Here is a 143,276-nt window from a genome sequence, read left to right on the forward strand (position 1 = left end):
TTTTCCACATGTTACAGCTGGCGGCACTGTGGGACTGCCCTGGGGTCCCTCACAGCTCAGGGAGGACCTTTCACTCCAGGAGCTGGGCCTGGGGGCGGGGCCTGTGCTCCCTGTTGAGGACTCAGGAGTGTGTCCTCTCTGGCTGGCAGAGGCCCCTGAGCAGGGACCTGCGTGGTCTCAGCAGGTGCTTCCTCTCAGGGGGTCCCAAGGGGGAAGCTGCCCTCCATCCCCTTGAGTCTGGGCTGTGAGCTGAGCTCCAGCACCAGGGCTCACGGAGGGGCTGGGTGGGCCCTGGGTAGACACCCATTTGCATGGGAGCCCCTCCTCTGGCAGAGGCTAGGGGAGAAAAGGAGGCCTGGGGCAGCCCAGCCCCACTGTGGGGACCGGGGGGCTGTGAGCACCATGGCCTGGACTCCTCTCCTGCTCGTGTTCCTCTCTCTCTGCACAGGTAAGACAGGTCTCAGAGACCAGGGCCCATCCCAGCCTGAGGAATTCCTTCTGGCTCAGGTCCCCAAGTAGCTGCCTCCTGTCCCTTCTCCTCATCTGATGTGTCTGTGTCTGCAGGGTGCCTCTCCCAGCCTGTGCTGACTCAGCCGCCCTCCCTCTCTGCATCTCCTGGAGCATCAGCCAGCCTCACCTGCACCCTGAGCAGTGGGTACATTGTTGGCGGCTACCACATATTCTGGTACCAGCAGAAGCCAGGGAGCTCTCCCCGGTACCTCCTGAGGTTCAAGTCAGACTCTGATAAGTACCAGGGCTCTGGGGTCCCCAGCCGCTTCTCTGGATCCAAAGATGCCTCGGCCAATGCAGGGCTCCTGCTCATCTCTGCGCTGCAGCCCGAGGACGAGGCTGACTATTACTGTGCTACAGTTCACGGCAACACTGGTACTTACACTGTGCTCCAGACCCACAGGGAAGTGAGACTAAAAGCTCCCCTGTGCCCTCCCCCTGAGACAGTCACTGCTGCTCTGCCTGGACCACGTCTAACTCAGGGTGACCTTCTGTTGTCACTTCTGAATTTCCTGAGAATGACAAATCTGACCCTGTCATATGCTTTTCCTCCCCTCAAATCTGAGACTGACCCATTGCTCTGATACCTCAGCCGGCTCATGTTTTCACAGACAAAACTTCCATGCTCAGAGATAAAAATCTCCAAGTGGGGACTTCCCTGGTGGTGCAGTGGTTGAGAATCTGCCTGCCAATGCAGGGGACACGGGTTTGAGTCCTGTTCTTGGTAGATCCCACATGCCGTGGAGCAACTGAGCCCGTGCGCCACAACTATTGAGCCTGTGCTTTAGAGCCTGTGAGCCACAACTACTGAGCCCACGGGCCACAACTACTGAGGCCCACGTGCCTAGAGCCCATGTTCCGCAACAAGAGAAGCCACCGCAATGAGAAGCCCGTGCACCGCAATGAAGAGTATGCGAGCCCCCGCTCGCCACAACTAGAGAAAGCCCACGCACAGCAATGAAGACCCAACAACGAAGACCCAATGCAGCCAAAAAAAAAAAAAAAAAAAAAAATCTTCCAGTGGAGATGTTATGAGTGGCAGAGAGAGGTTGGTTCTGGCCCTGCCTCACTCAGACTCCTTTTTCACTTGATAATAAATAAAATTTCATAGGATACCTGTTGTGTCATTTTATTAAAATGTCCTTGATAAAAATACAGTATTTACAAAGATAAATATAGTATTTCAGAAATGTTACACTTGTCAATGCAAAATTAAAATAGAACATAGGTTTTCCTTCAGTTAAATTCATGCACTAGGGCTTCCCTGGTGGTGCAGTGGTTGAGTCCGCCTGCCGATTGAGGGGACATGGGTTCATGCCCCAGTCCCACATGCCGCGGAGTGGCTGGGCCCGTGAGCCATGGCCGCTGAGCCTGCACGTCCGGAGCCTGTGCTCCGCAATGGGAGAGACCACAGCAGTGAGAGGCCCGCGTACAGCAAAAAAAAAAAAAAAAAAAAATCTTGCACTAATTTTAAGTAATGACCTTACATTTTGGCAACGCATTTTGGTAAATTGAAAATCTCACAGTCACACACCATCTGTGTAACACACACACGCAGTGCTGGGCAAACTTCAGTCAGGCTGTTCTCTTCCAACCAAACACTCCCCTAACTATGTCTTTTCAAACCCACTATTGGGGCTCTGTTGATCCTAACAGCCCCACGTATCAGGCTCCCTGGGAACAGATGCTGCTCAAAGCCCTTCAGAGTCTCAATAAAAACTGCCAAGAACATCACTAGGCCCTGTTCACTGCAGCCTGTGACGTGTGCCTGCAAGAGAGATTCCCAGGAGGGAGTCACTTCGTAAGACACGACACGGGGGACGGTGGGTCTCGTGTGTGGAGAGCTTCACACACAATAAAGACTGAGGCGTTTAGGAATTCAGGGTCACCCCCAGGCTTCTCCCCACACCCTCACCCCCTCCACAGAGAGGAGCTCCCTCCTCCTCAGGGCTGAGGGGACACACAGAGGAAGGGGGGCTCTGGCCACCAGGGACAAGTCACACAGAGGAGAGGACCCGCTGTCCTGCACAGAAGGGGACGGGCCTCCACGGGGCCAGCACTGCTCTCACTTGATCCTGATCTAAGAGGAATTTGGGTCACAGACGGCCCCTCAATCCTGACCCCTGGGCAGCCAAGGGCGCTGTGGACAGACTCACCCTGAGGGGTCTGAGGGGAGCCCAAAGATGGCTCTGAGGTCACGGGGGACACTGAAGGGGCACCTGGAATGGCCCTAAGGAGGAGACAGTGCACAGAGCAGGGGGCAGGAGCTGACCCTGAGGGGCTCTGGTCACCAGGGCACACGGTGTGTGTTTCAGGGCCTGGACACCAGGGGGCGCGTGGGGGCCATTCCTGAGGGTCTGGGGGGGACGAGAGCTGGGACCAGCCCCCCAGCACTGCCTGGTGGTCTCTGCTCAGGGCTGCCTGCTGTGACCTCCCACCCCTGGGCCCCACTCAGCCCCGCCCCTGCCCACCCCCTGGCCACGCTCAGCACGGGGACCTGACCCAGGGCCCAGGGAGGGACCAGAGAGCTGGTGGGGGGGGGTGTCATTTGCATGAATGGACCCTCCCTCTCTCAGAGTATGAAGAGGGGAAGGAGAGACTTGGGGATGCTCTGCTTCAGCTGTGGGGACACAGAAGGCAGGACCCCGTTACCATGTCCACCATGGCCTGGTCCCCTCTGCTCCTCACCCTGGTTGCTCACTGCACAGGTGACTGGATGCGGGGACAGGGGAAGGGACCCCGGGAAGACCATGGGCCCTGCTTCCTGCTCTTGTGTCTGAACCCCAGAATCACCATCTCTGTCTCTTCCACTTGCAGGATCCTGGGCCCAGGCTGTGCTGACTCAGCCACGCTCTGTCTCTGGGGCCCTGGGCCAGAGGGTCACCATCTCTTGCACTGGAAGCAGCAGCAACATCGGGAGCAATTATGTGAGCTGGTACCAGCAGGTCCCAGGAACGGCCCCCAGACTCCTGATCTATGAAAATAGCAAACGACCCTCGGGGGTCCTGGATCGCTTCTCTGGCTCCAAGTCTGGCAACTCGGGCTCCCTGACCATCACTGGGCTCCAGGCTGAGGACGAGGCTGATTATTACTGCCAGTCTTATGATGACAGCCTGGATGGTCACACAGTGTGCAAGCCAGGGGGGAAGTGAGACAAAAACCTGCTGTCCCCCCAGCACTGGGGCTCCCGGGGCAGAACCATCCTCTACCAAGTCAGCTGCTTCCGTTGTTTGTTTGGCCTAAAACTGGGGTCTGAGACCCACACCAGGGAACTTGGTCCAGAAAATCTGTTTACATCTTAATTCTGTACCCCGCTCCCTCTGCCGCCCAGGCTTTTCCTAGGCAGCAAAACTGTCCAATTTTTCTCAAATTGAGAAGAATCCCTGGATGCCAGGGTAAGGTGCCCTGGGGACAGAGTCCATGATGGGTTAGGTCAGAACCAGGGGCCAGAGTCCAGCTGTGTCCGAATCAGGACACATCAGACTGTCCAGTACGTATCCTGGGACCAGCAGCTCCCAGGATTGGGCCCCAAGCTCCTCATCTCTGATGCTAGTGGGGGACAGACAGTGGTCCCTGATCAGTTCCCTGGTCCCAAGTCTGGCATTTGGCCTCCTTAGCCATCACTGGGCTGAGCTGATACCAGGCTGCTTCTCCCGCCTTTCCTGTGACAGCCTCTCAGGCTCACCCAGAGCTCCAGGTGAGCAGTAACCGAGACCAGGACTCCTTTCTCATCTGCGGGAGGTGGGGCCACCAGCAGCTTCCTGCTCAGGCTCTGGCTGGAGCTTCTGTTGCTGCTTCTGCTGCTGCCCTGGGTCCACGTTCATCCCTGGGGGCCTGCTGGCGTGTGGAGCCTCCTCTTTCCCCTCTGTCCTCAAAGTCCCTTCAGCAGCCCATTCCTAGGAGAGGGTCTCAAAGGAAACAGAAAGGCCATGTGCCCATCGCTGGGGATGCAGCATTCTTTGCCCTGAAGCTCAGGGGCTGAGGTGGGGGGTCGGTGGAGGTCATCTCCGACCTGAACTCTGACTCGGGAACCCTGAGCCTCCATCATTGGGGTCATCTGCCATTTCCCAGGAGTTTCTAGGGCTATGACCCCCTCTCATCAGCCCTCAGGCTGAACGGCTGTGCTTTGCTCACAGGGGAGATTTCTTTGGACACTTTTGCACTGACACTGGAGCATCTAAGGTGCATCACACATTTGGGTCTTTTGGAACAACTACCTCTCCATGCCCCTCAGTGATCCAACCATTGATTCTTCCTGTTTAATTGCGGTGTCTAACACTTGCTGAACGGTGCTGAATAACAATGGAGCTAAAAGTCACATTGGCTGCTCCTGATTTGTGGCGTTTCCACAACTTATCACCATCAGGCCCAATCAGAGGATAGTGGGTGCTCTTACCATGTATGTTTCACAAATCCCTACATAAGTTCTTGATACATTCATGATGTTTTTCTCAAACTGAAAAGAAAAAGTGTTTATGATTTTCCTTTCCCCCATAATTAGTGGAGGCAGCGCTGGGCCATTGCAGTTCCTTAGATGGTCACACCAGGGCCGCCCCTTTGTGTGGCTCATCTTACTGTCTACGGACGGCAGACCCCACCTCAATATTCCCACCTGCTCCATTGCTTGTTACCTGCCTTACAAACAGGAAAAACAACTCTTATCACAACCCCATACCGGGCTCTAACTAGGATCTTCCACAGTGTTATGAGGAGTAATGACCTACAAAAATTTCTTGGTTTTCTAGTTACTAAAAATGAAGAAGCAAAAGGATATTTTTAAAAATGCCATTCATGAGGGCATCAAAAAGAATAAAATACTTAGGACTAGGATTAGCCGAGTAGGTGAGAAGCTTACAAACTGAGCCAGAAGGAGTTCCTCAGGCTGGGATGGGCCCTGGTCTCTGAGGCCTGTCTTACCTGTGCAGAGAGAGAGGAGCATGAGGAGAGCAGGTGTCCAGGCCATGGTGCTCACAGCCGCTGCTCACGACACAGAGCTGGAGCTGGGCTGCCCCACTCCTCTCTTATGCCTCCCCACTGGCGCCACAGAGGAGGGGCTGTCACGCAAATGTGTCCCCACCCACTGCCTCTCCCCCATGACCCCTGACAGGGTCTGGGGCCCTTGCAATTTTTCTTTTTGCAGAGAAAAATTAAAGCAGATGAAGATAAGGGAAAGGAGACCCGTGTTCATAGATTCGATGACTTCTTACTGTGAAGGTGTCGATCAATCCTGCCCAGTTGATCTGCGCGTTCACAGCAACCCCATCATATGTCCCCGGACACTCGGGGATGTGGCCTGTCCTGTGGGGTGATGTGCTCTAGGCGTTATGAACGTTGGGAGATCTTGGAGTCTCTGACCTGTGCTTCCTTAACACTCTGACATCTCAGGGTCTTTGCGGGGACCCGGGGTTCAGACCCTAGCATGTCCTCTGGGATCACCTTCACCCCTGCTGGCCTGGCTCCCCCGCTCCAGGGACCCGGCCCCTGTCCTCGATCCCCATCCTCCCCCTGTGTCTGGTACACGGGAGACAGTCCTTAAATATCTTCTAGAGAATGAATGGCTGGCTGGCTGGATGAATGAATGATGCAGCTAAGTCCCTCATCGGGTGGTGACTTACAGCCCCTGTGTCCTTCCTCTAGCGGAGGACATGAGTCCCTTGTCCTGAGTTTTACTAACATGTTTCCAGGCTTTCCTACCATGGGTCTCTATGTGACAAATGTACACACACCCACCCCCCAGTCCCAACCCCTGCCCTTGCAGCTGCCCTCACCTGTGTCAGTCGGGCATCCACCAGACATCTGGACCACCCGTTCCTGTCCCACGGCCTGGGGTCAGCTGGTCACCACCCTGTGTCCCTCCTCAGGCCACGTGCCATGTCACCCCTTCCTGTTTCCTCTGTGTCCTGTTCGTCCAGTCTCCCCAAATGTCCCCTGGCTGGTTCTCTCTGTCCCAAGTTCTGTCCCAGAGTTTTACTCAGAGCTCGGTCTCTATCTGGCCCCACTGAGGACCAGCACCGCCGGGATTAAAGATCTCCCAGCACACGGGGAAGTGGCAGGACGGCCCGAGGGGTCCCTGCTGGGTGCCCAGGCCCTGCTCCATCCCCAGCCCTGCGCCCCAGGGTGTGTGCAGTCTTCCCCCTGACTTGCTCTGGAAGGACCAGCGTCCCCTCCTTCTGTGTCCTCCTCTGTGAGCGTCCTTGTCCCCTGGAGCTCCTGCTCACAGCACCAGGGCCAGCCCGCCTCCTCTGAGCCCCCGCGTGGGCAGATCCGCTGTGCTCCCTGTTCCCTGAGTCCGGTCCTCAGCTCCGCAGCTGTTCCCACGCCCTCCTGGATCAGGATGTCGCGTGTGCCTCCCGCTAGACCGCCGCCCGCGGAGAAGGGACACGAATCAGTGAGGCTACACCAGGACCACACCTGCCTCGTGCCCCGTAAGGAGGAGTCACGTGTGGGAAACGCAGGGGTCAGGGACACAGGTGACCGTGAGATTGTGGACCAGAGCGAGAGGAGGAGAGGTTGGCCCTGGGACCAGCAGGGGTCGCTGTGCGGCCATCTCTGGTGGATCGGGCAGGACAGGGGCGCCCAGCTGGGCAGACCTCCTCTGCCGGAGGCCCAGCTCTGCTTCCTTTGGGGAGGGGGCAGCTGTGTCCTTTCTGGGCCTGGCCGAGTCCCCTGCACGTGGCCCGTGTGTGGTCCTGGAAGCTGCCTCCTCCCCGCCCCGGCTCATGGGGGAAACTAGTGCATCAGGCAGGTTCCCTGGGTCCAAGGGCCCCAGACCTGTCAGGTGTCATGGGGGAGAGGCAGTGGGTGGGGACACATTTGGGTGACAGCCCCTCCTCTGTGGCGCCAGCGGGGAGGCATAAGAGAGGAGTTGGGCAGCCCAGCCCCAGCTCTGTGTCGTGAGCAGTGGCTGTGATCACCATGGCCTGGACCCCTGCCCTCCTCATGCTCCCCTCTCTCTGCACAGGTAAGACAGGCCTCAGAGACCAGGGCCCATCCCAGCCTGAGGAATTCCTTCTGGCTCAGGTCCCCGAGTAGCTGCCTCCTGTCCCTTCTCCTCATCTGATGTGTCTGTGTCTGCAGGTGCCTCTCCCAGCCTGTGCTGACTCAGCTGCCCTCCCTCTCTGCATCTCTGGGAGCATCAGCCAGCCTCACCTGCACCCTGAGAGTGACATCAGTGTAGGTGGTAAAGGCATATACTGGTAGCTGCAGAAGCCAGGGAGCCCTCCCCTGAGGTACCTCCTGAGGTTCAAGTCAGACTCTGATAAGCACCAGGGTCCCCAGATGTTTCTCTGGGTCCAAAGAGGCCTCGGTCAATGCAGGGCTCCTGCTCATCTTTGGGCTGCAGCCCGAGGACGAGGCTGACTCTTACTGTCAGGTGTATACAAGTGGTGCTGAGCACCGTGACAGAGACAGATGACGAATGGGACAAAAACCCTGGGCCCCTCGTTTCCAAGCTTTGACACGTTTATTGAGGTAGTTAATAGCTTTACTGATAAGATCAACAGAACATTTCTGATGTAGACCGGTGCCACAGTAGAACTCTCTACTGTCTATGGAAAATGTGACAACTCTAGAAAGTTTAAACAAACATACTAAAATTTATACCAAAACTGATAATTGAAAAATGACAGTCACTTACATGCAGAATTCAGGACATGTTTCCAATAGTAAAGAGCAATGGAACAGAAGGTGAAACTCATCCAGAGGGCAATCCATGGTACCACACATTTCCTAGGAAAGATGTGTGTGTGTGTGTGTGTGTGTGTGTGTGTGTGTGTAGAGAGAGAGAGACAGAGAGACAGAGAGACAGAGAGACAGAGAGAGACAGAGAGTAACCCCGTGCTCATCCTGGCCCCCAGGCTGTGCTTTCAGCCTCCAAATGAGAAGGCCAACTGCAAACATAAGGCGTTTGACATGTCTCTACTGCAAGAGTGAGATTTCACCAGAGATCAGTGTCAGCGCTGCAGGAACCAGCAATGAACCTGAATGTAGAGACTGCGTGGTGTGAATGTGTGGCTTTGAAAATAAAATGGCATCAATGGGTCAAACATGGATGTAGCCTTGGGACCTCTGTAGACGGGCACTCAGACATTTTTTTAAGTGTTGTATTCCTTCATTTTTTCAGAGTCCAGCAAAGTATCCATGTTGGTAACAGAATTCTGATGGTTCACCCCAGTTGGAAATGTATGTATTTCTTGTAAAGAAATATTAGAAGGATTTTTAAGAGGCTTTTTTTGGACATTGCATCACTATGGATCCCAAAATAAGTCTCCTTGTCCCTTATGAGAGCTTTCTGAATCATGATGTTAATTTCAAAATAAACTGTGCCAAAAACCTTACTTAGAACGGGAGAAGAATAAAGTTTTATAAAATTTCTCGGTACCATAAAATGTGCTTGAAATGTTACACTCCTTTTAAAAGTTTTCCAGCTTAGTAATTCCAGACTCTTCCCTTGTGTTGAATTTAAAGGTGAGAGAGTTTGCGTGGCCGTTTCACCCTTTTTGAAGTGATTTTCCTTCAATAATCAGTATATAAACGTCATGATGCAGTGACCCACAGCGTGGCTCTAGCCAACTGTCAAAAAGATGCTCACTGAACGTGCATCTTTCAATCTGTGTTACTGCAGTTTCACATTCTGACTCCTATTTTGTTTCAAACAATTCACCAGTGTAGATGTACGACCCATGGAGGGAAATGGATTCAGTATTTGTTTATTTTCATACCAACATCACCATGGGAAATTACCCGTCGGGTATTTTTTTCACTTACTAGAATTTCATTTTAGCCACGCCCATAGATACATAGGGGCATTTCATTGTTGTTGTAATACACATTCCCTAATGAGAAACGATGCTGAGCCTCCTTTCCTGTGCTGATTTGCCACCTGCATATTTGGTTGGCTGAACTATCCAATCTTGAGAGGCTGACTTCCTTTCCCCTCTCCCTCTGCTCATAGACAGACGTGGGGACCAGTCTTATACACCAGGTCTGACACGGACCCCTCTTTCACTGTCTATTTCTCCACCACAGGCATCCTTCAGGCCCTCAGGTGCTCTTGTTGGCTGATCTGATTCCAGGTTAGTCCTGAAACCGAAACCGTGTACAAGCCCCTGTGTCCACGTCTTTTGAAGTAAAATGCTGACTCAGGAGTGAATGATTGGGAAACGTGAAGATGGAGAGACAAAGAATAGCTGTTGGGCTGGGGAACTGGTATCAATTTAGACTATAATTCTGCCACATCACAGAATCACCAAACTCCCAGTTCCTGCAGAATCACCGAAATCCCAGTTCCCTGAAAGATGAAGGTAGATAAAGGCCTGACACACATTCCTAAGTTGTTTGTACAGGAAGCAGAGCCCCACCAGATGAAAACTGCTGACCACAAGCACATAGACCCTAGACTGGTTGGAACCAGAAGGTTGATGATGCTTGAAACGTCACCTTGATGCCAACCTATCCGAGAATTGTCCACGAGCTGATTATGCCCTGATCCTTGAACACTATAAAACTCCTCACTACCCCCTCCAGGGTGGGTCACACAGTCTTGAGGGCATTAGCCCGCTGTGGCCTCCTTGCCTGGCAAAGCAATAAAAGCGACTCTTTTTTACTTCACCCAAAACTCTGTCTCCGCGTTTCTATTTGTCACTGGTGAACAGAGGCCGAGTTTCAGCAGCAAGACGTTGGCTCAAGACAAGTCGTCTGCTGTGTGTCACAGACCTTGTCTCCAGGGTCCAGAGTCCTGCACGGGGCAGAGTGAGTCCCCAGCCTCTCCCCAGCGCCCCCGTCCATAGCCCCCCTGGGCCCATCACACCAGATGCCTCTTCTGGGGTCCTCGCTTTTCTGCGTCTGCAGAGATGTTCTCATTCTCTTCCCCCTTGAGGATCCCCCATAAAGTGAGGATTGACGTGACTCAGGATGCAGCCTGAGTGGGAGGCAAACTATGCTTCTCACCTTCCAAGGCTCTCTTCACCCTGGGCAGGTGGCCCAGACTCCCCTCTGCCCCCCTGGCTCCACCATCTCTACTTGGTCACCAGCTGTTACCTGTACTAGTCACAGTCTGCAGCTAGTCCCTCAGTGGGGAGACCTCTGCCATCACTTCTGCACCAGCACCGGCCTGTCTGAGGCTGAAATGTCCTTTTGGATCTTTAGGAAGAACTGCTGGTCCTTCCCATCAATGCTACGTCCTCACCATTGACATCATTTCATTCACTGACTTTCTACTACTTGCAGAATAATTGAATAATAATGGAGCTAAAGGTCACCTTCGCCTGTTCCTGATCTTTAACCACCCTAAAATCCTGGCTTAAGGACTAGTTATCTGTGTGTGTGTGAGATAGTGTGTATTATCATATTATAAAGGTATCTGTCTGTTTGTATTTTTATGTGGATTTTTTAAGGAATTGCTGTTAGGTTGGGTCAAAGTTTCTTTCGTGATCATTTAAGACAATAATATATTGTATTATTATTGGTATTATATTAAAGTATTTCATAATAGGGAACCCAACTTGTATCATGGGAGTAAAAGTATCAATTTATTAATCTAGTAAGAAATCTCTGTTCATATTTTATTTAGAACATTTTCATCAATATTTAATGTTACTATTCTGTAATAGTTTTGTGTAAGGAGTCAGGTGCTTTCATCACTGTTATATGTTTTCTATAAGAACTAGGAAATTGTATATTTTTTCAAACTTTGTGAAAAAATATGAAGCAAATAAGTCGGAACCATCTGATCTCTGAAGTTCTGTTCAATGTTTCCTGTGAAACTATTTGTATCTTATGTCATTCTTTGGAGCAGTTCCATAAAATTTTCTATTTTCTAAGGAAATCGGTCTGTTACTCATGTTATATCTGATGCAAACAATGTTGTACCTTACTAGGCAATGATGCATTTTAGAGGTGTTTTTACTATACGTTTTCTGGGATTCTTTTTCCCACATAAAACCAGCAGGGTGAGCTGTGGGACTGCCCTGGATCCCTGCACAGCTGCTCAGGGAGGATCGTTCACTCCAGGAGCTGGGCCTGGGGGCGGGGCCTGTGCTCCCTGGTGGGGACTCAGCAGTGTGTACTCTCTGGCTGGCAGAGGCCCCTGAGCAGGGACCTGCGTGGTCTCAGCAGGTGCTTCCTCCCAGGGGGTCGCAAGGGGGAAGCCGCCCTCCATCCCCTTGAGTCTGGGCTGTGAGCTGAGCTCCAGCACCAGGGCTCAGGGAGGGGCTGGGTGGGCCCTGGGTGGACACCCATTTGCACGGGAGCCCCTCCTCTGGCAGAGGCTGGGGGAGAAAAGGAGGCCTGGGGCAGCCCAGCCCCAGTGTGGGGACCAGGGGGCTGTGAGCACCATGGCCTAGACTCCTCTCCTGCTCGTGTTCCTCTCTCACTGCACAGGGAGGGCCAGGCCGCGGGGACCAGGTCTCAGTCCCCAGCCTGCATCAGCCCGTGTGGCTCAGACCCCTGGAATCTTTCCTCCAGCTCCTGCCCCATCTCCCCGCTGTGTCTGTGTCTGCAGGTTCCGTCTCCCAGCCTGTGCTGACTCAGCCTCCCTCCCTCTCTGCATCTCTGGGAGCATCAGCCAGCCTCACCTGCACCCTGAGCAGTGGGTACATTGTGGGCGGCTACCACATATCTGGTACCAGCAGAAGCCAGGGAGCTCTCCCCGGTACCTCCTGAAGTTCAAGTCAGACTCTGATAAGCACCAGGGCTCCGGGGTCCCCAGCCGCTTCTCTGGATCCAAAGAGGCCTCGGCCAATGCAGGGCTTCTACTCATCTCGGCTGCAGCCCAAGGACGAGGCTGACCATTACTGTGCAATCTGGTACAACAGTGCTCCTCACAGAGACGCAGGCAGATGGGAAAGTGGAACAAGAACCTTAGCCTGTCAGAACCTTTTTCATGACAACTTTTAAATTTCACATTAAATTGTATATATACAAAGTGTACTTGGAAGTACATTCTGGTTTGTAATGGATCTACTCCCAATTCTTAATTCAACCCTTCTTAGTTTCCTGAAAACTTAGAACAAAAATAAAACAAAATAATTCATGATGGCACTGAAATACTGCCTGCTTATCCATGTGTAAGCAACCAGAGAGGTAGATCTGGCCTTTCTTCTTACTATAAAGAAATGAGTCATTCCTCGTTTTATCTTCAGCAGAGCCCGGGGACCAGCCCAGCAGGTGGACCGTCCACTAAAGCGTGGACTCTGCTCCTTGAGGGTCAGAGCAGAGAACTTGAGGTGTCAGGGGTACAGCTGACACCTGTCAGGACCCAGGGGACTCCCGGGAGTGGGTTCTCTTGAGCCGACAGGTGCTGGCTGTGTCCTCCTCTCCTCTCTACCCCACTGGAGGATTTCCAACACTGCAGGGTGGGGGTGGGGCTGGGGACCGTCAGGAGCAGGGACTCCCCAATACATGCCTGTGCCCCTCCCCCTGTGATGCTCCTGATGAGCCCAGATCTGAGAGCACCTTCTCCTGCACAGGGAGCAGCAGGGACATGGGGGTTATCATGGCAACGGTGACAAGAGATCCCAGACAGAGCCCCTACCTTTGTGACCCAGGACACAGGTGAGTGACGTTGGGGGTTCAGCGCTATTCTCTGGCTCCTGGCTTGTCCGCACGGCCTCCTTGGTCACCTCTGGGCCCCGTCCTGATGAGGAGGCTGGTTATCACATATCTAATCACTACCCACCACCACAACGGACTCCTGTGCTCTGGGGAAGTGAGATAAAAATCTGCCCTCCACACCCCTGTCTGACCCTGACTGTGACCGACGCCAGCTCAGCTTTGGCCTCTGCTGTCACTTGTGCTGTTGAATCCCGAGACTCATGCTTTCATCCTGGTCCATCTTTATGGCGTCAGTGAAAATGTCTCTATTCCTTACTGGTCTCTCAGTACAAACACAACGACTGTGGGCCCAGATACGAATGATCCACCACAGGTACGGGGCAGGATGACGAGGAAGCAGAGGTCCAGCATCTGTGCCCTGGGAGACCCAGGGGGCCTCTGCCAACCCCCTGCATGTCCCTCTCCTTGTCCAGGCTCTGTGCTCCTGCCCTGAACCCTGACACCTAAGCAAGCTGGGTTCCCCCCTTTCCTGGAGCTTTCACTCTGAGGAGCTCCTCGTCTCCAGGTCCTGGGAGACCCTCCCCATTAAGGACACGGCTTTCAGACCCGTCACTTGCTTACTTTCTCCTCTTTCGCTTCATGACCTGTCATACCTTTCCCCCTCTGGTCCTTTGTTTGGGGTGATATTGGATAAATATCACTATTTTGGACACAGACCTTATATACCCACCCCTATTAAATCTATGGAGTTTAACAAATGAACTTGACCCGGATCCAATAAATTCAGGTAACAGGACATAAGGGTTTCTAAGTCCAGCAATGCAGGGGGAAGCCCTGGAAAGGATGAGAGTGCCATTTATAGTCACAATCTTTTTTTGGTTTTTTTGTGGTACACGGGCCTCTCACTGCTGTGGCCTCTCCCGTTGCGGAGCACAGGCTCTGGACACGCAGGCTCAGCGGCCATGGCTCACGGGCCCAGCCGCTCCGCGGCATGTGAGATCTTCCCGGAGCAGGGCACGAACCCGTGTCCCCTGCATTGGCAGGCGGACTCTCAACCACTGTGCCACCAGGGAAGTCCTATAGTCACAATCTTTATATCAAACATTTTACTGAGAAAGATTATGAAACTAGACTAAAAATATCTTAAATACATCAGAGTCGCAAATAAATACTGTCAGTATCATTCAGCGGTTAACGAGACCCATGGAAGTAATCAAGAAAAAGACACGTTTTCCGCGAGAACATCATATTCTCACAGCAAAGGCAGAAATGAGAACAGAGACGTGCAATCAGGGCTGGGACGCTACCTGGAGACCTTACAAACACAACAGCAACCGCATATCAACCTGGGAAGGTGACTCAGACAGAATCATGACCAGGTATGACCCACGGGTACTCTGGGAATTTTAAGCCTGACACTTGGTTCAAGGTGGTTATGTTCTGGTAATGAATCCGGGAGCAGGTCAGATCAAACTCAGACATCAGGGAATCCTGAAATTCCTGGCACATCAGCATTCCATTTAGGGGTATGGAGGTCATTAGTGACCTGGAGAAATTAATATCTCAGCCCCAAACTACACAGAGGGGACGCATTCTACTGCCCTGAATGGTGACATCAGAAAGATCCAGCTGCCAGTGTCAGAAAGCCCTTCCAGGAGGCTGCATGTGTGAACTGGGGAGGATGTGGGTCTGAGTCCAGCAGCGGGCACTGCGGGCCTGGTCCTGAGAGCTCAGGGTCCTGGGCCAGGCAGGCTGGGAACACCCTCCACTGGCTCTTGCCCATGTGGGCAGCAGTGTCCTCACTGGAGGGTGACTTTCTTGCACCTGGGCCCCAAGGGGACATGAGGGCTCTCAGCTCTGAGTGACACGCTGGCCTCTTATTTCCTCCTCCTCCGTCATGCGGTCAGTGCCCAGACCTGCCGTTCAGGCAAAGACAGACGGACAGTCATACAACAAAATAAACTTGACCTCCAGTGATACCTGGACAGAGGCTAAGAGACCCCTCGGGGGGGAACTGTCTCCGTGACAACATGACCCCCAGGGTGTTCACGGCAAAAGTGTGATGAACGCAGGGGCCCTTTGTCACTATTTATGTCTTTTTTTCATTTTTTCACTGTTGTGTTATTTTCAACATCTTAAGTGAATTTTGGAAACTGAAACTATTTGTGTTTTTGTTCCTAATTCTTTGTTTTTCTTTTGTGTTAATACTCCGTCTCTTTTAAAAAACATGATAGATATGAATTCCCTATTTTCCCTACGCTATCATCAATACATTGGTATAATAGCAAGATAATTTAGTATGAATATTTTTCTCCTCTATGAGTTGAGGTTCTCAAACACATGTGAAAACGAATCATGTGAATTTTATTAAACAGCTAATTTACCAGCAATCCTAATACGAATACCAAATAATAATTTTATTAACAGTGAGTTAAACATGATTTTTACATTCTCTTCCCCAAATACTTAAGAAATTTGAACTCCCTGTTCATCCTCTTTACATCCCAAATCGCTTCTCCACCCTTCCTAGTCCTTTGGCTCCACAGCAGAATGTAAAGGGACGGGAGTTTTAAAACAGCCCACGATGCTCACACATACTTGCTCACACACAGCGTTATTTTTAGTTCTGGTTACGTGACATGTATTTCAACTCTGTTTTCTATGATGTTGTGAGTTATCTTAATTTCTATGTGACATTGTGAATTTTTCTCCTAAAATTGGTAGTTACATTGAAGGGATGTCATATAATATATGCTTCTTCAAAAAAGGAGGCTGTCATCCCAAACCTGGCTGTGCAGCTCTACGTATTGGCCCTCCCAGCCCTGGTCCCCACACCGCTGCTGCTAGGACAGGGTCCAGGGCTGAGTCAAGGGAGTCCCCTGTCCCCTCACACCCCAGACATGGGCTCTGTGATGTCACAGTGGACTCACTACTGGAGGAGGAGTGACTGCTAAGCTCCTCCAAAGAAGACAAGCAGGGGTTTCACTGAGGAAGGAAGAAATGACCCAGGAATGGGGTGAGATTTGGGATGGACTAGATTCTGGGCAGGACGTGAGGACACCACATCTCCTCCTTTAGCTCTCAGACTCTCCCAGGAGGCTGAAGAGCTGGCGTCCTGGGAGTGTCCCCACTATGGTCTGGATGATGTTTCTGCTCGGGCTCCTCACTTACAGCTCAGGTCAGGGGCCAGGGCTATGCATCCTTGGGGACACCTACAAGTAGGGGCTTGTCTCCATAACAAGCCCTGTCTCTCTCCTGTCAGTTTTAGGGGTGGATTCTCAGACTGTGGTCCAGGAGCCGTCAGTGTCAGTGTCTTCAGGAGGGACGATCACTCTCACCTGTGGCCATAGCTCTGGGTCAGTCTCTACCAGTTACCACCCCAGCTGGTACCAGCAGACCCCAGGCCAGGCTCCCCAAACTGTTATCTACAACACAAACAGCCACTCCTCTGGGGTCCTGGTCACTTCTCTGGATCCATCATTGGGAATAAAGCTGCCCTCACCATCACGGGGGTCCAGCCCAAGGACAAGAACAAGTATTATTGTGCTCTATATGTGGGTAGTATGTTCATGTAGTGATTTATATCCATGGGGAAGTGCGAAAAAAAATCCTCATATGCTCAGAGGGCTCAGCCCTTAGAGACAGGAGAGTTATGGATTAGAAAAAAAAAGAACAAACTAAACCCAAAGCTAACAGAAGGAAGGAAATAATAAATTTTAGAGCAGAGAAAAACCAAATAGAGAATACAAAAACAATAGAAAATCAAAACAAAACTGAGTAGGTTCCCTGAAAAGATTTTTTTAAAAATTAGACAAACCTTTAGTCAAATTGACTAAGAAAAAATATAGATGACTCATATAACTAAAACTGTAAAGAGTAAGCATTACTGCCAATTAAACAGAAATAAAAAGGGTTACATGAGAGTTCTATGAACAACTGTACACCAACAAATTAGATTCTTGTTTCTGCAAGGTGTCATCAAGCTGAAGAACAACGGTAATTTCTTCATTGTCAGTGAGGGCCGGCGACCCGTCTACATTGATGGACGGCCTGTGCTGTGTGGCTCTAAATGGCGCCTTAGAGACAACTCTGTGGTGGAGACTGCCAGCCTGTGATTCATCTTCCTCATCAACCAGGACCTCACTGCCCTTATTCGGGCTGAGGCTGCCAAGATTACGCCACAGTGAGAAGTGGTGGCAGGACCCATGGGCTCTCTCTGGCTTCAGTTTCCCCTGCCATCCCAGAGCCCTGGAGCTGGGAACTCAGGCTCCTGGAAAAACCAGAGGGGGCTGCGGGAGACTCAGCTCCTGGCCCCTTGATCTGAGCCTCCGCGGGAGGGTAGGGCTGGCCCTGGGGAAGCCCCTAGAGGCTGGGACCCTCAGGCTTCCTTAGTGCCAGAGCCCCTCCCCTTCCCTCTCTGCAGAGGACCCTACCCTTTCCCCCAGATTCCCACCTTTGCCCCGTGCCTACAGCTGATTAGCTTCAGACTTTTCCTTTATTATTTTTCTTTTGTAAATACAAAGCACTGAGTTCCACCCCCCCAAAAAAATGTATGTTCACTAAAGGACATTACCAACAGAGTGAAAAGGCAACTCACAATGGAAAAATACATATGTGTGTGTGAGTGTGTGTGTGTATAAAGCTTATATCTGATAAGGGATTAATATCCAGGCTATATAAAGAACTCAGCACCACCAACAAAATAAAATATGGGCAAAGACTTGAAGAGACATTTCTCCACACAAATGGGCAATAAGCATGTGATAAGATGCTGAACACCACAAATCATTCAGGGAATGCAAATCAAAACCACAGTGAGATACCACTTTATATTTACTTTTTATTTATGTATTTATTTTTTTTGCGGAGCACAGGCTCCGGACGTGCAGGCTCAGCGGCCATAGCTCACGGGCCCAGCTGCTCTGCGGCATGTGGGATCTTCCCGGACCGGGGCAAGAACCCGTGTACCATGCATCGGCAGGCGGACTCTCAACCACTGCGCCACCAGGGAAGCCCCCCACTTTATATTTAGAATGGTATTACCAAAAGCATAGAAAATAACAAGTTTTAGAAAGGATGTGCAGAAGCTGGAACTCTTGTTAAATAAATTTAAATAAAATGGTGTAGCCACTGTAGAAGACAGTATGGTGGTTTCTCAAAAAATTAAACCTAAAAGTACTATATGATCCAAATTTCACTTCTGGGTAAGTGCCCGAAAGAATTAAAAGCAAGGTCATCAAGAAATATTTGTGCACCTATGTTAATAGCAGCATTATTTACAATAAGTAAAGGGTGGAAGCAACCAAGTACCCATCAACGGATGGATGTATAAACAAAACGTCGTATATACAAACAATGGAATATTATTCAGCCTTAAAAAGGTAGGAAGTTCTGACACATCCTACAATGTGGATGAACCTTGAAGACATTCTTCTACGTGAAATAAGATGGTCCCAAAAAGAAAAATCTTGTATGATTCCCCTAAAAGAGGTACCTAAAGCAGTCAAATTCATAGACACACAAAGTAGAATGACGTTTTCCAGGTGCTGGGTGGGGGGACAATGGGCAGTTACTGTTTAGTGGGTATGGAGCTACAGTTTGGAAAAAAAGAAGGTTCTGGAGATGGGTGGTAGTAATGGTTGTTCAATAATGTGAATTTACTCAATGCCACTGAACTGTGCACTTAGAAATGATTAAAATGGTCAATTTTATGTTATGAATATTTTTACCACAATAAAAAATGAGGAAGGTTTCTATTGTGTGCAGTTTCCAAGAGCAGTGGAAGAATACAGGACTGGGAAGGTGTGCATAAGTATCCAGGATATCCTTCCATTTATGCTGGCCCTGTGGCACCTTAACAGGCCAAGAGACTTGGAGTTGCCTCATTACAGGTGACTCAGAATGATGCCGTCAATGTGATAAACTGATGTGAGTTGGGATCCTGCAGAGTCTGAGGGTACCTAAGAACACCCTCAATTCTGACACCAATTGCAAGTTCAGTTTTGATAATTCCCTAGCATAACTCACTCAAACTCATATTTGTATTCATAAATAGGGTTTATTACATCAAAAGGGTACAGATTAAACTCCATCAAAGGAAGAGGCACTTGGGCAGGGTCCAAGAGAATTCCAAGGTCAAGCTTCCAGTTATCTTCTCCCAGGGGAGTCAGAGACAGTGCTGGCTTCTCCCAGCACCAGTGTGTGGTCCTGTGCAGGGAGGACTGCAGACCAGGAAAGCTCACCCAAGCCTGGTGTCCAGAGCTTTTTGGGGGGTTGGTCAAGTATACTTTGTTGACTTTAGTCTCCACTGAACTGGCAGAAAAACCTATAACCCTCAGGTTTTGGTCATTTTTTAAAATTCTCTAAAGTAAGTTATTAAAATAATTCTGATTTAAGCCAGCTGTTTATTCAACTTGAGATTCTAAATTAATAACTCCAATAGAGTGAGTTGTTCATGAAACAATTCGTTTAGTCATTCAAAACACTTAGATAAGAAATTAAGATCGCGTAACGCTAAAATTAAATTACAGACGCTGGGGTGGGATTTCAACAACAGCTAGAAAAAAGAAGTGTTTACAAACAGGACCGAGCAAAGAAGAGACAAGCAATGAATGTGGATTGGCCTGGGAAATACAGTTACAATGTCAAAAATATAAATCAACGGTTACCAGTACTTGTTAAAGGAGACCACATGCGCTCAGCATGGGGAGGCCACTGGGAGGCGCTGTGAGTCTTCTCAGAGGACTTGAGAAAACCCCAGTGATTCAGATTTTTTTAAAAAACATTTTTTAAAATTTATTTATTTATTTTGTTTATCTATTTTTGGCTGCGTCGGGTCCTTGTTGCTGCGCGCGGGCTTTCTCTAGTTCCGGCAGGCGGGGGCTACTCTTTGTTGTGGTGCGCGGGCTTCTCATTGCAGTGGCTTCTCTTGTTGCAGAGCACAGGCTCTAAGCGTGCGGGCTTCAGTAGTTGTGGCACACGGGCTCAGTAGTTATGGCTTGCGGGCTCTAGAGCGCAGCCTCAGTAGTTGTGGCGCATAGACTTAGCTGCTCCGCGGCATGTGGGATCTTCCCGGACCAGGGCTTGAGCCCGTGTCCCCTGCATTGGCAGGAGGATTCTTAACCACTGCACCACCAGGGAAATCCCCCAGTGGTTCAGATTTAATGGGACCCTGAACCAATTGTTCACTGGCCCGGGGAATATCTTAGAGCAGCTGTTTCCTCTCACAGGGTAAATCCACAGCACACAGCCACCCCAGGCTACCCCTGACGGTGCAGCTGCTCTCAGGGCTGAGGACCTGGGTAGTGGAGAGGCTGGTAGAGGGCTCAGATTTGCATAATCACCACTCAAACACACCCGCTTCATGCAGGAAGCTCAGTAGGGGATAAGGAACCATCAGAGTCCAGCGCCCGCTCTGGGGCGGGGATCCTTCCAATGTCTGCACCATGGCCTGGATTCCTTTCTTCCTCCTTCTCCTCACTCACTGCCCAGGTCCACACAGATGCAGAGACCAGCCTTTGGAGGGATCCCTCTGCCTTTGTTCCTCACTCCTAACATGTGTCTGGTTTTGGTTTCAGGGTCCCAGGCTGTGGCGACTCAGGAGCCCTCAGTGATCGTGTCCTCAGGAGGGACAGTCACTCTCACCTGTGGCTCCAGCACTGGAGCAGTGACCAACAGTCGCTATCCATGCCGGTTCCAGCAGAAACCTGGCCAGGCCCCCAGGACACTGATTCAGGACACAAGCAGTAACTCTCTTGGACCCCAGCCCGGTTCTCAGGTTCCCTCCTTGGGGGCAACACTGCCCTCACCCTTTCGGGGGCTCAATCCGAGGACGAGGCTGAATACTACTGTTGGCTGGTATACAGTGGTGCTCGCCGCAGTGACAGACCCAAAGGAGGAACCAAGACAAACCCTGTAACACGGGTTCTATCCCTAATCTGGGAAGATCCCACATGCCATGGAGCAACTAAGCCTGTGTGCCACAACTACTGAGCCTGTGCTCTAGAGCCCACGCACCACAACTACTGAGCCCACGTGCTCTAGGGCCCGCGTGCCGTGACTACTGATCCCGCGTGCTGCAACTACTGAAGCCTGCGTGCCTAGAGCCCGAGTTCCGCAACAAGAGAAGCCACTGCAATGAGAAGCCCACGCACTGCAACAAAGAGTAGCCCCCGCTCACTGAAGCTAGAGAAAGCCCGCGCATAGCAACGAAGACCCAACACAGCCAAAAAATTTAAAAATAAATAAATAAATAAAAACTGAAAGAAAAAGAATTGTTGGCAGATGAGAACCTAAGAGAGGTCTCTGACATCAAGAACTGATGAGTTATGAGGATTACGGAAAAATGCCAAGCAAACACACATGAAAAGACCTCTTCTCACCTGCACTCCCCTCCAGCTCCTGCCCAGGCCCATAGGCGCAGAGCAGATATGCCCCAGGCCTATGGTCACTTGTCTGACATCCCAGTAGCCATTGCCTTTTCAAGTAACTAAATGTACTGGCCTGGAGAGATTATTTGCATAATTTCTCCTGTAGGGTTTAGGGACTGGCAATCCCTGGCCGGCCAGAGAGGTGTCAGGGCTCCAGAAGATACACCTCTTGGGGTGTATACCCCATGGTCCAGACAACTTTGCTCCTCTTCACACCCGTCGCTCACTCACAGGTCAGAGGGAGACCCTCTGAGCTTTGCTAGCAGAGGACCATGGAGGTAGTTCCTGTCGCATCGTGGCCCATGACTGCTCCCTGACATTTCCGTCTCTGTCACTGCTTGAGGGACTCACTTTCCAGGCTGAGGTGATTCAGGAAACCTCACTGACCACAATCGCTGGTGAGAAGGTCACACTCATCTGTGGCTCCAGTGCTGGGGTTGTCACCACCAGTAACTATGCAGATTGGGTCCAACGGAAGCCTTACCAGGGTCGTCTGATTGGTGACCACACTCACAGAGACCCAAGTGTCCTCAAGCTGTTCTCCGGTGCCTTCCTTGGAGGCAAGTCTGCGCTTACCATCACAAGAGCCCAGCCTGAAGATGAAGCATTTCACCACTGTGCAGCCTGGTTCACGGATTACCACCACCGTGACAGCTCAACAGAAAAGCGACACTCGAACCTCCTGGCTCAGCTCAGCGCCCTGCCCCGAGCCCCTTCCTTCTTCTTAGTTCAGAGGCTGGTTCTTGGTTTGGGGCCTCAGGATGGTCAATGGTCATGCCTCAAAAGAAGTGGGTCACACTTACTGTTTGAGCTTCAAGGCTATAACTGCTGAACAGGGAGAACGGTGTCCCACTTCCTCTCTCTCTCTGGGTTGCAAGCACTATTCTCTTCCAACATTATTTCTCCCTCCTTCCTTAGCAAGGAAAGTTCAGTAAAGCTTTGACACACAGACCTGTGGCTGCCTTTCCCTCTCCCAAGCTCTTGGTGGGCATGGAACAAAGCCCTAGTAAATAACATATAATCTAAACTCTGTTGCAGGACTTCTGGAAGTCTTCTTTGAAAAGACAGGATAGCTCTGCTTTGGGTATATCTGTATAGGCTCCTACTGAACAGAACCCTATGCGGATATCAACTACATATTCTGGACAAAGTATTGAAAAGCAACTATCTGAACGATCTGGACAGTGAGGAAAAGCAGGAAGATTCTGGTTGGAAACTGATACTTTGAAGAAGGGTATGGTGAAACAGTTTCCCAATTTTTATGGCTTTTAGACTAGAGTCAGCAGGAATTGCCATGGCTAAGCCCCTAAAGAAAACCCACAGCCTGTCTTTCTTGAAGACATAATCCACAGAGTCCAGAGAAACCACAGCCACTGGGAAAGAAGGAGGAAATCCTAAAAACAGAAGAGCCACGGAGGGGAAACCTGAAATTTTTGTATGATTTCTGCCTAACTCTCTGACTCATATCTGAACCGGGCATGTGGTAGGCAGTTCCCAAGAAGCCTAAAGAAGAACAAAGGGATTGACTGGATTTGAACTACCTACTCTCCAAGAGGCAGGGTTTCCAATGTGAACCCAGCAAAATTACTGCCTGCTTTAAAAAATCAAAATTACTAGAAGAAATATAATGGAACCCCAAATCAATATGATATAAAGTTCCAAATACAATCTCAAATTATTTAGCGGCAAAGAAATGTGAAAATGTGCCTATTTCCTATGAGACAAGATACTCAGGAGATAAATCTTGAGATGACCCAGAGGTTGGAATTAGCAAACAAAAATTTTAAAGAAGCTATTATAATTACATCAAATGAAATAATGTTCCTTAATTATAAGAGGACCTCCGTGCATTGTAGAATTTCCCTGTAGCCCCTTCTTGTTTTTACCTAGTTACAATCTGTCCTCCAGCAGCTCTGACGCTCTGCCCCATCTCCTCCAGATACCCTGTTGGTCCTTCCGCCTCTGGCTGCAGGAGCCCCTGAGATGTGGAGCTACTGTTCTGTCTACTAGTGACTCACTTTCCAGACCTGGGGCTCCTTGAGCAATGGTCATTTTGAGCATGGTGGGAGGTCCAGGATTCCTGACCCTGGGGGTCAGCAGTGAATGAGCTGTCAGGCAGTGCCCTGTTGAGCCCAGGCAGAAGCCTCTGGACCACCTGGACTCCTCTGCTGCACATGCAGAAGCTCAAAGAGCTTCAGAGGGGTGACAGGCTCAGCCCCATCTCTGGTGGTTCCTCCCACGCCATGGGGACCAAGAGATCTACCACAGCCTTCCTCGTGGAGAGGAGCGGGGTCCATCTACACATACAAAATTTGCAAGGAGCTCCCATTTTCTGATACTCATTCTTTTATGGATCCTGCCTGTCCCCAAGTGCCCTTGTACTTGGAAGGAAAAAAGCTCTGCCTTGTGCTTTTCCTCCAGGAACCTGATGTATGGGCTTGAAAATGTGTCACCCAGTGCCCTCCTTCAGAACCAAGACTCTCTTCCCTCCAACTTCCAGGAGTATTTTCTGCTGATAGCTAACAGCTACGTCTCTCTCTGGTAATTCCCTGGCATTAAATGAGCTGACCTGCATGAAATTACACCCCTCACCCAGGGGCACCCACATCAAATGATTGCTTGTTGCAGGAGCACAGAGGCCCAGTCACCTGCCACAATTTGCAATAAGTCTGAAGGACCCTCCCACCTACACAAATCTGCACGGCACCAGTTGAGGCCTCTACTGCTACTCCAGTGCAGATCGGTTTCTTCTGCTGTGCCATCCCCTTCCCTCACTCCTTTATAGGTCACTTAAAATAAAACCCTGCAGGAGAACCTTCAGCTCACAGATATTTTCCTGAGGAAGCCACCATAGAAGAGTTACATTTTACATTGCCATTGATCTGGTGAATGCATACTTTTCCATTTCTATCAAGAAAAAAGATTGAAAGCAATCCATAGTCATAGGATGGACTAACAGTATAACATTGATGTTTTGTCCAGAGCTACACTAATTCTTCTACTTTAAGTATCCCAAGGGACCTGGGCCATCTGGACATTCCACAGACCATCAGGCCAATCCGTTCTATTGAAGACATGGTATAAGATATGGCAAATACAGTAAAAACCTTGGTATAATAACTGCTCTAGACAAACCCTGTAAATTTCAGAGGTCCATCATTATCGATGAGCTTCCTAGGGGAGCATTAGTCTGTGACATGACAGGACATGCCCTCCAGAGTAAGACCAATTACTGCATCTCACAGTTGCCACCCTTAAAAGAGAAGTACACACTTAGTTGGCCACTTCAGCTTCTGGAAGTCTATATTCCACTGTTGGGAATACTGCTCCATCAGCTTACCGGGTTATACAGAGGCTACTAGGTTTAAGGTGGCCCAGAGCAGACAAGTGCTCTGAAGCTATGAGGCACACAGCCCTGCCATTCGAGTCCTGGGACCCAGCCCCTCGACCCCAAACACACAAAGTATTTGGCAAGCCTAAAAGAAAAATCACAATGTAGCCACCCAGTTTTCTGAAGCAGCAGAGAACTAAACACCATTCAGAAATCAATCCTGTCAACTCTACCTCAATTTTTAAGATTTTAAATTAAAAAATAATTTTAAAAAGAAATTGAAAATTCTGGTAAGAGAAAGAAAGAAAGAAGAAAGAAAGAAATCAGTTCTGAAATGCTACCAGGCCCTGGTAGAAACCAAGCATCTGACCACGGGACAGTCAGCTGCCTATGTACCCACGTTCCTGAGTGGGTCCCTGAGGAGCTGAGATAGCAGGAGAATCCAGGACCTCGGCTCCTGTACTCCACAAGCAAGTCTAATGTGTGTGAATTGGAGTAAAGAAGAAATAGAGGTGGTGATTCATTCAGGCCTCCTCTTCCTGAAATTCCTCCATCCAGTTCCTGCCTGGGGCATCCCAGGCACTGACCTCAAAGAGACCTAAAAACTCCAGACCTGAGGGAAGAGGGGTTGCGGAGAGGAGCGCATCCGTCAGTGATATTTTCAATATGGCCACTAGAGGGGGCTGTGATCCAGAGCCTGAGAAAGCCGACGGCTGTGAACCGGTCCTCCAGGCTCCCACTAACTCATGGTCACAGGTGGGGAGCAGATCAGCAGCTGTGAGCTGGCCGCCTTGCGGACTGTTCCCAGGAAGAAAGTGCATCTGCGCGAAGGCCCCGCCCCACAGGCTGGTGGGAGTTATAACAAGAGCTGTGGAGGCTGACTCTGCTGAGGGCTCTGGAGAAGCACAGCCCGGGGCATTTACACCATGGCCTGGGCTCCTCTCCTGTTCACACTTCTGGCTCACTGCACAGGTCAGGGGGACATTGGGCTTGGAGGAGGGGGTTGTAAGGTCGGATCTTAACAAACGGCACCGCGAAACAAAGGAAAGCTTCAAGTGAGCTTTATTAGGGAGCGCTCCCGGGCGAGGTTCACTGGTCCGAGAGAAAGGGGCCAGAGAAGTCGCTCCCAGTACTGGATGAGGGGGATTTTTATTGGGGTAAAAGCAGAAGGCGGCTTGCAAGGGGAGGGGGTGGTTTGCTATACAGGGTAATTCCTTATTTGGTGAGGATACAGCAGGGCCAGGTGTTGGTTGGTCTGTTGTGGGGCGTAAGCCCATTTTCCCTTCCAGTCAGCCCCATTGTTTTCTGGGCAGGAAGTTAGAGTCTCTTGTTGATTCCCAGAACAGGTGAGGTCGTTATGTCCCAATGCCTCTCCTACCTCATACTGGTCGATGTTTTCTCTTACCCCCGGGGCCTCCTTTCACCCGGGCCAACGGACCTTACAGGGGTGGGGGTTCACCTCCATGCCCCTGTCCCCTCTCCTGACTTTTGGTCTCTCACCTCTTTTCAGGGGCCACTTCCCAGGTGGTGACTCGGGAAACTTCACTGTCCACAACTCCTGGAGGGACAGTCACATTCATTTGTGGTTCCAGTTCTGGGGCCATCACCACCAGTAACTATGCCAGCTGGGTCTAACAGAAGCCGTGTCAGGCCCCCTAGGGTCTAATAGGTGGTAGCAGCACCCGGGTTCCGGGGGTCCCTGCCCAATTCTCCAGCTCCCTGCTTGGAGACAAGGCCGCCCTCACCATCTCGGAGGCCCAGTCCAAGGATAAGGCTGAGTATTACTGTGTTCTGTGGTTCAGCAACCATTTCCACAGTGACAGATGCAGGTGGGGAAGGGAGACATAAACCCCCGGGCTCAGCCTCACCCTCTGCTGTGTGCAAAGCTGAACACGGGAAATGCGTCTGGTGTGTGAGAGGGACGTGAATCTTTGGCGGCCAGAGGGCAGACTGTGGGGGGCATCCACTGAGATGGCTGCAGTGATCCCCACTTCCTGGCATTCCTGCCCTGTGTGATCCCCTCCCTCAAGTGGGGGCGTACCAAGTACTGGGCAGTGAGTTTGAGGATTTCAGGCTGATCAAGGAAAAAGACAAAAAGTATGGTTACAAGATGGCAGTAACACATAGAGAGCTCTGTTTGGGCGACACAGAGAGGTGGACCTTTCAGAAACAGTAAACCGTCCAGAAACGGTGGTGCAGGGCCAAAACTAGAAGAGGGCAAAGAACTCCCAGGTAGGAAAGGAATCAGAGAGGGACTTACAAATCTAGGATGAATCATTCAGCAGCACAGCCAGGAATCTCCTGGTCAGACAGCTACAAAGGGCAGAGCAGTTTGTGATCCTTTATAGCCCAAGGACTTCTCTCAGTTATGAAAAGCAAATATTAAGTGCAATTTCATGGGGTATGCAAAGCAGGCAGGCTCTAAATGGCTATACATATGCTTATTGGGTCTATATTTAAAGGAAATGGGCAGGTGAAAATTTTATTTTGGTGCAGGCAGGCTTAAGCTCATGGCTACAGGCTTCCGTGAAGAAGTAAACAACACAGGGACCAATATACAGAGGCCGTCTTTAACCACTATGTATAACAACTGGATTCTAGCAAGTAGAACACAGAAATGATGGACGTCAGCTCTGATACTAGGTTACAGAAAGACAGGGGTCTGTCTTGGTTGCCCTCTCTTGCTTTCTCTTGGATCGCTGACCCTGGGGGAGCCTAATACAACCCCACAGAGAGGCCCACGTGGTGAGAAACCAAGGCTGCTCCAACCAAGCCTTCAGGTGTATGTAGCCCCTTACAGACAGCTCACCTGCAACTGAACAGTAAGCGCTGTAGCAAGCTCTCAATCCTTTTTGGTCCCACTCCCAGTGCCCACTCCCCAGCATCCTCACTCCATCAATATCATTTATTATTTTAAGTCCAAGTTGATACGAATATGTTATTTTATTCTTCCTTTCTTCCCTCCTTTCCTTCTTCCTTTCCTCTCTCTCCTCCTTCCTTCCTTTTTACTGTTTGTCCTTGCTTCTTTAGATAATAAATCTATAGGTTAATTCCTTATCCGTAATTCCCATATCTCTTGTACTTCTTCATTTATTGATCTAGTTCAACAAGTATTGATTGATTCAATACCCACTGAGAGTTAGGCCTCATTCTAGGTGCTGAGGATCCAGACAAACGACCTCACAGAGAACTCACTGTAAGTGGGAGAAACAGACTAGAAAGATAAATTGTGTGGTGTGTTAGGTGATAAGTGCTGTGGATAAAAATAAAGCAGAGAGTAGGAATAAGGATTGGCATGGGGATACAATTTTAAATTATCTAGTCTGTTGGCCACATGAAGATGATATTTGTGCAAATATTTGAGGAGGTGAGGGAGCAAGCTATGCAGGGCACTGAGGACGACTGTAACTCGTTTGGTGCAAAAAATTCTCTTAATAGTTTATTCCTGGGTTGGCCAAAATGTTCGTTTGGTTTTTTTCCGTACAATGGCTCTAGTAGCACTTCGTTGTCTTTAACTTCACTTGAAACAATTTTGTTAGATTGTATGTGACAGCTGTCATATCAGCGTGCATTTAAAAAAAGACATCAAAATCGGTGAATTTTTGTGTAGCCATTTTAATACTGAAGATGGAAGGGAAAAAGCAACACTTTTGGCATATTATGCTTTATTATTTCAAGAAAGGTAAAAATGCAACTGAAATGCACAAAAAGATTTGTGCGGTGTATGGAGAAGGCGCTGTGACTGATCAAATGTGTCCAAAGTGGTTTGCGAAGTTTCGTGCTGGGGATTTCTCGCTGGACGATGCTCCACGTTCAGGTAGACCAGTTGAAGTTGATAGTGATCAAACTGAGACATTAATTGAGAACAATCAACGTTATACCACGTGGGAGATAGCTGACATACTCAAAATATCCAAATCAAGCACTGAAAATCATTTGCACCAGCTTGGTTACATGAATCACTTTGATGTTTGGGTTCCACATAAGTTAAGTGAAAAAAACCTTCTTGACCATATTTCCACATGTGATTCTCTACTGAAATGTAATGAAAACGTTCCGTTTTTAAAACAAATTGTGACGGGCAATGAAAAGTGGATACTGTACAATAATATGGAACAGAAGAGATCGTGGGGCAAGTGAAATGAACCACCATCAACCACACCAAAGGCTGGTCTTCATCCAAAGAATGTGATGTGTATATGGTGGGATTGGAAGGGAGTCCTCTATTATGAGCTCCTTCTGGAAAACCAAATGATTAATTCCAACACATACTGCTCCCAATTAGACCAGCTGAAAGTGGCACTTGACGAAAAGAGTCCAGAATTAGTCAACAGGAAATGCATAATCTTCCAGCAGGATAATGCCAGACCGCATGTTTCTTTGATGACCAGGCAAAAAGTGTTACAGCTTGGCTGGGAAGTTCTGATTCATCCGCTGTATTCACCAGATATTGCACCGTCAGACTTCCATTTATTTCGGTCTTTACTAAATTCTCTTAATGGAAAAAATTTCAATTCCCTGGAAGACTGTAAAAGGCACCTGGAACAGTTCTTTGCTCAAAAAGATAAAAAGTTTTGGGAAGATGGGATTATGAAGTTGCCTGAAAAATGGCAGAAGGTAGTGGAACAAAACAGTGAATACGTTGTTCAATAAAGTTCTTGGTGAAAATGAAAAATGTGTCTTTTATTTTTACTTAAAAGACAAAGGCACTTTTTGGCCAACCCAATACCATTATTCTTCTTTATATCTTTGATAACATTACACTTATGTAAATATTCATGTTCTGTCTCGTTGATTCTAATTCCTGTGGCTATAACGTTGAGTTGATGCCTTCTTACAGTGCGCTTCTCCTTGGGTACCTGTTCACTTTGTTACCATCCCACTGGTGTATCAGCTATTCAGGCTAGAAAGCACCAAGGAGAGGGCATTAAACTCTGAGGCTTAACCTGTGTTACTCCCACTGAATTTAAATGGAGAGGTGTGATCTGCCCAGGCTTTATAAATGCGGTTGAGTCCCTGCTCTTCTGTTGCTTTCCCCCTGCTAGGTGATTACAGCCCCACCACTTTATCTCCTCCTAAGATTGATTTTATCTTTTTTGTCCTGTAAATTTAGGGCCTAGAGGGAGTAGAGGAGTGAAGAAACACTCCCGCAGTGGCCTGCTGTGCTGTTGATCCTTGCTGCCCTAATGTTAGACTGCAAAATTCAGTTTGGCGTGAGCTAGGTTTGTTTAGTTTTGTTTTTCAGTCTCTCAGTGGTGATAGCACAGGCAGCAATACAGCCAGGGCAGCACGGGAGAGAGGAAAGAGCCAAACTCAAAAGCTCTTTTGCCAACTCTGGCCTCACAAAGAAGACTCTAGCCCTCCGCCCCAGGATGCTGCTTTCCACACATAAACAAGGTCTCTTCTGTGCTGCTTCCCCACCTGGCCCCGCTTCCCTTTTTTTTTTTTTTTTTTTTTTTTGAGGTATGCGGGCCTCTCACTGCTGTGGCCTCTCCCGCTGCGGAGCACAGGCTCCGGACGCGCAGGCTCAGTGACCATGGCTCACGGGCCCAGCCGCTCCGCGGCATGTGGGATCTTCCTGGACCGGGGCACGAACCCGTGTCCCCTGTATCGGCAGGCGGACTCTCAACCACTGCGCCACCAGGGAAGCCCCCCATTCCCTTTATTTTAAACATAATTTGCACAGATCAGTTGCTTGCCTCTCTCCTCGGAGGATCTTCCACGGATGAGCTGGGGGTGTGGTTTGCTGCCCTAACCCGGGCTCTCCCATTAGCCCCTCCAGCTCTGCAGGAGGACTTCCCTTTCCATCACCTCCTGAGGTGCTCTGCTTAATGTCAGGAAGGATCTTCCAATTGACAACTTCATAGGTGCACAGTACTTTTCAAATAACTTTCCCCTCCCCATTAGTTCAAAGTACTGACATCTTCCTTCTTGAAAATATCTTTTCATTAAGTCCCATGAGAGGCCTCTCCCCCGTTTCTCCCTGAACTATGGGCTCCACTTGCCTTTGCCTTTCCTTCTTTCCAGGCCCCTCCAATCCTATGTCATCTAGAGTGTTTTCCTAAACTACAAGTATGCTCCTGACCCTTTCCCCTTCAGAAGTCACACATACCATCTAAAACATCAAGTCCAAACTCCTAACTGACACATTCTCAGCCCTTTCAGTCTCGGTGACCCAAATTCTCAGCCCCACCCTGTGGCCCAGTCAAGTCAAGATACTTTTAGGTATCAGACAATACTCTTCTTTCTTGTCTCTAATCTTTTATGTAGGATGATCTCTCGTCCAGAAAGCACCGTCTGACCAACTTCCCTCCCAGCATCCCCACTATGTCTAACTCCATCCTGGTCTTTCTCAAAGGTCAAATTTCAGATATTCTGTCCCCTGGAAAGCTTTCCTTGACCTCTCCAGGCAGATTTACCACCCCCCGCCCCCGCTCATTCATGTGTTACATTAACATATTTTCTGACCTATATATATTTTTTCAAGTCTCTTTTTTCAAATAGACTGTAAATTCTAAGAGGGTAGAATGTTTTCAATTCATCTTGTGTTTGATAAGTAAAAATAATTTTATAAAGTTGAATGTATAGATGAATGAATATTTAAATCCTTTAGTTTCCAAAGGCTCTATCAAATCGGCATCTCCATACCTGGAATCACCCTGAGGTACCCCAGGAAAATCCACACAATCATAACCTCTCGTCTCAGAGATATGCAGAGGCGGGCGGTTGTGCTGCTCGACAGTGAACCCGGTCATGGAAGGCTCTGCTGCCATTCTGGTCTGATGCATCCTCCCTGGCACCTGGAAGGATGCCTCCAACACAGCTGAGGAGTTTTCATGGAGTGAGTGGCCTCAGGCATGAACATCTGCTTGACCGGCTGGTTCCGCCCTCAGGGTATACCCATCAATTGTTCCATTTCAGTGGGCAGTTCTGCCCACGAGGGTGAAGAAAGAGTCCAGGACTAGGTGTGTGAATTCTGGGCCTAGGGAAGAATATTCGTTTTGTGCCACACTCAAAACATCTTACACCAACCAAGTCTTAAGAAGGCCTTATCAGACATGACAGTAGTCAGGGCCCATGAGTAGTTCCAAGTGTTTATTTCATTCCTTTAATAATCTTTCTGTATTTCTGTCACTGTCAGCAATAACAGTGTCAGCAATTTCTTTCATGGTGATAAAAATTTTTTGACAAAACTTTTTGTCAAAACAGAGATGGAGAGCACATTAGGGTTGCCAGGGGACAAGGATGGGAGGGGTGGGCAAATATAAAGGGGTAGCATGAGGTGATCCCCTTGTTATGCCGGAACAGTATCTTGACAGTGGGGATGGTTACACAAATGTAGACATGGGATAAAATTGCATAGAACTATACACATGCATACACACACACACACACACACACACACACACACACAAATGAATGCATGTAAAATAGAGTGAAAACTGGATAAGGTCTGTAGTCTAGTTAACAATACTGTATCAATTTTGATATTGTTCTATAGATATAAGAGGTCACCATTGTGGGAAGCTGGATGAAGGGTACACAGGACTGTATGTACTATTTTTGCAACTTCCTGTGAGTCTGGTTGTTTTAAAATAATTTTTAAATAAGTATTTTTCAGGAAAATATAATCCAAAATTTGGAAATACAACAAAATATAATTGGATGATCCTGGAACATCACACTAGAGATTTTTTTAAATAGTCCCATCTGACCTTATCAGAATTTGTGACTTTGTTTGTCTAAGAATTGATTCCGGTCCAGATATTTTATAATGGGTGAATTTAGGTTAACATGTAGAAAACAGATTAGAAGTAAGTAGAAAAGATAGGCCCAAGGATTATAATTTTAGAATTTTTAACCAGCTTTGTACTTAATTTAGCAATCTACTTTACCTATCTTATTTCAACATAAGATAGCTGACTACATAAATCCTACTTCTTTACATCCTTATTGAATCAGCTTTGCCAGCCTGGTTTCTTGGGAACCTGGTTTAATGGGATACTTAAATTTGGCATGTGCCACTATTTATATGATAATTAGTTTTCAATAATATAGGAATTATGCTTTCATGGTACTTGGAGGTACCACTGAAATGTGCTCAACTCATGTTCATTCCAACTGGAATAGGCTCTATGTCAAGGAACAACATGATAAGCATACTTTCAGGATCCTTTATGTTTCCCTGAACATAAAAAATTCATGAAGTTTTTACTGAAACATAAAGAATAGTTTTCATTTTCAGAGCTTGTACATGTCTAAGACATATGCCCTAACATATACCTACTATTCAACAGAAATGTATTTATATATGCTCTCCCAGAAAGTGCCAGCTTCTGTTGTCACAGTTTAATGACTTATTGCTACATAAAAAGTAAAATTTATGTTACTAGAAACTTCCATCTTGAAAAACCATTAACATGTTACCAAGGAAAATCTATGAAATATTTTTATGTAAGGGACTAATTTCACCTAATATTCCTCAAGTTAAATCCTGAATTAAATCAGAGATTTAATTTTGGTTCCAAAAAATAGGGGGAGGGAGTATAAAAAATTGGAAAGGAAGAAATAAAAACTGTCTCAATGCTTTTAAGATATTAAATATTTCCAAATTAGTATAGACATTCAAACCAATCCCAATCAAAATTCCAGTGGGTTGGCAGAAATTACTAAATGATTTAAAGTTACTTAGAAATGTAATGCACCTAGAATAGCCCTAGTAATCTTGAAACTTTCTACAAAGCCACAGTAATTAAGACCATGTGGTACTGGTGTAAGGATAGAAAAATAAATCAGTGGAATATAATAAACAGTTCAAAAATAAACCAACATTTTATACTGTATATTTTAAATTTTCTAAGAGAGTAGATAAGTATTTTCACCACACACACACACACACACACACACACACAAAGGACACTATGTGAGATGATGGATGTGTTAATGAACTTAATTCCGGTAATCATTTCACAGTGTATACATACAGCAAGTCATCATGAATACTGTACAATTTATTTTCTTTATTTTTTTGTTTTTGTATGTTTTAAATATATACAATTTTGTCAATTATACCTCACTAAAGCTGGAAAAAAAACCAAACACATTTATAGTCATTTGATTTTCAGCAAAGGTACCAATGAAAATCAATAGAGGAAAAAGTGCTTTTGATAAATGGTACTAGGACAACTTAATATTTATATTGGGGGAGAGCTCTGACTCCCTACCTCACACCACACACAAAATTAATTCAAGATGGTTATAGGGCTTCCCTGGTGGTGCAGTGGTTGAGAGTCCGCCTGCCAATGCAGCGGACACGGGTTCATGCCCCAGTCTGGGAGGATCTCACATGCCTCGGAGCGGCTGGGCCCGTGGGCCATGGCTGCTGGGGCTGTGCAGCCGGAGCCTGTGCTCCGCAATGGGAGGGGCGGCGGCGGTGAGAGGCCCGCGTACTGCAAAAAAAAAAAAGCTCTATTTGGGCTTCCCTGGTGGCGCAGTGGTTGAGAATCTGCCTGCCAATGCAGGGACACGGGTTCGTGCCCCAGTCCGGGAAGATCCCACTTGCCGCGGAGCAGCTGGGCCCGTGAGCCACAATTACTGAGCCTGCGCGTCTGGAGCCTGTGCTCCGCAACAAGAGAGGCAGTGATAGTGAGAGGCCCGCGCACCGCGATGAAGAGTGGCCCCCGCTTGCCACAACTAGAGAAAGCCCTCGCACAGAAACGAAGACCCAACACAGCCATAAATTAATTAATTAATTAAATTTTAAAAAAAGATGGTTATAGAATCAGTGAAACCAAAACAAAGCTTCTAGAAAAAATAGCAATAAGAGAATAAAAATTAATAATATAATATTTCTATAATATTTGCATAGAAAAGGCACAAAAATACCAAGAATACAAGAAAAAAATTGATAAATTGGACTTCATATAATGTAAAAGCTTCTACTCATCAAAAGATACCAGTAAGAATGTGAAAGGCAAGCTACAAGTTGTAGGAAAAAATCAAAGGAATTAAAACAATATTTGTTAGTTGAATGAATGGATGATCACTCATTCTCACTAATCTCCCATTACCATTCACATTCTCTTGAAGAAGCCCCCACGAGGCACTATGCATTCCCTCAGAGGTGAGCACAGCCCGAAACAAACTCAACACTTCAAATTTAAGGGGCTCTGGACCCACTTGCTTCACCAGACAAACTTGTCTCCTGGCAAGGGAGCTGCTTTGAGAGCTGAGGACACGGTTGGGAGGAGAGTAAAGGGAGCAGATTTGCACAATGCACCACACACAGGAACTAAAGAGCCAACAGAGAGCTCAGCATCAGCTGTGGAGCCAGCAGATCCTTGGAGCATCTGCACCACGGCCTGGACCCCTCTCCTCCCACTGCTCACTCGCTACCCAGGTTCGTGGAGATTTCAGAGACTGGTCTTTGGAGTGATTCCTCTGCTTTTGTTCCTCATTCCTAAAATGGGTCTGTTTTTGGTTTCAGGGGCTAGTTCTCAGCCTCTGGTGACTCAGGAGCCCTCACTCTGGACAGTCACTCTCACCTGTGCCTCCAGCACTGGAGTGGTCCCCGGTGGTCACTATCCATTCTGGTTCCAGCAGAAACCTGGCCAAGTTCCCAGAACGCTGATTTAGGACACAAACAACAAACATAGATTCCCACCCGGTTCTCAGGCTCCCTCCGCAGGGGCAAAGCTGCCCTCACCCTCTCGCGGTCCCAGCCTATGGATGAGGTTGAGTACTACTGATGGCCGTACTAGTTAGTAGGTTTTTTATTATAAGTAGTATGAGTTAACAATTCTGAATCTATGTAATGTGCTTTCTAGAACTGAGCAAATAAGAAAATATATTGTAGTTAATAGGAGCTAGTGTTCTCACTAAAACAGAAGGGAGATATAATATGGAAAAGTAGTCTAGACTGAATCTAGGAGTGCTGGAATTAAACAGGAGGTATCAGTATAAACTCTTCCAATAGACAGGTATGGAAATACCATATGTATAGTATAACTAAAATATTGAATACGATTTAAATTTTAAAGATTAAAAATGTATATTATTCTCCAAAGTTCTATCAGTCAAAGAAGATTGAAGAAAATTATAGGTGAGAGTTGAACTGTTATAAAAAGGAAAACTTTAAGAGCAAAAGAAAGAAATGAATAATTCACAAACATTGCATATGTTTTCTCTCCTCTTATTCTGCTATTTTGCCAAATTTTAAAGATGCCTCCTATTTATTTGCTTTCTTATCTCATTTCCTTTTGCTTTTGAGTTCTAGATCTCATTATCACATGAAGCCCCTATCTTTAAATATTTTAACCACAAAGTATTAGGGGAAAATTAATAATTGTTTAATCTAATACCCTCATTTTACAAATATATGTCTTGGGCTCAAACTTTCATCCATCTATTCATCTGCCCATGCATCAATTCATTTACTCAACCATTTATTAAGGGCTACTCCTTATAAGGGCTAAACAATGTATTAGGTTGGTCTGGGAGGGTGTAAATACAAAGACAAATAAGACAGGTTTCCTTCTGTGAAGAAGATTACCCTCAAAGATATTAGAAATAAATTATAAACTCATATGCTAATTACTATTACAGAGAATTAGCTAGGATCTTTGAAACTCAACTGATAAAGCAACTACCCTTTTTCTGGACAAATCAAAGAAGAGTCCACTTAGGTAAGACATGTACGCAGGGTCTTAGAAGAGGATGGGTAGGTGAATGTCGAGAGAGTAAGGGAATCTTCAGCAGAGGGACTGTGTGATGGCTATAGAATGTATCTCTCCAAAAATTCCTATGTTGAACCCTAACCCCTAATGTGGTGGTGTTCGGAGATGGGGCCTTCAGTAAATAATTAGGCTTAGATGAGGGTAGAATCCCTATGATGGGATTAGTGTTCTTATAAGAAGAGAAAGTGACTAGAGCAAGTGCTCTCTCTCGCTCCCTCTGCCTGTGAGAGGATCCAGCCATGTGAGGCAGGCAGCCATCTGTAAGCAAGGAAGAGTGCCCTCACCAAGAACCAAATCTGCTGGCACCTTGATCTTGGAATTCCTAACCACCAGAACTATGAGAAATAAATGTCTGTTGTTTAAATCACTCATTCTATGGTAATCTGTTATAAGCAGCCCAAGTTAAGACAGAAATTGGTACCAAGAAGTGGGTGCTGCTCTAACAAAGACCTAAAAATGTGTACGTAGCTTTGGAACTAGGTTATGAGTAGAGGCTGGAAGAGTTTTAAAATGCATGCTAGATGAAACAAATATTGACATGAAGGGACATGAAGCCCCTTTAGTGAGGGCTCAGAAAAAAAAAATAGAGCAGCTATAGAGGAGGCTTCCATCTTCTTAGAAAATACATAAATAGCCATATACAGAATGTTGGTAGAAATATGACAGTAAAGGTCATTCTGATGAGGTCTCAGGGGAAAATGAGGAACATGTTAGTGGACAATGGAGAAAAGATAATCCTTGTTATCAAGTGCCAAAAAACCTGGCTGAATTGTGTTTGTGTTCCAGTATTTTGTGGAAGATAAAACTTGCAAGTGATGAAATTGGATATTTAGCTGAGGAGATTTCCAAGCAGAGTATTGAAGAAGTGGCTTGGCTCCTCCTGACTACTTAAGGTAAAATGAGAGAAAAGAGAAATAATTTCTTTTCTTTTGGCCACACCATGTTGCATGCGGGATCTTAGTTCCGTGACCAGGGATGAAACCCGCACACCCTGCGGTGTCTTAACCACTGGACCACCAGGGAAGCCATGGAAAGAGAAATAATTGAACAAAGAATTGTTAAGCAAAAAGGAAACAGAACTTAAAGATTTGGATAATTCTCAGTCTATCTATGTTGCAAAAAATGAGAAAGCATACTCCAGAGAACACTAAGGGTGCGGCCGAGCAAACATTTGATAAAATTGGTTATCACTGACTTAGTCAGCCACCCCAGCAGGAACACTGAAGGGTACGGAGATGGGACAGAATGAAGGTGCAGAAAACTTGTAATATAAATCAGTTATATTAAAAAGAGAGAGAAAAACACTAGAAATTATATAGAAGGCTAAAAAAGAACCTGAGAATGGTAGTTATAGTTTTTGATGTTTGAACAATGTGAATATATTATGTATTCCAAGTTTTAAAAATAATGTACGTACTTCTAAAAAAAAATCTCATCTCAGATTGACCAGTGTCAGCCACAATGGCAAACTGGAGAGTGGGAAAGTAACAGCATGACCATTAACTCATTTTTATCTGCATTCCTTGTAGATTCTGTGTCATATATATTTCTATGTTCCATTCTCCCTGTGGTAGCCTCAAGATGGCCTGCAAGGATTCCCCACCCTCTGGCATTCCTGCCCATATATGGTCAACTTCCATATTATATCAAGTTTGGTCTGTGTCACCGACAGTAAACAACAGAAGTGGTGGTATTTCACCTCTAAGGCGAGATTACAGCTTCTCCCATGCTCTCTCTTGGATTAGTCACTCTGCCACAGCCAGCTGACATGACACGAGAAGCACGCGACAAGGAACTGAGGCCTCCTGCCAACAGCCATGTAAATTTAGAAGTTGATTGTTTTATTCTGTTCAAGCTATTATAACAAAACACCACAGACTTGGTAGCTTGTAAACAACAGAAATTTATTGCTCTGGAGGTTGGAAGTCCAAGATCAGGGTGCCAGCATGGTCAAGTTAGGGCCTTCCCCCAGGTCACAGACTTCTTGTTGTATCCTTACATGGTGGAAGGAGCTAGGGAACTCTGTAGGAACTCTTTTATAAGAGCATTAATCCCTCTCCTGAGGGCTGCCCCCTCACAACCTAATCACCTTTCAAAGCCCCCACCTACTCAACACTATCACTTCTGGGAGATAGGATTTCAACATGAATCTGGGGGGACAAAACACTTAGACCACAGCACTGATCCTCAGCCCCAGTCAAGCCTTCAGATGACTGGAGCTCCATTTTAACATCTTAACTGTGACCTTATGAAAGAAGCTGAGCCAGAACCACTCAACTAAGCTAATTCCAAATTCCTGACTCTTGGAAACCATAAGATAATAAATGTTTGTTGTTTTAAACTGATAAGTTTGTGGTAAAATTTTATACAGCAATAGGTTACTTGGAAGGGGAGCACTGCTGTAACAAATACCTAAAATATGAGAGTGGCTTTCAAACTGGGCAGCGGACAAAAGCTGGAAGGACTTTGAGGAGAGTGTTAGTGCAAGCCTTAGTAAAAAAAACAAAAACCGAACAAAAAACCCTGGACTTTGAGAAGGCATGGGTTAAAAGGAAGTGAGGGACATGTTATTAGAAAACTGAGAAAGGGGGTATATAGCAGCAGAAAGTTTAGTAACACTACACATACAGTTCTATGACAAGTAGAAAATGTACCTACTGAGCTGAAAGGAGAAATTGTACCTAATTAAGTGAGTCATCTAGCTAAGGAGATTTCCAGCCAAACGGCTGAAAGTGCTGCCTGGTTTCTTGCTGACTATAATATAATATGAAGGGAAATAAAAAAGCTAAGGGAAAGACTATTAAACAAAAAAGGAGACAGAACTTGCTGATTTTGAAATGTTCCAGTCTTTTAAGATGGCAAAAGATGCTAAAATTAATGGCTACCAAGCAAAGATCATATCCAGGGCCCTGAAGAAAGGTGGTCTAAATATAATATTGTACATCAACTATACTTCAAATTTTTTAAATTTAAAAATTTTTAAAAAAGGTGGCCTAAAGATGAGTGTGACTGTAAAATTTTTTTTAAATTTATTTTATTTATTTTGGATCCTACTTGGCAGATGGAGAAACTGATGCTCAGAGAAGGGACTGACCTGCCCTGAGCTAGAGGCAGACTTGGAACCTGGGTATCCAGGCTCCTGCTGGCTTCACTTCCCACTGCTCACATTTGGGTTGTTTTAGGTCTTCGTTGCTGCACGCGGGCTTTCTCTAGTTGTGGAGAGTGGGGGCTACTCTTCGTTGCGGTGCACAGGCTTCTCATTGCGGTGGCTTCTCTTGTTGCAGAGCACGGGCTCTAGGTGCACGGGCTTCAGTAGTTGCGGCACATGGGCTTCAGTAGTTGTGGCGCATGGGCTTAGTTGCTCAGCAGCATGTGAGATCTTCCAGGACCAGGGATTGAACCCGTGTCCCCTGCATTGGCAGGAGGTTTCTTAACCACTGCACCACCAGGGAAGCCCAAAAATAGCTTTTAACCAGAGGAAAGGGAGCCTGGCCTTCTTGGAGGAATGGAAGGAGAAGCAGATGGCTGGAACAGAGGTTCAAGAGAGAAGGTGGATTCTAAAATTCTTTGTTAAGCCTCAGAAAGATTGAAGGTGATGCTTCACAGCATCATTTAGTCAGGCCAAGGCCCTCCAAAGAGTTAGGGGTGTGACTCAGCGGTCATCTCAATCACACAATACGACTTCTACAAAGCTTAAGGGTGTTATCCCTCAGCTATCTCAGCAGAAAACTAAGATAGAGTAGGCCTTATCTTGAAGAGATGTGTGGTTGTGGCTTTGGAGTGGAGTTCTTTGGCATGAACACCAATAAGATTAACAGGAGAAACACCAAGTTTTTAAGAGAATATATTTAAGAAATGCCTCTAGCTTGTACTGAAAGGACCAGAAATAGTACAAAATAGAGAGCTTTGGACTTCTGCCTTCTACAAGCAGGAACCAGGCTAGGCAAAGACTATTTCACTGTAACCATGTATTACCTGCCTTTCATAAAATGGAAGCATGTCAGAGGGCAGAATCAAGAATCCAGAGATTGAAGCCCAGAAAGTTTCCAGGTCTTGAATCTTAGTCAATGAACTGCCAACATGTACCTGGTGGGATTTCAGAATTGCTACTGACTATTGACTCCCATCTCCCCTCCCCTTTTGGAACAGGAGTATCTATGAAGGTTATCTATGCCATCCCACCACTGTATGTTGGCTGTGGAAGTGGACAGATTAACTCATCTCTTTTGTTCACAGGTCTTCAGATCTAAAGGAACTATACTTGAGATGCTGCACAACTGGACCCTGATCCATATCTGGACCTGATTTAGATAAGATTTTGGACTTCAAGTTGGAGTCTTTGGGGGGAAAATGGATTTTGCACATAGGAGGTATGTAAACAATTTGTGGCCAAGTGTGTACCCTGGTGGTTTTAAATTATGTCCACAAATTCTTTCCTTCAAGGGTGGGCTGGATTTAGTGGCTCACTTCTAATGAATAGAATATTGTAGAAATGACAGTGAAATGTCTGAGAGGCATAGGTCATAAAAGGCATTGCAGCCTCCTTGCTCACTCTCTCTAGAAGCCAGCTTACTCATATCTTGAGTAAGGTCATAAAAGGCATTGCAGCCTCCTTGCTCACTCTCTCTAGAAGCCAGCTTACTCATATCTTGAGAACACCCAGGTAGCCCACTAGAGAGGCCATAAAAGGCATTGCAGCCTCCTTGCTCACTCTCTCTAGAAGCCAGCTTACTCATATCTTGAGAACACCCAGGTAGCCCAGTAGAGAGGCCCACATGGAATTATGGAGGCTTTCTCCCAACAGCCAGCAAGGAAACTGGAGTTTCAACAGCTATGTAAGTAAGCCATCTTGGAGGGAAAGCCACCAGCCCCTGTCAAGCCTTCAGATGACTGCAACCTCATGAAACCCTGAGCCAGAACCTCCCAGCTGAATTGCTCCTGGATTCACAACTCTCAGAACCAGTGTGAGATAATAGTTTTTAAGCTGTTAGTTTTGTAGTAATCTCTTATGCACCAATAGTTAATTAATACACTGCCAACTTTGGGCTATGTCTTTATCCAGGGGCTCTGCCCATTTAGTCCAATTTTAGCAAGAATCCTGCTGAGTTAGTCCAGGAAAAATCCCCCACCCTTGATCTGACCACCCTTGATATCAAATTCCTCTCCCCTCACCTAAATATCTCATCACCCTGGCCTGGCCTCAGCAATGATCCCATCAGTGGGTTTAGCTAGAATCCACCCTTACCCCTGATGCTTCCTCTCAGCAAGTTTCCATGCACTGACACCCACTCTGATCCTTGGCTATAAATCCCAACTTTGTCCTTGCTGGAGTCAGAGTTAAGCTCAATCTCTCTCCCCTATTACAAAACCCCATTGTAGTAGTCTTCCCTTGAATAAAGGTTTTCTTACCACCTTTAATAGGGGTTATGAATAATTTTTAACATTTCCAAGTTTTGTTACTAGGAATTACTCTCAAATGAATATTTTCATGCCTTTACCTTTTATACTATATTCATTTAGGGGGAATAGATTTCTAGAATTAAAACATTTCATGTTTTTACCAAACAGAAAATATCTTTTTAAAAAATAACCCATATAGTAATCTGAAAAGGATGTGTATATAGACATGTCAGTGTACATACACACAAACACTCAGAGCTCCAAGGAAAACTTAATTCTCAGTAAACTATAAATTAAGACTAAAACATTCAGCCTGCAAATTCTGAAATCTTTGGAATTAACTTACAAAAAACATACAGAGAATGAAAATTTTAATAAAAAAATATATATGCATCAAAATATTTGGGATTCAGACAAAACTGTTATTTAAATAAAGGTAGGTAAAGTCCTAATCCTTTATTAAATAAAAAAATACTCAATATCTTGTAATAACCTATAATGGAAAACTAAAAAAGGATATATACGCATAACTGAATCACTTTGATGTACACCTGGAACTAACACAACATTGTAAATCAATTTTCATAAAAATTTTTAAAAAGAAAAAAAGAAAGCTTTTAAAATGCAAGGTTATAAAAAAGAACAATCATAAAGAAAGTAGAAGGTATATAATGAATTGAGACAAAAATAGATTACAGATAAAACTTGTTGGGATAATAAAGCAAGGGTTGCTTCTTGGAAAAAGTAAATCAGAAACATTGATAAAACTGTGGCAAATCTAGTAAGGGGAAGAGGAAATTAATTCCAATACTAGAAATGAGAAATGGAATGAGATTCTGAGAGGATAATATTCAACCCCAAGTGGAATTATTTTTGTTTCACGAAAGAAAGTTTCTAATAGAAAAGTTGTGAATCCAGCCAAGCAAAACCTTGGGTTAGTGAAAGAAAGGAAAGAAAGGGAAGGAAAGAAAGGCAGAGAAGGAAAGGAAAAGAAGGGAAGGGGAGGGAAGGGGAGGGAAGGAAGGAAGGAAAATGACTGTCTCAACGGATGTTGTAAACTATCCAATAAAACAATTCTCTTTAAATTTTAAAGATAGAAATAGAAATTCATTAAGCCATATACTCATTACCTCTGATGGTAAAGCATTTCTAATTAAACCAAGAAGAAGAAAGCCCATTTACACATCATTGTTTAGAAGTCCTGGCCAATGCAATAAGATTACAAATAAAACTAAAAATATGCCACATTACTGGTGAAAAGACAACATAGTGAAAACACTTTTTCAAAAAAACATTTTATTTCTATAATTGCTAATTTTACTTACAATTTTTGGCAACATTAATAAAATAATAAATTTTATCTGAAAGAACAAGCAAAATAGACAAGGAAATTCACAAAGGGCAATAACAAAATAGTAATCTTGACAGATATTCAATATATTTGTAAACAAAACAAAGTGACATTCCTTAAAAAAATATAGAGGTATCAATAGAAAAACAGAGAAAGTTCTTGAAAGAACTCAACTCACTATTAATTGTCTTCTATTTGCAGGCACAGAAACTGACTCAAGCAAACTCAATTCTAAGAGAGAAGCAAAGCCCTTGATAATTATCTCTTCCCAGCTTTTTGTGAAAACCTAGGAAATTTAGACTGATAGGGAAGAAGAGTGTGGAGACTTAAAGTGCGTTTAAGAGGAGGAAAAAAAGGGGGGTGGGTTGGAGACTTCACTGTGTGATTGTAACAACACTGGTGAAGCTCAATATACCAAAGGAAGTGTCAAACAATTAAGCGAGGTAGCAAGCCATGCAGGCCTAGGGGAAGAGCATTCCAAGAAGGAGAACAGCAGTTACAAGTCTTTGGATCGAGAAGAAATGGAATTTGCTTGAGGAAAAGCAAGGCCAGTGTGTCAAAAATAGTGCACCAGTGGGGAAAATGGCAGAGTAGCACGACAGAGAATGGAAGAGAGGAGGTAGTCAGGGGCCATATCACCAGAACCTTAGTTGGCAATAAATAACAACTTGTACTCCTTAGGAGCATACTTTAGAGCAAACAACAGTAACAGGGTTGATAACACTGAGCAACCACAAACACAAAGAACTAAAACATTTCATATTTTTACCACAGAAACAGAATAAGGGAGATAAGTATGCAAAAGTATGCACATTTATTTATATATAGAAGTTTCCACCTGAGACCAGAACACACACACACACACACACACACACACACTCTCTCTCTCTCTCTCTCTCTCTCTCTCTCTCTCTCTCTTTCTACACCTAACGAAAGGGGTTCAACCTGAAATTTTACCAAAGTGCTTTGGCCCAAGCAAACTAACTGGAAAGGCCTAGTAAAATATTCAAAGTGCAAATCAATCAATCAAGCATTGAGCAAATAAATACAACAGAATCTACACTCAGGAAATTAAAATATGGATGATATACTCACAACAACTTTGTTATCTGTAGTCCTTCCTCCTCAATTCTAAGAGGGATGCTAACTCCTTGATGATTATACCTTTCCAGCATTTTGAGAAGGCTTAGAAAATTTAACTAGATTGAGGAGGGGGCAAAAGGAGTGGGGAGAGATAAAGTACCTTTAAAGAGGAGGAGAAAGCAACAGAAAAAGGGAGAGATTTCTCCTGGAACAGGTCTACAGCCAGGATCCCAGATTCCTTGAGTGGTGCACAGAGGCTGCTAGGTACCTGGGCTGGAGGTGGAGTGAGAAGGGATGGCACTTAAACATGCCTAGAGAGACTCAACTCCAGGAGCCCACAGAGGTAACCAAGGCTGCTGATGTTCAGGAACCAATACTTAGAGGGTACCCCAGTTCTGTGAAAGAGCCCTTGGAGATGGCAAGGAAAAAGGTTCCGGCAAGTATAATCACAGATTAGACAGTTGATAGATCAAATGAAGGATAATAACCCTATGACCTGATAATTACTGAAATAAATGAGACATTTCTGGCACATTGGAGTGTGTCAAGTAAGACCCAAACTCAGTATTAGTTTAAAAAATGGGAAATTATACACACAAAGAATTAACTGTTAACTGTAATACATTCATGTCCAAGGCAAGATACAAAATTGCAAACTTCACATGTTCAATTAGGGTAAGCCATATGTAATTGGAAATGTTAGGAAAAGTCCTATAATGGGTTTAATCACTCTTAACTATTTTTATCCACTATTCCTACTTTTCTTGGACAACCCCATTCCAGCTTAAGGGTAAGAGAACTAAACTTAGCTCAATTCATAAACTGGACAGATTCCATGTGTTTGGCCCTTTTCAGTTAAAACTATGGGTCCAGTACAGATCAAACTATGGATGTCAGGGATTTTTTTCCTTGGGAACGTTAACTTGCTTTACTGCTGTGACTGAGAGAGATATGGCTAGTTCATTCTGACTAAAGGCCAGCCAGATGGGAGAGGTGAGAGAACAAATTCCCCTTTTGATCAGTCAAAAGGAGGCCCCCTGGCACCAGGTCCCATTCTATTAATTATCTCTACTTCCCCATCTGAAGCCAATGATACACAGTACCTGCTTGATGCCTGCAGGGGCCCCTCACTAAACACAGGCATTTTATTTTAATGGTTTGGCTTCCTTGGATGTCCTTGGGCTAGGTAAGGACAGTCCGAGACAGTGTTCCTTCTGCCTTGGCTCCAAGCCTGGAGTGAATGTGTGCCCCTTCCTCAACTGGGACAAGCCACTGCTCTCCACTGACTGAATTCCCTGTTTCTGGTCCCCATTCACACCACAGGGTCTCCGTCAACTTCTCCACACCAAGGCTTTCAGAGCCAGGTTATTTTAGATCAGCACAACAGAGGCACTTCTGAGAGTTCAGCAGCAAACGGGACCATGCCATAACAAAGCCATTTCAGTCTGGCTATAGTTAATATTGAAATATTCAAGGCATGGAAAAAGTTGAAAATAAAATTAAGTTGTTAAAAAATTCTACAGATTATATGTATAGCAGAGCTTTCAAACTTACAAATAACACGAAATACCAAAATAATAAGAGGTTTTCACTTTTCTCTTTCTCTCTCTTCCCCCCATTCACACACACACACACACCTTTTATGTAAGCCAGATAGTTATATGAAAATCAGGTAATATATTTTTTAATAATATCTCAAAATTCAGATCAAACAATATTGTACTTCATGAGTTTTTAGAAAAACCTCATAAATGATCCATTGGTTTCACTATATTTGATGTTATTGAATAATGTTATGATTTGGATTTTTTGTTTTTAGTGGGGTTTTTAACTTTGAAGTATTTGCTTCAGATTTACTGAAAGTAGAATTAATGGGGTCTTTTTGAAATTCTACTTTTAGACCTGGGGGGTGAAGGTTCAGAATCAGATGTGTTCACAGTAATGGATGCTAATTCCACTGATCCTGGTTTAAGAGGTCCCAGTGACACCTGGATAACAACTTTTGTTTCAGGAGGCAATCCTTCTAGTTGCTTAGGCTTCTTAAACATTTGATGACACTGGGTCTTGTGCTCCATTTTCTCCTTGAAAGTTAAAAACTGTAGCCGGCATTTGGAACACTGGTGAACATTCTTTTCCCAGTGTCCTCTATAATGACACATGTATGGTGTTGCAGTTTTGAAAATTTTGAGACAAAATGGGCAAAGCAAATTCTTAGTGTTTTTGTGGTATGTTCTGAAATGTGTTTCTACATCAGCAAAGGCTGACGATCTGTAATTGCAGACCTGGCACACGTAGGGCATTTCGCCAGGCTTATGATTGTCCTTCATGTGCTGTAAGAGAACCTGATCTGTTTCAAAAGACAACTCACAGATTTTACAGACTGCAGAGGGCTCCTGGAAAGTATGGACACTTTCAATGTGACACTGCAGCTGGAAGGGGGTGGGAAACTGGCGGTGGCAGTGCTGGCAGGTAGTATGGTTTTTCCAGCTGTCACCCCTCTGCTTTTCAAGTTCCAAATGGTGCTTCATGTGATTCATAAACTTGACATTTTTTAGAACTTTCAAGCAGCTGAGGCATTTAAAGGCTGTGTGAGTCTTCTGTTCTGGCTGCCCATCTCCTGTATGCTGTCCATAGTAAAAGTCATGAAGTAACACGATCAGATTTCCTTTCGTGGGATCAACAGTCTTGTTTTGACTTGTTGGACCCGAAAAGTCTGTTTTTGCCAGTCCATTTTCCCCAAAAGGACTTATAGGCTTGCAATGAACACTGTCCTTTGGAAAAGCTGTTGGACAACGTTCTCCATTCTGAACATGGCTTAATGAGGTATGAACACTGTCTGAGGGTGTGCTTTGCTGAGCTGTCATTGTATGAAAGATACCTGAAGGGGCCAGAGCTAAAGAGTGTCCCCCTATGATTCCATTACTGAGTTTAGGCCTTTGGGGATTTGTGCTATTTGTTTCAGAAGTGGAAAGTCGTTTTGTTACATGAGGACTTTTATTCATACCTCCTATAGAAAGTGCTGCTCCTACTGGATGCTGCAATGAACTTGTGAAGGTAATCAAAGGAGGAGAACATGACTCTGAAGAGCTAATAGGCACGACTTGTAGTAAATTATTTTTATAATCAGGTTTAGACAAAGGCTCAATAATAATAGGACTATCTGTTGATCTTGACTCAGAGTCAGAAACTGGTAAGACAGTCATTGCTTCTGATGTAGGCATCACATGACTTACAGGCCGCAATTTGTGAGCATTATCTTTTCTGACGTGACCAGACTGTCTTCTCCTTGAACACGAACCTGGGGTAACTCTATTCAATATGTTTGAAACGACTGGTTTTGAATTTGAGGTCATCCCAACAAAGATCAGCTCAGCATCTTCATTTACATGTTCCACCCCAACGAAGATCAGTTCAGCATCTTCATCGTCTACTTGTTCGGTTTCTTGTATGCTTTTCTGCGGTTCTGACTCTTGTTCTTCACATAACATACATGGTGGTTCCATTTTCTAAATTTTTTTATTCTTGAAGGGTGTGGCCACAGGTCCCAGTGCTTCCTTTATATAAACTGCCACCTAAGTATAAACATACCACACATCAGTTAAGTACAGAAAAATACGTTACTTATTTCTCTCCAGAACTCTAGGGTATTTATAAACATCCTTATTTTACAGATAAGGACACTGAGAGTTAAAGAGGATAAATGACAGCTTAAAAACCTATGATTACAAGTCTGTACGACTCTAGAATCATAGCTTTGCCCTATGCTGATTTTGATCTCTCCTATTAAAAAAAGAAAACCCAAAACTCCAACAACTAATCACTAGGTGAAATCACATGTAAAGTATGAGTATTTTTACAAAAGCACCATTGTGCAGTGTTTAGAAACATGGGGTCCGGAGTCAAAGAAGATTAAGCTGGAATTCTAACCAGCTACATTTTTTTTTTTTGTGGTATGCGGGCCTCTCACTGTTGTGGCCTCTCCCGTTGCGGAGCACAGGCTCCGGATGCGCAGGCTCAGCGGCCATGGCTCACGGGCCCAGCAGCTCCGCGGCATGTGGGATCTTCCCGGACCGGGGCACGAACCCGTGTCCCCTGCATCAGCAGGCAGACACTCAACCACTGCGCCACCAGGGAAGCCCAGCTACATCTTTTTTGGAAAATTTATAACTTTTAAATGTGTTTCTGTATCTTAAAGGCAAAAATCCTTATTTCTTAAAGTAACAGCTCTTTTTAAAAAGCATCGGGACTTCCCTGGTGACGCAGTGGTTAAGAATCCGCCTGCCAACACAGGGGACACGGGTTCAAGCCCTGGTCCAGGAAGATCCCACATGCCGCGGAGCAACTAAGCCTGTGTGCCACAACTACTGAGCCTGTGCTCTAGAGCACGTGAGCCACAACTACTGAACCCACGTGTCACAACTACTGAAGCCCGTGTGCCTATGCTCTGCAACAAGAGAAGTTACCTCATTGAGAAGCCTGCACACCGCAACAAAGAGTAGCCCCCCTTGACGCAACTAGAGAAAGCCGCACAACAACAAAGACCCAACGTAGCCAAAAAATAAATAAATTTTAAAAAAAGAAAAAGCATCAAATATTCAATGGCATCTTGTTTTGTACTAGAATTGGAAGAAAATTTATATTAAATGCACATATATAAATTGATTCACACATACTGATTTCATATATGTTAATATAGAAAAGAAGTGTCAACTTCAAAGAATAGAATAAGAGTATCTACATATGGTCAACAAATAGCATAATTCAATGTCAAGCGCTTAGCACAGGCCTAGCAAATTGGGAATGAACTCTCTTGATAATCTCACCCCAACTCAACACTGATGTCTCCTAAATTTCTTCCTCTAATCCTGACTTCCCTACTAAACTTAAATCCAACAGTGCTTTGTGCCTCACTCCACCTGTCTCTTCACATAGCAGGCAAAGTAATGCTGTTCAAACAAATTAGACTGCATCACTGCTCAGCTCAAAACCTTCCAATGCCTTTCTGGTTCACTCAGTAAAAGGCCAAGTCCTTCCAATGCCTGTAAGACCACACTTCCAACCCTACATACTGTCCCCTGCAATTATCTCATACTCCTCTCCCCCATCCACTTCACTTTAACCACACTAACCTCCTTGCTATTTCTTGAACAAACTAAACACTTTACCTTACTTAGAGTCTTTATATTTGTTGTCCCTCTAATATGAATGCTCATCATTCAGATACCTACATGGCTGGCCCCTCACCACCTTCAGGGCTCTGTTCCAAGCCTTCTTCTCAGAGAGGTTCTCAAATACTCCAACCAACCTCTAATTCACATTCCCAATTTCTCTTCCCTTCTCTTCCACCTATAAGCATTTATCACCACCTAATATATTATAAACATTATTTATCTTGATTATTTTCTATTGTCTATCCAGTAAAATGTAAACTCCAAAGGGCAGGAATTGTCTTTTGTTGACTGCTGGATCACCAGCACAAAGAACACTGCCTAGCATAGCATGGGAGCTCAACAAATACAGAATTTGTTAAATGAATTAATAAATAGTAACTCTCATCAATATGAACCTTTATTTGTAGAGCAGAGTGTGCTCCATTAATTCCATGTTTTCTATCAATTTACTCTGAGAACCTTGTCTGAATCAGAAATTCACGTGTTGAAGCCCTAACCCCCAATGTGATGGTATTTGAAGATGGGGTCTTTGGGGGATAATTAGGTTTAGATAAGGTCATGAGGGCCCTCATGACTGGACTAGTGCCTAGAAGAGACATCACAGAGCTTGCTTCCTCTCTATTTCCCCCAACACCCCCCCAAATGTGAAGACACAGGAAGAAGGTGAAAGAGAGCCCTCAGTGGGGAACCAAATCAGCCAGCACCTTGATCTTGGACTTTCCAGCCTTCAAAACTGTGGGAATAAATTTGTTGTTTTTAAAAAATAAAAATAAACTGGGTTCCAATAACATTGTTGAACTTTCACCTAACTGATCTTCGTAGAATTTTTAGCTGTTGACCATACTGATTAACTTTTCATCCAACCAATCATCCGAGATGAAAAGTTAATTAAGAGTGGAGAAAGAATGATACATAAAACAAACAAGTTAATGAATGCGTTCATTTAGAACAAGAGTAACAACAGACCATGGGAATTTTCTTATCACTTCTCCTCTAGTGTCCTTATTTTCTACAATTACCAGAAACTTGAGAATTCGGGGTAGGGAGGTTGGACATGCCAAGACCTGCTAGATCTAAGGGATGAGTCCTCAAAAATCACTTCATTTCCCCCACCAACAAAGTTGCCAAGGGCTGTCCAAGGAGCCAATGAGAGGTTTCACTCCAAAAATAGCTGAGAGAACAGTGGGTGATGACCCACCTCCCAGGTTATTCCTGTGCATTTCAACAACGGCCCTTTAAATGGGTTTTGTTATAGCCACACAACAGATTTTTTCAGGCATCAGTCCCTCTTAAGTAACTTCCTGAGATTACACCACTAGGACTCCTCTGGTACCTACCCTCACCATTTTCCCTTGCCCGTGACTCTTTTCACCCATTACTGCTCCTCCAGATTCTTGTCCCAACCCTGTCACTCTCTCTCCACCACAGCACTCAAGTCCCTTCTCCACCACTCCTTCTTCCCGCTACTCCATTAACCCCACACAGTTGCTGCCTTAGAATTTAACATCCATTAAACACAGACCCTTGGGGGAAATGGGGGTTTCACAGGATCCTTAAAACTGCCATAAACATTTGGATTCTATCCTAGGGCAACTGAGCAAAACAAAAGTAATTTTTTCATAAATATTTTTTAACAAATATTTTTTCACAAATAAGCTCAGGATGATAAAGGAATGCAAAAATAGAGTCTAATCTAGCCTGGGAGTCGAGGAGGAGAACAACTATTAAGCCAAGGTTGTTCATGGTCAAAAAACAAGACTATTTCTATAGAATGGACTGAGAGAAAAAGTAAGGATTTACAGACCCTCACCACCACTTCCACTCTTCTTTTTTTACTTTATTTTTGAGGTCGCCCTGACATAAACCCCTTCCTTCGCCTGAGGGCTTCTTTCTTTCAAAAATTTTATTTATTTATGGCTGTGTTGGGTCTTCATTGCTGCACACAGGCTTTCTCTAGTTGCCGTGAGCGGGGGCTACTCTTCATTGCGGTGCACATGCTCTTCATTGCGGTAGCTTCTCTTGTTGCGGAGCATGGGCTCTAGGAGCGCGGGCTTCAGTAGTTGTGGCATGCGGGCTCAGGAGTTGTGGCTCACGGGCTCTAGAGCACAGGCTCAGTAGTTGTGGCGCACAGGCTTAGTTGCTCCGTGGCATGTGGGATCTTCCCGAACCAGAGTTCGAACCCGCGTCCCCTGCATTGGCAGGTGGATTACTTAACCATTGTGCCACCAGGGAAGTCCCACCATTTCCACTCTTGCTACCTCTCTGACCTCTCCTCTCTCTACTCTAACATTCATTCACTCCAATCCAGCTACAGTGGCTTCCTTGCTGCTCCCTTCGAAGTCTCCACCTGAAATTCTTGTCTTCCAGATATCCCCATGGCTAACACTTCTACCTCCTTCAAGTCCATGTCCAAACCTACCTATTCCAAGAGACTTACTCTGAGCACCTTATCTAAAATCACAACACTCCTACCTACCCAACATTCAATCCTATGACCCTACTCTATTATATTTTTCCTAATTTCATAACATCACCTTTTATTTCACAAGAGAATGTACATATTTATAATACTATCTTTCTTCTTCCACTGAACTGTTAGTTCCTTCCACGGGAGAAATTCTGTTTTGTTTTTTAGTTTGTTTTTGTCTGTTTTGTTCACTGATTTCTCCCAAGGGCCAAAAGCAGTCCTGGCATACAATAAGCACTCCAATATTCATTAAAAGAAAATAATTATCTCGAAGGGGATAAAAATAATTCAACAAAAGAAGGTAGGGTGATGGAAAAGGTAGGAAATGTTCAAACTTGGGATATAACCAATTTTCTTCAAGTCTGGGAGCCACCGAGGTGCACTGTTATACCAAATGTGAGAGCCCTGCAATCCTGGGATTCAGGAGGATGACTGGCCAGATCTCATCATGGGGACCAACAGTTTGGGGAAGCCTTTTCTTAGAACAGTATGGTTAGAGTACTACATTTCACCCAGGCAGGCAGGAGAGAAATTCAGCCACTTTCCCTTTTCCTTCCTTTCCTCCCAAGAGCAGCATCTTAGAAGAATCCACAAAGGAGATATGAGCAGGGTAGGAGTTCAACCTAAAAGTGGCCTGTTAGTTCTGAGGCAATTCCTTTCACTAAGACTAAGAATTTGGAGAGGGTTTGGAAGTATCAGGTGAGTGGAGAATGATATAAAGAGAGGGGCTGTGGAGGACCACAAAAAAGACACCTTAAAAAAAAATGGGGCTTCCCTGTTGGCGCAGTGGTTGAGAGTCCGCCTGTTGATGCAGGGGACACGGGTTCGTGCCCCAGTCCAGGAAGATCCCACGTGCCGTGGAGTGGCTGGGCCCGTGAGCCATGGCCGCTGAACCTGCACGTCCGGAGCCTGTGCTCCGCAACGGGAGAGGCCACAACAGTGAGAGGCCCGTGTACCGCAAAAAAAAAAAAAAAAAAAAAAAAAAAAGACACCTGCCTGCAGAAAAAGCATTTGACTAAATCTAGCACTTTTTCATGATGAAAAACAAACAAACAAAAAACCCTCAACAATTAGGAACAGAAGAGAACTTTCTCAAGCAAAGGGTACCTGTAAAACACCCACAGCTAGCATCATACTTAGTCGTGAAAGACTGAAAGCTTTCCCTCTAAGATTGGGAACAAGACAAGGATGTCTACTACTGCACTTTGAATCAATATTATACCTGAAGTTCTATAACCAGGACAATCAGGCAAGAAAAAGGAGTTAAAAAAAAAAAAAAAAAAAGAAGTAGCAGCATTCAGAATGGAAAAGGAAAAAGTAAAACTATATTGGAGAGGACATGATTTTGTATATACAAAATCCTGAGGAATCCACATAACAAGTATTAGAATTAAAAGGTTGCAGAATACAAGATCAATATAAAAAAATCAATTATGTTTCTATATAGTAGCAATAAATGTTCTGAAAATGAACGTAAATAAACACTTCCATTTACACAGTTACAAAGAATACTTATCAGAAAGAGAAAGACAAATATCATTATGATATTACTTATATGTGGAATCTAAAATAAGACACAATTGAACTTATCTATGAAACAGAAACAGACTCACAGACACAGAAAACAGACTTGTGGTTGCCAAGGATTGTGGGGAGGGATGGATTGGGAGTTTGGGATTAGCAGATGCAAACTATTACATATAGAACGGATAAACAACAAGATCCTACTGTATAGCACAGGGAACTATATTCAATATCTTGTGATAAACCATAATGGAAAAGAATATGAAAAAGAATGTATATGTACAACTGAATCACTCTGCTGTACAGAGGAAATTAGCACAACACTGTAGATCAACTATACTTCAATAAAATAAATTTTTGAAAAAAGAATACTTAGGAATAAATTTAATAGAAATGCAGCACTTTTTTATTCTGAAAACATTGAATTATACTAAATACATTGTTGAAGCAATTAAAGACCTAAATAAATGTAAAGACATCCCACATTCATGGATCAGAAGATTTAATATTGTTAAAATGGCAAGACTCCCACAACTGATCTATCAAAATCTTGGCTAGCCTTCTCACAGAATTGAAACTCATATGAAAATTCAAGGAACTCAGAATAACCAAAACAATCTTGAAAAAGAAAAAACTGAAAGATTCAGACTTTCTGATTTCAAAACTTACTACAAAGCTATAGTAATCAAGAAATGTGGCACTGGCATAAGGATAGAAACAGATCAATGGAATAGATCAATGGAATAGAATTCAAGAGTCCAGAAAAAAACCCATGCATTAATGGTGAACTGATTTTCAGCAAGATTACCAAAATAATCAGTGGGGAACAGATAAATCTTTTCAACAAATGTTGATGGAACAACTGGACATCCATATGTCAAAGAATGAATGAAGTTGGGCCCCTGCTCACACCATACATATAAAAAATAACTCAAAATGGATTGTGAAACTAAAAGTACAGCTAAAACTAAAAAAAACTCTTTAAAGAAAATTGGAGTAAATGGTTTCTTAGAGAAGACACCAAAAGAATAAATGACAAAGGAAAAAATAACAGGACTTCATCAAATTGACAACTTTTGGACTTCAAAGGACACCGTCATGAAAGTAAAAAGATAACTCACAGAATGGGAGAAAAATATCTGTAAATCATATATGTGACTAGGAACACATATACATATGATACATATACATTGATATGTTACAAGGGACACATATAGATACTAACATATGTGATAAAAGAATATATAAAGATCTTTTATAACAGAAGAATAAAAAAACAACTCAATTAAAAAATCAGCAGAGGACCTGAATAGATAATTCTCCAAAGATGATATAAAATGGCTAGCAAGTATATGAAAAGATGCTCAACATACTAATCATCAGAGAAATGTGAATGTAAACCACAGTGAAAGATCACCTAACACCCATCAGGATGGCTACTATAAGGAAGGAAGGAAGGAAGGAAGGAAGAAAGGGAGGGAAGGAGGGAAGGAAGGCAGGAGAAAGGAAGGGGAGGGGAGGGGAGGGAAACTGTTGGCAAGCATGTACACAAACTGTATCCTTGTGTGCTATGGATGGATTGTAAATAGTGCAAATGCTGTGGAAAACAGTATAAACGCTCCTCAAAAAGTTAAAAATAGAACTACCATATGATCCAGCAATTCCACTTTTGGATATAGATCCAAAAGAAATGAAAGTGGGGTCTCTAAGAGATATGTGCACATCCATGCTCACAGCAGCACTATTCACAATAACTAAGAGGTGGAAGCAACCTAAATGTCCATCAACTGATGAATGAATTTTTAAAATGTGATATACACATACAACGGAACATTATTTAGCCATAAAAAAGAAATTCTGCCACATGCTACAATATGCATGATCCTTGAAGACATCATACATCATGCTAAATGAAATAGCCAGTCATAAAGATAAGGTCATGAGGGCCCTCATGACTGGATTAGTGCCAAGAAGAGACATCACAGAGCTTGCTTACATACAAATACTGCATGCTTCCACTTATGTGAAGTATCCAAAGTAGTCAAAGCAATAGAAAAGAAACATAAAGGAGAATGGTGGATACTATGGTCTAGCAGGAGAGGGAAAAGTTTGTTGTTTAATGGGATGGGTAGTTTCAATTTTGCAAGATGAAAAAGTCTAGAGATCTAAAAGTCTAGAGATCATTTCAAAACAATGTAAATGGGGAATTCCCTGACGGTCCAGTTGTTAGGCGCTTTTACTGCAGGGAGCCTGGGTTCGATCCCTGGTCGGGAACTATCCTGCAAGCCGTGCAGCGTGGCAAAAACAAAAAAACAAAAAAGAAAAAAACAATGTGAATATACTTAACACTTAAAAATGGTTAAGATGGGGCTTCCCTGGTGGTGCAGTGGCTAAGAATCTGCCTGCCAATGCAGAAAACACGGTTCAAGCCCTGATCCGGGAAGATCCCACATGCCACAGAGCAACTAAGCCCGTGTGCCACAGCTACTGAGCCTGCGCTCTAAAGCCCGTGAGCCACAACTACTGAAGCCCACGTGCCTAGAGCCCGTGCTCCGCAACAAGAGAAGCCACTGCAGTGAGAAGCCCACACACCACAACAAAGAGTAGCCCCATTAGCTGCAACTAGAGAAAGCATGTGCCCAGCAACAAAGACCCAACGCAGCCAAAAATAAAATAAATGAATTTTAAAAAAATGGTTAAGATGGTAAAATTTATGTTATATGTTTTTTACAACAATAAAAAAACCTTTTTTAAACAGGCAAAGGATTCGAAGAGACATTTCACCAAAGAAGATGCTATACAAATGTCCAATAAGCACAGGAAATACTGCTTAACATGATTAGGAAAATGTAAATCAATCACAATGAGATACTCCTTCACACTCACTAGATTGGCTATAATCAAAAAGAGAAACAATAACAAGTGCTGCAGAGGATGTGGAGAAATTGGAATCCTCATATATTGCTGGTGCAATTGCTACAAAGTGCTACAACCACTTTGGAAAACAGTTTGGCAATACCTCAAAAATTAAATATAGAGTTACCATATGATCCAGCAACTTCACTCTTAGATATATACCCATAAAAACTGAAAACATTAAGTCCACGCAAAAACAATGTTAACAGCAGCATTCCTCACAATAGCCACAAAGAGCACACAATCCAAATGTCCACTAACTGATGAATGGATAAACAAAACTGTGGTGTATGCTTACAGTGGAATACTATTCAGCCATAAAAACAAAGCACTGCTGTGTATCTATGACATGGATGAACCTGAAAACATGCTAATTGAATAAAGCCAGACACCAAAGGTCACATATTGTATGTGAGAGAATTGTATGTAGAGGAGAATCAAGAAAGAGAAGCATCCTGTAATCTAAATGAAAATTTTTTTCAGGGAGGAGGAAATGAACTACTTTGATAAATGCCGCCAATAAATCAAATAAAATAAAAACTAAAAATTGACCATTGAGTTAAACATTGTGGAATTCATTAGTAACCTTGACAAGAGTGGATTTAAAAGAAAACAAGAGACTTGGAGATAACAAGTATGGCCAACTCTGTAGAAGTTTTCCTATAACTAGCAAGTATGAAATAAAACAAGCAGAAGGGGGATGTGCCATCAAAAGATGGATTTTTTAATGAGAGGTGACATTATAATCAGCCTGTCTGCTGATGGGAACCGTCCAGATAAACAGAAAACTTAATCCGAAGAAGAGACTTGCTAGAATATCCTTGAACAAACAGGAATTGATTGGATCTAGTATACAAGAAGTGTACACAAGCCAAATAATTCACTCATAGTAACAGACCTGAGACCATATGAAGAAAGGCTGGCATGGTGGATTAATGAGTATGGTAGCCAGCCTCCAAGATGGCCCCAAATGAATCCCGCCTCCTGGTATTCCCAATCCTGTGTAGCTCTCCCTCACACTATCACAGGGTTGACTGTGAGACTAAGCAAAGACAGAAGTGAAGGTGTGTAACTTCTGAAAAAGACTCTGCACTTCATCTTGGGTGCAAATTCTCTCCTGAATCACTCGCTCTGGGGGAAGCCAGCAGCCATGACATGAGCAGCCCCATGGAGAGACTCAGAGAGGGAGGAACTGAGGCCCCTTGCTAACAGCCAAGTGAGTGAAGTTAGATTCAACAAAAGTCATGGAGAGACCCTGAGGCAAAACCACCCAGCTAAGCCACTCTTGGATTCTAGACCATGAGATAGTATGTTTTTTCAAGCTATTAAGTTGTGAGATAATGTGTACAACACAGATATTTCAAGTTACCATATCACTCACATGTCGTACTTGCAACTCTGAACTGTCATACACAGAATAGCTCTCTTATAAGTACAGCAAAATTTAAAAAACAAGCAAACGAAAAAAACAAAACGGGAATTCCCTGGCAGTCCAGTGGTTAGGACTTAGCACTCTGACTGCTGGCGCCCCAGGTTCAATCCCTGGTTGGGGAACTAAAATCCCATAAGCCACGCGGCGCAGCCAAAACAAAACAAAACATGGCAAAATTGACATGCCATGAAGCTTGTATAGTCAAATCAAACTTGTATAGTCAAGCCAAGGACTCAAAGTTGTACCAGCGACAGATAAGTAACTATACAACAGAGCTGTATGCACAAGTTGCTGGGCATAAAAACTTGTTTACTGACATTAAGTGAACACAAGATACCCCGCCCATCCAGTCACATTCAATTACTTCATGAAATAAAACCCTTAAGGAAAAGGGTACAGAAATGAACAAACTAATCCCATGGAATCATGTTAAATCACAACACATTTACTCTGAATGAACCACTTTATTTATTTATTTATTTGGCCGTGCCACGTGGCTTGTGGGATCCCAGTTCCTCGAACAGGGACTGAACCCGGGCTACTGCAGTGCAAGTCCAGAATCCTAACCCGGAGGCCACCAGGGGGCTCCCATCACTTTATTATTTTAATACATTAGCTGAAACCTTAGGCCACGTGCATCAGCCCACATTAGCCTCACTGCGTGGTAGAAGTCAGCTTTACACAACTTAAAAATCCATGGTGCTCTTACTTTTTTCCCTTTCAAAACAGCAGGTGAAAGCCGGCCCCCAGCCCCCTGCCCCTTTTTAAGGCCGCAACTTAGAGGTCTCCAGAACGAGCTGAACCAATGAGTGCCCTGAAGTCGTCACACCCATTCTGGGTCGGCTCCCACCCGCGTGTTAGCCCGGGAGAGAAGAAAAACGCTAAGGATAAAAAAGATACCACTCTGGGGGCTTCTCTGGTGGTGCAGTGGTTAAGAATCCGCCTGCCAATGCAGGAGACACGGGTTCGAGCCCCGATCCAGGAAGATCCCACATGCCACGGAGCAACTATGCCCGTGCGCCACAGCTACTGAGTCTGTGCTCTAGGGTCCGAAAGCCACAGCTACTGAGCCCGTGCGCTGCAACTACTGAAGCCCGTGCACCCTAGAGCCCGTGCTCCACAACGAGAGGCCACCGCAATGAGAAGCCCGCGCACCATAACGAAGAGTAGCCCCCGCTCGCCACAACAAGAGAAGGCCCATGTGCAGCAACAAAGACCCAACACAGCCATAAATAGATAGATAGATAGATAGATAGATAGATACCACTCTGGTTCTCATTAGAAAGACGTCTGTCACCTTACCTCAGGCGCGCACTGAAAACCTGGGGGCTTGAGATTTTCCAGGCAGGAGCAGGTCGCATCCTAGAGACCAGCAGAGAAAAGGGTGAGGGTGAGTCACGTGTTACAGGATAATCCTATCCCCCAGGCCCTAGCCGGTCCTGCCCTGAGCATGTTTACCAGGCGTCTCACACTGAACCAGAGAACAGAATCTCGAACAAGCCTCCTCCTCACCTCCCCTCTCTCAGTAAAAACCACCTCATCTGCCACCTGCCCAAACCAAAAGCCTGGACCTCGGGCGCCCAGGAGGGCTCCCACAGGGGGCCCAGGCGCAGCGGCAGGGGAGAAGCCACCAGATCGATTTGTTTTTTGGTTTTTTTTAGCTGCGCCCTCCTGACAGCGCCTGGACCCACGGCTCTCCAGAACCCCGCCGGGCCTGCGTCACAGAACTGCCCTGACGTTGGTTTGTGTTGTAACGTATTAGGAGACCTCGGCGGGGGCCGGGGGCCTGATACGCCCTTCCCCCGAGGCCAGCTCGGCCCACCCCTGGGGGAGGGAGGCTGACGGAGAGCGGCGCCCGCCCAGATTGGGGAAGGGAGAGGGTGAAAGGGATGTCAGGGCCTGGGCCTCACCCTCCCTCCTGAGGGCCCGCGGCCCCACACAGGCCGCCAGGGCCGTGCCAGGCTCGGCGCTCGTGAGGACCCGAGAAACCCTCCCTTCGGCCCTCAGGGACCGCTCCGGCCGCGCCACGGTCCCCGTCGACGGCGGGGCCAGAAAGTCCGGCGGCTCACCGGCCCCGAGGCGCTCCCCTGGCGAAGCCTGAGGCGACTACGCCTCCTCAGGCCCCGGGCGCCGCAGACGCCGCCAACGCCCACGCCCCGGCTCGCGCGCCCGCTGTCACCTGTGATTGGCTGCCAGGTGCCGGCGCGAGGTCGGGCGCTGTGGTCTGATTGGCAGCGAGTCCGGGTGGGCGCATGCGCGCTCTCTAGCGCCCCGGCAGTTGCAACCGTTGGGAGCGGGGTCAGGCTGAACCTGTGTCTCAAAGGTCTTGGGCTGGCAAGACGCCAGAGTTCGCCAGGGCTCAGGGTAAAGAGCGGGCTCCCAGTCCCTCAGGGGAGTCCAGCTCTTGCAATCCTCAGGTGTGATCCCTCTCCCATAAAAGCACTATCTGCCGGCCCCTTGCTTAAGGAACTTTGCAACTGGGTGTTGAAGCCCGTCTTCTTGGACTTGCATTTGGGGCCAATCCAGTGCAGCCTGCCTCCTGTTTTTGTACAGCCTGCAGCGAGCTAAAAAAAGAGCTTTACAATAAAAAAAAATTCTTTTTATTTTAGAGCTTTACATTTTTTAATGGCTGGGGAAAACCACAAAGAGAATATTATTTTGTGACAAGTGAAAATTATATGAAATTCAATTATCAGAGTCCTTAAAGTTGGAACAGGGACTTGCTTGTTCCTTTAGTTATCATCTATGGCTGCAAAGTAGATTAATTGCCAGAGATCATATTCGCAAGCCTAAAGTATTATTTGGTCCTTTACAGAATCTTTTTATTGAAAATTAATTTATTTATGGCTGTATTGGGTCTTCGTTTCTGTGCGAGGGCTTTCTCTAGTTGTGGCAAGCGGAGGCCACTCTTCATCGCGGTGCGCGGGCCTCTCACTATCGCGGCCTCTCTTGTTGCGGAGCACAGGCTCCAGACGCGCAGGCTCAGTAATGGTGGCTCACGGGCCCAGTTGCTCCGCGGCATATGGGATCTTCCCAGACCAGGGCTCGCACCCGTGTCCACTGCATTGGCAGGCAGATTCTCAACCACTGTGCCACCAGGGAAGCCCCTACAGAATCTTTTTTAAGTGCCCTGTTTTGCTGGAATCTCCTAGTAATCGTTTGAAAAAAAAAAAAGTTTTTGGTTTAATCTATAATGCTATATTCTTCTCTATTATATTCATTTTCCATTCTTTATTATTTCCTTCCTTCTTATTACTATAGGTTTGTTCTGTTGCTCTCCTTTACAACTTTTTGAGATAAAGGCCTAACTCATTTATTTGTAACTGATTTCTCTTGTATGTAATGCTATAAATTTACCTTAATTTACTAAAGTACAGATTTAACTGTGTCCCACAATTTTTGCTTAATAATGTGTTTGTTCATTATCATTCACTTCCAAGTATATCCTAATTTCCATGTATATCCTAATATCCTAATATTCTCTTCTTAAAACAAGGATTATGTATTATATACTAATATATTTATTTTCCAAATCTATGGGATTTTAAAAGCTGTTTCTTTATGAATTTCTCATTTTGTTGCATTATGGTCAGATCACACAGTTTAAATGTTATTGATCCTTTGAAGATTTCCATTCAGTGAAGTATACCATAGTCAAAATGAAGAGGATGTAATGTAGAGAAAATATTTGCAATGTCTAAAATGCGTATATGTGAAATGACCTCCTTTAGGCCTCACAATTACTCCAATACCTTTCAGTAAACTACCATCAACTAAGCTCCAGGCTTTATTCAAATTTCACTAGTTTTCCCACAAATGTCCTTTTTCTGTTCCAGATTGCCATATAGGATACCGAATCACATTTAATTGTAGCACCTCCTTAGCTTACTCTGGTCTATGGCAGTTTCTTAAACTTTCCTTGCTTTTCATGACTTTTGACAATTTTCAGGAATCCTTAAGTGTCGGGTATTTTGCCAAATGATTCTCGGTTTGAGTTTGATGTGTTTCTCCCGGTTACACGGGTTTATAGGTTTTTAGAACTATACCGCAGAGGTGAGGTATCCTTCTCATCACTTCCCATCAGGAATACATACTATCAATATGACTTACCACTAGTTTCTCCACTGTAAAGTTACTTTTCTCCCCCAGCCATATTCTATTCATTGGAAACAAGTCACTAAATCCAAACTACACTTAGGGAGGGGCAAGGAAGCTCATTGAGGGGAAACATCTATGAGAAACACAAATTATCAAGTACACAAATTAATTGGAACTCATTTGTAAGGAAGATCTGTTTCTTCTAGCTTTACCTTTTAATTTTAAATTAATCAAATTGAATAAAATTAAAAATTTAATATCTCAGTCTACACACTAGCTACATTTCACCAGCTCCGTAGTCACATGTGGCATATTGGACGGAGCAGATACAGAACATTTCCATCTGAAATTTCCAGTGGTTAGGACTCCACACTTCCACTGCAGGAAGTACAGATTCGATCCCTGGTCAGGGAGCTAAGATCCCACAAGCCTCGCAGCATGGCCAAAAAGAAAATTCTACAAGATGAATACTCCAACCAAAAAATGGGCAAATGATATGAACAGGTCACCTCACAGAAGAGAAAAATACACATTTATACATGTGAAAAGCTGATCATCCTTATTAGGAAATAAATGTTACATTACATTTTAGGAAATAAATGTAACAATAACATTAAAAAAAATTCCATCACTGCAGAAACTTCTGTGGACAGCACTGACTTAGATCATTCTTCTTTTAAAACATAATGCACTTAAACATATGAATTTCTTCTAAGAACTGCTTTAGCTCTGTCCCATAAATTTTGCTGTTTTCAATATCATTCAATTCAAATATTTTCATTTTTTCCATAGTGATTTCTCATAGGAGCTACAAGTTATTTAGAATCAGAACCAGGACTAGGGTGAGCCTCAGACCACAACATTAAAGAGGCTTGTGAAACACAGGCATGGCACGTTTGTGCTTTGGGCTCCTGGCAACACTTACTCTGGCCCCAGCCCTGTCTGCTTCATTATATTGCTTCATTTCAAAATTTTGGGGTTTTTTTCCTTAATTATCTTTCTGGTTGGTTTTTTTGTTTGTTGTTTTGTTTTGGTTTTGGCCATGCCTCAAGACTTTTGGGATCTTAGTTCCCTGACCAGGGATTGAACCCTAGCCCTCAGCAGTGAAAGTGCCAAGTCCTAACCACTGGACTGCCAGGAATTCCCATATCTTTCTGTTATTGATCTGCAGCTCAATCTTCCTGCAATCAGTGGGTAGTTACAAAAAGCCCTATAACTCATGTCACAATTGATGAACTACAGTACACAATGAACTACAGTGTCTTGAGAACAAGATAAGAATGTTCACTATAACCACTGCAGTACAACAAAACACCTGGAATAGCCAAGATAATTTCAACACCAAAGCTGGAGAACTTAAACTCCCAGATATCTGTGTTAGGGTTCTCCAGAGAAATGCAACCAATAGGATATATACATGAGCAGGTATGTTATGGGAATTGGCTTATGTTAAGTCCCACCATATGCTGCCTGCAAACTGGAGAACCAGGAAAGCCAGTGATATAACTCAGTTCCAATCTGAAAGCCCAAGAACCAGGAGCCTTGATGTCCAAAGGAGAGATGGATGTCCCTTCCTTCCCCTTTGTTCTCTTAGCAATGAACCCACATCCCATCTTAGGGATCATCCACATTCTCCTGGATGATGCCAACCCACATTGCTGAGGATTTATATTTTTACTCATTCTACTGATTCAAATGCTAATCTCTTCTGAAAACACCTCACAGATATACCCAGAAATAATGTTTCACTAGCTATCTGAGCATCCCTTAGCCCAATCAAGTCGATAAAAAAAATTAACCATCACACAAACTTAGGCAGAACCCCAGTAATTAAGAGCTATAATAATTGTGGCATTAGCACAAGACTAGAGCACTGGACAAATGGAATGGAGTCCAGAAATACATATACAGCCATCTCCCTGATTTACACAGAGCTTCCACCGCAATACAGTGGCATGGTCTTTTTAGTAAATGGTGGTTGATTTGAATACACATATGAAAAAACTAACATTGATACCTTGATTTATCACACCATAAATAAAAAAAAAATACATTTGAGCTAGATCAGACCTAACTGTGAAAAGCTATACCGTAAAATTTCCAGAAGAAAACATGAGAGGAATATGTCCTTGGCAGACAATTTCTTAAACAGAACATTCCATGAAGCACCACTCTTTGTACATATGTACACCCATGAAATCACCATCGAGGCCAAAATAAGGGACGTTTTCAGGGTCCCAAAAGTTCCCTAATGCCCTTCCCAGTTGACAGTCTATAGTTTTGTTTTGTTTTTTAAGAGGAGGAGCAAGACTTGAATAGGCACTTAATAAAAGAGAGTAATATTCGAGTGGACAATAAGCATGTGAAAAAAATTCTCAAAATCATTACTCATCAGGAAAATGCAGATGCAACTACAATGCGATACCACTACAACGTCAAGAGAATAGCACTAATTGTTCCTGAACAAAACTTGAGTCTGCTTTACCGAGCGCAGTAAAGCAAATCTACTAACACCATGTTGTGATGAAGGAAAGTACTGTGTTTATTGCAAGCCATCCAAAATGGGACCAAGCAAGAACAGGCAGCTCATGCTCAAAAGACCCAAACTCTGGGATGGCTTTCAGGGAAGGGTTTTTAAATACAACGTGAGGGAGAGGGTGGCAGGGTGTGTGATCGGCTCATGCACAATTATTATGACCATGGGTTGGTGGTGAGGTAACCAAGGTTGTATTTCAGGAGTCAACATCATCAACCTTCTGGTTCCAGCTGGTCTGGGGTCTACATGCTGGTGGGCAGCATACAGTTAACTTCTTCTGTCTTCTGGGGGTTTTAGTTTCTGCAAAACAACTCAAGGATATGGCTCAGGATATTATCTATAGCCCCTGAGGAGAAATTAAAGATCCTTGACTTTGTTTTATGGCTAAACTATTATTGTTTTGTCTTGCTTGCTTGATTGTTTTCTTTTGTTTCTGCATTTTCTCACTTCTCTAGTTAAATTCACTCTTTGGAACATGGGGAAGGCCTAGGACCTAAAGCTTTTCTACAAATAAGAGGCAGGGACATGGGGGTGGGGGGGGAGTCTGTCCCTGGGAAGGCCCTGCAGGGTCCTGCTCAGTTATATACTGAAAAGGACTGACAGTACCAAGTGTTGGAGCTGTAGAAATGGAATTCACAGTACTGTTGGTGGAAATACACATTGTTTCAATCACTTTGAAAAAGTGTTTGGCCAGAAAGCTAAATCTATGCAGTTTCAGAACTTCTCATATCTATATTTAGATGTATAGATATAGATATCCTAAAGAAATTACTATGAAAGACAGACACACGCTCATAGCAGCTTTATGCAAAATAGCAAAATTATGAGCCTCAAAGTTCAGGAACAATAAAATGGATACATAAACTCTGCCATATTCATTCAAGGGAATTCTACTCGGCAATGAAAAAGAATGTGCCACAGCGACACACAACAAGAATGTATCTCACTTATTTAAAAGAAAACAAAGACCAGACCAAAAAGAATCTATTGTGTGATTCTATTTACTTAAAATTTAGAAACAGGAAAACTAATCCCTGGTGGTTGAAGTCAGAAAAGTGGTTACTTTGGGAAGGAGAGGGTGGCTGGGAAGGAGCATGGAGACTTCGGAGTTACTTGACAGTGGAGAGATGAAGCAGGTACAACCTCAGTCACTGTAAAGCCAGACAGGCGCTGACACTGCTTGCTGGCATCTACGAGCCACTATGTACAGCTGGCCTAGCCTCAATTCAGCTTTTTGGGATTTCTGGAGGTGGGTAGAACATAATTTTTAGCCAGAACCCCTGCTGCAATACGTCTGGAATATCTAGTGTTCATAGCCACCCTCTTGGTAGTTTTTTCAGGTGACACTCGGGATTCAGTGCTGGTCACAATCATGGGTGCTGCCTCTCTTGGTCCTGGTTGAACTGAAGTTTGGATCTTGACCTCTGTTTCAGGAGGCAGCCCTTCCAGTTGCTCTGGTTTTTTAAATGGTTGATGATTCTTGGTTTGGTGCTCCATTTTCTCCTTCAAAGTCAAAAACTGTAGCCGGCACTTGGAACATTGAAAGACCCTCTTGTTCCAGTGCCTCCAAGCATGATTTACGTAGGATGTCGTCACTTTGAAAATTTTGAGGCAAAACAGACAAAGCAAACTGTTTGTGTTTTCATGCCATGTTCTGAAATGTGCTTCCACATCAGCAAAGGCTGACGATCTGTAATTGCAAACCTGGCACACGTAGGGCATTTCGCCAGGTTTATGATTGACCTTCATGTGCTGTAAGAGAACCTGATCTGTTTCGAAGGACAATTCACAGATTTTACAGACCACAGAGGGCTCCTGGGAAGTGTGGACACTTTCAATGTGACACTGCAGCTGGAAGGGGGTGGGAAACTGGCGGTGGCAGTGCCGGCAGGTGGTGTGGATTTCCCAGCCGTCATCCCTCTGCTTCTCAAATTCCAAATGGTTCTTCACGTGGGTCATAAACTTGATATTTTTGAGGACTTTCAAGCAGCTGAGGCATTTGAAGGCTGCGTGGGTCTTCCATTCTGGCTGCCTGTCTCCTGGATGCCGTCCGTAGTAAAAATCATCAAGTAACATGATCAGATTTCCTTTCTTGGGATCAACAGTCTTGTTTTGAGTTGCTAGACTCGAATAGTCTGTTTTTGCCAGCCTTTCCAAGCTACGTGCTCCATCTGGATCCATAACATGGTAACGTGCCTGGTTATATGCATGAGCCCATGGAAATGATGCCCCATTGTGAACATGGCTTGACGAGGTCGGGACACCTTCCGGGGTCATACTCGTGTTCTTTGTAGGAAGGATACCTGGAGAGGCCACAGCTAAGGCCTGTCCCCCTGGGATTCCATGGCTGACTTTAGGTCTTTTGGGATTCCCACTGTATATATCCATATCTGAAGTGGGACGTCGCTTTGAATCACGAGGACTTTTATCCTTGCCTCCTACCGAGAATGCAGCTCCAGGTAGACAATGAGGCCATGGAGAGAGCAACTCTGAGGAATTGTGAAGCACGACTTGCAGAGAGCTCATTTTATAATCAGGTTTAGACAAAGGCTCAAAAATAATAGGACTATCTGCGTTTCCCCATTCAGATTGAAAAGCCGGTGAAATGGCTGCTGCCTTTGACATCAGGGTCCTGCAATTTGAAGGCTGCAATGTGTAAGTCGTATCTTGACTCACGTGACCCTTCTTTCTTGTTGAGGATGAGTCCCTGGTCACTCTGTTCAAAATGTTAGAAATGACCGGCTTTGAATTTGAAATCACTCTGACAAAGAGGGTTTCAGCATCTTCATTGACATGCTCCACTCCAACAAAGATCACCTCAGCACTGTCATCGTCCTCGTCTCTGGGTCTGGACCCTCCCATCTTCTTCTTTGGTCGTTCTGGTGCTTGTGCTTCCTCACGCAGAAAGGCGTGTGCCATTTTACAACCGCTTTTTGCTTGAAGTGGTCCCTTCTTCTACTGCTTTCTTTTGGCAAACTCCCACCTAAAGGCAACCACATGACACGGTCAGTACAGTTGTCCCCCCAGATCTGAGTTTTCGCTCTCTGGGGTTTCAGTGAACTCTCGGTTGTTAACTGAAAATATTAAATGGAAAATTCCAGAAATAAATAACTCATAAGTTTTAAATTGCACACCATTCTGAGGAGTGTGATGGGAGTCTCGCACCGTCCTGCTTCCTCCCACCTGGGACACTCGGTTATCAGATTGTCAAGGTATCACAGTGCTCGTGTCCAAGTCATGCTTATTTTACTTAATAATGGCCCCAAAGCACAAGCAGAGTGATGCTGGCAATTCAAATATGACAGAGAGAATCCATAAAATGCTACCTTTAGGTAAAAAGGCAAAAGTTCTCAGTTTGATTAAAAAAAAAGAAGAAAAAATTGTACGCTGATGTTGCTAAGGTCTATGGTAAGAATGAATCTTCTATCTGGGAAATTGTGAAGAAGGAAACGTGCTCGTATTGCTGTCACATTTCAAACTGCAAAAGTTATGGCCTCAGTGCATGGTAAGTGCTTAGCTGAGATGGAAGAAACATCAAATTAGTACAATAATATTTTTGACACAGAGACCACATTCACAAAACTTTTATAACAGTGTATTGTTATAATTGTTCTATTTTATTCTTAGTTACTGTTGTCAATCTCTTACTGTGCTTTTTTTTTTTTTTTTTTTTTTGCGGTACGCGGGCCTCTCACTGCTGTGGCCTCTCCCGCCGTGCAGCACAGGCTCCGGACACGCAGGCTCAGCGGCCATGGCTCACGGGCCCAGCCGCTCGGCGGCACGTGGGATCCTCCCGGACCGGGGCACGAACCCGTGTCCCCTGCATCGGCAGGCGGACTCCCAACCACCGAGCCACCAGGGAAGCCCTCTTACTGTGCTTTTATAAATTAAACTGCATCGTAGGTACGTTTGCATAGGAAAAAACATTGTGTATATAGGGTTTGATACTATCCATGGTAGCAGACATCCACTGAGGGTCTTGGAACGCATCCCCCCCTCCCCATCGTGGATAAGGGGGGATTATTGTATTTATTTCAAAAGACAAAATTGGTGCCTTATTTAATCATCAGCTGAAACATTGAGATAACTATTAACAGCCTTATTTTATACGTGAGGAAACAGGCTCAAACCCAGTTAAGTAACATGATAATTGTAAACTTACCTCTCTGGCCCCCAGCCCCCACTTTTGCCTTATCTCCCCAGGGCGGCCCCAATGCTCCCATTAAACTCTGCAGGAGAGCTGGCATGCACCCTTTTGCTTATAGATCTCCAATCTCACTCAGAAATGCCAACCAACATGAAAGGTCCAAAAGAGCCCTAGGCTATCGCCCGGGATGCCCCTCCCTCCCTCCACTCTGTGAGTGTGGAAGGCACCAGATCCTGTACACCGATCAAAAAAAATTTTTTATTTTGGTTGCACTGCGTGGCATGCCGGATCTTAGTTCACCGACCAGGGACGGAACCCTCGTCTCCTGCAGTGGAAGTCTTAACCATTGGACCATCAGAGAAGGCCTCGGATCAAATTTTTTTTTTAAATTCCAGGAAGATCTTAAAAGCAAAACTTGAAGTTGCTTTGTGCTGGCAACTATATATATAGCATTACACTGTACTTAGAACTATTTACACAGCATCAACATTGTATTAGGTATTATAATGAATCCAGAGATGATTTAAAGCATATGGGAGGATCTACTCAGTTTATATGCAAATACTACACCATTTTATATAAGGGACTCGGGCATCCATGGCTTTTGGTATCTTCGGGGTGGGGAGTCCAATCTCCCACGGATACCGAGGAAGGACGGTACTTTCTCAGGACTTCTGTTGCTCCCCCTGATTTGGATGCTCTTTCTCAGGTACCCTCATCCCAGCTCCTGACCTGCTTCAGGTCCACAGCTTCTCTGCAAGACTTCCCTGACCACACTTTCAAAAATCACAACCTCCCCCAACTCACATGCTATATTCAACTCCGAAGCTATTTTTCAACAGCGTTTATCACCTGCCTAACACACAAGTATAAAATACATCTTGCTTCTTTTGTCTCCACCCACTAGACTATGAGCTACACACACGAGGGCAGAGAGTTGTATTTTGTTCACTGCTGTATTCTTTGTTTCTAGAGCAACATCTGGCATGCTGTCAATGCTACATGTTTGCTACATAAATATAAAGTAACTGTTAGTAATATGATCATTTACCTGTACAACAGGCCCGAACCCACCAATTCCAGGCTCCCCAAACACTTACACTTGATCTTAGCCAAAAGGCTGAGAAGTGATTTTCCAAGCATTTAATTAAATCCAAATCCTAATGATTTAACAGCATCATACAAGGGAGGAAATCAGCCTGTATGTAGTTGGGTGTGGGGAGGGGTGACTATTGAAATAAAAGTTTTGTAACGTAGTTCTCTCCCTACAATAGATTTGCTGATAGCTTCCATGCCATTAACACATGCATTGACACTAAGGGACATTCTAATGTTGACATTTGACCATTTCTGTTATCTTGCATTTCATCAGTAGCACTTTATAAGTTTGTTTGGCTATATATATATATATATATATATATTTTATAGTGGTATCAGAAATAATGTTGTATCTTACAGTTGATGGCATCTTAGATTCAATGAAAAATTCTATTTCTTTTCATAAGCTGAATCCAGCCTACTAAATTGACTTCACAAGTCACTAATGGGATGCTAGCTGCATTCTATAGGCAAATGGTTTAAACAGGGATTGGCAAATTGGCTTGCCCCCTGTTTTTGTTTTTGTTTTTTTATTGCCCAGCCACCAAGCTAAGAATGTTTTTTATATTTTTTAAGGTTTTTTTTTTAACTTTTAAGAATATATTTAATTTTTTTTTTAATTTGGGGGAAAAAAAACAAAGGAATATTTTGTGACATGTGAAAATTACATGATATTCAAATTTCAGTGTCCACAAATAAAGTTTACTGGAACACAGCCACGATCACTTGCTGTTGCTGGAGGCTGTTTTGCACTACTAGGGCAGAGTCAAGCCACTGCAAGCGACCACATGGCCCTTAATGCCTAGTTACTATCTAGCCCTTTACGGAGAAAGTTTGCAGACTCATGGCTTCAGAGAACAAAATGGAGCATACCAAACTCCATAGCTCACCAGCTCCTGAAGTCCAGATGATTCAGTGAACTCTGAGCCCGAGCGAAGGGTGAAGCTGGAACGTCCTGGTCTCCATATCCAGGAGAGATTTCTCTCAAGTTCACCAGCGCTACTTCCTGAGTCCTCTGTTCCTGGAACTCCTGCCTGGCTCTCCTCAGTGACGCTGAATCAGAAGATTCCATGCCTTTTAAAGCCCATTATAATCCAATCCCTAGCATCCAAACAGGGCTCCAATCATGTCCCTGAACCAGTTTATCCTGATTGGATATTCAGCTAGAAACCTTTCACCCAAATTGCCAGTGAAAGGAAAGAATGTGGGTGGGGCTTCAGGGCCAGGCCCAGGAGCTGCCTTCCTGGTCCCCAAGGCAGGAGTCCCCACTCCTCTCTCTGGCGTCCACAGGCTCACCACCTCATCTCTAATTTACCTGCATTTTAAGCTATTGGGGATCAGCAGGGGCAGGGGAATGTGGTCCACACAGATATTCCAACAGAACCCAGGCTGAGGTCAGGAACCTGAAAGGACAGAGGTCCTTTTCCAACGCCAGAAAATTCTCCATCTGCAGAGAGCAAACCCCTGCTCTCCTCCTGTCCCTGGGGGATCCAGGGGGCAGGGCTCACTCCCAAGTGGTCTGCACTTGAAGACTCAGCACCCATGGGACTCCCGGGGTCCTCATTGTAGGTCTTCAGGCTGAAGCCCAGGAGCTTTTTCTAAGCAGGGGCTCATTCTTTCTTAAACCAGTTCCAGGGGTGACAGCTCATACCCTGGTCTCCCTCTCTCTCCCCTCCTCCCTCCCTCCTCCTCCTTCACTCTCCCTTCCCTCCTCACCACCTAGATTACATCTGAAACTTTCCCTCCCACTGCCTTTACAGCCCTCTGCATACAGATTCTTGGAGATAGGGAGGGCTTCTAACAACTCCTCACTGGCAAGAATTATTTGTATTTCCACTCCTAATGCAACAGAGTCACTGAATTAGAACAAAAATGAAGTTCACTAAAGAAAGCATACTGAAGTGCCATAACCTGATATAACATCAAAAATACCTTTCTGGGACTTCCCTGGCCGTCCAGTGGTTAAGACCTCGTGCTTCCACTGCAGGGGGTGTGTGTTTGATCCCTGGTTGGGGAACTAAGATCCCACATGTCAGGCAGAGCAGCAAAACAAACAAACAAAAACCTTTCTTGAGCTTCCCTGGTGGCCCAGAGGTTGAGAGTCTGCCTGCCGATGCAGGGGACACGGGTTCGTGCCCCGGTCCGGGAAGATCCCACATGCCACGGAGCGGCTGGTCCCGTGAGCCATGGCTGCTGAGCCTGTGCGTCCGGAGCCTGTGCTCCGCAACGGGAGAGGCCACAACAGTGAGAGGCCTGCGTACCACACAAAAAACAAAACGAAAGAAAAAAAACCTTTCTTATCAAATCAACATGCTATACACCTTAAATTCACACCATATATGTCAATTATATCTCTCTGAAGCTGGAAAAATAAGTATAAATGATCTGACCATTAGAAAGAGCTCATTTTATACTTTTTAAAACGGATGGTGGTGAGTATCAAAACCCTATGCTATTTACATTCTTTTGGATACGTTTAAAAGCATGATAGTAACAGTTTTATTTCCTTTTTTTTGGCCACGCTGCGCGGCTTCCTGTACGATCTTATTTCCCTGACCAGGGATTGAACCCCGGCCCTTGGCAGTGAAATCGCCACCAGTTTTATTTACTTAAAGGGCCTATTTTTATTATACGCCAGAAGCTACATCCTTTGCAGTGTTTGCACTTATGATGAAAACATTTTTTTTTTTTTTGCGGTACGCGGGCCTCTCACTGCTGTAGCCTCTCCCGTTGCGGAGCACAGGCTCCGGACGCGCGGGCTCAGCAGCCATGGCTCACGGGCCCAGCCGCTCCGCGGCATGTGGGATCCTCCCGGACCGGGGCACGAACCCGTGCCCCCTGCATCGGCAGGCGGACTCCCATCCACTGTGCAACCAGGGAAGCCTTGATGAAAACATTTTTTTTTTTTTTTTTTTTTTTTTTTTTGCGGTATGCGGGCCTCTCACTGCTGTAGCCTCTCCCGTTGCGGAGCACAGGCTCCGGACACGCAGGCTCAGCATCCATGGCTCACGGGCCCAGCCGCTCCGCGGCACGTGGGATCCTCCCGGACCGGGGCACGAACCCACGTCCCCTGCATCGGCAGGCGGACTCCCAACCACTGCGCCACCAGGGAAGCCCGATGAAAACATTTTTGATGTCAACTTTAAAATGTTTGCAAAAAGTTAGGGGAAAAGAAGGAAAACTTTGACTATTTGATACGTTTATAAAGATTGCTCAAATCTCAGAATCACCTGGGACATTGTGAAACATACAGATTCCAGGGCTGCATCTCACACCTGGGAAACTCAAATTACCAGGGCAGGGGCCTGGGAATCTGAATGTTCAATGTTTGCCCCATTTGATTCTGAAGTGAAGGGTGGCCCAAGGTGGAAAATCCTCCAATACTTTGGGAAACACTGATCTCTCCTATGATTAAAATACCCACGAGTCCACTCCTTCAAGGGAGCCTGAGGATGGGTTGAGGGTCAGGAATTCATTTCTCTTTCATTTGACACACTGAGCACCTGCCTTGGGATGAGCATTTTATTGGTGACTCAACAAACCGATCAGGGACTTCCGTGGTGGCCCAGTGGTTAAGACTCCACACTCCGAATGCAGGGGGCCCGCGTTCGATCCCTGGTCAGGCAACTAGATCCCGCATACCAAAACTAAAAAATAAAATAAAATCAGAAACATCCCACATGCTGCAACTAAGACCTGGCACAGCCAAGTCAATGAATGAATGAATATTAGAAAAATATAAAAAATAAACCAATCAGAGGCTGGAGCTTGAGCTGGGTGCCTCCCCCTCCCCATCAGAGATTCTAGGACCCCCACCTGGGATATGTAAGCAAAGCCCAGAGATCAGGAGTCAGTTCGGGCTGCACTTCTGAATCACCTGGATTGTGCTTCTTAACCCTCAGTGAATCTAAGGAATCAGCTACACGGTCTTGTGAAAATGCACATTGTGGTCCTGCAGTTCTGGGTAGAGCCTAAGAGTCTGAGTTTCTCACAAGCTCTAGGTGATGCCCAGGCCACTTGGCCAAGGACCAAATATTAACCAGTAAATACTAGGGAGCTATTGAAAAGTACTTATGTCCTGGTTGATTCTGCCCATCTTACTCCAAACCAACAGAATCAGTATCTTCAGAAATGGGACCAGGGAGTCTGTATTATTAAAGGTCCCAGGTCTTTCTAAGGAGCAGGTGGGGTACAAATCCCCTGCTTCAGATGATGACAGCATCTGTGCAGCATTCACCAGGTGAATCACCCCTACCATCACCCCCTGTTTTGGGCTTCATTGTGTCCTGCAAATTTCATATGTTGAAGTCCTAACCCCCAGCACTTCAGAATGTAACCGTTATTTGGAGATAATACTCTTAAAGAGGTGATTAAGTTAAAACGAGGTTATTAGGGTGGCCCCTAATCCGATCTGATGGGTCTCTGTATAAAAAGAGGGAGGGGACATCCCTGGCGGTCCAGTGGTTAGGGCTCCGTGCTTTCACTGCCGAGGACCTGGGTTCAATCCCTGGTTGGGGAACTGAGATCCCAGAAGCCACGCAGCGTGGCAAAAAGGGAATTGGGACACACAAGACATCAGGGATGCTTGGACATAGAGGAACACAGGGACACAACAAGAACACTCTCTCCATCTGCACTCCAAGGAGAGAGGCCTCAGGAGAAGCCACCCTGCCAACACCTTGATCTTGGACCTCTAGCCTCCAGAACTGGGAGACAATAATTTCCTGTTGTTTAAGCTCTCCCCCACCCCCAGTCTGTGGTATTTGTTATGGCCGCCCTAGCACTCTTACACACTCTTTAGATCAGGAGCCCATGGAGAGGGCTCACCTCAGGTATAGGTAGGGGGTATGCAGGTGATAGCTCAGCTCCCAGGTGACTGCCGGCCATCAACAAATGCCAAAGCACCTTGATTTTCCAGGAAGCAGTCTGTTCCTCTTGTGGATTACTTCCTGAAGGCCACTGCTGCTAGGGGCCCCACTCAATTCTCTTTCTGGCCCCAACTCTTTTACTTCTCACTCTAGACTGTGATGGACAGAACCTTGAGGACAGAGCGAGTCCCATTCTCATACCTTCCTGAATGTGAGGGGAAGTATCTGTTTTGGCCAAGAAAAGGAAGAAAAACAAACCACAGCTATAGAACAGAATGGGATCTTAGTTCCCGGACCAGGGATCGAACCCACGTCCCCTGCTGTGGAAGCATGGAGTCTTAACCACTGGGCCCCCAGGGAATTCTCAGAAACTACTTTTCAATTAAAAATCATACTTATGCAGAGTTAACAATAAAACGTAACCACGCAAAAGAGCATTCACCCACTGTACAGCAAGTCTCACTCCTGCCCCAGACCACAGGTATCTGTCTCTGTTCCCAAAATAAACTGTTGTTGAGAATTTCTCAAGTGTCCTTCCTTGCATGTCTTCCTCATCCACAAGCACACACCCCTCTTCCCCTGCTTTTATGTAAATGGTGTATATTATTTGCATACTCCACAAATTTAAGTTGTGTTTTATTAACATAATTTTACTGAGTGACTTTAACTTGGATGGGGAGAAATCGATCAGGGAGTTGGATGATTATCCTCATTTGATTTCAAATGATCAGAAGCAAACAAGAATGCATCTTCTGTGGAGGATGTGAGGGAAGGACCACAAAGGGGGGCATGAGATGCTTCGTGAACACAAAGGCATGGGCGTCCCAAATTCAAAGTCGAAGCAACTTACAGGTAAATGTCAGAGAGTGCTCTTTGGACATATCTGTGTTTTCTGGTTGCATGTTTCTACTAGAAAAGATCCCAAGCCTTTTCCAATGGTGGCTTAAAATGCCACTAGGTTCTATCTTTACCCTGAAAACGACTGAGTCACTGAAAGCCTCACCGGAAGCGGGAGCTATTGTTGGGAATAATAATACCAATAACAGCAATTAATGTTTATTTAGCACTGACGATGAGCCAGGCCCTGTTCCTGGAGCTCTATGTCTTTTATTGCATTTAATCAAAGTTGTGGGACTTCCCTGGTGGCATACTGGTTAAGAATCTGCCTGCCAATGTAGGGGACACCGGTTCGATCCCTGGTCTGGGAAGATCCCACATGCCGCGCCACAACTACTGAGTCTGCGCTCTAGAGCCCACAAGCCACAAGTACTAAGCCCGAACGCCTAGAGCCCGTGCTCCACAACAAGAGAAGCGACCACAATGAGAAGCTTGCGCACTGCATTGAAGAGTAGCTCCAACTAGAGAAAGCCCGCGTGCAGCAACGAAGATGCAACGAATCCAAAAATTAATTAATTAAAAAAACCAAAGTTATGAGAAGGTATGTATATATTATTATTATATCTAATTATTACAATATGATATACTATAGTACAGATTTTTTTTTCATGGAAAGGCATTTTCTTTTAAATACTGTAGTGTGTACATGTCAATTCCAAACTCCCAATCTATCCCTCCCCCCAGTCTTTCCCCCTTTAACCATAAGCTCGTTCTCCAAGTCTGTGAGTCTCTTTCTGTTTTGTAAATAAGTTCATTTGTATCTTTTTTTTTAGATTCTGCATATAAGCGATATCATATGATATTTGTCTTTCTCTGTCTGACTTATTTCACTTAGTGTGATAATCTCCAGGTCCATCCATGTTGCTGCAAATGGCATTATTTTATTCTTTTTAATGGCCGAGTAATATTTCATTGTATATATGTACTACATCTTCTTTATCCACTTCTCTGTTGATGGACTTTTAAGTTGTTTCCATGTCTTGGCTGTTGTAAACAGCACTGCAATAAACATTAGGGTGCATGTATCCTTTAGAACCACGTTTTTCACTGGATATATGCCCAAGAATGGGATTGCTGGATCATAAGGTAGCTCTATTTTTAGGTGTTGGGTTTTTTTTTTTAGCATCTTTATTGGAGTATAATTGCTTTACAATGTTGTGTTAGTTTCTGCTGTATAACAAAGTGAATCAGCTATATGTATACATATATCCCCATATCCCCTCCTTCTTGAGCCTCCCTCCCACCCTCCCTATTGCCACCCCTCTAGGTGGTCACAAAGCATGGAGCTGATCTCCCTGTGCTATGCAGCTGCTTCCCACTAGCTATCTATTTTACATTTGGTAGTGTAGATATGTCCATGCTGTTTTCTCGCTTCATCCCAGCTTACCCTTCTCCCTCCCCGTGTCCTGAAGTCCATTCTCTATGTCTGTGTCTTTATTCCTCTCCTGCCCCTAGGTTCATCAGAACCATTTTTTTTTAGATTCCATATATACATGTTAGCATGCGGTATTTGTTTTTCTCTTTCTGACTTACTTCACTCTGTATGACAGACTCTAGTTCCATCCACCTCACTACAAATAACTCAGTTTCGTTCCTTTTTATGGCTGAGTAATATTCCATTGTATATATGTGCCACATCTTCTTTATCCATTCATCTGTCAGTGGACACTTAGGTTGCTTCCATGTCCTGGCTATTGTAAATAGAGCTGCAATGAACATTGTGGTACATGACTCTCTTTAAATTATGGTTTTCTCAGGGTATATGCCCAGTAGTGGGATTGCTGGGTCATATGGTACTTCTATTTTTAGATTTTTAAGCACATCCATACTGTTCTCCATAGTGGCTGTATTAATTTACATTCCCACCAACAGTGCAAGAGGGTTCCCTTTTCTCCACACCCTCTCCAGCATTTATTGCTTGCAGATCTTTTGATGATGGCCATTCTGACTGGTGTGAGGTGATACCTCATTGTAGTTTTGATTTGCATTTCTCTAACAATTAGTGATATTGAGCGTCTTTTCATGTGCCTCTTGGCCATCTGAGATATTAAGAAACTTGCTCACTGTCCCAAAATAAATCGCATCCCAGGCCTGGACCTTGGCAATGGGTCTATAGATCCTGAGCTCTTAATCCCTCACGTGCATCTCTCTTTCAATAAAGTCTCAAGTGTCCGGGGTCTGCCAGACATGACGCCAGGTTCTGGAGCACAGAAGTAAATGGTAACTACCTCCCTGGATCGTTATGACTATTAAATAAAATAATGCCTGCAAATAATTTGGTACTATTGTGAAACCCAGCCTTCAAGATGGCCCTCGGTGATCCCTGCACCCTGGTCTTCACACCCTTGTATCGTGACCTCTCACAAGGAGCAGGGCACCAGCAGGATACTGTGGAGTGCTAGTGTGTGATTTCCAAGATTAGATCACAATGGACATTCTGCCTTGCTCTCTTGAATCACCCGCTCTGGCAGAAGCCAGCCAGCAGCCATGTCATGGGAACACTCCGGCAGCCCTCTGGGGAAGTCCACGTGGGGAGGCACTGAGGCCTCCAGCCAAAAGCCAAGGGAGACAGCCATCCTGGGGGAGGATTCTCCAGCACAAGTCAAGTCTGTCAAGTCTTCAGACGAATAAGCCGATTAAGCCAGTATTTTGAGTCGACCCTCACAAGAGACTCTGAGCCAGAAACACCCGGCTAAGCCACAGTAACTGTGCAACAGGAAACAGTTATTGTTTTAAGCCCCTACGTTTTGGGATCATTTATCTTGTAGCCACATCATTGGCCATATGGGGGGTAAACTCAACCTCCAGCCCCTCTCTCCTCCCTGGAGGTCATCGGGCTGGGACTGATTGTTTCAACCCTCTAATCACAGGATTGGCCCCACTGACAACCACCCCCAGCCTTAGGCACTTTCCTGAAGTCACCTCATTAACAAAAGACACCTTGATCATTCTCATCACTTAGGTAATGCCAAAGGTTTTAGGAGGCAGTCAGGTTTCATCTCTGTCCTGAACCGTTTTGGTCCATTTAAGGGATTGCGTGGAAGCACTTCTCTACCTGTCAACTAAAACACTGGGGGAACTGAGCTGGAAGAAAGAAGCAAGTGGAGCTGGATCTTCACCAACGAGTGAAGTGAGGATAACATGGGTCCATCTCCTCAAAGGAAGACAAGATATTGAATATCCTGTGGACAAGAACAAAGCCATGCAGGTGCCCAACGGGGCCATGAGTGTGGGGAGTATGTAGAGGTCGGACCCCGGGCCCCACTGGGCACTTGTGCTTCTCACACGAACCCCACTCTGGCACTTTTGGGTCCACATGGCACCCACCACTGCATTTCTGCAGTTCAAAGTATCCCACGACACAGACTCAGCGTCTCCAACTCCCCTCCAACTTTGTGTCAGCTGCAGAGTCTAGGCTATTTCTCTCAGAACCTAGTTGCATAAGCCCCCTTATTAGTACCTCAGTGTAGTTTTGATTTGCATTTCTCTAATAATTAGTACTGTTGGGCATCTTTTCATGTACCTATCGGCCATCTGGATGTCTTCTTTGGAGAAATGTCTGTTTAGCTCTTCTGCCCATTTTTCAATTGGGTTTTGTTTTGGTTAGTGAATTGTAGGAGCTGTTTGTATATTTGGGAAATTAAGCCCTTGTTGTTCGCATCATTTGCAAATATTTTCTCCCAGTCCGTAGGCTGTCTTTTCATTTTGTTTACGGTTTCCTTTGCTGTGCAAAAGTTTTGCTATGCAGTAACTTTGATTAGGTCCTGTTTGTTTTTGTTTTTCTTTCTATTGCTTTGGGAGACTGACCTAAGGAAACATTGGTACGAGACTTATGTCAGAGAATGTTTTGTGTGGCCTTTTTTTTTTTTGGCCGTGCTGCACAGTTTGCAGGATCTTAGTTCCCAGACCAGGGATGCAATCCAGGCCAAGGCAGTGAAAGCGCCGAGTCCTAATCACTGGACTGCCAGGGAGCTCCCATGTCAGGCCTTCTTTTGGTCTTGTTTCTGCCCGTGGCTATTTCCCTGTGTTAGATTGCTCTCTGGCTCTTTCCTATTCAGCTTCACCCCTCTCACATCCTATCCCTCAGCTGCCCTAACCCTCCTGCCTGTCCGACGTGCAGCTGGGGCTGCTCCTGGGTAAATGGTTACTTCCAATCATCCCACCCTATGTGCCATACTCTCCCTGCCTGCTTCCCAACAGCTGCAGACCCCGCTCCCCCTGCCCACACACACACAGGGCCTCCATCCACATGGCCCCCGGGCCCCTGGGCCCCCAGCGGTCACTACCTCCCCATGCCCCATCCTTACGGATGAGCTTCCTCTCCAGCCAAACTTGACTTTGAGAACCTCACTGCATTGATAGCATATGCCTCTTTGAACATGTTGATGACAAAATCTAAATTCTGAACAAAGACTCTTGTAAGATTTCTTTCTCAAGTGTGGTCTCTGGGCCAAATAAAGTCCCAAGTGCAGGGCACCCTGCTTGAGAAGCAAGAGGCAGTGTTCACTTTTGCTTTTCTTCCTTTACTTGCATCGGGCAGCTAATAATCACCACTGTCCTATATGGGGCCATCCATGACCGGGGCAAGTGCCTTCCGTAGGTTAGCCCTGTGGGTGACCTCACTGCAATGTCACAAGGCCAGTGTGATTATCTGTTTTGCGGCTGAGGAATCTGGCACTGAGATCCCACGATCTCTGCCTCTGTCCTTCCTCGTGGAGAACCTGCTCGTCCTGTATACTTTTCCTCATATCCCAGAGGTGCCAGTTCCCGTTCCGGAAAATACGGTCTGTAACTTAGGGATGCTTGGGGATGCTGAGACTGGGTGCGCACTGGGGAAAAGTAAGAGAGATCTTTTTCTGACTCCCTTCTTCCCAGCACACCATCACTTATACAGATTTCTGCATTCTCTCTTCTTTCAGAAATGGCAAAGCATGTCCACAAGCCGAGGGGTCCATTTCTTGTTCTTTCTTACGGGGCATAGGGTAGGAGGCTGGCAGGGGTGGGGCAGAAGAAAAGAGGGTGCCTGCTAGGGGAAGAGGATAGAGAAGGGCCAGTGGCTGTGCGGCAGGATAAGGGATTGCTGACAGTTGGCCACACCACATAGGCGGTGGAGGATGGCTCATGGTCAGGGACATGCAGACGAGCCCTGCCCCGGCCTTGGTGTGTGGCCTTCTCCCCAGGTCGTGTGTGGGAAGCCGGGTAAGGCAGCCCAGGGCCACAGGGCGGACCCCACTGCATGACATGTCCCTTTTTTTTTTTTTTGTAAATTTATTTATTTACTTATTTTTGGCTGCGTTGGATCTTTGTTGCTGCGCACGGACTCTCTAGTTGCGGCGAGCGGGGGCTGCCCTTCATTGTGGTGTACGGGCTTCTCACTGCGGTGGCTTGTTTCGGGGCATGGGCTCTAGGCACGCAGGCATCAGTAGCTGTAGCGCGCAGGCTCAGTAGTTGTGGCGCACGGGCTTAGTTGCGCTGCGGCATGCAGGATCTTCCCGGACCAGGGCTCGAACCCGTGTCCCCTGCATTGGTAGGTGGATTCTTAACCATTGCGCCCCCAGGGAAGCTCGTGTCCCTTTCATTTGGATGGGCTGTCTTGCGGGGTCCCACGGGGTGGCCCCACCACACCCCCAAACCAAATCTGACGTTCACCTGCTCTATCCGAGTGCTCCCAAGACCTGGCGTGGGTTTGTTCTCTCTTGGGACCCAGAATCCAGGGCATCAGAGCTGGCTTATCACCTCCTCGACAGGGAAGAAGGGGGGTCTTCCCGGAAGAAGGGCATTCTCACCCTGGTGTGACCTACCTCCGCACAAAACGATGAACTCTTTTCAATGTGGGAAACGAACAGTAAACAAACGTTCTTTGTCTATGTGAGCTTACTAGTATTTTGCTAGCAGGAATTAGGATGTTTTTACAGGACACAGCTAACTGAATTCAAGGGGCTGGACGCAGTGGGAAGGCGGGTATGGGCTGGTGAGTCCCAGAGGCTCCAGATCGTCTGTGGGTAGATTTTCCTCCCAGGACTCGGGGCCTGACTTTGCACATTGAAGCCCTATCCTGGCACCACCCAGGGCCAGGGATGGAGGCTCTGCATCTGCTGGATCCACTGGGGAGGGTGCTAGAGTCCAGGGCCTGGGTGGACCTGGCAGCGAGGGTCCCTTGGAAGAATGTTTCCTCCAGTGGTGCTCACTATTGGACACTTAGTACATTCCAGGCCCTGAGGACACACCTTGTGTGCAATGATAGACTGAACAGGCACAGAAGTAAGTGAGGACCTAACAGGTGATCCAGAAACAAGACCAAAGGGAGGGAGAAATGGTGCTGTTAACTCTTGGGGCCGAACCTCGTCCAGCCTAGGCTGCCTGGGCCTCACACAGGCTGGCTTCTTACTTAATCACTCACAGGAGATTACTGAGGTTTAAACGGGAGAATCACGGTCACAGATCACAGCGAACACCAGGTGAATGACACTGAGGTTCCCTTTATTTCTGACCATTTCTTTATAACTATCCACGTAGGGGTAACGCCCCCATCTACTTCTCAAGCCTGAATCCCCCACTAGAAATTTAGATTCACATTTCTAACTCTACAAGATGCATCTCCCCGAAGATCCCATCAATCCCCCAAGTCACCATCCCCCCCGCCCAGCTCTGAATCACCTTTCCTTTTCCCGCTAACAATGAACAATTGTCTGAAACTATAGCTTGTGTTTCTTCGAGATGCGCTGACGTCTGAGCGGCAGTGTCCGCGTGCCCGCGACAAAGCCTGCGGCTCGTTCGCTGGGCTAGGTGGCCATGTAACAGGGGCACAGGATGGGCTCTGGGTTGTAGAAGGTCCTGTCGCCACAGTGCGGACAGGGGTCGCCACTGAACCAGACCATACTGGGAAGCCCCAACTCCTGCAGCACCTGCTTGAGCCGGGCGTGCAGGTGCGCCAGGCGGCCCAGGTGGACGGTGCCGTGCACGTCCTCGTAGCTCTCCAAGGGCGCGGGGTACAGCACGAGGCTCAGCTTGCTCAGCCCCACGGTGTGGCGCAGCAGGCTCTCCAGCACAGCCATCGAGATGGGGTTGCCGCAGAAGCTGAAGGTGGTGAGCTGGGAGCAGTGGCTCAGGGCGGGCAGGAGGGCGCTGAACTGGGAGTCCATGATGCCACACTCGTCCAGGTCCAGGTCCTGGAGGGTGGCTGAGGCCTTCTCGATCAGGACCCAGAGGGGCTTGGAGCTTATGCTGGTCAGGTTGACCCCGCTAAGGCTCAGATCCTTCAGCTGGCTGATGCTTGGCCACTGCGACAGATGCATCAGGTCTGCCTCTGAAATCAGGCACTTGGTAATCGACAAGGTCTCCAGGGGGTTCTTCAGACACCTGGAGAGAGACAGAGCAGTCAGGCCCGGGAGGATGGAGGTGGTGGGCGGAGGGATGTGGGGTGGCCCAGGCCTCAAGGGAAGAGAGGCCCATTTCACCAGATCCCAGTCTTCCGGAGGAGGCTGCATGGTCAAAGGAGAGGTGCCAGGTCAGCCCAAGGTTGAGCGGGGTCCTTCCCCATCCCTTATCTGCTGTGTGACGGGGTCGAGGGAAGGAATCCTCAAGTGCTCCCTGTGCTCACCCGTCAAGTGGGGGACGACATACCCCTGCCAGGTGTTGTGAGCACAGGTAAGGTAACAATGGCAGGTGCCCACCGGGGAGCCTGACCCCATGTCCCAAGTGAGAGAGGGGATCAGCAAACTACAGTATTGGGAGACATGACCTAAACTGCTTTTAACTCGGGCTTCCTTCCTGCCGCCTCCTGGACCCCATCACCTGTTTCTTTGTTCCCAGTGAGAGTACTGGGATCTGTGCTTAAAGGGCTAAGCCAGGCAAGGTCTGGCAACGTGCACAGGGGTCCAGCCGGCAGGGGCTAACTCTGGTCGCTTTATCAGCCACACACCATCCCTCACTTTCCACAACTCTTTTGTTTGTTGTTGTCCTTGTGTCATGAACACGTTTATTCTTAATGCTTTGAGTTTGCAGTCGCCAGAAAGGAAATCAATCCAACTCTTTCACACAAATAAATCGGGCTGCATTCTCTCCTCTTTCATCATTGTGTTCCAGGTAAAGCTATGATTCTATTTTAAGAATGAAGAACACATTTCTAGAAGAAATCATCTGTTACTGAAGAATTCCTATATAATCAGAAGCCTTAGAAGCAAACAATAGTTGTAATTTGGACTCGAGATTGGAGCCACTTCAATAATGATACTCATTTGACTTTTTGTTTCTCTTCTCTGGACTATTTAGGAGCAATAACTGCTAACGTCCTGATGGACGCCACAACTCTTCACTCCTGCTCCCTCCCCGTCATTTCCAGAATCACCCATTTCCCACGTCACACCTCACCTGGAGCCTAAAGCAACCCGGGACAGACAGGAAAGTGGGATAGGTGGGAGGGACAGGCTCACGTGGACCAGCTGCTCAGCACAGAGCTTCCGATTTGAAACCTCACGTTGGATGGGCTTTCCCCTGGTTAATGTCCTCCTGCTTAGTTATTTTCCATCATCTCAGCTTAGACATCACTCTCTCAGGAAGAATTCCCAAAGCCACCCTCACCTGGCCCAAAGCCCCCACGATGCAGATTCCCAGCAAAGAGCCCCCTTTGACAGGCATCTAACTGAAGCCACACCTCTGACCCTAACCTGGGAGGCTATGTGACAAGATGCCGGGGGACGGACTGGCGGCATCGTGTGGACCTCTGAGTGGCCCGTGCACCCTGGCACCATCCATGGCAGGCAGACAGTAGACAGACACCCCACGGATAACGAAACGAGAGAGGCCTGCCCTGGTCTGCAGAGAGACAGCGCCACGCCTCACCTGAGCACCTGGTGCAGGCGGCCCTCAAGGAAGGAGATGGAATCCAGGTAGAGCTCCTGCAGGTGCTGCAGGCTGGAAAACTGGCAGGCGAGCTGGCTGACGCAACGCTCCTCCATGCCGGGGGCGGCGTGCGGCGTCATGTGGATGTGCGAGAGGAGCAGCCGGCGCAGGTTGACCATCTGGCCCAGGTGCGGCGCGAACCTGCCCAGGGTGGCCAGCTTCCAGGTGCAGTTCACCTCCAGGTCCTGGACAGAGTCGAGCTGCACCAGCTTCAGGATCTTCCTGATGTTCTGCATCGGCATGGAGAAGACCCTCAGCTTCTGACAGCACAGGCGGAGTGAGCCCCTCCTCTGCTTGACCTTCTTCAGGAGGTAGCTTAGGGACGCATCGGGGGTGCCCTCCTTGAGGCACAGGTCTATGAGCACCTCCACGGGGGCCGAGGTCTGCTTCGACCACGCCCTTGCACCTTCCACCCGGCGCCTCTTCCTCACGGGCCGGGCCACCTCAGGCTCCAGCAGTGAGCACACACCAGCCCTGGTGCCGGAACACACGGTCCAGAAGTCCTGGTGGGCGTTCCGGCGCAAATCCAGCACCTGCAGCTTCCACCGCCTGCGGGACAACGGGAGACACACTGAGCTGTGCGGAGACCCACGGGGACCAGGACCGCACGGCTCAGAACCCAGCCAAGGGTGCTACACCCCAGACACCAGCTGCTCCTCGAGCTTCCGGGGCCCCTCCTGGTCCCCACTTTAAGCGCCACGAGGAGGGGGTGAGCCCACGTGCCTTTTGTCACCTCTGCACCTTAAGTAGCCCTGCACGCCCGAAAGCCTATTCCCAGAGTGGCCCCGCCACGGCCCCAAGGCCTCCCCGTGGCCCCGCACCACACCCCACCCGATGCCAGCTGTGTCTTGCTCAGACCCCCAGGCCCCACCCGCCTGCTGGGGCGCCCTCACCTGGGGCGGACCTCCTGGGCAAGCAGGACATCCAGGCCGTCGATTGCAGCTTGGAAGGTCTCCAGGTGAGGCTTGTGCTCCTTCATCAGGGCCCCCAGCAGGAGGCAGGGGAAGGGCCAGGCCTGCACCATCGCCTTCACGGCCTGGCCGTGCATCCCGGCAAAGGCCGCGGAGAACAGGGGTGGGAAGAGCTCAGCGGGCAGCTCCTCCAGAGCGGCGATGGCCAAGGCCTCATCCCTCAGCAGGCTCTGGACGGCCAGTTCCAGGAGTTTCGGCGGGGCCCGGATGCCCACCCTGAAGAATCTGCTCAAGAGTGAGTACTGGAGGGACACCAGAGAGCAAGGGGTGGGTCCTTCTCCGGCCAAGGACCGGCGACCCTGCCGTCCCTCCACCCTCTAGGGGACCCAACGCAGGGCCAAAGACACCCCTCTGGCCACAAGGCCACAGCTCTGGCCCTGCTGGCGCCAGCCCCAATGAGGGGACGAGGTGACCTCTCGCCCTATCCCATATCCACCCATGCTGCATTTAATCCCAGCCCCTCTGAAAGGTGGGTACCTAGAAGCCTGACAGCTGACCCCACCCTCTCCGGAGAAAAGCTTCTGATTATCACTCAAGGACTGAAAACAACAGGAATAAGGAGTTTAGCCCAACACGGTCTCTTCCTAAACTCCAACAAATAACCCAGATGGGAAAGGTGGAGGAGTACCACACAGTGGGTACTGTTACCCCATTTAAAAATCTTTAAATCAGAAACCATAAAGCAGCATGACAGTATTTGATAGCATGTGATGTTAGAGATTAAGAAAAATAAAAACTGATTCCAAGATGTACCTATGAGTATTATTATTATGGAATTTTTTTTTATTCCATGGAATTAAAAAAAAACTTTTCATTTCTAAAATGAAAACAAACCAAAAAAGCCCTTTAAACTAGTAAAAATCACAAAACCATAAATGATATGAACTATAATTACTAGTCACAAACCAAATATGTAACATGTCATCCAAAAATTCCAACTAATTTGATGTCTTACATCAATAAAAGAAAAAAAATCTATTTGGTTAAGAAGTACTGTAACTGTCTATGAGTGGCATAACCAGAGCAGAAATCAAAACGTTTGGGATTAAGGCAAAACTTCACATAGACGCAAAAGCAAAGCCTGCTACTGCAAACGTGTACAGAAGGCGAAGAAAAATTCTCTACAGGACCTTGGCCTGCATGGCCTGTCCTGTGGAGACCCTGGCTGGGGCAGTGGTCAGGGCCCGAGGCCCCAGATGCCAGGGCGGGTGTGGTGCAAGGAGCAATGTGCTCAGGCCTCTGAGTCCCTCCTCTGGCTCCTGAGGAGCCATGAGAGGCCTTCCTGGCCACACTTTTCAGATCCCAGCTGAAATTTCCATTTCAAATGGAAAGCGGAATCTTACTACTGGAAATCCATCCAGCTAACACTGATTTGACTTTCTCCTTACACACAACTGATAGGATCCTCTGTCCACTCGTGAAAGCGAAAGATAAAAGAAGAAAACCAACCTGCAAGCATATTTGTTCGAGGAGCATGGGCCACATCAAAACCATCCCAATGTCTGAGTTAAGACAGCTTTGTGCAGACCTAGTGGTGTCACCCCAAAGGAAAAAGAAATATAACACAATTCCTGAGAACCATACAGTCACTTATACGTAACCTACAACTGCAAAATGTGTGCCCGTTCATGGGGGAACAGAGGTAACACTGAGGGATGGCGGGTCCTCCAGATTTTGAGGCTTAAAGCTTTCCCAAAGGAGGTCAGGTCAAAATGACAACTAGGAGCTGGCTGGGAAGAGGGAGGGGCTGGGCGTTTATAATGAGACCAAGGAAATTACCCAAGACCAGGGAAAGTGTGTTGTGTTTGGAGGAATTCAGAGACCTTTGTCAGGATGGGCCTGAGAAATTGCCAGCAGGAGTGGCTACAGGGGGACCTGGTGGATCCCTTAAAGCCAAGGCAAACCCAAGACTCAATCTTCCTCCCTCTGGCCCTGGAGCAAAGGGTGTTTCCTCCCAGAAGCGGGGATATGCAAATTGGCTTGACAAGATGAAATGTAGGCATGTGGGCTGGGAGAGGCCGGAACTGCTGGTGGCCAAACCTGGGACACACCTTATCCAGCCTGAAAGCCACTGAGGGGTCAGGGCTGTGGGCTCTTTGGGCTCTTGGAGGCAGGGAGGGAAACAAACGTGGGCCAAGCACACATATCGGTGTCAGCAAAGGGCTGCAACCAGAAGAGGACTTGCCCCGAGGCTCAGGCGTCCTCTTCCACATCCCAGCCCAGGCTCTGTCCAGCAGCTTCAACCCTCATCATGACCTTCAAAGGCCCCTTCCCAGTGTTTGTGGATAACTTAACATTTCCTCAATCCTAGGAAACAAGTAATGCAAAGCGGCTTCAAAAAGCCCCCCGACCCCTCCCCTAAGGCTTTCACTTGCAGGGTTTCTGATGCGAGAGCGCCATTAGGCCCACAAGCAAAATTCAGCTTTTCTCTTGCTCTGCGTTAAGCACAGCTACTCTAACACCGAACTGCTCCTCAGGGGACGTGAAGCTCTGTTCAGTATTCAAAGGTTTGGGGGCGATGCCCCTGCTGGGCTGGCTCACACGTTGGTTCTGTTGAGGTTTCAGAATACAGGCTGACGGAACCTCTCCACCCCCTGCATTGTGACGCCCCGACAATTCTATTCTTCTGACGTAACGAGTGTAGAAGGTAAAGAAAAGGCCAGCTACTTTTCTGCATTCAAAGAAGCACCAGAAATGCTGGAAGATGACCCTTCCTGGCTTCCAGAGGAAGACCCCAAACCTGCTGGTCTTCAGAGGTGCCAGGCTGACAGAGGCCCTGGGTGCCAGGCCGATGGTGGCTTCTGCTCCTTCGGCTCTCTTGACCCAGCCTTGAGCAGACAAGATCCCACCCCGGATCTGGTACGTCTCCTTTCCCTCTGCAGTCAGATCTCTTCTTGCCCTGGAACATTTTGCCCTCTGGGCCTTTTGAAAAATCGAAGGTCTCTGTCAGCCCTCTCTGACTCTTCCTGCACTTGGCAAGATGTGGTTCCACTTCACATCCAATGACATCTAGACCGAAACAAGCAAGTCTCCCCACTTCTTCCTCCCCAGTGAGGACACGTCTGACATCCAGGTCACCCTGGGTCCAGCCAGTTAATCCTGAGGGAAGTGCTTCTAGAGGCAAGTAGGGGTGCGGGAGGCTGAGGGCCCACTCCAGGCTGGTTGGGCGGGGATGGCCCAGGACCTGGGTGGAGGAGGGAAATGGCAGCAGAGCCGGGGGCCTGGTTTCCTGGCTCTCAGAAATGTGTCCCTTATATGCTGAAGCCATGTCTGGGACCACTAAGGGCACTTGGGGACTGGGAGTGTTCCCAGGATCTGGCTCTGTTGGCCTTGGCCTGGGGGAGGTGCCACTGGCTGTCCCCCTTGCCAACTCCAAGGGACAGAGAGGGAGCACTGACACTAGACACAAAGATGAGAGAGGTTCAGAGAGAAGGGGAGGCTCCAGTCCTGGCCTTTGGCCCCGGAGAGGAGGCTTCTCAGGACTTTGCACGGTCAACCTCGGTATTGCCTGAGATGATGGGAACTGTGCTTTTGGACAGAGGAGGAGAGAAGAGGGGTCTGGTGTTCATCCCTGTCATCCAACTGACCCCGACTCTCCAACACCAAGCCATAAGGTTACTGTGGCTCAGAGTGACACCAGGTGCGTTAGGCTGTCCGGCCCTTTGCACTGGACTTCTTTCCACTGGAGGAGGGTCAGTGAGCCTCAGGACTCGGGGAGCACTGGCTCCACCTTTGAGGGGACAGCCCACCCTGTGCTGAGGGCTGGCAGGAGACACCAGGCAGAGGGGACGCGCTCACAGGGAGGTCTCCCGCCCAGCTGGTCCCCTCGCCCCCATACCCAGACTCCCCCTCTATCGGCAACCCTCGATTTACTCAAAACATTTACAGAGTGCCTGGAGCAGACCATCCACTGCTGTTCTGGGTGACGGGGAGGAACAGCCCAGTGAAAATGTCATGGTCGTTAGAAGTACATACTAGGGAGATGATATACAACAGGGTAAGTATAACTGACACTGTTGTAGGTTACGTATGAAAGTCATTGAGAGAGTAAATCCGAAGAGTTCTCATCACAGGGAAAAACGTGTTTTCTGTATAATTTTGTATCCATATGAGATGATGCATGTTAAGTCAACTCATGATGCTGCACCCTTTCAACTTATACAGGGCTGTATGTCAATTCTATCTCAGTAAGACTGGAAGAAAGAAAATGTCATGGTCTTCCACTCAGGGTGTCTCTGAGGCACGGACCTTGCATTCAACTAAGCAGACAAATGAAAAACAAGCAAGTCGAAAAAATAATGACAGGCGGACGTGGCCTGCACAGTGAGGCAGGGCCACCAAGGCGACCAAAGCCAACCTTCATAATCTAAGGCAAAACATGACTTTTCCTGCAGCCGTTACATATTTTTTGAAAACGTTAAGAACCCTCTTAACACGATCCACTGTAATGTTTAGAAAAGTAACAATAGTAAAGCTATTTTTTTTTTTTTTTTTTGCGGTACGCGGGCCTCTCACTGTTGTGGCCTCTCCCATTGCAGAGGACAGGCTCCGGACGCGCAGGCTCAGCGGCCATGGCTCACGGGCCCAGCCGCTCCGCAGCATGTGGGATCCTCCTGGACCCGGGCACGAACCCGTGTCCCCTGCATCGGCAGGCGGACTCTCAACCACTGCGCCACCAGGGAAGCCCAGTAAAGCTGTTTTTTTTAGTACACTGTGATTTTAAGCACTGAGAAAAAGTGTTTTGTTTCATTGCAAAAAACTCATCAAGAATCCTCTCAACACTGCTTCCCTGCTTCTCATCGCATAACTTGCAGTCGGGGCTGAGTGTCCTTCCTACGCCCGGGCAACCTATCACTCTGCCTTTTTATTTTAAATTTATTTATTTACTTTTGGCTGCATTGGGTTTTCGTTGCTGCATGCGGGCTCTCTCTAGGTGCATCGAGCGGGGGCTACTTTTCGTTGTGGTGCGTGGGCTTCTCATTGCGGTGTCACTCTGCTTTCTAAGCCTGGATCTGCTTCCAACATTTCACCCTTTTAGTTTTCAGGGCCTGACATTATCTCCAAGTTCCTTTACTGTGAAGATGTTTGCTGGCATCACCGCCTCTGGGACATCTTCATTTTTTTGTCACAACCATGCCCTTCATTGAAGCTTCTCCACGAGATGGGGACAAGGAGCCTGAAGCTGGATTCTGAATCAGAATGACGAGTCAGTCAACAATTCCTCGTGTTTGGTAGAGCTTAAATCACCAAAGCGTTTCACTCTCCTAGCCTCGGGTTCTCCCTCAAGATCTGAAATGTCGGCAGGGGCCTTAAATTGCTGTTTCCTTTCCCTGTGCAGTGGCTGAGGCTCAAAAGGGCGAGTCCTTTGCACCTGTGTCACAGAGCCAGCCACGAGAGGGTGACACGGGAACGAGGCCCCTGGCTCCTGGTCCAGGGCTCGCTAAGCCATCAACGTGCCAGCCCAGTGGGAGTGTGCCCGGGGAAGTCGCCTGCGGATGGGAACAGCCCACTCTGTTCGTGGACAGTGGACAAGGTCGGGGACGAGAGCGGAGGACAGGAGCCTCCATTCAGGGGACATCACCCACCACAGTCTAGGCACTCAGCAGCTCTGTGCGTCCTGCCAGGTCTTCCAGGAAGATGGGGGGAGGGGCGATATATCAGGGAGAAATCCAGAAAGGCCTGCACTCACTGGTACCTCGGCTCAGCAGCCGTACCCCGGGAGCTCAGGCTCCAGGAAACCTCCCAGCACTGCTTGCCCTCGGCAGGACGAAGGAAGCAGATTCGCTGATACGGTGTCGCCTGAAGGATTTGGGAAGCAGCTGTGCACAGAGGTCCCTCCCACACGTGAGGCAGGGGCTAAGAAAGGTGTGGGGAGCCCAGCCTGGCGCCATGGCTGCAGAAGTGCTCATGGGGGTCTCCGCCATGGCTTGGGGTCTGCTCATGGTCTGTCTGCACAGGTGAGAGGCACTAAGGAGGGGACCGTCTGGCAGCCCAGGGCGGACCCTCTTTTCTCCCTCCACCCTGAACATCTCTGGAGTGATGACCTTGACCTCTCCCCTTTGTACATCCTGCTCCTCTCTGGGTCCTGAGCCCAGTCTGTCCTGACAACCACTCAGTGTCTGTATTTAATACAGGGCTGTGGCTCTGGGACAGAGAGGCCACATTTCCTGCTCTGGAGGCAGCAGTGATACTGGGGGTTACAGCCCGGGGTGCTGGTATCAACAGCACCCATGTGCTGCCCAGCACCCCCAGTGCACAAGCTCGTCCTCGCTCCTGGGGTCCCTCTCCATCCTCCAGCTCCAGGTCCGCCTCCCTGGCCTCCTTGGGCTGCAGCTGGAGGACTCGTTGTGCCCTCGGGGTGCTTTCTTTCCGGGACCGCCCCTAGGCCCAGGGGTCCCAGCCCACCGCTTAGGGAGACCAAAACCTCCCTGGGCTCACCCACCCTGCCCCTGCCCACCACCACACAGGACTCAAGTCTCTGGGGGCTGATGCCAGCCCTGCTCCTTCGCCCCAAGCACAGGTTCTGAACGTAACCGTGGCTTCGGGAATGGGACCCCAACACATTGCAGCTGCTTCTTCTAAGAAGGCAGCAGGATGAAAGCTTTCTTGGGAAAATGACTTGGCAAAATAAAGGCTGCTCATCCTCCTCCCGCTGTGAGGGCTTCAGGATGCAGATTGCATGCAGCTCCACGATTAACAGCACTGAGGGGGCAACAGGACATCCTGGGACATGATGAGGTGCAGGGGACCAGTTTACCTGAAGATGTCTTCCGCCACGCTGGTCCAGCTCACGCTGGCCTCAGGTCCTCCGACACCTGGTCTCCCTGGTTTCCTACCATCTCAGTCACCCGTCTCCACCCAAGTCTGAGAATAAGAACCCAAATTCTCGGGCTTCCCTCGTGGCGCAGTGGTTGGGAGTCCGCCTGCCGATGTAGGGGACATCGGCAGGGTTCGTGCCCCGGTCCGGGAAGAGCCCACATGCCACGGAGCGGCTGGGCCCGTGAGCCATGGCCGTTGAGCCTGCGCGTCCGGAGCCTGTGCTCCGCAACGGGAGAGGCCACAACAGTGAGAGGCCCACATACCGCAAAAAAACAACAAAAAAACAAGAACCCCAATTCTCCAAAAAACAAAGACACGGTGTGTTCACACGTGTAGTTACGAAGCCACAGTGAGAACTCTGCTGGGTGAACTGAAAACCGGAGCCCCGACCCTGCCGTTTCAGTGAGAATCTCTTCGTATCTCCAAACCCGAGAAATTTCTCATCAGCTGAAGCAGCAGACAGTCGAAGGAAAGACCTGATGCTCGGGTCAAAGGGACCTTCCTCTAAGGGCACTAACCGCCGTCCTGCAGCCCCAGTTCTGCCCCTTTCTCTGGCCCCCACACCCTGGCACCTCCCCCGGGGACCCCATTTCCAGCGCAAAGCAGCGCCCAATGAGCTCTGGCCATCCCCGCAGACCCGGGTGCCCTGGATTATTACGTCCCCCAAACGGCGCTGCGGCCTCTTCACGGGGCACGTGGCCCGGGTAGGCCCAAGGCGGCCCCCCACCGCCTGTGGCCTCCGCTCCAGCCCCAGGTCGTGAGAGTTCATTTTCGGCTGGAGAACAGGAGCGGGGGCCCGCTGGGGGCCCCGCGGACTAGCTCAAGGTCACCCCACGGGAACGCGGGGGCACCAGGACGGGAACTTACCTTTCGTGCCGCAGCGCCACGCCACACGATCCCCCGCTTGGGCTCTGCAGACAAAGAACCGCGAACTCAGCAGCGCCCCGCCCGGAAACCACGCGGCCCGACCAATCCTGCTTTCTGTTTCCTCCTGGGGCAAATCTCACGAGATCCTGGGATCGCGAGTGGGGTCTTCCAGGCAGTCTAGAAGGGGTTCCGTTTAGTAGGCGGGGAGGGAGTGCGGAGAGGGGGAGGGGTGGCGTCTGTGGCCATGCCCACTGGACGGCCGGGTGGTGAGGGTGGGGATGGGATGGGTCAGGGGTGGGATGGGGGAAAGGTAGGGTTGGGGGGATGGTGAGGAGATGGGGGGATGGGTGAAGTGGGGGTAGGAGATGGGATGGAATGGAAGTGAGGTGGGGGAGGGAGGAATCGTGGAATGGGGGAAGGGAATGGGGTAGGATGGAGAACGGGGTGAGGTGGGGATGGGGTGGGTGTAGGTGGGGGGGTGGGGAGGGGTGGGCGTGGGCTGGGATGAAGGGGCTCTTGAGATCCGGAGGGAGGGGTCGAGGCTTAGAACCCCCCACCTCCAACTCCTCCCCCACCCCCACCTCTGGGCCTGTTCTTCCGCAACCCCTTCCTCTCTGCGGGGCGTGGGGTTCCAGGGCCGGCTCCGGGGCCCTCGCCCCACTCCCACCTCCCACTCGTCGATAAGATGTCCCTGCCCTTGGCCAGGCCAGTGGCCCCTACTCTCTCGACTTTACCACTTATGTGACCCCTGGGGCAGCGGAGACCCCAGCCAGGGTTTGACTAGATCGTCCTCCCTCCAGATTGTGCTTCCCACCCCACCACCCCCCCATATGGTTTTTCAGAAGCCAAACAGTTGCTGTGTCTGCTCTCTTCACCTCCGTCTGACCTCCGCAGCCCCTCTGATGGCCTCAGCTTGTGCTGGTCCTGAGTGCAGGGTTCACCTCTTTTCACCAACGGACCCCTTCGGACAAAGTCAGGAAGGGGCCTGGAAAAGGAAGTGTGGGCGGGGCGGGGCGGGGCGGGAGCCTCCCAAGCGGTGCCCCTCAACCCTGGGGATGTCGCGTCCGGGCCACCAGGGGGCACTGGAGACATGGAATCCAGGACGGTTTTGGCACCTCCTTCCTCCCAACCCCTCTAGGGGAGAAAGTCGGGCTTCTGGAGAGATGGTGAGAGCCAGGTGGGTGAGGATTCTTGCCTGGAGGGGTTAAGAGCAAAGCGGAACTCCAGCCCTGTCACTAACGCTGGCCTGGGGGACCTCCTTTGGGTCCTTTGAATTCAGCTTCCTCACTCAAGCCCAGTAAGTGTGAGGCTGTGTCCTTGTGGTCCAGGTGACCCTAAATCTTTAACCACAGGCCACCGGAAGGTAGTGGTGGCCAAGAATAACAGGCAGGGCAGTAGTGATGGCTATCTTTCGTGGCTCAACCCTGCCATTCCCCCACACATCCCCCGTGCCTGTGAGCTAACAGAGCTTAAGGTGTCCAGCTACACCCATGGTGGGATGGATGGATGAATGAATACATAGGTACATACAAATGAGGGAATTGTGTTGATCCCCCTGGACCTGGGATTGTTACCTGGAACAGGGCTGGTAAAACCTCAATTTTTTCACTTTGGAACTGGAGCCTCAGCCTCCCCCTCCTTCCTCTTGTCCAGACTCATTCAACAAACATTTGTCCTTGAGAGGCTGCTGCTGCAACACTCAAGGAGATAGTGCTCATAAGTTTTAGGATGGAACCAGAAAAAAACCAAACCAAAACAAGAAGACCATTGTTTTAAAGTGGCAGGTTGTAACTAATTCTCTGAGAGGGCAAAGGATGCATCTGTGGGACTTGAAATGGAAAGGGGATCCCTTTGAAGATTGCTGAACGTTATTTTCATGATTCGATGGCTGATTTAAGGCCTGATTTCAGGTTGACACACTGAAAAGATGACATCGGAGATATTTGAAAGCAAAGGTCACAGGATTGCTTATATTGTATGATATAGTCCTATTCATGTACAAGTAAACATGAAAGTAACATTGATTCATTTCATTGCTTCAAGCAATGCTCACAATGTTTACCACCTTCTTGGGGCTAGACTAGGCCTGGAGTAGAAGAAGCAGTGAAAGTTACAGGGACCCGCCCCCCACCTCCTGGAATACATGTAATTCTTTTTCCTGAACATTGTACTTAAGCATGTCAAGATGTCCAGAAGGTGGTCACTAAAATATTAACGCTGCCCATGGTCAAATAATTTTCTATATTTTGGGGGTGTTTTTGCTTGTTTTTTGTGGTTTTGTTTTGTTTTGCTTTTTGGCCTCGCCACATGGCACGTGGGATCTTAGTTCCCTGCCACCCAGGGATCGAACCACGCCCCCTGCAGTGGAAGCACGGAGTTCTGACCACTAGACCGCCAGGGAATTCCCAACTTTTCTATATTTGGGAGTAAACTTTTCCATCATAAATGTTTTCCTTGACCAGTGATTTATTTTGGAGATATGAAGAAATTCAGTCACCCCACACAGCCTCTAGTCCCCCAGTCTGCTGCAAGATTAAGCTGACAAGGAAGGTCTTGGAGAGAATCCAGGATGGCTGGTCTGCGTTCCTAAGGCCGTATGTCCTGATTTGGGGGAACCACCACTTTTGAAAACCCTTTTGGGGGACTCTCCTGGCGGTACAGTGGTTAAGACTTTGCCTTCCAATGCAGGGGGTGTGGGTTTGATCCCTGGTTGGGGAGCTAAGATCCCACATGCCTCGCGGCCACAAAACCAAAACATAAAACAGAAGCAGTATTGTAACAAATTCAATAAAGACTGTAAAAATGGTCCACATCAAAAAGAAAGAAAGAAAGAAAGAAAATCCTTTTGGGGTAGCTATGAATGAGCTCAGAGAGAAAGGCAGGAGCCTTCAGGTAGAGGGCAGCATCCTTCCATCCCAGACTCAAACTCAGGCCTCCTGCAGTCAAGGGCCTTGCAGATGCTGAGGGCAGGAAGCCCCTCCCCAGGTGTGTGTGTGGTGGAAGGGGGAGATCAGGTGTGTGGGGAGGTGAACTCATCAGAAGGCCAGGTGCTCCGTGTCCCTCAGAACCAGCTTCAGAACAACTTCTTGGGAAGAAGACAACCTCCCCCCCGCCCCTTCCTGGCTGGGCCAGGGCATCTGCCCACTCCCCTGCGTGCCAAGCCTCAGTGCTTGGAGCAAAGGAGGAACTGAGAAGCATCCAGTCCTTTGAGGGTCTGGATAGAACACGAGCAGAGGAAGGAGGAGTTTGCCCCTTTCCAGTCTCGCTGTTGAGCGGGGACATCTCATCTCATTTTCCTCCGTCCTCAGCAACTTCGGTATCAGGTCTTAGGACTTGGTCTGAATCACACCAACAGCTTTCCTGAGTCTGCAACTTGCAGACTGTGAGACTTAGTCTTACCTTTAATAACAGACTTTATTATTTTAACCAGTGTGTAAAATAAAAAAGCACAAACATGTTCAAAACACACTTAAGCAATAGTCATGAGTCAAAACTGATTGCTTCGCCCAAACATCTTTCTCCTTTTCCCTCAATCCCCAAGGCAAGCCTTTAGCTTTCCCCACCATTGGCCATAGAGTCACCTCTCTTGGGCTCCTGAAATGTCTGTCACTTGGTATGAAGAGCTGCCTCACAGGCATAACCTGGTACCAAGGCTGTGGTGGGGTGGGCTAAATAGTCCTGGGGTGAGGGTCCAGGCCACCTGGTGTGGCAGGTGACACATCCCATCGTGGAGGGAGTTAATGGACAAAGGGAAATGAGGTTAGAGGGGATGGAAGGGATCGGGGGCCTGGTGCTGAGCTTGATGGGGAAGGAGGGAGGAGGGGAGGGCAATGCAAGAGGGATTTCCAGCCCCCACTCAGCTGCCTCCCAGGGGCTTGGTTGGCACCGTCTGCAGCCACCAGGGGGCAGCAAGGGCCAGGATTTGGGGAAGGTACTTGAGGGTTACACTGTCCTGCATGAAGTTTCAAGAGGGGCTCCCCACGGAACACTTCTTATGTCCCAAAGCATTTGTACCCCAGCAAATCATCTTAAAAAGTGCTAATAAATGGTCCAGGGCTCAGGCTTGGGCCTCAGACTCAGAGCACTGCAGAGACAGAGGCTGGAGGGGAACGTGAGGACCCTCCAAACTGAGGGGGATAAGAAGGAGTTGGGGGGTGGGGGAGGGATGGATTGGGAGCTTGGGACCAGCAGATGCAAACTATTATATATAAGATGGATAAACATCAAGGACCTATGGTATAGCACAGGGGACTGTATTCAATATCCTCTGATGAACCATAATGGAAAAGAATATGAAAAAATATATATAGAGTATAACTGAATCACTTTATTGAACAGCAGGAATTCACACAGCATTGTAAATCAAGCACACTTCAATAAGAATGTTCAGTTTCTTTGTTCTTTTCTTTCTTTTTTTTCTTTTTTTCATTTTTCACAGCACTATGCGGCATGCAGGATTGGAGCTCCCCGACCAGGGATCAAACCTGCACCCCCTGCAGTGGAAGCACAGAGTGTTAACCACTGGACTGCCATGGAAGTCCCTTCAATAAAATGTTTTTAAAAAAGAGGGAGTTGAGGGGTTACTGTCCCCAGCTCTGCCTCTGACTTCTGGAAAGCGGGGCAGATGTATCTTTCAGCCGCCTGGGTTCAGGGCCTCTCCTTTGTCCCAAGAGCACAGAGGCGACCTTCTGGGATTCCTCCCCCAGGAACCATGATGACTCTCACACCAGGAGAGACAGGAAATCCCGGGCTGGATTCCTTTCCCACAGCCTGTCATGGACTCGTTCTGTCCTTACAAACCATGTGAAGGAGTTAATTCTCCAGGATTGTCTGCTGTCCAGGGATGTAGAAGAATCTGGAACAAACCATGTCAGAGGGGTGAGAAGAAGGGGTGAGGACAGGCAGGTGCAGGAAGCAGATTTGCATGGAAGCCCCTCCCTCCTCTGGGGGGGAGCGGATAAGAGAGTTCTGGGGGACCAGGCTGAGGGCTGGGGGCTCAGAAGGCAGCGTCTGGGGCGTCTCCACCATGGCCTGGGCTCTGCTCCTTGTCACCCTCCTCACTCAGGACACAGGTGAGGCCTCCAGGGAAGGGACCCCGGGGACATCTGACTGATCATTTGTGTCTTTGTCCTCTGGGTGACAGAACTGACTAGAGTGTGTTTCTCCTCTTTCCAGGGTCCTGGGCCCAGTCTGGCCTGACTCAGCCTCCCTCAGTGTCCGGGAATCCGGGACAGACGGTCACCATCTCTTGTGCTGGAACCAGCAGTGACATAGGGAAATATAACTATGTCAGCTGGTACCAACAGCTCCCAGGCACGGCCCCCAAAACCTTGATTTATGAGGTCAATAAACGACCCTCAGGGATCCCTGATCGCTTCTCTGGCTCCAAGTCTGGCAACACGGCCTCCCTGACCATCTCTGGGCTCCAGGCTGAGGACGAGGCTGATTATTACTGTAGCTCAGATTCAAGTAGTAGCAGTTGGCACAGTGGTCCAAGGTCACGGGGAAGTGAGACCAAAACCTCCCTTTAGCTCCCTGCAGCCCCTTCACTCTTAAATACAGGATTTCAGTTGTTGCTTGTTTGTTATTATTTTATTTGCCAATAATTACAAACTTAAATGAATTTGAAGATTTCATAAAGAACTCCTTCATACCTTTTTCCCAGATCCATCATTTTTCACTATTGCCATCTTCGCTTTTCATTATATCAGCTTATCTCTCATTTTCTCTCTCTGCCTATGTGTGTGTGTGTGTGTGTGTGTGTGTGTGTGTGTGTGTGTGTATGTATTTGGATGTGTATCCATATATAAACATCGATAAATATACATACTCAACACACCCACACACGTAAACAAAACATTCATTTTCTGAACCACTGGGAATAGGTTTCATCCATCAGCATCTAAGACTGAATACATTTCTTTTAGACAGAGTTCACATGAAATCACAGTCATCATTTAAGGTGTAGAATCAGGGTTTTTAATGTATTGACAAGTTAGTCCATCCATGATCACTCCAGAGTCCAGATGCTTCCTGCCCCTCAAGACACACGTCATCCACCTGCAGTCACTCCCTGTCCCCCTCGGACCTTTGTGCCAGGATCCCCCCACATAGCCTAATGTTTCCAGGCTCATTCCTGTGGAAGCATATTCACTACTTCCCCCTTCTTACAGCCGGATAATACTGCATTATAAGGATGTACTTCATCTGATGGATCAAGTAATCAATTCACAGATTCACATTCATTTTTTCTCTCTCCTGTCACAACCCATTACAGAGTGATCCTTTCGGGGCCTGGGAAATGAAAATTCTAGGTTGACCTCACTTCCCAAGATGAAATGAAATCACGACATTCCCCTCAGGGACATCTTCAGGAGGCAGTCAAGGCTTCCTCTTCTCTCCTTCTCAGAGCCTCCTAAGGATCCCGGGTGGGGGCGTCTCCCCTTCCCTCTAGGTGCTGTTTGCATGTGTCCTGGATGAGCTGGAGGGGCAGGGAGGGGACACGGTCTCAGCTGCATCAAACAGCCTGAGACCGTCTTTGTCCCGACGATGACTCTCTTTTCCTCTCCACTTTTTTCAAATGTTCCAGGTGCCTGTTTCTACCATCTGTAAGGCTTCAAGGGCAGGTTTTCATCTTACACTTGCAGATTTTCATGAAAATTTCCTCCATGTCTGAATCCTGGTCTATGTAGCTAAGCAGGGGAAAGGTAGTCATGTCTGTTTCAGCGTATTTTGCACAATTCCTTTGATTATGAAATGCAGCATTCCTGAAGAAGAATGTGTCAAATGCACACTCACAATTTAAGGAGGAATCATAAACAGAAACCACATAACCCCAGAGGAAATCTACCCCCCAAAGCACATCTGTCTACCCCACTCCCCGATTAGCTGGTTTGCTGACTCCAGGGTTAATCATTCCATGGCCTTTCTTTACATTCCTGCCCCAGCCTTCCTAGATATGCATCCCCCAAACAACATAGTTTGAAACAGTGGGTACAAGCATCCAACCCGCTGAGTGAGGAAAGGGTAGTGTGTCTACAGGTGAGGCCCCAAGAGACATGGACCCTAACAGAGGCTCAGCTTGGTCCTGGGCGGGGCTTCCCTGGATTTCCTGGAGCCCGTCCTGAAGATGGCAGACAGGGTCCCAGAGGAAAGACAAGGAAGCCTAGAGTCAGGCATCTGGCCTTGTGGGATGTGGGTGGGTCCTGTATTCCTAAGGCGAATATTGTCAGGGTATCAGCTGTCCCACGTGTCCTGCTGTTCAGCGGGACGTGGACTCCAGGAGTTGTCTGAGATCACTTCACTGGGAGGAAGCGAGAGAGATTGTTGCTGGCTGATCAAGACCCTAGAAAATCGTTCATGTCAAGACAATCCTAGCCAGACGTACAGTACAAATCAGAATCCAGGCGACACGCATCCAACTTTACAGGATGGTGTCAGGTATGTCAGCACCTGGATGATGTCAGCTTCCTTGTAGGTGAATATTTCTGCCGGTTGCCCATTGGAGAAAGGCCTCCGTGGGAGATGGCCATTCCAGAGAGGTGGGCAGAGGCTACAAAACTCTGGAGGCACACAGGCTTCTCCTCCTGAGCCCCACAGAGTCAGCTCTGCCGTGCCCCCTTATCCAGGACATGTGGTTCACCCTCTCCCTAGAGCAAATCTGTCAGTGGGGTTAGCGGGCAGTGGTCTACCAGCCTCACGACTAAAAGGAGAGAGAATCTGCAGATCTACCTGCATCTGTAAGGACTCACACTCATTATAATTGTTAAGTTACCTCAGCTCATCACGAGCATGCTCACCACCGACCACGACCTAAGGAATGACAGGTCTGCTTAGCACCACTGCAGACCTGGGACTGGCCTTTCTCAGGAAAAAGTCAGTAAACACTTGTCGAAATGCATCTTGGCTTCCATATTTGTGTTTTTCTGTACTCCTATGTTCTTTGGACTCTTCCTAAACTCTGATATATGACTCTGACTATCAGTATTGTTTGACTTGGGTTTGGAAGAAACAATCATAGTTGTGCATGTGCTCCACGTACCCACAATAACCAGAGTGAAGAACTCTGGGACAGGCGTTTGTGTCGTGAGGTTGGGGAGAGGAAGAGAGAGGAGGAAACATTGTGGTAGAATCTGCAGGGAACTGGGTTTTCTTTTTCTTTTTGACCCCACCACGTGGCATGTGGGATCTTAGCTCCCCGAACAAGGATGGAAACCGTGCCCCCTGCATTGGAAGCACTGCGTCTTAACCACTGGACCACCAGGGAAGTCCGGGAACTAGTTCTTTAGCTGACATTTTCCTAACATACCAATAGTCAATCAACCTGAAGAGGGGTCTCAAAATTGTCCACAGCTCAAGATTTCATCACAATGAAACTCGATGTGGTTGCCCTCTCGTTTCTACACCCTGAGGCGTGTCAGGATTCTGGATGTGAGGGTTTCTCTGTGTCTCTCTGTCTCCTCTCCTTTGGGGACTCCAATTATTTGTGTATTAGGTCAATTGAAGTTCCATAATTTGTGGATACTACTTCATTCTTTTATTTCATATTCCCCCCTTATGTTGAATAAGGGGCTGTTTCCATTGCATGACTTCAAGTCAGAAATCTTTCATTATCCAGTGCTCTGCCTGTCGTTAATCCCATCTGCTGGAATTTTCTCTGTAGTAGATTCACTGTGGTTTTTCCACCTTCTATTGCTTAGCTGAGACTTTCTTTTTTAAAACATTTTATTGGAATATAGCAGATTTACACTGCTGTGTTAGTTTCTGCTGTCCAGCAAACTGAATCAGTTATACATATACACACATCACTCTTTTTTAGATTTTTCTCCCATATATTGGCTGACACTCTGTATCTGTCTATTGACTTCAGTAGGTTCTGTCCTTATTTCTTGCATCATTTTTCACAAACTGGATGAATATCTTTGTGACATAATTCCAGCAGATCTGTTAACAGAGACACGCTCTGTTAACTTTCCCTTCCATACAGTTGAGCTGTTCTGGTTTTCCATATGCCAAGTGATTTCAGTCTATCGTGGTGTGGCCAATATTATGGGGTGGAACTATAGGTCTTTAAATCCCATGCTGGCATTTTGGTTTAATCAGACTTTCTGCCCTGTTGAGTCCAGGTTGTTAATTCTATCCAGCTTTTTGTGAACTATGCTTTCCATGTCAGTTCATTTACACAAACTTCGACCTGATCTTCGGACACGTCCTACAATGAGCTGCACATCAGCCAGTCAGGGAACGGGTTGTTTTCTGTCCCTCAGGTTCCTGGGCGTTGGTTGGCACCATCTGAAGCCACCAGGGGGCAGCAAGGGCCAGGATTTAGGGAAGGTACCTGTGGCTTACACTGTCCTGTATGAAATTTCAAGAGCTGCTTCCTGCGTAACCCCTCTTAGTCCCAAAGCATCTGGGCCCCAAGAAATCATCTTCAAAAGTGCTAATAGGGCTTCACTGGTGGCTCAGTGGTTGAGAGTCCGCCTGTCGATGCAGGGAACTCGGGTTCGTGCCCCGGTCCGGGAAGATTCCACATGCCGCGGAGCGGTTGGGCCCGTGAGCCATGGCCGCTGAGCCAGCGCGTCCGGAGCCTGTGCTCCGCAACGGGAGGAGACACAACAGTGAGAGGCCGGTGGACCGCAAAAAAAAAAAAAAAAAAATAGTGCTACTAAATGGCCCAGGGCTCTGGCTTGGGCCTCAGACTCAGAGCACTTTGGAAACAGAGGCTGGAGGGAAATCTGAGGACCCTCCCAACTGAGGGGGATGAGAGGGAGTTGGGGGTGGGGAAGGGATGGGCTGGGAGTTTGGGACCAGCAGATACAAACTACTGTATATAGGATGGATAGACAACAAGGTCCTACTGTATAGTACAGGGAACTCTTTTCAATATCTTATGACAAACCATAATGGAAAAGAATAAGAAAGAGAATGTATATATAAATGAATAAGTGAGTCACTTTGCTGTACAGCAGAGATTCACACAACATTGTAATCCAACTATACTTCAATAGAATTTTTTTGTTCCTTTTTTCTCTTTTTTTTAATATTTAAAAATTCTTTAGTTGCACCGCGCGACATGCAGCACCTTAGTCCTCCGACCATTGATCAAACCCACACCGCCTGCAGTGGAAGTGTGGAGCCTTAACCACTGGACCGCCACGGAAGTCCCTTCAATAAATTATTTATTATTTTTTTCTTTTGCAGTACGTGGGCATCTCACTGCTGTGGCCTCTGCCGTTGCGGAGCCCAGGCTCCAGACGCGCAGGCTCAGCGGCCATGGCTCATGGGCCCAGCCACTCCGCAGCATGTGGGATCCTCCCAGATCGGGGCGCGAACCTGTGTCCCTTGCGTCGGCAGGTGGACTCTCAACCACTGCGCCACCAGGAAAGCCCTTCAATAAATATTTTTAAAACAGAAGTAGTTGAGGGGACACTGGTACGCAGCTCTGCCTTTAACTCTCAGAAAGCGGGGCAGTTGGATTTTTCAGCCGCCTGGGCTCAGGGCCTCTTCTTTGTCCCAAGAGCACAGAGAGGACCTTCTGGGATTCCTCCCCCAGGAAGCACCATGACTCTCACACCAGGAGAGACAGGAAATCCCGGGCTGGATTCCTTTCCCACATCCTGTCATGGACTCGTTCTGTCCTCACACACCATGTGAAGGAGTTAAGTCTCCAATAATCTCTGCTGTGCAGGGATGCAGAAGAATCTGGAACAAACCATGTCAGAGGGGGTGAGCAGAGGGGGAGAGGAGGGGCAGGTGCAGGAAGCTGATCTGCATGGAGGCCCCTCCCTCCTCTAAGGGGTTAGGGGATAAGAGAGGTCTGGAGGAGCAGGCTGAGGGCTGGGGGCTCAGAAGGCAGCGTCTGGGGCGTCTCCACCATGGTCTGGGCTCTGCTCCTTGTCACCCTCCTCACTCAGGACACAGGTGAGGCCTCCAGGGAAGGGACCCCAGGGACGTCTGACTGATCTTTGTGTCTTTGGGTGACTGAACTGACTAGAGTGTGTTTCTCCTCTTTCCAGGGTCCTGGGCCCAGTCTGGCCTGACTCAGCCTCCCTCAGTGTCCGGGAATTTGGGACAGACGGTCACCATCTCCTGTGCTGGAACCAGCAGTGACATAGGGAAATATAACCAAGTCGGCTGGTACCAACAGCTCCCAGGCATGGCCCCCAAAACCTTGATTTATGAGGTCAATAAACGACCCTCAGGGATCCCTGATCGCTTCTCTGGCTCCAAGTCTGGCAACACGGCCTCCCTGACCATCTCTGGGCTCCAGGCTGAAGACGAGGCTGATTATTACTGTAGCTCAGGTACAAGGAGTAACAGTTTGCACAGTGGTCCAAGTTCATGGGGAAGTGAGACCAAAACGTCCCTGAGTCCACAGTCTCCCTATTGCTCTGGAGATGCTTCTCCTCCCTGAGCTGCCAGCCTCATGCAGCTCGGCCGTGAGAGGTCAGTGGTCTCTGAGCTCCTCCCTCTGCCTACAGTGAAGGTGGTGGGAAATATGATCTTGGGGTTATTGTCTTGGGATGGTAACCACTTCCTCATCCTGTGTGATGTGCCACTCTTGCCAGCTCTTCCACAGCAGTGTGATGGTTAATTTTATGTGTCTATTTGCCTGAGATAACAGATGCCCATACTGCGGTTAAAACATTATTTCTTGGTGTCTGTGAGGATGTCTCAGGAGGAGGATGTTGGCATTTGAGTCCACAGACTGAGTAGAGAAGATCACTGGTGTGGTGCAGTGGGCACTGTCCTTGAGTTGAGGGCCTGAATAGAACAAAAAGGGAGCGGAAGGGGACGTTTGCTCTCTCCTCGTCATCAGAGGCATCACCTTCTCCTGACCCTGGACATTGGCACTGCTGCTTCTTCAGCTTTCAATCTCCGACCAGGACTTACGTCCTCGACCCCGATTCACAGGCCTCTGGACTCAGACTGAATTATATCACTGGCTTTGCTGGTCCCTCAGCTTGCTGTTAGATTGTGAGACACCTTAAACTTCCATTATGGTGTGAATCAATTCCTATAATAAATTATATATATATTTTCCTGTTTCTCTGGAGCCATGTGACTAATCCCGATTTTGGTACCCGGAGTGCTTCGAGAACAATAGAATTTTAAGGAAGATTTTTCTCAATTGATTCTGAGGTTTCTAGAATTGGCTGTCTAATCTGGTTCTACTGAATGGTGCTAATAGCTATTTCCATTAGTACAGAGAGCACAGCTAGTGTATGTCATGAACTGTTCATTGGAATGAGAAAAATCCCTGCCTTGGATTCTTCTAAGCAACCACTTGTAAGAATCGAGGAGCTGAGTGACCCTGTATATGATATTTTGGAACGTTCTGGGAACCCTACAGAATATCAGGACGAGGTATCTGCTCGGAATGTTGCTGGATAGAGTAGGGAGAGAAAAAGATGAGCTTAGTGATTCAAGATCCCATCCCAAGGGCCGCACAAGTGACATGCGAGCTTTCCGGAGTGCCCTGGAGGAGATCCTCATCTCGTGCAGCACCTGGACTGAAATAGCTGAAAAGCCAACCCAGACCCTCCTCCTTCAATTAGCTACATTCCAGCAAAGTTGAGTCCCAGCCGTGTAGTGAAGAAGGTGGTTGGGAAAGAACCGGATCCTGCAGCTTGGGTGGGGATGTGTGGGAGGACCTGAGGGACCTGGGGACATTGAGCCCCTCAATTCTCATGTGTCTTCTTTGCCTGTGGAAGACGCCTCCCCACCCCCAGCGGTACAGGTCTTTCCATATCTGTCTGGGGCGATTGACCCTGCATTAACCAAGGAAAAGGTCACGGCTGCCCTGAGGAAGCTGCCACGTGAGGCTGTGCTGATTCTCCTCAGGACCCCCCGCCCCCATTGCCCCTCTTTGCTTCTGGACCAACAATTAGACTCGGGTCCCAGCAGTTTGCTAACATGAGAATAGAGTGTGAGCCTCGAGAGGGGCACTGCACTCCAAGAACTGCTTGGTTCTCCTAATTCACACAGACAGAAATCCCCAGAACACGTTGGGAAGGGATTCGAGGGTGGGGGGCAGTGGTGGGAGAAACATCAAGCCGGGTCAGCTGGATTTGTGATCTGGGCTCACTCCACAGAGACTCTGCGTTTCATGTTCCCTGCAGCTCGGGGAGGTAGAAAGAGCCTCAGCACTTTGCAGGTTGGCTGGTGGACGCAAAATCCAAGATGGCCTCTAGTGAGTGAACTAGAGAAGCCAGACCTGCCTGGAGACAAAGGGATTCAAAAGGTAATGAGATTGGAGCATCGTTGAATGGCTCTGTGCTCACTCTTCTCCAAGCCAGAACTTAGAGTGGGACCTGCAGCCCCCTTAGCTGCAAATCCTAAAGGCATCGGGAGGAGCTGGATCCTGGGTGGCCGGGGCCAAGGGGTGGGCCTCCCCTACCAAGGGCAAGGCTACCGTCATGGCCAGTGGAGTCAAGCAGCAACGAGAAGAGTCTGATGTGTGCAGATCTCTGTCACTGGCTTGTTAATCGTGGTATTTCTGGAACTGAAAAAGGTAGAAGCCTGCTAAATTCCTACTTGGTCAAAAACAATTCTAGGTCAAGTGAAAAAATTATAAAAATTTTTTCAGATTATTAAAATTCCCCCAAACGCTCATTTTAGGTCCACTGAGAAGACTCTCGGGACTCAGTAGGGAGTCAAGCTCATGGCTGTGATTTCCTTCAGTGAAAGGAGACAAAGGAGAATCAGCAAAGGGCAATGGTGGATGAGGTCAAGTCCGAGGGCACCAGGAGAATCTTCCCGGACGCCTTTCCGAGGGACGGGCTTCATCTCCAGCATCAAATGATGACAATGTGTGTGAAGAATTGTATCACAGGGAAACTCATCAGACCAACAAGGCTCTTACCAGAGGCTGGTTTCCTAGGCATCTCCTGTCTGGCATCTGCGGACATTCTAGACCCTTGAGGGTTTTAGCAAAGCGTTTTTAAAGGCCAGGAGAGAGGTGGTCACAGGGTACATGATCAGCGTGTGCACAGTTCTCTGATTGGGTGATGGTGAAGCAGCACGGTGGAGTCACAGGGCTTAACATTATCCGTCCTTAGGCTCCTGGGGGCTGGGGCTATGTGCTCATGGTCACCAAGTAGTTCTTCCATCTGGTGGGCATTGCGGGGACTTCACATCTGCAAAACAACTCAGAAAATTTGCATCAAATACTATTATCCAGGTACTTCAGAGAAGAGCTAAAGCAGAGGATATTGGGGATGGCCTGTCCCTGGAAGGCTCCACAGGGGTCTTGTTCGGTTACACACACACACACACACACACACACACACACACACACCCAGCACCATCACTCCTGGGTGCCCCCGCCCCATTGTACCCGGGAAGGATGCGGGGGTCTGCTCTGTGGGGACTGGGTACTCCATCTGCATCACCCGCGGGGCCCTGTGCCCAGAGGCAGGAGCATAAACCCTGGGATGCAGAGGGAAATTATACCAACTGTCAGCTTTCCTCATAATCAGGAACTAGACATTTCAGATACTGAGACAGTGATAATCTTGGGAAAGACCAGTCAGTCCTCCCTGATTCTCTGTCTAGAAAACACACAAAACACACTGGGTCCAGCGTCTCTGTAGACAGAGGAGCCTGACCTCAGTGAGACACCAGCTCTGGGGTGAGGACCTCCCTCTGAGGACAGAGGAGAATCCTCACTTGCACCATGTGGCAGATAGACCTGCCTGAGGAGAGGTTCCTGCGGCTGGGCCCTGAGCTGAACTCTGACCCAGCCCCTCCTCCCAGCCCCTTAAACCCTGGCATCTTCCCTCATTTCCATTAGGGCTCCCTCCATCCTGGCGGGCTCTAACTCCTTCTTACATTATTCCTTTTTTCGAACGCTTTTGAGAATTCAGCTTCATCTCAGGGGCCCATATTTCCCATCAGTGTACCTATGGGGGTGGAGTCATTTATCGTGTACTTCCCCTGCCCTGATGTGAGATCTCCTGAAGGTCACTGTCCCTGAGACAAGGTCATGCTGAGACAAGATTAGAGACCCTGCAGGGGTGGGTCTGAGTCACCTGGGGAGGCAGGTGACAATTCCATCCTGATGAGCCTGCAGGACAAAGGACAGGGGCAGGGAGGGGATGAGGAGGGACAGGGTGGCTGGCGCTGAGCTGGGAGGAGGAGGAGGAGGAACAAGTGGGGCGTCCCAGGGCCCCTCCTCCGAGCCCTGCAGAGGCAGGGGACAGGGGGCAGGGGCCCGTCCTGCTGACGGGACAGCTGAGGTAGGGGGATGCACACCCCCAGCTCTCCTGTGGTGCCGGGAGGAGATGGGATGGAATCTCTAAGTCACCCCAGCCCCTCGGGCCCCTGTCCTCACCTTCCACCCGCAAAACCCAAACAGTGGTTATCGGGATTATTGGCCTATGACGTCTTGACTCAAATAGTGCATGACAGGGACATCCCAGGATGGCCCCATTCCCTGGGCCCTGTAATGGTCAGTGTCCTGACTAAGGACAACGTGTCACAGAGTTTTCATCTTCTCAGAAGAGCCCTGCTGTACAGGGACGCAGAGACTCTAGGTTCCAGGGCCAGTCTGGGACCTGGGGTGGGGGGCTGGGTGTCAACGACCTGCTCATGGATTCGATGTGCAGATGCTTCAGAACAAAGAGGTGGGGGCGGGGATGGGACAAGGCTGCAGCTGGGGCTCCCCCCAGCCACCCAGCAAACAGCAGGTGTTTCCCCTGGTGGGCCTGTCTCTTTCCCAAACATAGAGACCTTGGAGATAGACATCCAGCAGAGGGCGCTGCGGAATGTCCCCTGCACTGTGGTTCCCAGAGACACAGTCCTGTCCCAGCAGAGACCCTGAAGGTGCAGGAGCTCTTTGCCTGAGGGACTTCATCTGCTCTTTCTCTCCCTGCCAACCAGCTACAAACAATTCATGCTCCTGTATATACATGTCATCTATGTGTCAAAACGTTTAAATCCCTGAGCTATATTCTCCCCCCAGGATGCAGAACATCTAGTGTCCAGGGCCAGGGCAGAGGGGAGACCATCAGGTGCAGGAAGCTGATCTGCATGGAGGCCACTCCCTCCTCTGGGGGGAGGGGATAAGAGAGGTTTGGGGGAGCAGGCCCAGGGCTGGGGCTCAGAAGGCAGCGTCTGGGGCGTCTCCACCAAGGCCTGGGCTCTTCTCCTTCTCACCCTCCTCACTCAGGACACAGGTGAGGCCTCCAGGGAAGGGACCCCAGGGACATCTGGCTGATCCTGTGTGTCTTTGTTCTCAAGGTGACCTGGGCCCCAGAGCGGGATTTACCAGAGTGTGTTTCTTCCCTTTCCAGGGCATTGGGCCCAGTCTGGCCTGACTCAGCCTCCCTCAGTGTCCGGGAATCTGGGACAGACGGTCACCATCTCCTGTTGCTGGAACCAGCAATGACATCGGGAAATATAACGCTGTTGGCTGGTACCAACTGCGCCCAGGCACAGCCTCCAAAACCCTGATTTATGAGGTGAATAAACGGCCCTCAGGGATCCCTGACCGCTTCTCTGGATCCAAGTCTGCGAACACGGCCTCCCTGACCATCCCTGAGCTCCAGGCTGAGGACGAGGCTGATTATTACTGCACCTCATATACAAGTAGTAGCGCTGTGCACAGTGGTCCCAGTTCATGGAGAAGTGGGACTAAAACGTCCTCTGAGCTCATTCATCCCTTCACTCCTAAACTGAGGCTTTCATTTGTTTTTGTTATTATTTTGTAGTAATTAAAAACTTAAATAAAAATTTAAAGGTCTATAAGGAAGTCTTGCAGAACCTTTTCCCAGATTCACTATTTTTTAATACTTTGCAAGATTCGCCTTTCTCATATCCCATTGTCTCTCATTCTCTCTCTGCCTTTGTATGTCTATACGCACACACAGCACACACCCAGGAACACAAAACATTTCTTTTCTGAATCATTTGAGTGTAATTTGTATCTATCAGTAACCAAGCCTTCATGTTCTTTCTACCATAGGCTTCACAATCCATCACATACATCATTTTAAGGTGATGGATCCAGTGGTGTTTAATGTATTCACAAGTTTGGACATCCACTAACACTCAATCTTCCAGGGTATTTTCATCCCCGGCAAAGGAACTCCTCATCTGTCACCAGGCAATCTTCTTTCCCTGTCACTCCAGCCCTCCAAACATAAATGTACTTCCTGCCTGTTCCAGACTTTTCACACAAATGCCATGATACCCCATGTGGACCTTGGTGTCTGGCTTCTCTCATTCTTTAAAATGTTTTCAATGTTCTTTCCCCTTGAAGCACATATGAGTACTTGATTCCTTCTTATGGTCGAATAATACTGCATCGTCAACATCGACCTCCTGGTTTGAACATCTGGGTGGACCCAAGCATAAGCACCAGAACTGGGCCATGGCCAAGTCTCCTGATTGCCAGAAATTTCCCAGTTTTACCACTGAAACTGCCGTGTTCTGGCTGGACCTCATTGTGGGGCAAATCAGCGTGGATGTTCACTGAGATGGTTAAATTTATGTGTCACTTTGACTGGTCACAGGGGACTCAGAGGAAGCATCATTTCTGGATGGGGCCGGGCAGGTGTTCCTGGATGAGATGAGCATTTGAATCTGGGGACTCAGTAAATACATTGCCCTCCCCAGTGTGGGTGGGCATCGCCCAATCTGTTGAGGGTCTGTGCAGAGCAAAAGGAAAAGGAAAAAGAACACGTCTGTGTTCTCTTCTCACTGCACGAGCTGGGACATTTCACCTCCACTTCTCCAGCCCTCAGACTGGCATTTACATCACTGGCTCCCCTGGTTCCCAAATCTTTGGACACAAACTGAATTACATCACCAGCGTTCCAAGCTTTCAGGCTGAAGAGATCAGCTCCTGGGAGTTCCGTGCTCAATAATCAATAATAATCTCTCTCTCTCAGTATATATATATAACTTACATAAAATTCTTCGTTATCTATATGTATATATTTCTTTTGTTTTGTTTCCCTAGAGAACCCTGACTAATACAATCCTCTTACCAGGAAGCTCAATCTTCTCATAACGTTCTCATCATCACTAATTTTTCTAAGCTTTTACCTGTTACCTTCTTTCTTTACTTATAAACACATAGGTCAGTATCATCATGCTTGAATCACCTTGGCTTGAAGAGGGTCATACAGGGACCCGCAGCAGCACTGGGTCACAGCACAGGGGGAAGGGGTCTCAGTTACTAGACACTGAACCGTGTCCTGAGTCAGGGTCCCTTGTGTGTAAGTCTGGTGAGACGCTGCAGCTGCCCGACAGGTGTGTGTCCTGGTGGAGACGACAGAGGTGGCACAGAGGCCACTGTTCCGGGATCCCCTGTGGCACCTGTGGGGAGACTTGCTCCCTGAGTGTAAGGGCACCAGCTGGATCTTTACCAAGGGTCAGCTGTGCACAGGGCGTCGGGAGCCACCATGGCCTCTCTGAGTGTCTGCTCTAAAGGTGGGATACAATCTCCTGATGCGAAATTAGTTACTGTTTTTACAACGGGGAAAATTCCCAACAAAGCAGAGGATGCTTCAGTAGGAGCTTCTGGAGCCATCACTGTCCTGGTGTGCAGTGCGTGGAGTCTCAGGCTATAGCGGCAGCTTCCTGTGGTGCTTCAAATAATTTAACTATATATGAATATAATTTTACAATGATGCGAGAAAAGCCCCTTTGGGTGGAGGTAACATGAAATGGCTTAGCTTTCTCTATGGTCAGGATATCTGCCACTGTTGTTGTTATTCACCGCAACGAGGGATCAGCGTCGCTGGGCTGTTACCTTTATGTGTCCATTGAATTTCTGGGTTAGGTGTCATTAAACTTTTCGGGATATTTTATCTTTCTTTTCTTAAATGTTGGTATTTAATGAATCCCATATTTAATTTTTCCAGAAAGGTAAGAATCCAGTCATTGATTTTAGTGATTCTTAATAGGTATATGCTTTTACTTTGTTGCCTGTCACTCCTATTATGCGTTAGTAGTAATTTCCCTCCTTTAGAGGCAGTCATTCTTATTATATTTCCGTCATGTCTTATTGAGTGGGCGCAAACATCTCAGGAATTTTTAATTCAACCGTGACGCCCGAACCATGAGGGGCCCTGAGTTGCTGCTTGTATGAACAAACGTGCAGCAGAGGCAAGACAGCTCCCGTGACCGCGGGGTTTGCTTCTTGCAGGAAGCACTGGACACCTGGAGTGATCACAGGAGGCCTGTCCACAGCAGTCCCCAGATATAAAGATCCAAACTGCTGGGCTCTGACCTGGTGTCAGATGCCTGACTGATTGACCTCTGAGAAGGTCCTGAACCAGTCCCCGCTTTATTATAATCTCAAAAAAAGACATCGTTAAACGAATGTCTACATAGTACAGCACATACCTCTGTGAAACACACGCCAAAGATTGTCTCAAATCCAGGGCTAACACCTCCTCGCACACTTTTCCTTTCCCGTCCCCAGAAGCTCCCCTTCACCCACCCCAAGCTCAGCCAGGGCCTCACCCCCTTAGCTCATGGTATGTGGTCGTGTGATATGAAGGGTGACACTGAAAACCTTCATCAAAGTATTTGTGTTTCATAAACTCCTAGTCCATTGCCTGAGGGGTCATGTCCATTTCCAACCAGAAAGGACCCGTCATCCTGAGTGTAATATATACTGCAAACTCAGCTCTGTCTGGAAAAACACCCTTGGGGAAGTGTGTCTGTGATGAAGAGCCTTGACCTCAGGAAGGTGCCAGGCTCTGAGGTGAGGGCGTCTGAAAGGCACAGAGGGAAGACAGGGCAAGTCTCTGTCCCCATGACCCCCACCCCCAAGGATAGGACCCAGAGCTGGACCCCCAGGCCCCTCTTGACCCGGTCCCTCCTCCAGAGCCCCAGCCCCAGAATCTGCCCCTTGCTTCCCTGGGTCATTCTCTGTCTGGACAGAGCTCTCTCTGTGTCTCACATTATCCTTTTTTCTATATTTGAGGATTCAGGTATTTCTCGGGGGCCCGTTTCTCTCCTCGGCATCCTTAACGAGATAGGATTAACTTATATCTCAGGTTCTCTCGGTCCTGAGCCCACTTCCATCCCCTATCACCAACCCTGTGACAAGGCCCTCCTGGGACGAGCAAGATGACCCCGAGGGGGGCATCTGGGCCTCCTGATTTTGCAGGTGACGTACTTCATTCTGGTGGAAGTCGAGGGAAGGTGAGGCTTGTCTGCAGGGATGGGGGCCTAGCACTGAGCTGGGGAGGGGGAGACCTGGGTGTCCAGCCCTACTCAGCTGTCTCCCTGGGCTCAGCTCTCACAACTGAGGCCACTGGGCGGCCGCAGAGCCCGGATTTGGGGGAGGTTGTCTGTGTTGTCATTCTGTCCTGTTCAAAATCTCAGCAGCTGCTCCCGAGCCAGGCCTAAGGAGGTCACGAGGGAGGGGTGTCCAATGTCTACCATATCCCATAATTCCTATAGTGGACATGTCAGGGAGCATCTCCAATCTCCAACCACCACAGAGCAGCGGAGAGAGTGACGCCTGAGCACCTTAGCCTAGGGGACTGGGGAGGGCATGAGGGACAAGGAGAGGGTCCCCGGCTCTCCCTGAGTCCCTGGAAGAGGGGTCACGGGATGCCCTCTCCTCCCCAGCATAGATGCCCTGCTTTCCTCCTCCTTGCAAAAGGAGGGGAGTCCTAGGATCCCTCTGCATCCAACATGATCCCCCACAGGAGGAGAGGACACAGCCAGCTGGGCTCCGGGTCCTGGCCTCCGTCACCTTCTCAGTCTGTCCTGAATCAGACAATACATGATAACCTGTTTTAATTTCTCAGGCAGCTCTGCTGTCCAGAGACGCAGACGTTACCAGAATCAAGGGCTAGAGCAGAGGTGGTGAGAACAGGCAGTGCAGGGAGCAGATTTGCATGGAGGCCCCTCCCTCCTCTGGGGGGAGGGGATAAAAGAGGTCTGGGGGACCAGGCCCAGGACTGGGGGCTCAGAAGGCAGCGTCTGGGGCGTCTCCACCATGGCCTGGGCTCTGCTCCTTGTCACCCTCCTCACTCAGGACACAGGTGAGGCCTCCAGGGAAGGGACCCCAGGGACATCTGGCTGATCCTTTGCGTCTTTGTCCTCAGGGTGACCTGGGCGCCAGCACTGAACTGACCAGAGTGTGTTTCTCTTCTTTCCAGGGTCCTGGGCCCAGTCTGGCCTGACTCAGCCTCCCTCAGTGTCCGGGAATCCGGGACAGACGGTCACCATCTCTTGTGCTGGAACCAGCAGTGACATAGGGAAATATAACTATGTCAGCTGGTACCAACAGCTCCCAGGCATGGCCCCCAAAACCTTGATTTATGAGGTCAATAAACGACCCTCAGGGATCCCTGATCGCTTCTCTGGCTCCAAGTCTGGCAACACGGCCTCGCTGACCATCTCTGGGCTCCAGGCTGAGGACGAGGCTGATTATTACTGTAGTTCATATGGAAGTGGTTACACTGTGCACCGTGGTCCAAGTTCAGGGGAAGTAGAACAAAAACCTGCCCTGAGCTCACAGGCTCCCTGTTGCTGTGACTCTGCTGGTTCCTAATCTACATCTGTGGTTGAAGCATCATCAGCTGAGAGGAGATCTGAGGACCCTGCAGAGGGATGAGGAGAAAGAACAACGAGTGGTTTTCATGTTTGTTGTCCTTCCTGTTTGACCTGCATCTGAGTGGACTGAGCCTGGGAGGGTTGGGGACACAGTCTGGGTCTCAGCTTTGTCCCCTCTCCTGGCACTGGTGAACCCTGTCCGGGGACAGCCCTGCAGGATGGTGGTCTCCCCGATACGATGGGCTCTTCGAAATGTGGCTCCAGAATGGAAGGTGGGCTGGAGGGCATGTCCCGTATTCCTCAGTGATGTCAAGGTCACGTGTTTCCATGGGGACCAGTGCGGTTTCCAGGTGGAATCCCAGCATATCTAAGACCCGTGAGAATTAATTGAAAAACTGCGCGAGTGTTGTGGGTTCAATGTTATTTTTTCTTGAACAGTTTTGTAACGCAACCATTACTGAAATTAAATTATGTGAATCGAATAGTTTGCTTTTAATTTGTTTTTGTTTGTTTGGGTTTTTTTTTTTTTTTTGGCCGCACCACGTGGCATGTGGGATATTAGTTCCCTGACTAGGGATGGAACCCCTACCCCCTGCAACAGAAGGTCTAATTCTTACCCACTGGACAGCCAGGTATGTCCCAAATTCAATAGTTTAGATGAAAAACAAAGTACATGGGTTGGATTGCCACAGTAACAAGTGACGAGGAACATTTGATAGCTGTGTGTTCAGGCATCCAGGACTGGAGAGCAGCTCTTTCTTGTGGTCCTGGCTCCTGGCTCTCATGAAGTTGGAGTCGTGTGTCAGTTGGGTTGATTTCATTAAGATCCTCTAACTTTGGAAGACCCCTGCTATATGACTAACTCCATACTGGTCCTGTGTACACTTTTCTTATCCAAATCATTTTCCTGATAAATCTGATTTATTTTATTTTATTTTTATACATTTATTTATTTTTAAAATTTATTTATTTTTGGCCGTGTTGGGTGTTTGTTGCTGCGCAGGGGCTCTCTCTAGTTGCGGCAAGCGGGGGCTACTCTTCACTGCGGGGGGCGGTTCTCACTGCGGTGGCTTCTCTTGTGGCGGAGCACAGGCTCTAGGCGAGTGGGCTCAGTAGTTGTGGCGCACGGGCTTAGCTGCTCTGCGGCATGTGGGATCTTCCAGACCAGGGCTCGAACCCGTGTCCCCTGCCTTGGCAGGCGGATTGTTAACCACTGTGCCGCTAAGGGAGTCCCAATCTGATTTATTTTAACCCAGCCAATTAGGCCCCGTATTTTCTAAGTGTATGCTAGTCTCAATCTGAAGAATCTTTTGTCTTTATCACAACATTTTACATTTGACCAGAATCATCGGTCTTTCTAACTATATTGTCAAAGATCAGGTATAGTGTAGAAAATACTTACCGACTTCATTTCTAAGATCTACTTTCATTGGGATTACAGCTGCTCCTAAGGTGCAGTGTGGGAATAAGAGTGTTTTTACTCTCCTGAAATAGCCTCTGTTATAATATCTACCCTCCCCCATTATTATGGGGACAGCCATTCTTCCTTTCCTTCTGTACTGTTATCCTGTTATCTCTCTCTTTTTCTCTACTAAACATAGAGCTGCATTTATAATCAGTTTTACATTTTTCTAAGAAAGGCTTTTCTCTTTTTAATGAGAATGACCTGAATCTGGCTCTCCTCTTCCTCAGAAGTCACATCCTATGCATTAGCCTGAGCTGTGATATCAAATATTCCTCTGAATATGGTAATCTTGAGCTTGTAGTTTAAATAATCCAGTCCAGGTAATTATAGGCAGATGTGTGTGTTTGTGCATGAGAATCTGACCAAAGGTCACCTTAGGTCCACACATGGACCACTCCCGGCTTCTGTTCTCACTTCAGGTTCCAGATGCTCAGTCACTGAGCAGGACATGGATGAGTTTGCAAGAGCACGATGGTGATACACACTAAATCAAGGGGATGTTTTACGCCCTTCTCCTTGATGAGAAAACTTCTGGACAAGTGTTGACCCAATATTTTAGGTGGATTTGGAAAGATATGTTTGACCAAGAAAATAGCTGCTTTCTGTGATAGATGATATTTTGATTCTCAGTCTCAAGGTAACGAAAATCTCAGAACACAAAGCAACAGACTCAAGTCAAAAGCATCTCTTGCCATATTGTACCACATTCGATGTGATGCCCAAACACTGTTCTAGACAGCATGCCGGTACCCAGCTCTGGAATGAAGGTGTATCTTGTTTTGTCTCCTTATCCCAGAAGTGAGAACAGGAGCCCTAGCTCAGGTCGGGGGTGGGGTGGACAGAGAGGAATTTCCCTCAGAGTCCACAGTGAATGAGGGATCTGCACCACAGATGTCAAGGGATTTCCAATGGATTACCTTTTCTGGATCAGTGATGAAGAATCTCTGAGAATTCAGGGCTTCCCTGGTGACACAGTTGTTGAGGGTCCGCCTGCCGATGCAGGGACATGGGTTCGTGCCCCGGTCTGGGAAGATCCGACATGCCGCGGAGCGGCTGGGCCCGTGAGCCATGGCCGTCTGAGCCTGTACATCCGGAGCCTGTGCTCCGCAACGGGAGAGGCCACAGCAGTGAGAGGCCCGCGTACCACAAAAAAAAAAAAAAAAGAAAGAAAGAAAGAAAGAAAGAAAAAAAGAATCTCTGAGAATTCAATTACAATTTTTTAAAAAATCTGAATTTCTAGGCATGAATCCATCCATAATCTTTGCTGTTGTAACATGTGCAATGCAGAATAATACTCCTGGGAATCCAATAAGTCAAAAGTGGGTAAACAAAGAATTTCCTGCAGGTGGTTTGCTTTGCTTATTTCCCCACTGCAAACATTTGGAATATTGAAAGGATAAACAAAGAAGGACTAAGTGGACGTTAGTCTGTGTTATGGAGAAAGAAGGGCTGGACTATTTGGGTATTTTCTCCTTAATGAGGACAAAACACGTGCTAACTGGTAAAGGATTCCCTCCTGCTATTGGGGATCGCCCCACCATAGAGGCGGGGTGGTGGCCTGAGGCTCTTGTGGGAGCTGTGGCAGCCCTTGAGATCCAGGAGGCAGAGGCTCCAGACCATCTTCCAGGGCTGGGGGGAGAATGTGGCTGCATATAGGGCCCCTGCCTTCGGATCAAGGAGCCACAGAAAGAAACCAAGAGTGGTGTAGACAGGAGCCCACACTGAAAATTAGGAGAGCAGGAGTTCCAGTGTGGACCTGATCTTCCTCTCACTGGAGCTTGTTCCGGGGGTGGTGGAGAGCTGAGGTGAGTTCCAGTGCTCGGGACCTCGTGATTCCCTGGGTGGTCCTGGGGTGTCCACGGAGGGGTGGAGTTTAGTACAAACCCTGAATCTCATGATGACCTTTACGCCCCAGGTGCAGAGGGTAGGAGATGGAGGGAAACCCTAGACCCTGGGTTTGCTGCTTGTTTTCTCAGATCGTCCTGTGTCGAGTGTCCCCAAGACCACGGGCAGCTATTTGTGTCACAAAGAAGACCCCTAGGACTCAGTAGAGAGTCGTCCTAATGGCTGTGATTTCCTTCAGTGAATGGAGACCAAGCAAAATCCGCAAAGGGCCATATGGTGGATGAGGTGAAATACAAAGAAACCAGGAGAAGTTTCCAGGAGGCCTTTCCCAGATGAGGGACGGGCTTCATCAGCAGAATCAAATGACGACAACGTGTGTGAAGAATTGTCCCCCAGGGAGCCTCATCAGACCCACAAGACTCTTACTGGAGGCTGGTCTCCTAGGCATCCTGTGCCTGGCATCTACCGAAATTCCAGATTCCTGCTGGGGAGCAGGTTAGGGCTTCAGAGTAAAGCAGAAGGTTGCAGGAAAGTGGAGACTAGGGGGTCATTCTTCTTGGGGAATAGCCTAAACCTTCCTGAAATCTAATCACAACACACAAACCAAGGGCGAGTCTTGTGGGCAGGTCTATCTAAGGACACTAGTCTCAGGCTGTGGGGTAACTCTGATGTGCACAGATTCTACGTGTATTCCTGCGCCTGAGTGCAGGTCCTGGATCCAAGGGAAATCCAACATCTCACCATCAGGCCCAGGCTATGTTCCATCGCAGGATGTGCTCTGTCTCTGTGAAGAAACACACACACAGCCCCACACAAATACAAACAGACAGACAGACACTCACACACACACCCAGCGCCATCACTCCTGGGTCCCCTCCACAGTACCCAGGAAAGAAGCAGGAATCTGTTCTGTGGGGACCTGGAGCTCCTTCTGCATCACCCCCGGGGCCCTGTGCCCAGAGGCAGGAGCATAAACCCTGGGATTCAAAGGACAATTACGCCAATTGTCAACTTTCCTCATAATCAGGAACTAGACATTTCAGATACTGAGACAGTGACAATCTTGGGAAACACCAGTCAGCCCTGATTCTCTGTCTAGAAAACACAATGGGTCCAGCATCTGGACACAGGTGTCTGACCTCAGGGAGGCGCCAGCTCTGGGGTGAGCCCATGCAGTGGATGAGGAGGGGCAGGGTCACTGGTGCTGGGCTGGGAGGAGGAGGAGGAGGAACAAGTTGGGGGGGTCAGAGCTGGGGGCTCAGCCCCACTCAGCTGCCTCCCTGGGGCTTGGTCATCCCCATCTAAGGCCACCAGGAGGCAGCAAGGGCCTGGGTTTGGGGGGGTTCTGGTCTGGTTTCCTGACCTGTATGAAGCCCCCAGGTGCTGCCTCCTGAGCCCCTAAAGGAGAGTGTGGGGTCAGCGTCCTCAATCTGCTCTGCTTCATAAGCCCTTTGCTAGGAAGGCCAATAAAGGTCCCAGGGCCCCTCCTCCGAGCCCTGCAGAGGCAGGGGACGGGGGGCAGGGGCCCCGTCCCTCTGAGGGGACAGGTGAGGGAGGGGGATACCCACCCCCAGCTTCCCTGTGGTGCTGGGAGGAGACAGGATGGAATCTCTAAGTCACCCCAGCCCCTCGGGCCCCTGTCCTCACCTTCCACCCGCAAAACCCAAAGAGTGGTTATCGGGATTATTGGCCAACGACGTCTTGACTCAAAGAGTGCATGACAGGGACATCCCAGGATGACCCCATTTCCTGGGCCCTGTAGTGGTCAGTGTCCTGACTAAGGACAACGTGTCACAGAGTTTTCATCCTCTCAGATGAGCCCTGCTGTCCATGGATGCCTCCAGATCCAGGTCAGAGGGGTGAGGAGAGAGTGAGCAAGGGCAGGTGCAGGAAGCAGATTTGCATGGAGGCCCCTCCCTCCTCTGAGGGGGAGGGGATAAGAGAGGTCTGGGGGAGCAGGCTGAGGGCTGGGGGCTCAGAAGGCAGCGTCTGGGGCGTCTCCACCATGGCTTGGGCTCTGCTCCTTGTCACCCTCCTCACTCAGGACACAGGTGAGGCCTCCAGGGAAGGGACCCCAGGGACATCTTTCTGATCCTTTGTGTCTTTGTCCTCAGGGTGACAGAACTGACCAGAGTGTGTTTCTCCTCTTTCCAGGATCCTGGGCCCAGTCTGTCCCGACTCAGCCTCCCTCAGTGTCCGGGAATCTGGGACAGACGGTCACCATCTCTTGTTCTGGAACCAGCAGTTATGTCAGCTGGTACCAACAGCTCCCAGGCATGGCCCCCAAAACCCTGATTTATGGTAACAATAAACGGCCTTCAGGGATCCCTGGTCGCTTCACTGGCTCCAAGTCTGGCAACACGGCCTCCCTGACCATCTCTGGGCTCCAGGCTGAGGACGAGGCCGTTTATTACTGTAGTTCATATGCTGGTGGTTATGCTGTGCACAGTGGTGCAAGTTCATGGGGAACTGAGACAAATATCTCCTCTGAGATTACTCAGCCCTTCACTCCTAAACTGAGGTTTTCATTTGCTTTTGTTATTAGTTTATTTAGAAGCAATTATGAACTTAAACAAAAATGTATAGTTTACATAGAGAACTGCTGCATAACCTTTTTGCAGATTCACGAATTTTAAATACTTTGCCATAATCGCTTTTCTTATATCCCATTTTCTCTCATTCCCTCTCTGCCTTTGTACGTCTATCCGCACACACATCCATACGCACACACAGCACACACTCAGGAACACAAAGCATTTATTTTCTGAATCATTTGAGAGTAATTTGTATCTATCAGCAACCAAGTCTGCGTATTTTTTCTCACATAGGATTCCGAATCCATCACATACATCCTTTTAAGGTGATGGATCCAGTGGTTTTTAATAGAGTCACAGGTTTGAACATCCACTAACACTCAGTCTTCCAGGATATTTTTCATCCTCATAAAAGGAACACCTCATCCGTCACCAGTCAATCCCCTTTCCTTAGTCCCTCCAGCTCTCAACCCATTTTTTTAATAGATTTATTTATTTTATTTATTTACTTTTGGCTGCGTTGGGTCTTCATTGCTGTGCATGGGCTTTCTCTAGTTGTGGCGAGCGGGAGCTACTCTTCGTTGCGGTGTGCAGGCTTCTCATTGCGGTGGCTTCTCTTGTTGCAGAGCACGGGCTGTAGGCGTGCGGGCTTTCGTAGTTGTGGCACATGGTCCCTAGAGCGCGCGGGCTTCAGTAGTTGTGGCACGTGGGCTCAGTGTTGTGGCTCGCAGGCTCTAGAGCGCAGGCTCAGTAGTTGTGGTGCACGGGCTTAGCTGCTCTGCGGCATGTGGGATTTTCCCAGACCAGGGCTCAAACCAGCTTTCTCAGCTTTCTAGGTGTAGAGAGTGGCTCCTGGGACTTCCCTGCTCAATAATCAATACTAATCTCTCTCTCGCTCTCTCCCTATGTACATATATTCCTTACAAAAAATTCTTCTTTATTTATATGTATATTTTTTTATTTGTTTTGTTTCCCTAGAGAACCTTGACTAATACAGTCTTCTTACCAGGAAGCTCAATCTTCTCATAATGTTCTCATCATAATTATTTTTTCTAAGCTTTTACCTGTTACCTTCTTTCTTTCCCTATAAACACATAGGTCAGTATCAGCATGCTTGAATCACCTTGGCTGGAACAAGGTCATACAGGGACCCCCAGCAGCTGGGTCACAGCACAGGGAGAGGGGTCTCAGCTACTGGACACCAAACAATGTCCTGAGTCAGGTCCCCTTGTGTGTAAGGCTGGTGAGAGGCTACACCTGCCCTACAGGTGTGTGTCCTGGTGGAGACCACAGAGGTGGCACAGAGGCCACTGTCTCAGGATCCTCTGTGGCACTTGCGGGAAGACTTGCTCCCTGACTGTAAGGGCATCAATGGGATCTTTACCAAGAGTCATCTGTGCACAGGCAGCAGGAGCCACCGTGGCCTCTACGAGTTTCTCCCGTAAAGGTGGGAGCACACTCTCCAGCTGAGAAATTGGTCACGTTTTTACAACATGGAGAATTTCCAACAAAAGCACAAGGCAGATGTGGAGAGCAGAGGATGCTCCAATAGGAGATATCTGGAGCCACGACCGTCCAGGTGTGCGGTGTGGCGTCTCAGGCTGTAGTGGCAGCTTCCTGTGAAGCTTCAAATAATTATAGTATATTTGAATATATGAATATATTTCTACAATGATGAGAGGAATGTCACTTTGGGTGGAGGTAACATGAAATGGTTTAGCTGTCCCTATGGTCAGGGTATCTGCCAGGGCTGTTATTATTCACAGCAACGAGGGATCAGCATCGCTGTCCTGGTACCTTCCTGTGTCCATTGAATTGGGGTCAGGTGTCATTAAACTTTTCTGGCTGTTATGACGTTCTTTTCTTAAGAATGTTCTTTTCTTAAATGTTGGTATTTAATGAATCCCATATTTAATTTTTCCAGAAAGGTAAGAATCCAGTCATTGATTTTAGTGATTCTTAATAGGTATATGCTTTTACTTTCTTGCCTGTCACTCCTATTATGCGTTAGTAGTAATTTCCCTCCTTTAGAGGCAGTCATTCTTATTATATTTCCGTCATGTCTTATTGAGTGGGCGCAAACATCTCAGGAATTTTTAATTCAACCGTCACGCCCGAATCATGAGGGGCCCTGAGTTGCTGCTTGTATGAACAAACGTGCAGCAGAGGCAAGACAGCTCCCGTGACCGCGGGGTTTGCTTCTTGCAGGAAGCACTGGACACCTGGAGTGATCACAGGAGGCCTGTCCACAGCAGTCCCCAGATATAAAGATCCAAACTGCTGGGTTCTGACCTGGTGTCAGATGCCTGACTGATTGACCTGTGAGAAGGTCCTGAACCAGTCCGCCCTTTATTATAATCTCAAAAAAAGACATCGTTAAGTGAATGTCTACATAGTACAGCACATACCTCTGTGAAACACACACCAACGATTGTCTCAAATCCAGGGCTAACACTTCCCCACACACCTTTCCTTTCCCGCCCCCAGAGGCTCCCCTTCACCCAACCAAAGCTCAGCCAGGGCCTCACCTCCTTAGCTCCTGGAATGTGGTCGTGTGATATGAACAGTGACACTAAAATCCTTCATCACAATATTCGTGTTCCATAAACTCCTAGTCCATCGCCTGAGGGCTCATGTCCATTTCCAACCAGAAAGGACCCGTCATCCTGAGTGTAATATAGACTGCAAACTCAGCTCTTTCTGGAAAAACAACCTTGGGGATTCGTGTCTGTGATGAAGAGCCTTTACTTCAGGAAGGTGCCAGGCTCTGAGGGGAGGGCGTCTCAAAGGCACAAAGGGAAGACAGAGAATGTCCGTGTCCCCAAGAACTGACCCCTCCTGTGGAGAAGACCCAGAGCTGCACCCCCAGGCCCCTCCTGACCCGGTCCCTCTTTCAGAGCCTCAGCCCCAGAATCTGCCCCTTGATTCCCTGGGTCATTCTCTATCTGGACGGAGCTCTCCCTCTGTCTCACGTTATCCTTATTTTGTCGATATTTAAGGATTCTGGCATCTTCTCGGGGGCCCGTTTCTCTCATCTGCATCCCTAACGGGACTGGATTAATTTATGTCTCAGGTTCCCTCATCCCTGAGCCCACGTCCACCTCCCATGTGACAAGGCCATCCTGGGGCGAGCAAGGTGACCCCGAGGGGGGCATTTTGGCTTCCTGATTTTGCAGGTGATGTACCTCATTCTGGAGGAAGTTGAGGGAAGGTGAGGCTTGTCTGCTTGCATGGGGGCCTGGCACTGAGCTGGGGAGGGGGAGGGGAGGCCTGGGTGTCCAGCCCTCACTCATCTGTCTCCCTGGGCTCAGCTCTCACCACTGAGGCCAACGGGACGCAGCAGGGCCCAGATTTAGGGGAGGTTGTCTGTGCTGTCGTCCTGTCCTGTCCAAAGGCCCAGCAGCTTCTTCCAAGCCAGTCCTAAGGGGGTCATGAGGAAGGGGTGTCCAATATCTCCCGTATCCCATAACCACTCTACTGGACATGCCAGGGAGCATCTCCAACCTCAACCACCACAGAGCAGCGGAGAGGGTGACGCATCGGCACCTTAGACTAGGGGACTGGGGAGGGCATGAGGGACAAGGCAAGTATCCCTGGCACTGCCTGGGTCCCTGGAAGAGGGGTCACTGGATGTCCCCTCCTCCACAGCATAGATGCCCTGCTCCCCTTGTCCAGCAGAAGGAGGGGAGTTCTTGCTTCCCTCTGTATCCACCACGACCCCCCACAGGAGGAGAGGACACAGCCAGCTGGGCTCCATGTTCTAGGCTCTGTCACCTTCTCAGTCTGTCCTGAATCAGAAAATACATGACAGTCCATTTTAATCTCTCAGGCAGCTCTGCTGTCCAGGGACTCAGATGTTCCCAGAATCAAGGGCCACAGTAGAGGCGGTGCGGAAGGGCAGGTGCAAGAAGCTGATTTGCATGGAGGCCCCTCCCTCCTCTGTCGGAGAGGGGATACGAGAGGTCTGGGGGACCTGTCCCAGGGCTGGGGGCTCAGAAGGCAGCGTCTGGGGCGTCTCTGCCATGGCCTGGGCTCTGCTTCTTGTCACCCTCCTCACTCAGGACACAGGTGAGGCCTCCAGGGAAGGGACCCCATGGACATCGGACTGATTTTTTGGGTCTTTGTCCTCAGGGTGACCTGGGTCTGGTACGGAACTGACCAGAGTGTGTTTCTCCTCTTTCCAGGGTACTGGGCGCATTGCGCCTTGACTCAGCCTCCCTCAGTGTCTGGGAATCCGGGACAGATGGTCACCCATCTCTTATGCTGGAACCAGCAGTGAGAGCAGGGGTAGCAGTTATGTTAGCTCGTAACAACAGCGCCCGGGCACGGCCCCCAAAACCTTGATTTATCAGGTCAGTAAGTGGCCCGCAGTGATCCCTGATCGCTTCTCTGGCTCCAAGTCTGGGAACACGGCCTCCCTGACCATCTCTGGCCTCTAGGCTGAGGACGAGGCTGATTATTACTGTAGCTCAGCTACAAGGAGTAACAGTTTGCACAGTGGTCCAAGTTCATGGGGAAGTGAGACCAAAATGTCCCTGAGTCCACAGTCTCCCTATTGGTCTGGAGATGCTTCTCCTCCCTGAGCTGCCAGCCTCATGCAGCTCGGCCGTGAGAGGTCAGTGGTCTCTGAGCTCCTCCCTCTGCCTACAGTGGAGGCGGTGGGAAATATGATCTTGGGGTTATTGTCTTGGGATGGTAACCACTTCCTCATCCTGTGTGATGTGCCACTCTTGCCAGCTCTTCCACAGCAGTGTGATGGTTAATTTTATGTGTCTATTTGCATGTTATAAGAGATGCCTAAACTGTGGTTAACACATTATTTCTTGGTGTCTGTGAGGATGTCTCAGGAGGAGGATATTGGCATTTGAGTCCACACACTGAGTAGAGAAGATCACTGGTGTGGTGCAGTGGGCACTGTCCTTGAGTTGAGGGCCTGAATAGAACAAAAAGGGAGCGGAAGGGGACGTTTGCTCTCTCCTCGTCATCAGAGGCATCACCTTCTCCTGACCCTGGACATTGGCACTGCTGCTTCTTCAGCTTTCAATCTCCGACCAGGACTTACGTCCTCGACCCCGATTCACAGGCCTCTGGACTCAGACTGAATTATATCACTGGCTTTCCTGGTTCCTCAGCTTGCTGATAGATTGTGAGACACCTTCAACTTCCATTATGGTGTGAATCAATTCCTATAATAAATTATATATATATTTTCCTGTTTCTCTGGAGTCATGTGACTAATCCCGATTTTGGTACCCGGAGTGCTTCGAGAACAATAGAATTTTAAGGATGATTTTTCTCAATTGATTCTGAGGTTTCTGGAATTGGCTGTCTAATCTGGTTCTACTGAATGGTGCTAATGGCTATTTTCATTAGTACAGAGAGCACAGCTAGTGTATGTCATGACCTGTTCATTGGAATGAGAAAAATCCCTGCCTTGGATTCTTCTAAGCAACCACTTGTAAGAATCGAGGAGCTGATGACCCTGTATATGATATTTAGCAACGTTCTGGGAACCCTACAGAATATCATGACGTTGGTATCTGCTTGGAATGTTGCTGGATAGAGTAGGGAGAGAAAAAGATGAGCTTAGTGATTCAAGATCCCATCCCAAGGGCCGCACAAGTGACATGCGAGCTTTCCGGAGTGCCCTGGAGGAGATCCTCATCTCGTGCAGCACCTGGACTGAAATAGCTGAAAAGCCAACCCAGACCCTCCTCCTTCAATTGGCTACATTCCAGCAAAGTTGAGTCCCAGCCTTGTAGTGAAGAAGGCGGTTGGGAAAGAACCGGATCCTGCAGCTTGGGTGGGGATGTGTGGGAGGACCTGAGGGATCTGGGGACATTGAGCCCCTCAATTCTCATGTGTCTTCTTTGCCTGTGGAAGGCGCCTCCCCACCCCCAGTTGTACAGGTCTTTCCACATCTGTCTGGGGCAATTGACTCTGCATTGCCCAAGGAAAAGGTCACGGCTGCCCTGAGGAAGCTGCCACGTGAGGCTGTGCTGATTCTCCTCAGGACCCCCCGCCCCCATTGCCCCTCTTTGCTTCTGGACCAACAATTAGACTCGGGTTCCAGCAATTTTCTAAGATGAGAATAGAGTGTGAGCCTCGAGAGGGGCACTGCACTCCAAGAATTGCTTGGTTCTCCTAATTCACACAGACAGAAATCCCCAGAACACGTTGGGAAGGGATTCGAGGGTGGGGGGCAGTGGTGGGAGAAACATCAAGCCGGGTCAGCTGGATTTGTGATCTGGGCTCACTCCACAGAGACTCTGCGTTTCATGTTCCCTGCAGCTCGGGGAGGTAGAAAGAGCCTCAGCACTTTGCAGGTTGGCTGGTGGACGCAAAATCCACGATGGCCTCTAGTGAGTGAACTAGAGAAGCCAGACCTGCCTGGAGACAAAGGGATTCAAAAGGTAATGAGATTGGAGCATCCTTGAATGGCCCTGTGCTCACTCTTCTCCAAGCCAGAACTTAGAGTGGGAACTGAAGTCCCTTAGCTGCAAATCCTAAACGCAACGGGAGGAGCTGGATCCTGGGTGGCCGGGGCCAAGGGGTGGGCCTCCTCTACCAAGGGCAAGGCTACCGTCATGGCCAGTGGAATCAAAGCAGCAACGAGAAGAGTCTGATGTGTGCAGATCTCTGTCATTGGCTTGTTAATCGTGGTATTTCTGGAACTGAAAAAGGTAGAAGCCTGCTAAATTCCTACTTGGTCAAAAACAATTCTAGGTCAAGTGAAAAAATTATAAAAATTTTTTCAGATTATTAAAATTCCCCCAAACGCTCATTTTAGGCCCACTGAGAAGACTCTCGGGACTCAGTAGGGAGTCAACCTCATGGCTGTGATTTCCTTCAGTGAAAGGAGACAAAGGAGAATCAGCAAAGGGCAATGGTGGATGAGGTCAAGTCCGAGGGCACCAGGAGAATCTTCCCGGACGCCTTTCCGAGGGACGGGCTTCATCTCCAGCATCAAATGATGACAATGTGTGTGAAGAATTGTATCACAGGGAAACTCATCAGACCAACAAGGCTCTTACCAGAGGCTGGTTTCCTAGGCATCTCCTGTCTGGCATCTGCGGACATTCTAGACCCTTGAGGGTTTTAGCAAAGCGTTTTTAAAGGCCAGGAGAGAGGTGGTCACAGGGTACATGATCAGCGTGTGCACAGTTCTCTGATTGGCTGATGGTGAAGCAGCACGGTGGAGTCACAGGGCTTAACATTATCCGTCCTTAGGCTCCTGGGGGCTGGGGCTATGTGCTCATGGTCACCAAGTAGTTCTTCCATCTGGTGGGCATTGCGGGGACTTCACATCTGCAAAACAACTCAGAAAATTTCCATCAAATACTATTATCCAGGTACTTCAGAGAAGAGCTAAAGCAGAGGATATTGGGGATGGCCTGTCCCTGGAAGGCTCCATAGGGGTCTTGTTCGGTTACACACACACACACACACACACACACACACACACACACACCCAGCACCATCACTCATGGGTGCCCCCGCCCCATTGTACCCGGGATGGATGCGGGGGTCTGCTCTGTGGGGACTGGGTACTCCATCTGCATCACCCGTGGGGCCCTGTGCCCAGAGGCAGGAGCATAAACCCTGGGATGCAGAGGGAAATTATACCAACTGTCAGCTTTCCTCATAATCAGGAACTAGACATTTCAGATACTGAGACAGTGATAATCTTGGGAAAGACCAGTCAGTCCTCCCTGATTCTCTGTCTAGAAAACACACAAAACACACTGGGTCCAGCGTCTCTGTAGACAGAGGAGCCTGACCTCAGTGAGACACCAGCTCTGGGGTGAGGACCTCCCTCTGAGGACAGAGGAGAATCCTCACTTGCACCATGTGGCAGATAGACCTGCCTGAGGAGAGGTCCCTGCGGCTGGGCCCTGAGCTGAACTCTGACCCAGCCCCTCCTCCCAGCCCCTTAAACCCTGGCATCTTCCCTCATTTCCATTAGGGCTCCCTCCATCCTGGCGGGCTCTAACTCCTTCTTACATTATTCCTTTTTTCGAACGCTTTTGAGAATTCAGCTTCATCTCATGGGCCCATATTTCCCATCAGTGTACCTATGGGGGTGGAGTCATTTATCGTGTAGGTTCCCCTGCCCTGATGTGAGATCTCCTGAAGGTCACTGTCCCTGAGACAAGGTCATGCTGAGACAAGATTAGAGACCCTGCAGGGGTGGGTCTGAGTCACCTGGGGAGGCAGGTGACAATTCCATCCTGATGAGGCTGCAGGACAAAGGACAGGGGCAGGGAGGGGATGAGGAGGGACAGGGTGGCTGGCGCTGAGCTGGGAGGAGGAGGAGGAGGAACAATGGAGGGTCCCAGGGCTCCTCCTCCGAGCCCTGCAGAGGCAGGGGACGGGGGGCAGGGGCCCCGTCCTGCTGACGGGACAGGTGAGGGAGGGGGATGCACACCCCCAGCTCCCCTGTGGTGCCGGGAGGAGACGGGATGGAATCTCTAAGTCACCCCAGCCCCTCGGGCCCCTGTCCTCACCTTCCACCCGCAAAACCCAAAGAGTGGTTATCGGGATTATTGGCCTAGGACGTCTTGACTCAAATAGTGCATGACAGGGACATCCCAGGATGGTCCCATTCCCTGGGCCCTGTAATGGTCAGTGTCCTGACTAAGGACAACGTGTCACAGAGTTTTCATCTTCTCAGAAGAGCCCTGCTGTACAGGGACGCAGAGACTCTAGGTTCCAGGGCCAGTCTGGGACCTGGGGTGGGGGGCTAGGTGTCAACGACCTGCTCGTGGATTCGATGTGCAGATGCTTCAGAATAAAGAGGTGGGGGTGGGGATGGGACAAGGCTGCAGCTGGGGTTCCCCCCAGCCACCCAGCAAACAGCAGGTGTTTCCCCTGGTGGGCCTGTCTCTTTCCCAAACATAGAGACCTTGGAGATAGACATCCAGCAGAGGGCGCTGCGGAATGTCCCCTGCACTGTGGTTCCCAGAGACACAGTCCTGTCCCAGCAGAGACCCTGAAGGTGCAGGAGCTCTTTGCCTGAGGGACTTCATCTGCTCTTTCTCTCCCTGCAAACCAGCTACAAACAATTCATGCTCCTGTATATACATGTCATCTATGTGTCAAAATGTTTACATCCCTGAGCTATATTCTCCCCCCAGGATGCAGAACATCTAGTGTCCAGGGCCAGGGCAGAGGGGTGAGACCATCAGGTGCAGGGAGGAGATTTGCATGGAGGCCCCTCCCTCCTCTGGGGGGAGGGGATAAGAGAGGTTTGGGGGACCAGGCCCGGGACTGGGGGCTCAGAAGGCAGCGTCTGGGGCGTCTCCACTATGGCTTGGGCTCTGCTCCTTGTCACCCTCCTCACTCAGGACACAGGTGAGGCCTCCAGGGAAGGGACCCCAAGGACATCTGGCTCATCCTTTGTGTCTTTGTCCTCAGGGTGACAGAACTGACTAGAGTGTGTTTCTCCTCTTTCCAGGATCCTGGGCCCAGTCTGGCCTGACTCAGCCTCCCTCAGTGTCCGGGAATCTGGGACAGACGGTCACCATCTCTTGTGCTGGAACCAGCAGTGACATAGGGAAATATAACGAAGTCGGCTGGTACCAACAGCTCCCAGGCACGGCCCCCAAAACCCTGATTTATGAGGTCAATAAACGACCCTCAGGGATCCCTGATCGCTTCTCTGGCTCCAAGTCTGGCAACACGGCCTCCCTGACCATCTCTGGGCTCCAGGCTGAGGACGAGGCTGATTATTACTGTAGCTCAGCTTCAAGTAGTAGCCCTTGGCACAGTGGTCCAAGGTCATGGGGAAGTGAGACCAAAACCTCCCTTTAGCTCCCTCCAGCCCCTTCACTCTTAAATACAGGCTTTCAGTTGTTGCTTGTTTGTTATCATTTTATTTGCCAATAATTACAAACTTAAATGAATTTGAAGATTTCATAAAGAACTGCTTCATACCTTTTTCCCAGATCCATCATTTTTCACTATTGCCATCTTCGCTTTTCATTATATCAGCTTATCTCTCATTTCCTCTCTCTGCCTATATGTGTGTGTGTGTGTGTGTGTGTGTGTGTATGTATGTATCTGGATGTGTATACATAAATAAAAATCATAAATATACATACTCAACACACCCACACATGTAAACGAAACATTCATTTTCTGAACCACTGGGAATAGGTTTCATCCATCAGCATCTAAGACTTAATACATTTCGTTTAGACAGAGTTCACATGAAATCACAGTCATCATTTAAGGTGTAGAATCAGGGTTTTTAATGTATTGACAAGTTAGTCCATCCATGATCACTCCAGAGTCCAGATGCTTCCTGCCCCTCAAGACACACGTCATCCACCTGCAGTCACTCCCTGTCCCCCTCGGACCTTTGTGCCAGGATCCCCCCACATAGCCTAATGTTTCCAGGCTCATTCCTGTGGAAGCATATTCACTACTTCCCCCTTCTTACAGCCGAATAATACTGCATTATAAGGATGTACTTCATCTGATGGATCAAGTAATCAATTCACAGATTCACATTCATTTTTTCTCTCTCCTGTCACAACCCATTACAGAGTGATCCTTTCGGAGCCTAGGGAATGAAAATTCTAGGTTCACCTCACTTCCCGAGATGAAATGAAAACACGACATTCCCCTCAGGGACGTCTTCAGGAGGCAGTCAAGGCTTCCTCTTCTCTCCTTCTCAGAGCCTCCTAAGGATCCCGGGTGGGGGCGTCTCCCCTTCCCTCTAGGTGCTGTTTGCATGTGTCCTGGATGAGCTCGAGGGGCAGGGAGGGGGCACGGTCTCAGCTGCATCAAACAGCCTGAGACGGTCTTTGTCCCGACGATGACTCTCTTTTTCTTTCCACTTTCTTTGTTCAAACGTTCCAGGTGCCTGTTTCTACCATCTGCAAGACTTCAAGGGCAGGTTTTCATCTTACACTTGCAGTTTTTCATGAAAATGTCCTCCATGTCTGAGTCCTGGTCTATGTAGCTAAGGAGAGGAAAAGTAGTCATGTGTCTTTCAGCGTATTTTGCACAATTCCTTTGATTATGAAATGCAGCATTCCTGAAGAAGAATGTGTCAAATGCACACTCACAATTTAAGGAGGAATCATAAACAGAAACCACATAACCCCAGAGGAAATCTACCCCCCAAGGCACATCTGTCTACCCCACTCCCCGATTAGCTGGTTTGCTGACTCCAGGGTTAATCATTCCATGGCCTTTCTTTACATTCCTGCACCAGCCTTCCTAGATATGCATCCCCCAAACAACATAGTTTGAAACAGTGGGTACAAGCATCCAACCCACTGAGTGAGGAAAGGGTAGTGTGTCTACAGGTGAGGCCCCAAGAGACATGGACCCTAACAGAGGCTCAGCTTGGTACTGGGCGGGGCTTCCCTGGATTTCCTGGAGCCCGTCCTGAAGATGGCAGACAGGGTCCCAGAGGAAAGACAAGGAAGCCTAGAGTCAGGCATCTGGCCTTGTGGGATGTGGGTGGGTCCTGTATTTCTAAGGCGAATATTGTCAGGGTATCAGCTGTCCCACGTGTCCTGCTGTTCAGCGGGACGTGGACTCCAGGAGTTGTCTGAGATCACTTCACTGGGAGGAAGCGAGAGAGATTGTTCCTGGCTGATCAAGACCCTAGAAAATCGTTCATGTCAAGACAATTCTAGCCAGACATACAGTACAAATCAGAATCCGGGCGACGCACATCCAACTTTACAGGATGGTGTCAGGTATGTCAGCACCTGGATGATGTCAGCTGCCTTGTAGGTGAATATTTCTGCCAGTTGCCCATTGGAGAAAGGCCTCCATGGGAGATGGCCATTCCAGAGAGGTGGGCAGAGGCTACAAAACTCTGGAGGAACACAGGCTTCTCCTCCTGAGCCCCACAGAGTCAGCTCTGCCGTGGCCCCTTATCCAGGACATGTGGTTCACCCTCTCCCTAGAGCAAATCTGTCAGTGGGGTTAGGGGGCAGTGTTCTACCAGCCTCATGACTAAAAGGAGAGAGAATCTGCAGATATACCTGCATCTGTAAGGACTCACACTCATTATAATTGTTAAGTTATCTCAGCTCATCACGACCATACTCACCACCGACCACGACCTAAGGAATGACAGGTCTGCTTAGCACCACTGCAGACCTGGGACTGGCGTTTCTCAGGAAAAGGTCAGTAAACGCTTGTCGACATGCATCTTGGCTTCCATATTTGTGCTTTTCTGTACTCCTATGTTCTTTGGACTCTTCCTAAACTCTGATATATGACTGACTATCAGTATTGTCGGACTTGGGTTTAAAAGAAACAATCACAGTTGTGCATGTGCTCCACGCACCCACAATAACCAGAGTGAAGAACTCTGGGACAGGCGTTTGTGTCGCGAGGTTGGGTAGAGGGAGAGAGAGGAGGAAACATTGTGGTAGAATCTGCAGGGAACTGGGTTTTCTTTTTTTTTTTTGACCCCACCAAGTGGCATGTGGGATCTTAGCTCCCCGAACAAGGATGGAAACCGTGCCCCCTGCATTGGAAGCACTGCGTGTTAACCACTGGACCACCAGGGACGTCCTGGAACTAGTTCTTTAGCTGACATTTTCCTAACATACCAATTGTCAACCAACCTGAAGAGGGGTCTCAAAATTGTCCACAGCTCAAGATTTCATTACAATGAAAGTCGATGTGGTTGCCCTCTCGTTTCTACACCCTGAGGCGTGTCAGGATTCTGGATGTGAGGGTTTCTCTGTGTCTCTCTGTCTCCTCTCCTTTGGGGACTCCAATTATTCGTGTATTAGGTCAATTGAAGTTCCATAATTTGTGGATACTACTTCATTCTTTTAAATTCATATTCCCCCCTTCTGTTCAACAAGGGACTGTTTCCATTGCATGACTTCAAGTCAGAAATCTTTCATTATCCAGTGCTCTGTCTGTCGTTAATCCCATCTGTTGGAATTTTCTCTGTAGTAGATTCACTGTGTTTTTCCACCTTCTATTGCTTAGCTGAGACTTTCTTTTTTTAAAACATTTTATTGGAATATCGCAGATTTACACTGCTGTGTTAGTTTCTGCTGTTCAGCAAATTGAATCAGTTATACATATACATACATCACTCTTTTTTAGATTTTTCTCCCATATATTGGCTGACACTCTGTATCTCTCTATTGACTTCAGTAGGTTCCATCCTTATTTCTTACATCATTTTTAACAAAATGAATGAATATCTTTGTGACATAATTCCAGCAGATCTGTGAGATACGCTCTGTTAACTTTCCCTTCCATACTGTTGAGATGTTGTGGTTTTCCATATGCCAAATGATTTCATTTTATCCTGGTGTGGCCAATATTATGTGGTGAAACTATAGGTCTTTAAATCCTATGTTGGCATTTTGGTTTAATCAGACTCTCTGCCCTGTTGAGTCCAGGTGGTTAATTCCATCCACCTTTTGTGAACTGTGCTTTCCATGTCAGTTCATTTACACAAACTTGGACCTGCTCTTCGGAAACGTCCTACAAGGAGCTGCACAGCAGGCAGTCTGGGGACCCCGGTTGTTTTCTGTCCCTCAGGTTCCAGGGCCTTGGTTGGCACCATCTGAAGCCACCAGGGGGCAGCAAGGGCCAGGATTTGGGGAAGGTACCTGTGGCTTCTACTGTCCTGTGTGAAGTTTCAAGAGCTGCTTCCTGCATAACCCCTCTTAGTCCCAAAGCATTTGTGCCCCAAGAAATCATCTTCAAAAGTGCTACTAAATGGCCCAGGGCTCACGCTTGGGCCTCAGACTCAGAGCACTTTGGAGACAGAGGCTGGAGGGGAATCTGAGGACCCTCCCAACTGAGGGGGTTGAGAGGGAGTTGGGAGTGGGGGAGGGATGGATTGGGAGTTGGGACCAGCAGATACAAACTACTATATATAGGATGGATAGACAACAAGGTCCTACGGTATAGTACAGGGAACTGTTTTCAATATCCTATGACAAACCATAATGGAAAAGAATAAGAAAGAGAATGTATATATAAATGAATAAGTGAGTCACTTTGCTGTACAGCAGAGATTCACACAACACTGTAATCCAACTATACTTCAATAGAGTTTTCTTTGTTTCTTTTTTCTCTTTTTTTTAATTTTTAAAAATTCTTTAGTTGCGCCACGCGACATGCAGCACCTTAGTCCTCCGACCATTGATCAAACCCACACCGCCTGCAGTGGAAGTGTGGAGCCTTAACCACTGGACCGCCACGGAAGTCCCTTCAAGAAATTTTTTTGTTTGTTTTTTTGGTTTGTTTGCGGTACGCGGGCCTCTCACCGTTGTAGCCCCTCCCGGTGCGGAGCACAGGCTCCAGACGCGCAGGCTCAGCGGCCATGGCTCATGGGCCCAGCCACTCCGCAGCATGTGGGATCTTCCCCGATCAGGGCAAAAACCCGTGTCCCCTGCATTGGCAGGCGGACTCAACCACTGCGCCACCAGGGAAGCCCTTCAATAAAATTTTTAAAACAGAAGTAGTTGAGGGGATACTGGTACGCAGCTCTGCCTTTAACTCTCAGAAAGCGGGGCAGTTGGATTTTTCAGCCGCCTGGGCTCAGGGCCTCTCCTTTGTCCCAAGAGCACAGAAGGGACCTTCTGGGATTCCTCCCCCAGGAAGCACCATGACTCTCACACCAGGAGAGACAGGAAATCCCGGGCTGGATTCCTTTCCCACACCCTGTCATGGACTCGTTCTGTCCTCACACACCATGTGAAGGAGTTAAGTCTCCAATAATCTCTGCTGTGCAGGGATGTAGAAGAATCTGGAACAAACCATGTCAGAGGGGGTGAGCAGAGGGGGGGAGGAGGGGCAGGTGCAGGAAGCTGATCTGCATGGAGGCCCCTCCCTCCTCTGGGTGGAGGGGATAAGAGAGGTTTGGGGGAGCAGGTAGAGGGCTGGGGGCTCAGAAGGCAGTGTCTGGGGCGTCTCCACCATGGCCTGGGCTCTGCTCCTTGTCACCCTCCTTACTCAGGACACAGGTGAGGCCTCTAGGAAAGGGACCCCAGGGACATCTGGCTGATCCTTTGTGTTTTTGTCCCCAGGGTGACAGAACTGACTAGAGTGTGTTTCTCCTCTTTCCAGGATCCTGGGCCCAGTCTGTCCCGACTCAGCCTGCCTCAGTGTCCGAGAATCTGGGACAGACGGTCACCATCTCTTGTTCTGGAACCAGCAGTTATGTCGGCTGGTACCAACAGCTCCCAGGCATGGCCCCCAAAACCCTGATTTATGATAACAATAAACGGCCTTCAGGGATCCCTGATCGCTTCTCTGGCTCCAAGTCTGGCAACACGGCCTCCCTGACCATCTCTGGGCTCCAGGCTGAGGACGAGGCCGTTTATTACTGTAGTTCATATGCAAGTGGTTACGCTATGCACAGTGGTCCAAGTTCATGGGGAACTGAGACAAATATCTCCTCTGAGATCACTCAGCCCTTCACTCCTAAACTGAGGTTTTCATTTGCTTTTGTTATTAGTTTGTTTAGAAGCAATTATGAACTTAAACAAAAATGTATAGTTTACATAGAGAACTGCTGCATAACCTTTTCCCAGATTCACGAATTTTAAATACTTTGCCATAATCGCTTTTCTTATATCCCATTTTCTCTCATTCCCTCTCTGCCTTTGTACGTCTATCCGCACACACATCCATACGCACACACAGCACACACTCAGGAACACAAAGCATTTATTTTCTGAATCATTTGAGAGTAATTTGTATCTATCAGCAACCAAGTCTGCGTATTTTTTCTCACATAGGATTCCGAATCCATCACATACATCCTTTTAAGCTGATGGATCCAGTGGTTTTTAATAGAGTCACAGGTTTGAACATCCACTAACACTCAGTCTTCCAGGATATTTTTCATCCTCATAAAAGGAACACCTCATCCGTCACCAGTCAATCCCCTTTCCTTAGTCCCTCCAGCTCTCAACCCATTTTTTTAATAGATTTATTTATTTTATTTATTTACTTTTGGCTGCGTTGGGTCTTCATTGCTGTGCATGGGCTTTCTCTAGTTGTGGCGAGCGGGGGCTACTCTTCGTTGTGGTGTGCAGGCTTCTCATTGCGGTGGCTTCTCTTGTTGCAGAGCACGGGCTGTAGGCGTGCGGGCTTTCGTAGTTGTGGCACATGGTCCCTAGAGCGCGCGGGCTTCAGTAGTCGCGGCACGTGGGCTCAGTAGTTGTGGCTCGCAGGCTCTAGAGCGCAGGTTCAGTAGTTGTGGTGCACGGGCTTAGCTGCTCTGCGGCATGTGGGATTTTCCCAGACCAGGGCTCGAACCAGCTTTCTCAGCTTTCTAGGTGTAGAGAGTGGCTCCTGGGACTTCCCTGCTCAATAATCAATACTAATCTCTCTCTCGCTCTCTCCCTATGTATATATATTCCTTACAAAAAATTCTTCTTTATTTATATGTATATTTTTTTATTTGTTTTGTTTCCCTAGAGAACCTTAACTAATACAGTCCTCTTACCAGGAAACTCAATCTTCTCATAATGTTCTCATCATAATTATTTTTTCTAAGCTTTTACCTGTTACCTTCTTTCTTTCCCTATAAACACATAGGTCAGTATCAGCATGCTTGAATCACCTTGGCTGGAACAAGGTCATACAGGGACCCCCAGCAGCTGGGTCACAGCACAGGGAGAGGGGTCTCAGCTACTGGACACCAAACAATGTCCTGAGTCAGGTCCCCTTGTGTGTAAGGCTGGTGAGAGGCTACACCTGCCCTACAGGTGTGTGTCCTGGTGGAGACCACAGAGGTGGCACTGAGGCCACTGTCTCAGGATCCTCTGTGGCACCTGCGGGAAGACTTGCTCCCTGACTGTAAGGGCATCAATGGGATCTTTACCAAGAGTCACCTGTGCACAGGCAGCAGGAGCCACCGTGGCCTCTACAAGTTTCTCCCGTAAAGGTGGGAGCACACTCTCCAGCTGAGAAATTGGTCACGTTTTTACAACATGGAGAATTTCCAACAAAAGCACAAGGCAGATGTGGAGAGCAGAGGATGCTCCAATAGGAGATTTCTGGAGCCACGACCGTCCAGGTGTGCGATGTGTGGAGTCTCAGGCTGTAGTGCAGTTTCCTGTGAAGCTTCAAATAATTATACTATATTTGAATATATGAATATATTTCTACAATGATGAGAGGAATGTCACTTTGGGTGGAGGTAACATGAAATGGTTTAGCTGTCCCTATGGTCAGGGTATCTGCCAGGGTTGTTACTATTCACATCAACGAGGGATGAGCATCGCTGTCCTGGTACCTTCCTGTGTCCATTGAATTTGGGTCAGGTGTCATTAAACTTTTCTGGCTGTTATGACGTTCTTTTCATAAATGTTGGTATTTAATGAATCCCATATTTATTTTTTTCCAGAAAGGTAAGAATCCAGTAATTGATTTTAGTGATTCTTTTTTTTTTTTTTTTTGGGTGTGTGTGTGTGTGTGTGTGTGTGTGTGTGTGTGTGTGTGTCTTTGTAAGTATTTCTCTTTATTTTTTTTATAGAAGATTATAGACTGTATGAAGGCTTGAGTCGCTTGGAAATCCCTTGCCCATATTTGACACTCAATAAGTAATTGTTGAATGAATAATTTGCTTTCTTTGTTTTTGTTTTTGTTTTGCGGTACGTGGGCCTCTCACTGTTGTGGCCTCTCCCGTTGCGGAGCACAGGCTCCGGACGCGCAGGCTCAGCAGCCATGGCTCACGGGCCCAGCCGCTCCGTGGCATGTGGGATCTTCCCGGACCGGGGCACGAACCCGTGTCCCCTGCATCGGCAGGCGGACTCTCAACCACTGCGCCACCAGGGAAGCCCGATTTTAGTGATTCTTAATAGGTATATGCTTTTACTTTGTTGCCTATCACTCCTATTATGCGTTAGTAGTAATTTCCCTCCTTTAGAGGCAGTCATTCTTATTATATTTCCGTCATGTCTTATTGAGTGGGCGCAAACATCTCAGGAATTTTTAATTCAACCGTGACGCCCGAATCATGAGGGGCCCTGAGTTGCTGCTTGTATGAACAAACGTGCAGCAGAGGCAAGACAGCTCCCGTGACAGAGGGTTTGCTTCTTGCAGGAAGCACTGGACACCTGGAGTGATCACAGGAGGCCTGTCCACAGCAGTCCCCAGATATAAAGATCCAAACCGCTGGGCTCTGACCTGGTGTCAGATGCCTGACTGATTGACCTGTGAGAAGGTCCTGAACCAGTCCCCGCTTTATTATAATCTCAAAAAAAGTCATCGTTAAACGAATGTCTACATAGTACAGCACATACCTCTGTGAAACACACACCAACGATTGTCTCAAATCCAGAGCTAACACTTCCCCACACACCTTTCCTTTCCCGCCCCCAGAGGCTCCCCTTCACCCATCCCAAGCTCAGCCAGGGCCTCACCTCCTTAGCTCCTGGAATGTGGTCGTGTGATATGAACAGTGACACTAAAATCCTTCATCACAATATTCGTGTTCCATAAACTCCTAGTCCATCGCCTGAGGGGTCATGTCCATTTCCAACCAGAAAGGACCCGTCATCCTGAGTGTAATATAGACTGCAAACTCAGCTCTTTCTGGAAAAACACCCTTGGGGAAGCGTGTCTGTGATGAAGAGCCTTTACTTCAGGAAGGTGCCAGGCTCTGAGGGGAGGGCGTCTCAAAGGCACAAAGGGAAGACAGAGAATGTCCGTGTCCCCAAGAACTGACCCCTCCCGTGGAGAAGACCCAGAGCTGGACCCCCAGGCCCCTCCTGACCCGGTCCCTCTTTCAGAGCCTCAGCCCCAGAATCTGCCCCTTGATTCCCTGGGTCATTCTCTATCTGGACAGAGCTCTCCCTCTGTCTCACGTTATCCTTATTTTGTCTACATTTAAGGATTCTGGCATCTTCTCGGGGGCCCGTTTCTCTCATCTGCATCCCTAACGGGACTGGATTAATTTATGTCTCAGATTCCCTCATCCCTGAGCCCACGTCCACCTCCCATGTGACAAGGCCATCCTGGGGCGAGCAAGGTGACCCCGAGGGGGGCCTTTTGGCTTCCTGATTTTGCAGGTGATGTACCTCATTCTGGAGGAAGTTGAGGGAAGGTGAGGCTTGTCTGCAGGCATGCGGGCCTGGCACTGAGCTGGGGAGGGGGAGGGGAGGCCTGGGTGTCCAGCCCTCACTCATCTGTCTCCCTGGGCTCAGCTCTCACCACTGAGGCCAACGGGAGGCAGCAGGGCCCAGATTTAGGGGAGGTTGTCTGTGCTGTCGTCCTGTCCTGTCCAAAGGCCCAGCAGCTTCTTCCAAGCCAGTCCTAAGGGGGTCATGAGGAAGGGGTGTCCAATATCTCCCGTATCCCATAACCACTCTACTGGACATGCCAGGGAGCATCTCCAACCTCAACCACCACAGAGCAGCGGAGAGGGCGATGCATTAGCAGCTTAGACTAGGGGACTGGGGAGGGCATTTGGGACAAGGCAAGTATCCCTGGCACTGCCTGGGTCCCTGGAAGAGGGGTCACTGGATGTCCCCTCCTCCACAGCATAGATGCCCTGCTCCCCTTGTCCAGCAGAAGGAGGGGAGTTCTTGCTTCCCTCTGTATCCACCACGACCCCCCACAGGAGGAGAGGACGCAGCCACCTGGGCTCCATGTTCTGGGCTCTGTCACCTTCTCAGTCTGTCCTGAATCAGAAAATACATGACAGTCCATTTTAATCTCTCAGGCAGCTCTGCTGTCCAGGGACTCAGACGTTCCCAGAATCAAGGGCCACAGTAGAGGCGGTGCGGAAGGACAGGTGCAGGAAGCTGATTTGCATTGAGGCCCCTCCCTCCTCTGTGGGGGAGGGGATACGAGAGGTCTGGGGGACCTGTCCCAGGGCTGGGGGCTCAGAAGGCAGCGTCTGGGGCGTCTCTGCCATGGCCTGGGCTCTGCTACTTGTCACCCTCCTCACTCAGGACACAGGTGAGGCCTCCAGGGAAGGGACCCCATGGACATCGGACTGATTTTTTGGGTCTTTGTCCTCAGGGTGACCTGGGTCTGGTACGGAACTGACCAGAGTGTGTTTCTCCTCTTTCCAGGGTACTGGGCGCATTGCGCCTTGACTCAGCCTCCCTCAGTGTCTGGGAATCCGGGACAGATGGTCACCCATCTCTTATGCTGGAACCAGCAGTGAGAGCAGGGGTAGCAGTTATGTTAGCTCTTAACAACAGCGCCCGGGCACAGCCCCCAAAACCTTGATTTATCAGGTCAGTAAGTGGCCCGCAGTGATCCCTGATCGCTTCTCTGGCTCCAAGTCTGGGAACACGGCCTCCCTGACCATCTCTGGCCTCTAGGCTGAGGACGAGGCTGATTATTACTGTAGCTCAGCTACAAGGAGTAACAGTTTGCACAGTGGTCCAAGTTCATGGGGAAGTGAGACCAAAATGTCCCTGAGTCCACAGTCTCCCTATTGCTCTGGAGATGCTTCTCCTCCCTGAGCTGCCAGCCTCATGCAGCTCGGCCGTGAGAGGTCAGTGGTCTCTGAGCTCCTCCCTCTGCCTACAGTGGAGGCGGTGGGAAATATGATCTTGGGGTTATTGTCTTGGGATGGTAACCACTTCCTCATCCTGTGTGATGTGCCACTCTTGCCAGCTCTTCCACAGCAGTGTGATGGTTAATTTTATGTGTCTATTTGCCTAAGAGATGCCCATACTGCGGTTAAAACATTATTTCTTGGTGTCTGTGAGGATGTCTCAGGAGGAGGATATTGGCATTTGAGTCCACACACTGAGTAGAGAAGATCACTGGTGTGGTGCAGTGGGCACTGTCCTTGAGTTGAGGGCCTGAATAGAACAAAAAGGGAGCGGAAGGGGACGTTTGCTCTCTCCTCGTCATCAGAGGCATCACCTTCTCCTGACCCTGGACATTGGCACTGCTGCTTCTTCAGCTTTCAATCTCCGACCAGGACTTACGTCCTCGACCCCGATTCACAGGCCTCTGGACTCAGACTGAATTATATCACTGGCTTTCCTGGTTCCTCAGCTTGCTGATAGATTGTGAGACACCTTCAACTTCCATTATGGTGTGAATCAATTCCTATAATAAATTATATATATATTTTCCTGTTTCTCTGGAGCCATGTGACTAATCCCGATTTTGGTACCCGGAGTGCTTCGAGAACAATAGAATTTTAAGGATGATTTTTCTCAATTGATTCTAAGGTTTCTGGAATTGGCTGTCTAATCTGGTTCTACTGAATGGTGCTAATGGCTATTTCCATTAGTACAGAGAGCACAGCTTGTGTATGTCATGAACTGTTCATTGGAATGAGAAAAATCCCTGCCTTGGATTCTTCTAAGCAACCACTTGTAAGAATCGAGGAGCTGATGACCCTGTATATGATATTTAGCAACGTTCTGGGAACCCTACAGAATATCATGACGTTGGTATCTGCTTGGAATGTTGCTGGATAGAGTAGGGAGAGAAAAAGATGAGCTTAGTGATTCAAGATCCCATCCCAAGGGCCGCACAAGTGACATGCGAGCTTTCCGGAGTGCCCTGGAGGAGATCCTCATCTCGTGCAGCACCTGGACTGAAATAGCTGAAAAGCCAACCCAGACCCTCCTCCTTCAATTGGCTACATTCCAGCAAAGTTGAGTCCCAGCCTTGTAGTGAAGAAGGTGGTTGGGAAAGAACCGGATCCTGCAGCTTGGGTGGGGATGTGTGGGAGGACCTGAGGGACCCGGGGACATTGAGCCCCTCAATTCTCATGTGTCTTCTTTGCCTGTGGAAGGCGCCTCCCCACCCCCAGTGGTACAGGTCTTTCCACATCTGTCTGGGGCAATTGACTCTGCATTGCCCAAGGAAAAGGTCACGGCTGCCCTGAGGAAGCTGCCACGTGAGGCTGTGCTGATTCTCCTCAGGACCCCCCGCCCCCATTGCCCCTCTTTGCTTCTGGACCAACAATTAGACTCGGGTTCCAGCAATTTTCTAAGATGAGAATAGAGTGTGAGCCTCGAGAGGGGCACTGCACTCCAAGAATTGCTTGGTTCTCCTAATTCACACAGACAGAAATCCCCAGAACACGTTGGGAAGGGATTCGAGGGTGGGGGGCAGTGGTGGGAGAAACATCAAGCCGGGTCAGCTGGATTTGTGATCTGGGCTCACTCCACAGAGACTCTGCGTTTCATGTTCCCTGCAGCTCGGGGAGGTAGAAAGAGCCTCAGCACTTTGCAGGTTGGCTGGTGGACGCAAAATCCACGATGGCCTCTAGTGAGTGAACTAGAGAAGCCAGACCTGCCTGGAGACAAAGGGATTCAAAAGGTAATGAGATTGGAGCATCCTTGAATGGCCCTGTGCTCACTCTTCTCCAAGCCAGAACTTAGAGTGGGAACTGCAGCCCCTTAGCTGAAAATCCTAAACGCAATGGGAGGAGCTGGATCCTGGGTGGCCGGGGCCAAGGGGTGGGCCTCCTCTACCAAGGGCAAGGCTACCGTCATGGCCAGTGGAATCAAAGCAGCAACGAGAAGAGTCTGATGTGTGCAGATCTCTGTCACTGGCTTGTTAATCGTGGTATTCCTGGAACTGAAAAAGGTAGAAGCCTGCTAAATTCCTACTTGGTCAAAAACAATTCTAGGTCAAGTGAAAAAATTATAAAAATTTTTTCAGATTATTAAAATTCCCCCAAACGCTCATTTTAGGCCCACTGAGAAGACTCTCGGGACTCAGTAGGGAGTCAACCTCATGGCTGTGATTTCCTTCAGTGAAAGGAGACAAAGGAGAATCAGCAAAGGGCAATGGTGGATGAGGTCAAGTCCGAGGGCACCAGGAGAATCTTCCCGGACGCCTTTCCGAGGGACGG

At 47.9% G+C, this 143,276-nt stretch overlaps 3 protein-coding genes, 1 long non-coding RNA gene, 1 other non-coding gene and 1 gene segment (V, D, J or C); 3 read left to right on the forward strand and 3 right to left on the reverse strand.

Annotated features, from left to right (window-relative positions):
* The first annotated feature begins 3,163 nt into the window (after positions 1-3,163).
* LOC101318796 (immunoglobulin lambda variable 1-40-like) lies at positions 3,164-3,662 on the forward strand. The segment is given in 2 exon segments: positions 3,164-3,218; positions 3,328-3,662. Coding segments are annotated over 2 exon segments (390 nt in total).
* Positions 3,663-25,585: 21,923 nt separating this feature from the next.
* LOC141276164 (uncharacterized) lies at positions 25,586-45,890 on the forward strand. Its single transcript, XR_012325267.1, has 2 exons — positions 25,586-25,794; positions 40,794-45,890. It is a non-coding gene; the product is annotated as an uncharacterized lncRNA (long non-coding RNA).
* LOC101318616 (zinc finger protein 280B) lies at positions 43,237-60,239 on the reverse strand. 4 transcript variants are annotated; one of them, XM_033837274.2, is made up of 3 exons: positions 59,971-60,239; positions 59,204-59,263; positions 43,237-47,963 (listed from the first exon to the last, which is right to left on the reverse strand). In XM_033837274.2, the coding sequence occupies exon 3, from the start codon at positions 47,892-47,894 to the stop codon at positions 46,260-46,262; it is 1,635 nt and encodes a 544-aa protein (XP_033693165.1). In that variant the 5' UTR covers positions 47,895-47,963; positions 59,204-59,263; positions 59,971-60,239; the 3' UTR covers positions 43,237-46,259. The 4 variants fall into 4 exon arrangements, with proteins under 4 accessions (XP_033693165.1, XP_019806135.2, XP_073646430.1 ...); XM_019950576.3 differs by having other exon boundaries at positions 59,812-60,239; XM_073790329.1 differs by having other exon boundaries at positions 59,473-60,239.
* On the forward strand, positions 57,951-58,023 carry TRNAQ-CUG (transfer RNA glutamine (anticodon CUG)). The gene has a single exon. It is a non-coding gene; the product is annotated as a tRNA-Gln (tRNA).
* Positions 60,240-65,322: 5,083 nt separating the features above from the next.
* On the reverse strand, positions 65,323-70,835 carry ZNF280A (zinc finger protein 280A). Of its 2 annotated transcripts, none has more exons than XM_004322317.4 (2): positions 70,671-70,835; positions 65,323-67,518 (listed from the first exon to the last, which is right to left on the reverse strand). In XM_004322317.4, exon 2 carries the CDS (start codon positions 67,452-67,454, stop codon positions 65,757-65,759), a length of 1,698 nt encoding a protein of 565 aa, XP_004322365.2. In that variant the 5' UTR covers positions 67,455-67,518; positions 70,671-70,835; the 3' UTR covers positions 65,323-65,756. The 2 variants fall into 2 exon arrangements, with proteins under 2 accessions (XP_004322365.2, XP_019806130.2); XM_019950571.3 differs by having other exon boundaries at positions 70,654-70,835.
* An 11,182-nt stretch (positions 70,836-82,017) lies between these two features.
* Positions 82,018-94,091, reverse strand: PRAME (PRAME nuclear receptor transcriptional regulator). Of its 2 annotated transcripts, XM_073790332.1 has the most exons (6): positions 93,979-94,091; positions 93,104-93,147; positions 86,867-86,945; positions 85,340-85,659; positions 84,387-84,995; positions 82,018-82,904 (listed from the first exon to the last, which is right to left on the reverse strand). In XM_073790332.1, the coding sequence occupies exons 3-6, from the start codon at positions 86,909-86,911 to the stop codon at positions 82,328-82,330; spliced, it is 1,551 nt and encodes a 516-aa protein (XP_073646433.1). In that variant the 5' UTR covers positions 86,912-86,945; positions 93,104-93,147; positions 93,979-94,091; the 3' UTR covers positions 82,018-82,327. The 2 variants fall into 2 exon arrangements, with proteins under 2 accessions (XP_073646433.1, XP_033693166.1); XM_033837275.2 differs by lacking the exon at positions 93,979-94,091 and having other exon boundaries at positions 93,104-93,276.
* Positions 94,092-143,276: the final 49,185 nt, after the last annotated feature.

This window comes from Tursiops truncatus, chromosome 13, assembly GCF_011762595.2.
Source record: "Tursiops truncatus isolate mTurTru1 chromosome 13, mTurTru1.mat.Y, whole genome shotgun sequence".
Lineage (NCBI taxonomy): Eukaryota > Metazoa > Chordata > Mammalia > Artiodactyla > Delphinidae > Tursiops > Tursiops truncatus.

Excerpts from the sequence above, each read along its gene's own strand:
- PRAME (XM_073790332.1), bottom strand. The coding sequence starts at position 86,911 with ATGGTTTTGATGTGGCCCATGCTCCTCGAACAAATATGCTTGCAG. Across the intron at positions 84,996-85,339 it reads GCCCAGGAGGTCCGCCCCAG|GCGGTGGAAGCTGCAGGTGC; the intron begins GTGAGGGCGCCC and ends GTTGTCCCGCAG. Across the intron at positions 82,905-84,386 it reads CGCCTGCACCAGGTGCTCAG|GTGTCTGAAGAACCCCCTGG; the intron begins GTGAGGCGTGGC and ends GTCTCTCTCCAG.
- LOC101318616 (XM_033837274.2), bottom strand. The coding sequence starts at position 47,894 with ATGGAACCACCATGTATGTTATGTGAAGAACAAGAGTCAGAACCGCAG.
- ZNF280A (XM_004322317.4), bottom strand. The coding sequence starts at position 67,454 with ATGGCACACGCCTTTCTGCGTGAGGAAGCACAAGCACCAGAACGACCA.